The sequence below is a fragment of the Monodelphis domestica genome, chromosome 8 (assembly GCF_027887165.1).
Source record: "Monodelphis domestica isolate mMonDom1 chromosome 8, mMonDom1.pri, whole genome shotgun sequence".
NCBI classification, from domain to species: Eukaryota; Metazoa; Chordata; class Mammalia; order Didelphimorphia; family Didelphidae; genus Monodelphis; species Monodelphis domestica.
Genome location: NC_077234.1, coordinates 189528477 through 189662759, shown reverse-complemented (window position 1 = coordinate 189662759; position 134283 = coordinate 189528477). Strand labels below are relative to the sequence as shown.

The 134283-nt window shown below is 37.3% G+C and overlaps 2 protein-coding genes and 1 long non-coding RNA gene across 3 annotated transcripts; 2 read left to right on the top strand and 1 right to left on the bottom strand.

The window, feature by feature from the left end:
• Positions 1 to 19766: 19766 nt before the first annotated feature.
• On the bottom strand, positions 19767 to 23624 carry LOC100015361 (plakophilin-4-like). The gene is given in 3 exon segments (XM_056807770.1): positions 19767 to 20945; positions 20948 to 21278; positions 21280 to 23624. Coding segments are annotated over 3 exon segments (2982 nt in total). The 5' UTR covers positions 23532 to 23624; the 3' UTR covers positions 19767 to 20546.
• A 19960-nt stretch (positions 23625 to 43584) lies between these two features.
• Positions 43585 to 53831, top strand: LOC130455818 (uncharacterized). The gene is made up of 3 exons (XR_008913978.1): positions 43585 to 43838; positions 47497 to 47607; positions 53450 to 53831. It is a non-coding gene; the product is annotated as an uncharacterized LOC130455818 (long non-coding RNA).
• Positions 53832 to 64390: 10559 nt separating this feature from the next.
• On the top strand, positions 64391 to 122504 carry GCC2 (GRIP and coiled-coil domain containing 2). The gene is made up of 23 exons (XM_007501201.3): positions 64391 to 64759; positions 65291 to 65347; positions 66622 to 66706; positions 67659 to 67726; positions 69124 to 69228; positions 71061 to 73511; positions 74221 to 74290; positions 81272 to 81372; positions 81473 to 81571; positions 83869 to 83988; positions 86755 to 86919; positions 89015 to 89119; positions 89794 to 89956; positions 91726 to 91826; positions 91920 to 91997; positions 94327 to 94464; positions 98931 to 99052; positions 104905 to 105078; positions 108408 to 108625; positions 110338 to 110532; positions 118166 to 118305; positions 119715 to 119916; positions 120756 to 122504. The coding sequence occupies exons 1-23, from the start codon at positions 64754 to 64756 to the stop codon at positions 120824 to 120826; spliced, it is 5034 nt and encodes a 1677-aa protein (XP_007501263.2). The 5' UTR covers positions 64391 to 64753; the 3' UTR covers positions 120827 to 122504.
• The last annotated feature ends 11779 nt before the right edge of the window (positions 122505 to 134283 follow it).

The window sequence follows — 134283 nt, the reverse complement described above, 5'->3', positions numbered from 1 at the left end:
TGATCTCACCTAGGTGAGGATCTCAGTGAGATTACAATGCATTCTAAGAGCCAGAGCAAGGACTTCTGGGATTTGGAGTCCAGAGTTAAGGTCTCCATTTTTACAATATATGTGAAAGGAAATTCTTTGTTCTCTTTGTCTATTCTGAGTTTGCACTTGTGAAAAGGAAATCCTTTGTTCTGTTTGGAATAAATAACAATAACTTAAGTATCCTTACTTAGTACCTCACTAGACTGAAGACAGGATTAATATTCTTTTGTCTACTTTTAAATTAATCAACAAAAGCAAATTCACCCATACTTAACCCTAAAGCAAGGGTCCCCAAACTATGGCCTGTGGGCCACATGTGGCCCCCTGAGGCCATTCATCCAGCCTCCACCACACTACTGGAAGGGGCACCTCTTTCATTGGTGGTTAGTGAGAGGAGCACAGGATGTGATTTAATATATGTGGCAGCACTGCAAAGCACAGCTTGCTCACAGACAGTACTACTTCCAGTGACATCATCCTTTGTGTGGTGCCCTGTTCTGAGAGTAACTGAAGGAGAATGAGGCGCCACACAAAGGATTATGTGGCTGCACAATGTCAGCATGGTGAGCGGTGATCTGGAGGAGGGGATTCCACACTGTGTATTCTGCTTCCTGGTATAGTGGTGGCGGTGATGGACCTGTGCAAGGTGTTGACAGGCCCATCCCAGCCAGCACTGCAGCCTCTGCTATCCCAGACAGTGCTATACTGTCACGGGCCCAGCAGCACCTCCAGTACAGTATACAGGCATTGGATAGTGGTGATCTGACCTGTGACATCAGTAGTGGGCCTCTACTGTGAGAAGCCCACCACTGCCACTGGGTGTTTTATGAGACACCCCTGTTTTGGGGGGTCAAATTAATATAAGACTGTCTTATTTTCAGGGAAACACAATAGTGCAATGGCCCCCATACTCCCCAAGATGCACAACATAATGGTCTCTATTATAGGGGGATCTAGGGGAGTATGGGGGTCATTGTACTGTGTAGTAATGTGGGGAGACTTTTGGGCAAAGGGAAGTCATTATGTTATGCATCTGAGGGAGTATGGGGGTCATTGTACTATGTGGGGAGAAGTGAGGCATGTGTTTTTCCGATTATGGTCTATAATTACAGAACTATAAATATGGACCACAAGAGGACATGCATTAGTGTCATACCTTCTTGTTTCCTGCTGTGGAATCATGCAATCAGAATTCTGTGTGAGTTCACAGATCACAGTGCAATTCACACAGGGTAGTATGAACTGGAAAGGTGGTGGAGGAACCGGCTCTGTAATCATGCAGGTTCCCACCCCACACCAGTGTGAGCCTGAGGTAAAAGTGGAGTTCCACAAATATGGCCACTGGTGAGGCTGAAATGATGTGGACTGGGAAGGTGTCATTGATGGACACAGAGCAGAGTGCACTGATGGCAGTGCAGTCTGTATGCCTCTGTGTGGGCAAAATTATTGTTGGTATATTGTTTTTGTAGGACTGCATATTTATATATACATGATATATATACCTATATATAGGTATTTTACTAATAGCAATTTTGAATCCCTGAGAAACATTGTTAATACTTTTAGAGGTGAGAAGCCAACAAGATACTTGGAAGAGCTTCACTCTTTTTTCTAACTCAAACAGCCAGAAACTTTTGAATTCTTTTAAGAGTTCACACACTCATAAATGTGTGAATCCAAAGGTGTGAATCCTAAGAAAAGAGTTGCTTGCTACCTTCAGAGGATGAGAGGAATGACAATTTTGGAAACTGTGATTGGCTCCTCTGAAGAGGGGTGAGGATAGGAAACCACCATGAAAGCCACAAAATCCTACAAGCCAAAATGTGTCAACCTACATGTATTCTATGTCAGGAGGTGATTTTCAGTTTGCAGCTTGTATAAAATCATTACAAACCAGATTTAGCTCCATGAAATGAGTGTAATTCAACAGACTACCTCTCTGGAGGTACACAATATAATCCTTACACAATATAAGACCTGAAGAAAACGTGTATGTGAAAATTTTTAATAGATGATTAGCCACAGAAGAGACATGGCTGGGTTCCTATGAAGTTCTGCTCACAACTCCATTGTCTATAAAAGTCATAGGGAAAGATGCATGGGTTCACTCTTCCAACGTGAAAATCCAAAAAGCTCACAGAGGGAAGATCAAAGTGAAAATAGGGATGAGACAGATGAACATGAGAAAAGGAATCAGGCAGAAACAGTATAATTGGGAGATAGGAAGATGGAAGATCTGAAAGTTATATAGAAGAAGACGAAAGCTGAGAAACCGTCAAAAAGCCCATGAGGAAGCAATTCCAGAAGAAGATATTCAAGCCCAGAGGAAAAGCTTAAAAGAAAGCTGCAAGAGAAGAAAGAGAACAGAGACTTTGGAGCAGAAAAGACAATAGAGACAGCACAGAGGGTGAAAATTTGTAAAGATGAAGTGGACAGATGATGAACAAGGCAGTTGTTAGATACAGTGTGCCTTAAACACAAAGACATATTCAAATGTTAGGACATGCAGCATGCACATACATGGAAGAGAGAAGAGATTTCCATCAGTCAAACCATGAAGTGAATTTCCAAAGAACATCAGTATTACATCCAACACTACATAAAATAGAATACCTGGTTCACAAAATAATGTATATGTATTTTGATGACCCCATGTAGATAAATGGGAGTCTTTATGGTGGAAAAGAAATTGCTGGATAACTACATAGTTAGGAGTAGATTTATGAGGTTATAATTGAATAGAAGGATCTATAGATTTCCATTTGATTAATAACAGGGCGTAGACAGGGAGAAATAATGAAAGTAAGATATACTTTGTAGACAATATGTACATAGATCTGTGTATATATACCTATTTACAATATAAAATTCTTGTAGTTATGTAAATATTTCTTGTAAGTATGTATCATATGTGTAGAAAGATCTTGTTCAAAATAGGACAAGGAAGTTAGTGTTAATGTGACAATAGAACTATAGGGTTGAGACTTCGTATAGAAACCAAGATATAGATGTTCCAATTTGTTCAGAAAAGAGTTTTAAACTGCATTAGCAGAAAGGTTTTTCCTTAAATGGAGTTTTTTGTAAAAGCTTTGGCTAAAATTGTGTTTTGTGGAAATTTTTAAGGTTTAAATGTTGTTCTAGTATAGTGGTAGTTATAGATAGAAAGATTTGTGTATTAGTTAGTATTCTAAGAATAGTTGGCAATTGCATTAGAAATAGTCGTTCTAGTATTCTGGTGTTTTACGAGTTTGCAATTTGTAATATTGATGTTGATGTTTGCTCCATTGTTTGGGAATGTGCAAAAGTACTGTTGGGTTGAAATTTGTAAGTTTTGCAAAGCCCATCCCTACCTTATTTTCCTTCCTGGAGAATGTCCCAAGATTAGGATAGTTAACTTAGAATATAGAATACCTTAGTTTAAAGGGGGTTATTCTTTCCTGGGACTAGACATTAAAATGGAATTAAAGGTAAGTATTAAGGCTCATGAAACCGAACGCAGGGATTCAAGTTGGGGAAAAGGGGAAATTTGGGGAAAGACATAATGTAACAGAGTAAACATACAGAGAACTGGCGGGTGCAGGGGGAGTCCTCAGAGTCCTGGATTGGAATTCTGAGGAACTTGACTACCATCAAGGTTCTGGGTGAAGACTCTGGAGAAGGAACATCTCCAAGACCCAGCTCGCATCTCCTGTGGGCCTTTCTACTTATTCCTGTGAATAACCTACTTAGTTCCGGAAGAGCTATTTAGACCTTTATACTGCCACTACTCTGAAGAAGAAATCTCAAGCAAGGTTTACCTGAACTGCTTCGTTTGCCTTGGGGGGTTTGGGCCTCACCAGGTTGACAGGTCACACCTGAAACCTGACCACATTATTATCTGTTCTTACTCTAGAGTGTATTTTCTTTGTGGCTTTAGTCTAGGCTCAATCAGAATAGGAGGGGAGACATTGAGACAGCCAGGAAGGGGGTGTGTAGCCTCAGCTATGCTTAGGGCCCAAGGGACTTTGTGAAAAGTCAGATGCTGGGATTAAGATTGTTTTTATTAGTGTTTAGGGAAAATCCTCAGCCCACATACCTTCCCTCATCTACAAAAACAACTGACAATAAACCTGTTGCCATGAGTGTAATTGCCTACAGCCACTTTCATTCTCTGAACTTGAGAAGATCATCTTGCCTGATTGGATCAAGTAAAAACCCAGTCAACCATTTATATCACATTTACACTTCAGACACTTCCCAACTGGGTGACCCTGGGCAAGTCACTTGACCCCCATTGCCTAGCCCTTACCACTCTTCTGCTTTGGAACCAGTATTTAGTGTGGATTCTAAAATGGAAGGTCAGGAATGTGTGTGTGTGTCTGGGTGTGTGTGTCTGGGTGTGTGTGTGTGTGTGTCTGGGTGTGTGTGTGTGTGTGTCTGGGTGTGTGTGTCTGGGTGTGTGTATGTGGGGCCACAAAAAAATAATTCAAATGTCAAGGAACAAAGTGAGGATCTTTAACATAAGATTTATCGACTCTCTATGAAAGCATTGAGAACATGGAAAAAAATACTCCAAATAGCAAACATAAGATAGGTGGAGGCTAAAAGGGAGGTAAAAGAAGTGATAGTGGAAGTCATATGATAGAAAATGGAGTGGGATCAAGAGTGCATGTAGAACAGTTTGCCTTGGCAAATAGATGGACCATCTCTATAAAGGAGATAAGGAAGACCAACGAAATAATGATGGAAGAGTTTGAATTTTATGAAATGAAAAGAGCCAAAGAAACTCTCTGTGTACATTTTTATTCCCATAATCCCCACTTACATACATCAAACTCAAGTCAAATTGGTACACTTGCTGTACATTGTATATGACATTCTGTCTCCTGCTTTTCTGATTTTGCACAGGCTGTCTCCTATGTCTGAAAGGCCCTCCCTCTTATGAGTCCTGGCTCCCTGGGAAGGCTTAACTCTTGCTGTCTTTTCCAATCCCTACAATTACTATTCCTCTCCCCTTTCCATCTGAAATTATTTTTAATTTACTTTGTATGTATGGCCTAATTAATTATGTGTATTGGAATGGAAGCTATAGAATATAAAACAAATGGAGGCTCCTTGAAGGCATAGTTTTCTCCTTATAACCTCCCAGGTAACTACCTGCACAATTTAGGTGTCATCTTTGACTCATCGCTCTTACCTCACCTATCTAATTTCTTGCCATATCTTGTCCATTTTAATTTGCTATTCTCTCTCTTATGCAGCTCCTTCTCTCCTCTGTCACAGCTACTACTCCATTCCAGGCCCTCATCACCTCATACTTGAACTATTGCATCAACATTCTAGGTCCTCCAATCCAACCTCTCTTTTCAGCAGCCACCTCCCACCTCCACTCAATAAGCTCCAGTGGCTCTCTATCACCTTCAGAAACAAACAAACAAACAAAATTCCCTGATCACTCTTCAAATAACCTGTCCCCTCCTCTCTTTCTAGTCTTCTTATACCTTACTCCTCTCTCCCCTATGAACTTCCTCTGTCTCCTCCAGATGAATCAATTCACAGGAATCTAGGTAAATTGCATTGACATAGGCTGAGTAATGATCCATCTAGCCAAGCCCATTGTACATGTTTCCCCAACACTCCCCATGTGTCATGGTCCTCTACCACTGCCTGGCCCAAACCTTCCCAAGAATAATCCAAAAGATTAAATTGAGATACATCAAACCATCCTGCTTGTTAGTAGACCTTCTATCCATTCTGTTGTTCAAAGAATCAGAGTGAGAGCTGGAAGGGGCCATACAGATAATTTCCAAGGGTTCCTCACCTAGGGTGGGTGAACTTGGTCTTTTAAATGTTCCAATAACTATATTTCAGCATAATTGGTTCCCTTTAGGATGCTACAGGCTTTATTTTATGCATTTAAAAATATCATTCTGAGAAGGGGAGCCATCAGTTTTACCAGGATGTCCAAGTGGTCCACCATACAAAAAAGTCCAACTGTTCTCATTGTACTAATGCAAAATTGAGTCTCCTTTAAAGAGTTGTGGCTCTTCCTAGTCTCACAGATAGGACATGGCAAAGGCAAGTTTTGAGCACAGATTTTCTGATGTCTGATCCAGTGTTCTTTCTGTGTGGTTTACCTCCCTGTCTTCTCTATCAATGAGCAAAATTCTCCTAATACCATTTTCCTAGTTAGGGAGTTCTAGGAAGCTTAAGAAGGGATGAAAACTCCACAGCATATTGCTGGTCCTTTGGAAGCCACTCAATTTGCCTATCAGATTCAGGAAGATTTGCTTTGGGTACAAGGTTGATAAGTACAGGGTGTCCCCAGAATCTTAGTTCTGGCTTAAACTTTTAGCAGGTCCTCTCTCTGTTAAACTGAATTGAATTCTTCCTCAGTTAGACTGTATGGACTCTCCTCATTTGAGAAGATCAAATACTATAATGAATAGAAAGCACTTTGCAAACCAAAAATCGCTATCAAAATGGGAAGGGTTGTTAAAATTCTTGATATCATTAAGCTCCCAAAGACTTTACCCTGCTCCAGAGGTGGACTTGCCTCACCACTTCCCTCCTCCCTCTCCTGCTCCCACACTGGCTTGAACTGCTTTTACCCATCTGCATGAACTACAGTCTGCATCCCTGCTCCCTTTCATTAGCAGTTCTGAGGAAGTCCTCTTTCACATCAGTGTTATCATGGATTTTATTTTGCAGTTTGGGTTCTGTGTGAGTGTGCTCTTCCAACAATGACCAATATGGAAGTGTGTTTTGCACGACAATAAAAAAGGAAAGAAATAATTCAGAGGTGATTACAGTTTTAGTTTCCTGAGTGCTCCTAGCACATAGAAACATAGATTTGTTTGTGTATCATTGTCTCTCTTCAACCTATAGAGGAGCTCACAAGTTCTGAGATGGCTGACAGGCAGACAGAATGAAAACAACACAGAACAAACATCTAAACAACAATAACAAGAAGAAAAAATAAGAGCCACCAATTAGGTGACAATTCAACCCCTGAATGATCCATATTTGATTTTTAGATTAATTGGATGGCAGAAGGTTGTCTCCTTTCCTTTCAGAATTTTGCTCAGTCACCATATGTCTAAAATTTCAGTCATTTGTGGTGCGATTAATGTCATGGGGGTCAGATATGTATCCCTGTGGTTTGGGAAGGATACCTTTTGCAAGGATGCAAAACTCTAAAACTTAGCTTTAAAACAAAAAGAGAAATTTATTAATTTAGAAAATAATGTTGAGAATGGCCAGGAGGATGGCAAGGTGGAACAGCAAGATGGGGAGCACTTCCTTGGTAGGACAGCATGAATGGAAAGGCTGTTCCCCCAGAAGACATCAGTTCTGGGGATTTTATACTTTTTACAACAGTGTTAGTCACCCAGGAACAAGGTGGGGTGATCATACTGGGGTCTGCCTGGGGACATAGAGATTCCTTAGTTTTAGGGGACAAACAGATGTCTGATAGGATCGAGGTGTGGCCTGAAGGTGCATCTTTCTGTCTATCTTAAATCTAGAGGACAATGAAAGGTAGATAGTCGTCTCAGGACCCTTGCGGTGTCATTGGGTGTTTCTAGGCTCAGTCATGAGGATAGAAGGGAGCAAGGGAGTTTCCCTGATAATAGTTCGCCTGAGTTTCTGGAGTAGAGTGCCCATGTCAATTAACACTAACATGAAGGTAAGAAATGCGGAAAAATGGGATAATGTTTTATTTAATCCAGGTAAGGCTCCTAACATACACCAGCTATTTTGGGGGTTGGGGCATGTCAAATAAGATTAATTTTACTTTAAAATCTCATTTAAATGTCCTAAGGGAGCTTCTTTTGTACTGGAAGATCTCCTTATAACATAAATAATTACTCTCTATTTTTTTCAAATGCTTTGGGTTTTCCACATAATTAATTAAGAGGTGTTATACTGAAGTAGCCCCAGAAAGACCAAAGATGGAAAAATTACCCCTGTCCGCATTTTTAGGGGACAGACCTGGTTTTTATTTCCCTCCAGAAGGACAAGATGTTTGGGGCAGATAACAAAATGCTTTCTGCTTAGTTTGGGTGGCAAGAGACAAAAGAGGAATTTTAGGAATATCAAAGGGCCAGTGAACTAACATTTGACTAAGTGAAGATAAACACTCCTTGGTTAACAGCCCCATAATAAATCTAAGAATTGTCCCCCCCCCCATCATGGACCCCACATTCCTGTGTTAAGGTTTGTTTGTTAGATAAGAACTATGTAATGTATATAATTTGGTCGTTAATGTCAAGCCAACGCAGCTTCCATTAGGGAATTCTGCCCCAGCTGGTAGATTCTTTATTTCTCTCTTTTATTAATAAATTATGGTTCCAATACTCAATATTCTAGGTGTTTGAACTCATTTGTGAAGTGCCCCACTTCAGTTGGAGGCTCCAGCGAGATCTCGAGCCCCAGGACCAGGAGGTAAGGACTTCAGAGAGGGCAGCTGTAAGAGTGTGTGTGTACTGTATGCTTGTGTGGGAACAGGTCTCTGGGTCCATGGCTTATGGCTGAACGGCTGGGGTTGTAACCCAAATTATACTTGGGCAGCTTTAGCTACGCCTTTTCATTGTCAAAACACTTTAATTTCAATTTTACCTTTGTTATAAAACTCAGAAAATGCTATCATCCTATAACCAAGTATAAAATTGATTCCCAAGGCATCACATTTTCTCCCTAACAACAAAAAGGCACTTGTCAACATTGTTGTAGAGCTCACAAAGGTGCTTTTTAAATTATTTAAGCTTACCCAAAATATTACTATAAATATTAAATACCAAAATACATAAAATCCAACTTTTTCATATAAAAAATTTTAAGCTATTAAACTGTTTAACACAGTAGAATCTGTATTTAAATGTTTAACACAGTAAAAGTGTATGAGCCAAATTCTACCTATCACCAGAGAATCCACCCACAGACAAAAATTAAGTATTTATTTATTAGGGCAGTTAGGAAGTATTTCCTCATTTTAGAATGTTTAGAAACCAGAAAGGGAGAGCATGATTTCCAAGGCCAGACATTTCTTGGGAGAAAAAGTTTCCTACCCACATTAGTTACATGATTTTAAAATTTCCCTCTAATAAAATTGTACATAACAAACAAAGTGAAGTGCCTGTGAAGGACACTTGAACCCTTATCCCCTTCGGGGGTGTTTCTGAGTGCGGACTTGGAGAGTATACATTTTCCAAATCCTGAGAGGGATTGGGTCAGAAATCCGAGGAAGTGAATGGTGTCCTCTCCGGAGCCCACTCCTGGTTCTGGTATTTGAGATTTTGACCAAAATTTAGGCTGATTTTGGAACCATCTGTCCTGTTCTGTTCTGTTCTGTTCTGTTCTGTTCTGGTAAATTAGCGCTGTTTCTCTAGAATTCTGTTTTGTTTTGCCCCATGGCCTGTTTCACTCTAGGAGTCTGCCTGCTTGAAGGCTATGTTCTGCTCTCATAATTGGATCTTTAACTTAGGGATAATATATAAAAGTAATGTATGTGTTGTGGGAAAATAACACATGATTCTTTAATTTCTCAGGACAATTACCCTGAAGTGATTACTGTATGGCCTTGTCTTAGTCTTTCAGATGGCCTAGGTCCAGGAGATGATATAGCCCTGATTTATATTACTATGGAGCTACTTAATTCAGCACTCATGTTCTTTATTTCAGGTTTTGTGACTAAAGTGTGATGTGTAAATTCTTGACAAAATACATGAGAATAATTGAGTGATCAGCCTTGTAGGGATAACAAAGGCTTGTTTGGGGGTATATAGATTTGTTTCTGGACTACTGATAAGCAGAATTTCTCTCAGCTGAAATGGGTGAGACTTGTCTTTTAAAGCAAAAGAAGGCTTCTGGGATTTAATGGTGACAAAGTACACCACGGACAGAGAATGTCCTGGAATGGTTACAGAGGCATGTTCTGGTCTCACCTGAGAATGGGCCTCTTCTAACCATCTAGGCTATTAATTACCTGCATGTGAAGCCACTCACTGTATCCTTTGGGACCTGGGGAAATATTTTCCTTGGTAACTATATCCCATGATCAGCACATAATGCAAATTGTGATATTAAAGTTTCCATTTCCTCAAACAACCCTAATAATTGAGAATTCTCAAATTGTTAGGAATATACTTTGAGAAGTAGGTGAAGTTTATTCATAGATGGCTTGTATTTGTAGCCTTAATTTACCACAGTTGAAGTTTGGATCTTGAGCTTGGAAATATAGCTCAAAGTTTTCTTGAATTTTCCCCAGAATCTGGGGTAAAGGAATACATCTGTAAGATATTGTTACTCAAGTGTTTATAGATGTTTATAGTTAATGTGTACTTTGCAAAGGGATATTCTTTAACAGAGACATCACATACCAGCTCTGCAAACAACTCAGGAATCCAATTTCGGGGGGGGGGGATCTATTCCTGTCAGAAGATGATTTCTGAAGATGGAGTCTGTTGGCTGTGACAAGGAAATCACTTTAAAAGACTGATATATATTAATTTAAGGTCGCCAAGGAATTCAGCTATGTAATTCCTAAATGAAAACTCAAGTCAGCCATCAGCCTTTTATAGAGTTTAATTACAAACAGGAGGAAGAAAGGAAGTAGAGAGAGAGAGAGAGAGAGAGAGAGAGAGAGAGAGAGAGAGAGAGAGAAAGGGGAGAGAAGGGAATAGGGCTTAAATACCCCCTCTGTTTAGGCTGGGCCAAAAGGCCCAAGCCCTTAGATAGCTGGGGCAAAGAAAAGAGATCAGTCCCTATTACTCACATGACCAAAATGGAGAAACAGTCTCAAAGGCCCCCACCTTCAGCTTCCTTCAGAGCAAGCTTCTCAGAGCACACTCCAACCACTCCGACAAACTCCTCAACCACCCCCCTCTCTGAGGCTTCAGACCCCTCTATCTTTAAGGAAACCATCCAAGTTCCCTCCCCTCAGTTCTCACATCTACCAATCACTGTCCATCAATTTCCCTGTGCCAATGGAGGCTCTAGCTTAACCCAGGACCGCCCAGAGGTCTCTGGCTTTGCACATGTCTGTTGAAGGTCATATTCTCAAATAATTAAATCTTTGATCCTTTGCTACAGCCCTTCCTAAATCCTGTTACCCTGAGTAGGGTAGAGATTGGAATAATTAAATTTTGATCTATGCTGCAGCCCTTCCTAAATCCTGTTAGGACTGAGTGGGGTGGAAATTGTATTTTCTAAGACCTGATTCTGTCATTCCAAGTATCTCTATTGTATCAATTCTAAAATCAATCATGACTCAAAGAAATCCCTGTTCTATGCTTAAGCATAGGTCAAAGTCCTTTCCATTGTTCAGCAAAAGGTTTCTGTCCTAAAGTAATCTTAAGAAGGGAGGAGGAGGAACCTCCCATGCCAATGGGGTTCACATTCCAATAGACTATCAGTAAGAAATTTTCCAAGTATGAAATTTCCCAATGGTGAAATTTCCAACATTTATAAGTCTAAGAAATTTTAAGGTTTACATGGCTAAGATACACAAATGCAAATGTGTAATGTTAATTGCTATTGTACTAATGTTCTGTTTCTGTCTGGTGTTCTGGTGTTTGCCCCAGTCCTGGTTTCTGCACTTCTGTCTTAGAGGCTGGCTCTCCCCCTTGTGACCTGTCTTCCCATTGGGGGAAGCGGTGGCTGGACACCCTTCGGATCTCCAAGCAGGTCTCCACCGACCTGGGACCCAGGCATTCACTGAGGACACACCGCTAGAGACCCTGTTTCTGAGGCCTTCCCCTCCCTGTTCAAGTTTTGGCTACTCCCCTGTGAGATATGTGTTCGTAGGCATTTGTAAACTCGGCAACCATTCCAGCCTTCAGCCCTGGACATTGCCTATAGCCAAACTCTCTCTCCTGACCATAGGCAAGGACAGCTCTACACCCATTCTCAGCACTGAAGAAACTACAGAAAATTTGGACCTCCGCCCTTTTTTCCCTTAGACATTTGGAGAGGGGAGGGGATGGGATGGCAGGGGGCACTGAACCAGGTGGGGCCTGAGGTTCTGGCCCTTTGGGAGGCTGTGTGGTTTCCCTTTGGATGGCTGGGCCTGCCAGATGGCAAGACTCACTTACAAGAAGCAGTGAGGAGAGAGCTAGCAAAGAGAATACATGACACCACACATATGGGAGGCACAAAACTGAGTGATATGCTGTACAGAGACTTTGTCTTTCATAATATGCACCGAATCTGCAAAGACATCACTTAGAGATGTGAAATATGTGCACGGGTTAATCAAAAGGGGGAACCGAAGGAACCAGAGGTACCTGGTGAAGAGGGCTGGAGCCAGGAGACAGTGGGAGGTAGACTTTACAGAAATCAAGCCAGGGGAAAATGGGTACAGGTGCCTTTTAGTCCTGGTAGACACTTTTTCAGGTTGGGTAGAAGCATATCCAACAAAATATGAAACTGCCTCAGTGGTAGTTAAGAAATTAATGTCAGAGAGCATTCCTAGGTTTGGTCTCCCACTAGGAACAGGGTCAGATAATGGGCCTGCTTTGGTAGCCAGGGTGACTCAGCAATTGGAAGGAGACCCTGACAAAATTGGTCCTAGAGTCTGGCAAGAACTGGGTAAGCCTCCTCCCCTTTGCCCTCCTGAGGGACCAGTGCACCCCATATGTACAAGGTATTACCCCATTTGAAATTCTGTTCTGTAGACCCCCTCTCCTCCTTTCTAAATTGGGACTAGAAAATTTGACTGAATGGGATAACCAATATCTGTTCTCTTCTCTGAAGACTTTGGATAAGCTCAGGAAAACTATTATTCAGACTGTCTGAACTGCCCATCCCTCACCCCCCGAATGTAACCTGCCCCCTTTTACAGGTGAACCAGGAGATCTTGTGTGGGTTCGGAAGATTCCTGCAGGGGCTCTCAAGCCACGGTGGACTGGACCTTCCGTGATAATATTGACCACCCCCAGAGCTATAAAGGTGGCAAGAAAGAAACGCTGGATCCACGTGTCTCAACTGAAACCTGTTAAACCAAGAGCAGCAGCGCAAGGAGCAGAGCAGAGGAAGGTCACCAAAAGATCAAGCTTCATAGACATTAAACACTATGGGAAAGGGAGGATGGGGTGGAGCTATGCTTGGACTTGTACTTTGGGGATTTTTGGAAATTATTCTACCCTTCCAGGTAATTCAATAGCGATGGGTAATCAGTAGGACAAGGGATGGGAAGGAATTAATTAGTGACAGACCAACCTGGGAGGAAAAAACTCCCAAAATCCTTTTTGATTTGTGTGATTTATTTGGGAGTGAATGGACAGATCCCTCACAAATTCTTTCATGCACAACCCCATCAGGGACTCTGTATCTATCAGAAGCTCCTATCTATGCTTGCCCATCTATCTACAGGGCCACTGTCATGCAAATCAGGGGGAGAATTCTATTGTGCAGCCTGCAGATGTGGAATTGTTGCCCTGTGGTGGCAGGAGGACCCCAATATCATTCTACAAAGGGGGCAAAGCAGGGCCTGGGATGTCCTCCTCGACTTCAGGAATCCCCTTCCCCTGACTATTAAAAACCCAGAGGATAAAGGATGGTTACTAGGCCGGACATGGGGACTTGGGCTGGAGGTGAGAGGCCAGGATCCAAGGAGAGAATTTACAGAGTGGTAAATAGCTGACAAAAAGCAACCCTCACCAGTCAGCCAAGGGTCCTTGTGGGATTGGGACCGGGAACCCATCCCCACTGTCTCTGCACCTGGGCAACCGTTTGAGACTGCCCTAAAGCGCCCTCACAGAGAGCGATCCCTCCTCACTATGCTCACAACTGTCTTTTCAGACCTTAGTGAATTGGAAATGTCTGTTAATTTCCTGGAAAAGTCACTATCCTCGCTGGCAGAAATGGTTCTCCAAAATAGACAGGGACTAGATCTCCTTTTCTTTAAGCAGGGGGGGCTCTGCATGGCATTGGGAGAATCCTGTTGTTTTTATGCTAATCATTCTAGGATTATACAGGAATCTCTGGCCTTGCTCAGCAGAGGGCTCCAAGAGAGGACCGGGGCTAATGCTCAATCCAGCAACTGGTACTCCAATCTTTTCTCTTGGTCTCCATGGCTAACTACTTTGATCACGGCCATGGCAGGACCACTCCTATTAGTAATAGTGGGCCTCTTAATAGGACCCTGCCTGATCAACCATTTTATGACCTATATCCGAGAGCGTCTTCAGGCTATTAAGCTTTTGGCCTTAAAATCACATTATTCTCCTCTGTCTGATGAGTCAAGGGTTTGATGTTTGGGGCAGATAACAAAATGCTTTCTGCTTAGTTTGGGTGGCAAGAGACAAAAGAGAATTTTAGGAATATCAAAGGACCAGTGAACTAACATTTGACTAAGTGAAGATAAACACTCCTTGGTTAACAGCCCCATAGTAAATCTAAGAATTGCCCCCCTCCATCATGGACCCCACATTCCTGTGTTAAGGTTTGTTTGTTAGATAAGAACTATGCAATGTATATAATTTGGTCATTAATGTCAAACCAACGCAGCTTCCATTAGGGAATTCTGCCCCAGCTGGTAGATTCTTTATTTCTCTCTTTTATTAATAAATTATGGTTCCAATACTCAATATTCTAGGTGTTTGAACTCATTTGTGAAGTGTCCCACTTCAATACAGTTATATAAATAGAACCTCACGTCAAGAGAGGAAGTGAGGGGAAGGGAACTGAGCTTATTAACCCCCCACAATATGCCTGGGACTGTGCTAAACTCTGTTCAAATGTCATCTCATTTGATTAGGAAAAGAGAATTGACTCTCCACAGGAAATCTCTCTATTTTGTACTTTGAAAATGATAAAAGGATCCTTTCTAAACTGTTTACTCATAACTTCACCACTGTTGTAAAACTTATGAAAATGTCTTCTCTGCAGGACCTCCTTATCTCTCAACAAGCCCGCGATTTCTGAGACAATTTCATCCCGGTTTTCAGGAACTTCAATTAGAAGCCAACTTTAGGGGCTAAAAAGCATTGGCTGAGAGAGGCATTCAATTCAGCCTCATCTCTGCCTTAAAGAAGAAACCAAGGAAAATGACAGAATTGGGGTGTTCTGGGGCTTTTTTTTTGTCTCAAGACCATCAACAAGAACTTTATTACTAAATTGGGCTTGAAATATAGGGTCAGAAAACAAAACTCACCACTTGAGCATTCAGGAGATTTAACAGTCATGTGCTTATATAACTCAAAGCCCATTGGATAAAAGTGTTTTTTTTTTTGTTTTCTTCCAGAAAGCTAAGTTCCAACAGTGACAGTTAGCTCAGCTTTAAAATCTTTCTGTGTTAATCTATAATATCTATCTGTTAATCTACAGGGTATGTGATTCTTTGCAAATAAGGAAGCCACTCTCTTTTTGTAAGAAGCATCCTTTTGAATTCTGACCATAATGGCCTTAACAAAGATGAAGCATTTGAACTTGAACCTCAAGAAGAACGAAAGAATTGGAGTTGACTACATAAAGGGGATTCTTCAACCTACACCCACTTGTGATATCTGGGATGAAATCTGGAACTTTCAAGCCAAGCCAGATGATCTCCTTATTTCAACCTATCCCAAAGCAGGTCTGAGGAAGAAGGGCTTGAGGGAAGTTGGAGGGAAGGGTTTTACATAATGTGGAGCCTTAATAAATATTTCCTTAGTCAAATGATAGAGATAGGATGCTAGAATAGGTAAAAATCTGCACTGGGTTTACAAGGGAGGGCAGGATTTAGATGAATGTATTTCTAGAAAGAGTTAGAGAGAGATTATTTGGAGATATTGCATAAACGTGGACTGCAATTTCAGAGATTTGATACATCTCTCAGGGGACTGAAGTAGGAGAGAGGTGTCACTAAAATAGATTAAAGAGCATCCCTATGAGAGGTTTGAGGAGACTTTAAAAGATAAAGAGGCAATCTGATCAAGTCTAAGCTCTGCTTTCCTCCTTTGAGCATGACAAGACCTGCCTTATTTTTCGAATCAGTTTACAAAGATCTTTGTAGAGGAGAGTTCTAAGAATACACATGAGTGTTTGAAGGAAGGCTAGATACATCCTGTGTGTTGTACATGTGTACATGTGTTTGCATGTAGACACATTAACTCTTCTTAAAAATGGGAAAATTTTATTAGAAGCTTGAGCTTCAGTGATCCTGATCCCTACTTCTCCTCTACCTATTTCACCAAAAAAATTATTTTATGTTTGCTGTCGTTATAATCCTCTTATAGAAAGAGACACAGAGAGAGAGAGAGGAAGGATAAAGGTCAATTGTTGTCATAAAGAGTAAATTATTGCTCTAATCTATTTCTTGCTCTTATCAATTAGCACAAAGTTTATGACCAACTTTCTCCCTAATACAATTTGACTAACAAATTTCTACTGACTCAGATAATTGCTGACTACGTTAGTCTCTGTGGAAAATAGTGTAATAGAGTGTTTTCAGGTAGAGTCAAAGACTAAGAATTTCCTAACAATAATAGCCAGTATTGATATAACGTGTTAAAGTTTGCAACTATTTATAACTTTATAACTTATAACGTTATATCTATTATTTCATTTGATGCTTGTAACAGCCCTGTGAGGTAGGTGCCAATTGTTATCCCCATTTTAAAGATGAGGACGCCCAAGCCCAGAGGTTAAGTGATTTACCCAGGGTGTGACATGACTAGTAAGTGACTGAGGCAGAATTTAAACATGTCTTCCTGAAGCCAAGTCTCATGCTCTGTACCAACCTCTTTACTTCATTTTTTTTATTCTTTCCAATAATATGTAAAAATGCTTTTTACCATTCATTTTCTAATATTTGGGGTTCCAAATTCTCTACTTCCTCTGCTCATTCCCTCTTCCCTGAGATGATAAGCAATTTGATACAGATTATATGTGTGTTATCATGCAAAACATATATTCATATTTGTCATGCTCTAGAAGATACACAAAGTTTCATTTTTAAGGAATTACAATCTTAAAATGTCTCCATGCTAAATATAATTTTTAAAATTCAAAATAGTATAGAATTTGGCAGAATTGGAAGAGGTCTGAGAACCTATCTACTCTAATCCATACATAAATAAAATTTATTTCACACAATAATCAAGAATAATTATTAAATATAGCTGAGTTAAATGTCCAACCATGGTCTTATGATTAAAAATCCAGTGTTCTTGATACTGGACCCTGCTGCTTGAAAAAGGAGATAGCTATTTTCCAAAAGGAAATACTTTCAACATGAGCCAGGGGTCAATGGTTACATACTAAATGCTCCATTCCAAGAAGGAATGAAAAACTCAAGTAAGGACTGAGATATTCATTCCTTTATAGAATACCATTATACAATACTTTTTATCTATATTAACAATAATGATATTTTGACAAAACAATATGGAATTTTGTTCTATATTGCTTTGTGGATTTAGTATATACAGAATAGTTGTCATTCCATATTTTAAAAAATTAAGAACTCTTTCAAACTTGTATTCTCATTTCTTTTTGTGGAATAAGGAACAACATGGACCCAGGAGATAGTAGACATGATACAAAATGATGGTAATATTGAGAAATGTAAACGAGCCCCTACTCACCTTCGGTTTGCTTTCATTGAAGGTAAATTACCATCACTATCATCTGGTAAGTGACAATATGGGCACACAACCACACTTAACTCTAAACACCTCATTTAATTATTCCCTGACAACAAATGAACAAAGGCAAGAGAAATTCTCTATTTGGGTTTGTTTGTTTTTTCTCCACTCAGAATTTATCTTTACCCTTTTCTTTTCTGTCTTCACTTTCCCTTCAATTTCTGGCTGCTGCCTAGGATCAACAACAGCACTACCCTTCTCACATTTTCCCATCATCAGTCCATGCACAATGTTTTATAATAGTATAGGCAGTAGCAGGACTAGTAGTGATCAAAGGAAGGAGAGGAATCCCTTACCTTACCCCCAAACATCCCTTAGTCCTGCATTATTGCCAATAGATTCTCCCATACCAGCACTGGTCTCTTGAGCAAGAGCACTAGTCTCATCTTATCTGTTCACACAGCCATAATCCCAGAGACTCTCTTTTCCCATAGGGAGGATTCTTGATCTGGGGTCTCAGACCCAAGGGGTCCCATTCAGAGGATCCATAGCTTTATTGAGGCAGGGGGAAACCTACATCTTGATTTTCACTGGCTTCTAACTAAAATCTAGCATTTCTTTCAATTATTGAAAAATATTCTGAGAAGGGGTCTTAGAAGATTCACAGGACTGCCCAGAAGGATCAATGGAATGTTGCGAACTGAATTCCTAAACCCCCTCCCCTTCCAAAAGCTCCACACTCAATAGATGTTATGACAAAATATCCAAATATCTAAATCAATCATGTATTTTCCTCTGAAATGTGGATGATTCTGGCTTCACATCTTTTTGTACAAAGACTCGCTGGCAAAATTCTTTTGAAAGGCTCCAGAGAAAAGTGTATTTGCCTCAGAGATAAGACTGAAAAAGAATAAGTATGCTGATTTGGGGGGATCTCTGTAAAAAGGGAGGGGTGCTTAGGGAAATATGAACAACTAGGAAGTTTAAAAGTGGGGTGACTGAAGAATGGACTTAACAAGGGTAAGCAAGAACAAACAACAAGCCTAACTAAAAAAGTGCCACTGAGGTTGATGGCAATAGATGTCCACCATTCCTTTAACAACCTCTTATTAGCCTCTTTGCCTGGGCTTTAGCCCCTCTCCCCAGGGACTTAGGACTGAAAAAGTTCTCATTCTTATTACCACCAAGTTGAGAAGGCAAAGGAGTGGAAGGCCCTGACACATAATTAAAAAAGAAAAAAAAAAACATTGCTTCTGTTCTTGCTTAGGTACTATATACTTTAGTTATACTGTTATACTATGAACTGCTTTTTGTTGACAGTTTAAATTCTTCATATAACACTATCTCTAGCTTAAAAAAATTAAACCTTTAAATTCTAAACAATTTATTTAAAAGTGAACTTTACAAACAGCCTATTCTGAAATTCAAGACTGCTGACCCATTATTCAGCATGATATATCATTTCATGGCCCGTAAGAAAATAGATTTAGAGGCAGAAGGGTCTTTAGGGCAGTAGTGTCACACCCAAATAGAAATGGATCCTATCATACATTGATTTGGAAAAGCACAAATTTATATTCTCCTAGATGGTGTTTTCTTTCCATTTTGTTTAAAATACCCTAATTACATTTTAATCTGGTTGGCCCCACTAGGAAGTTTTGTGATCCATTTGCCCCAGAGTTGGAGTCTTCTGCTTAATTTTTTTTAACTCTTACCTTCCATTTTAGAATCAATGCTGTGTATAGGTGTTTTGTTTTGTTTTGTTTTGTTTTTGAGTTCACATTTATTAAATTTGTTTCTCCATATTACATACAGAAAATAAAAATGAGCAAGGGAACACTTTTCCATGGATGAAACTTCCACATTTATTTTTCTTCCATGTGCATAGAAAATGGCAGTGAAGTGTCCTATGAAAGAGGCAGGGAATGGGAACGGTATTTCTATACTGGATTGTACTTTGTGCTTCCAAATTATACTATTCGTTTTTAAAAAAAGGTATTTTTTAAATTGATAAGTATCTTGGGTTTTCCATTTGTTTTTTTTAATTTTTAGCTTCTCAAATCTCTTTTAAAATGACACACTGCATTACAAATGATGGCACTTTGAACCAATGTGCCATTTCCATATTTACACCAACAAAAGAAATTTACAAGGCATAATAGCATACAATCTTGACATTTAGTAATAGCAATAAAATAAGGGCATCCATTTTTTTTTCTGTACAAACTATCAGAACATGACTTTATTCACATAAAAATCATCTGTAATTTGATTTGATCTACACATTCTCCCCACTCATTTTTCCCATTTCTCAATCTTTCATCACATTGCCGACACCTTCACCACACTACAGGAACTTCAAGGAAATTAGAACTAATACCTAAGCAGAGCTACAAAGTTCTCTTCCAACGCTTTCCTCACTTTTCTGATAATTCCTTAAAGGAAAACAAAACACCTCTTCCCCTTGTTTTTTCCATTTCACTTGCATGTTTCACCATCAAATAAGCAAACGTTTTTCTCTCCATCTTACCTGAAACATGGTTAGGAAGAAAAGAATTCCTCTACTGAGCTTCATGATGCTACACCCAGGAGTCTGGTGACCCCAGATACTGTTCTGCTCTATAAGAAGGTCATCTAGTGGAATAAAAGTCTACATAATTCGTTGTTGATTTCAGTCCATACTGTGTTGTGTAATCAGTAGAAGCTGGAAAGTGAACTCGATCATCAAAATAAGGGTCTTCATAGCTATGAGGAGCCTGCAAATACAATCTGTATGCATCGAAGTTTTTTCTGTTGGAGTCATCTTGGCTATAATACAGCTGTGGATGCTGACTGAATGATAGGTGACATCTGTTGGTTGGTTGTCGAGAGGGAAGTGTGTGATTTGAATCTTTCACACTCTAATGTTGATACAGGTGTAATAAAATGATTTTGATTCCATCCATCCTTTTTATAAATGCTCCGCAGGTCCTAATATTGCCATAATGTGTTCAATACTTGGGCTGCTGCTTTCACCACTTTGAGGAATGATCTGTCTCCTCTCCCTTTGGTAATGTTCACTAGTTTTTTGATTCCTTCAGTGTCAGCCAGGGCTTTGGCATTCTCCATGTTTTTACTGGTGACCTCATGCAGAGCACAGCAGATTGCTGCCATGGTCTCATCAGACAAGATACTTGGGTCATTGCCTCCTGGCAGACGATTTACTAGGTCTCGCATTGCATATTTACCTATAAGCTCCTTGTTACGAACATCTAATGCCATATTCCTCAGAGCAGTTGCCACAGAAGACACAACTCTATCATTGTCCATTCTCAGAAGTTCTACAAGAATAGGAAGACCTTTTTGTTTTCAGACAGCAGCTTGTATATATATGCAGCAAACTTCCAGTTTCCTGCAGAAAGATTCTGGAGCGATCCTGCAGAACCTTCTAAAGTAGCTGGGTTGGAACTTTCTGCTAGAAGTGTTAGGTATGGCTTTACTACAGATGGATGCCATAACATTTCAACACCTTTAGGAGACTTAGAAAATCCAGGTATAGGGCCAACTCCATCCCATTGATCCTCTTGCGGAGTCCTCTTTTTCTTCTTCTTCTTTTTCCCCCAACAACTTGGTTCAGAATCTTTGCTGGGAGATTCTTTTCCCAACAAGTCATCCAATTCATTTATTCCCAGCAGTCGTACCTGAGGTACTTCTAATTCTAATCAATGACAGGTTTCTCAATGTGCACACACAGTTCTCCACAGTCTTGCTGTCATAATCAGAAGTGTTCACACATGTGTGGATCACATATAACAGGGAATCCACCAAGCCTTTGCAGGACCTCATTTGTTTCCGTGCTTCTTCACCAGCTGAACTGAGATTTCTCAGACAACCAGTAGTGTTACGTAGAACTAGTGAAGTCTGAAATTTAATTTTATGATCTTCATCAAAGGAAGAATTATTCCACCCAGAATGTGGAACTATCACAGTGTTTGTTAAAGTTGATAGAGCATCTCAAATGATTGTCATCTTTACTGCATCACATGAAGACAAGTTCCAGAGAACTCCAGTTACAAGTTCCCTTATTTCTGCATCAATAGATTTTCTTAACAATCTCAACAGGGCAGGTATCCCACCAACATTTTTCATTGCTATTTTATTTTCATCTGTAGATTTTCCAAAAACAAGATTTCGTAGTGCACCACAAGCATTCTTTTGAACTTCTAAAACTCTGTGATCCAAAAGGTCAACCAGATATTTGATTCCTCCTAATCTACATACCTCAGTTTTCACTTTGTTATCTCCAAAGCACAGATGTTGTAAGTAGGCCGCTGCATTTGCTTGAACTGATGGAAACTGATGTTGTAGCATGTGAATGACTTCAGGCAATTCAGGATCACGCCAAGCAAATTCCCTGAGATCTTTTTGAATGCTATCTATGGATGGTGATCTGGTTGTTCCATCATCAGCTGGTGCTGTGTGCTGAAGTCTGTTATAATTGCACTCCTGCATTCGATACTGCATTGGCCTATAGGGTTCCGCATAGGTAGCTGTTGTATTTAGAGCATAATTGTTTCTTTGGTATGTAAGAGTGCTTCGCTGACTGGATGACCTTTTTAGATTTCCAACACCTGATCCAGTGCGATATAATGCTGTCTGGGACCCTTGGAGTTCAACAGTTCCATGATTTGGACTACGATATATAGGACTATAATAAATTCTCCCTTCATATATAGGAGTGACGTGCAAGTCAGGAGATACAGCAGAATGCAGCTCTTGTCCAAGCTGGCTATGCTGACTAGCACAGGAACTTCTCAAGCCTGTGAGACTGTCTGGACGAAGTGGAACCATCCTCTCAATATCATATTGTTGTTGTCCAAATTGTTCAATATCATGAATAGTTCTTTGTATTGATGATGCAAGATGTTGTGGAACTGTAGTCATTCCAGAGCGTTTTGGGGAAGATGAGCCTACCTGGGCATGGGATGGAGAAGCTACCCTAGTCTGTGCATCAGTCAGGGTTAGAGGTGAACCCACTCTAACTGCTGTTTGATATTGAGAAGCTGTTCCATTGGGGTTAGTTGTCTGCCTTGATGTGACTGAACCAACCTGTGGTACGGCTGTGGGAGAAGCAGGTCTCTGTGTGGCATATGGAGATGCTGCTCGCTGGGCAGGTAACGTAGTAGATGAATACACATTTGAATTCAGGGGTCTGGAGTCAGTCACTGATGGAGAGCCATATCCACTACCCAAAGAAGTTCTCAGTGACCCCCTTGAGGGAGAAATGCCCGTACTGATAACATAAGAAGGAGACTGTGCTCTAGATGGAACAGAACTAACTCTTCTCATGGTTCGACTGGTAATATTTGCAGAAGGCTGGACTAAAGTTTGTCCTTCAGCTCTTGAATTTCTCACCAGATGGTTATTACTTGAGCCTAAGAATGAATGCTGTTGTCTATTATCTGGCTTGCTCAAGTTCTGGCTATTGTGGAAACTACCTAATTCCTGGTATCCACTGTCAGAATAAGAATTCATTTGTCTTGAACTTCTTGAGTTTCCCAATGACCCCTCACTTTCATGGAGAGATGTCTGCTCTGGTGAATAAAGAGTCCCTTGTTCTGCTTCTGTCCTGATAAGATATATATTGGGATGGACAGTGTCAGAAGCTCTAGGTTTGCTTACTCCAGTATTTGGCACATCTGCTGATCTCCAAGGAAACGACTTTTCAGTTGAGCTTGTGCTGGCAATGCTTGGTGATTCTGCTCCAAGCCTACATCTTTCTAGCTGACTAGCAAAAATTTTCCTTTCCACTTCCAGCTCTCTGGTGAGTCGTTGAAACTGAAGCTCCTGCTCCTTCACAGAGGCATGAATGGTAGTGGCTGTAGTTTCTGGTTCCATGCCTGGGTCTGTAGAGGCTTCCTGGCTAGTTTGTTGCAGCCCCTCCTCCACCAAAGGGGTCTGCTCAGGAGCTGGCATTCCTCTTTCCAGGTTAGGAAGCGGCTGCTGTCGCTCCGGGGAATGGGGACATCCGCGCGGAGGGGTCGCGGCTGAGGCACCCAAAAAAAAAGTGCCAAGGCCAAGAGAGCTTCCCTCCCCCGCCCTTGCCCCCAGCCGAACCCTCGCCCGCCCGCCCCCTCCCCTGAAACACTTCTCCCACCCCACCCCCAGGAGGCGGCGGCGGCAGCCAACTTCCCCCTCTACCACGTGCCCATGGTGCCACCTTCCTCGGCGACAACACGGAGTCAGCCCCGGAGCTCTGGGTGCTGCCGAGCTCCGCCGAACAGCCCCCGCCACCCCAGTCACTCGTGTGTATAGGTTTTAAGGCAGAAGAGTGGTAGAGCTAGTCAGTGGGTGTTAGATGACTTGCCCAGGGTCACACAACTAGAAAGTATCTGAGGTCATACTTGAACCCAGGACCTCCTGTCTCTGGCCCTGTCTCTCAATCCACTGAACCACCTAACTACCCCCAACTCCTCCACTTTAGAAGTCAATCCAACTCCCACATTTTACAGATGAGAAAAGTAAAGGCGAAAGAGATTAAGTAATACAAGGTTACACAATTTGTAGATATCTAAAACAGGATTTCAACTCGAGCCTTCTTGCCTCAAGACTAGCATTTTACCATACTGCTACTCCTTCTCTGTCTGTCTCTCTCAGTCTCTCTCTTTCAATGTATTTGTATACATGTAAAATAGCAGTTATAGTACTTTTTAGTTTATACGTGTTTTCCTTATGGCATCTCTTGTAATGCAATTATCATTGGTCCTACTTCATAAATTAAGAAACTGAGACTCAGGGGTATCGATGGTTAACCCAAAGTCACTAGTATCCTAAGTGCTGGAACTGGCTCTCCAACTCAGATCTTTTCCTTTTCAGTACATATGCTTGAGCCTTCCTGACTCTCATTCAGTATTTGGAACACTAAATAAACACTCCATTAATAATTAATTGAACTAAGCTATTTTCTGGCCTTTGGCTTTTGAAATGTAGTGCCTACCCAAGTTGAAAGTTGTGCTGGCTCAGTGATGCATTGTTTCCAGATCTGCTTGTCAGTCAGTGTCAGAGGGAGGCCACTCAAAGGAAAGTTTTGTATTCCCTGATATTTGTCACTGTAGCCCCTTCTGTTTCTATCTAGAAACACTTCAAATCAGTTCATATAAGTCTTCCCAGGTTTTTCTGAAACCGTCTTCCTGATCGCTTCTTAGAGCACAATAGTATTCCATCACAATCATATATCATTGTTCAGCCATTCCCCAACTGATGGGCATCATCAACATCCAATTCTCTGATGCCACAACAAAAAGAACTGCTATGAGTATCTTTGTGCAGGGGGTACTTTTCCTTTTTTCTTTGGTCTCTTTGGGATATAGCTCAAGGAGTGGTATTTCTGGGTCAAAAGATATGCAAAGTTTATAGCCCTGTGGCCATAATCCCAAATTGTTCTCTAGAATGAAATTCTCTTTTCTCTTTCCACTCTCACAGAACCCAAAGCATGAGATTCAAAAGATAATGGAATTCATGGGGAAGAACCTAGATGAAGATGCTTTAGATAAAATCATCTATCACACCTCTTTTGATATAATGAAAAAGAATCCAATGGCAAACTATACAACAATTCCTAGTGAAATTATGGACCACTCTGTTTCCCCATTCATGAGAAAAGGTATATGTATTTTTCTATTATATTCCTAAGAATATTCTTTTCTTTTATTTCAAATCATTTGGAAATTTTCATTTACCCTTCTTTATCTGGGAATTATAGCTGTTCAAATATAGACATAGATAGAAATAAAAGCAAAAATATAGAGGTCTTTGAAGAATGAAAATATTCATCAGAATAAAATGCTTATTTTAAGGGATGACTGATTAAACATAAATAATATTGTGTTTAAGAGAATAATCTGAAATTATAAAAATTATCATAACAATAAATAACTATAGCTTCCAATCCAGTAATTCTGTTGTTGGTAATATATATTGTGTATATAGCTACCCAAAGGTAGCTATAATAAATGGTTTAGTTCACTGGATAAGGTGGTATACCAGTGAGGTGGTTTGTGGGAGCAAGATAGGGGTATGAGGGAAAGCCTATGTTAGTAAAGGAATGATGGCTCCTCTCTTACTCAAGTGATAACAGGCTGTCAGTTATCACTTGATGCCCCTTGAGGAAATGGCTGAGGGGATCTGATGTCACTCTCCCCAGTCAGCCCCACTTGTGGATGGTTTCTATGCCTCTTCCTCAATGAAGATTCAGTGGCAGGCCTTGGTCAAGGCCTTATCATAGAGGGAATGATCTCATGTGCCCTTTGGGAGACCAGTTCCTAGTTTTTGAGGTAACTCTTCCTAATATTATTGAAAGGCCAACACAAATATCTGACTACTACAGAGGGGTTTATTATTGGGGTTTGAATGAACTGGATGAGGGGAAAGGGAATGGGTGGCCCTACCAGATTATAGTCTGTAAACTAATGGGCCTTTAACAGCACCCAACAGATGTCTCTGCCCCTTCCCAGCTAAATATCCCCTTCCTATAACTTAATCCCTAGTTTGTCCTAAAAAAAATATGTAGAAAATAGTTCAGGGAGGTAAAGAGGGTCAAGGTAGCTGTGCCCTCCTTTGAGAGTCCAAACAGCCTCCTGGTAGGGATCTGAGAAGTCATTCTTCAGGTTGAGGGAAAAAATAGTTGTATATTTGGTGGGAGATCAGCAGTAAGCTTGGAGAAAGAAACGGGGTCTTTTCGGGTGGCTTCAGTGATCCTTCAGCCCCTCAAAACTGGATTTCACAGCTTCAGGTCCCAAGTCAGAAGACCCAGAGGTTCCTCAGAATCCCTTTAGAACCATTTGTCTTCCCAGCAGTCTCTGCTCCTCAACTGCCACTCAATTTCTTTCTGTCCTCATCTTCAGAATTCCAAATTGAAAGTCTTAGTTTTAAAAACAAAAAAGAGCTATTGTTGAAAGATTTTCAAAATAAAATTATATATAATTAAATTGACCTGGAATGAGTGTATAAGAAGTAGATCTGTGATTTCACTGATATAACTCCCAAGTGAAGAGATTTCTTCTGTCTATGCAGATCAGTGCCTCTCTACAACTTAAAAACCTTAAAAGCTCTACAACTTTAAAAAAGTTATGTAATATAATGGGGAAAGGGGAGAATGGAAATGGAGCCTCTTCCTTTTAAAGCAGGGACAGAGTGAGAGGAGCTGTTGTTTAGCCAGAGGAGAGAAAGAGGATGGATTTTGTCTTGTCTCCCTCAGCCCTCTCTGACTAGAGCCCCTCACTATGGCTGCCTTCAATCCTACTGGCGGGCTCTCTGGGATCTTTGTTGGAAGAGGCTTCAGGTGGTGAGCCTCTTTGTTCTGGGGAGAGAGAAACCCCTTCTCCTCCCCCCTCAATTCAGGCTTTCTCCTAATAAAGCTGGAGTCAGTTCTGGGTCCCAATGACTGAGTTTATTCAAGGGAAGCAGGAAAGGGACAGGGCTGCTGAATGGTAAGGATTGAGATTCAAGAGGGAAAGAGGGAGAGGGGGTCCCTATCTAATGAACACCTTCCCCCCAAAGTTAGGTAGCTCAGGTCTGATACCCTGAACCCCTGAGGGGGTCAGAGTAGAGAAGCCTGGTTTCTTGGCTGGCACAGCAAGTGTCCCCAAGTTCAAGGTTCAAAAGGAGTTGTGGAGATCTTCTTTGTGGACTGCTTGTCTCTCAAAGTCCTTGTCCAATGGCTGGGGTTTGGGAGGATTTGGGATCAGAAATTCAGGGAGAGAAAGATCACGGACTGAGTTTCAGTCAGTCAAAAAAACCCCTCTGCCCAGGTCCTCTCCACCAGGAGTACGTTTCAGCTGCCTGGATCAGCTTTTCCTCTCCCTCCAAGGTTCCATGATCCTTTTTGCCCATCCCCCCTTCACTGCTTGCAGGATTCTTGCAGCTCTTCCAGGCTTATTCCCAAAGTTCCTAGATTTCTCTCTCCTACAGTTACCTAGAACACAGGGAGATTGTGATTTGCACAGGGTCACATAGCAAATATATGTCAAAGGTAAGAATTAATCCCAAGTCTTTCTGCCTCTAAAACCAGACCTCTATCCTTTACTTGTGACAATAATGAAAAAGGCATAGTTAAATAAATTATTGCACAAGAATATCATAAAGCCAATGAGACCAACAGGCACAAAGAAAACAGACATCTAAGGTGTTGTGAATAACACATGCAAAAAAAAAAGTCAAAACAGATAGAGAGCAGGATATTGTGACCATCTAAGAGGAAAAGTGAATGAGACGGAATGAACAACACACACTGATGAGGAGAGAGAGGAAGTGAATATAAAATCCTTATGATACTTTATGTATTTAATTAGCTAATTGAAATGTAAATGACTACTAAACAGCTTCAGCTGGTTGTCTTTATTTTCAATATTAAGTTCTTAACAAAACTTTAAAAAATAGAGGAGGAAACTGTTTTAAATGATCATTGAATCTTCCCCTTGGCTGTGTTTCAAGGTGTGTTGGAGACTGGAAAAACTTCTTCACTGTGGCCCAGAATGAGAGGTTTGATGAAGACTACAAGAAGAAAATGACAGGTACCACTCTGACTTTCTGCTTTAACTACTAAGCAGAAATTTGTGAAGGCTTTATCCACAAATATTGGGGCCTCCTGCTATTTATAATACCGTGTATCTCACAGCTTTGTTTTAAGAGATTTGTAAAGTGCTTTGCAGATCTTAAATTAAATACTAGCTATCATAGATTTAGTCTTCAGTATTCTGCTAACTAGAGGGATTATGAGTATTTTCTTTGCATTTATTCCCTTCTCAATTAGGTTGTCAAAGATTGAATAGCCTATGTCCAAAACAGAACTCATTATCTTTCCCCTCTAAACCTTTCCCCTTCCTGCCTTCTCCATTACTGTAGAGGGGAAAGCATCTTCTCAGTTTCTCAGGCTCACAACCTCGGAGTCATTCTGGATTCCTCACTATCTCTAACCCCACAATATCCAACCTGTTGCCAAGGCCTGCCAACTTCACCTTTGCAGCATCTCTCACATACACCCCCTTCTCTCTAACATTGCTACAACCCTGGGGCAGACCTTCATTGCTTTATGCCTGAACTATTGGAGTAGGCTGCTGATGGGTCTGCCTTCCTCAAGTCCATTCATTCTCTATTCAGCCACTAAAATGATTTTCCTGAAATGCAGGTCAGATCATATCCCCCCCTCTACTCAATAAACTCCAGAGGCCACCTATTGCTTCCAGGAGCAAATACAAAATGCCCTGTTTAGCATTCAAAGCCCTCCAAAACATAGCCCTCTCTTTCCATTGCTGTCTTCTTAAACCTTACTCACTCATTCATGCTCTTCAATCCAATCAATGACACTGATGTCCTGGCTGTTCTATGAATGAGACACTATTTCTCAGCTCCAGGCATTTTCTCTGGGTATCCACCATGCTAAGTGTATTCTTCTCATCCCAGTCTTACTCCCTGGATTCCTAAAGCCCCAACTAAAATCCCCCCTTCTATAAGGAGCCTTCTTAACCATTCCTACTTCTAGAGCTTTCCCCTATAAAATTATTTCCCAACTATGATAGACAGCTACCCTCAGCAAAAGATCCAGTACAATTCTGAGAGACTTAGGCCAAAGAATGTTATCTACCTCCAGAGAAAGAATGCTAGAGTAGGAATAGAGATCAGAGAATATGATTTTTTTACTTTAGTTTATTTTGGTTTTTATTTGGGGGTTCTGGTTTTATATGATTATTCTCTAAAAAAAGAAACAATATGGAAATATGCTTTGCATGATAATACACATTTAACCCAGATCAAATTGCTTGCCAGGTCTAGGAAGGTAGGGAGACAATCTCGATATTTAACTTGAGAAAACTTATGTGGAAATTTGTTATTACATGAATTTGGTCGAATAAAATATCTTTATAATGAAAACAAAATATAATAAAATTATTTTCTATTGTTTATTATAGTTTACTTTACATGTGAACTCCCCCATTATATTGTAAGTTCCTTGAGGGCAGGAACTGTCTCTTGCCTCTTTTTGTATTTCCAGAACTTAACACAGTGCCTAGCACATAGTAAGAGCTTAATAAATGTTTATTGAATTGAATCATGTATTAGCATTCTAGCTAAACCTTCTGAAAATCATGTTTGGCATAAATTAATCAAGAATCTGTCTTCACACAAATTAAAAAGTTGAATTACATTTGAAAATTTGAAATTTTTTTAAAAAATCAATATTTTGATCCCTCTGGTGTAAGTATACTTCCAACATTACAAATTATGACTTACCCATGACTTTTCATCCTGAGTTACATTTGTGTTCTTCCATAAATTTGAGCATAAGCTCTGACAAGTTCTATTAAGCTGAAAATGTTTTGTATATGTTCCTTCAAAAGAGTCTAAGTCTACTTCTGGAGGACCAACCTAAATAAAGAGTGACTTGTGACACATCATTTGGCTACTATGTGATGAATTCTTTGGCCACAGCAAATTCATGAAACAAAGCAAAATATAAAGTGCCTTTCGTTCCTTTGTAGTTCTCTCCCATTTCCAATGGCAGTAACAGACTGACAGATAAAGAAAGTAGGAGAAGGGCTAGGAATCATACAATTTTAGGCCATCTGCAGTAGCCCTAAACCCTTGATTTGTCCTTTCATATGTTAGTCTTCCTTCCTTTATGTCATTCAAAAATTTGAAAAATATGCCACAGACCATTGATAAAAATGTTGAACAGAAGAGAGATAACATTCTCTAAAACATTCAACTATAGACCTCCCTCCAAATTGAAATCAATCCATTCATCACTGAATTTAGGATTTGAGTATTCAACCAGTTCTGAAACCACTTAACTCTACCATTCCCCAACCCATATTTCTCCATATTTCTAAAAGGATGAACTATTTTTCTAAATACCTTTCCAACATCTAGGTGTATACGATGTCTATTGCGTTTCTCTGACCTACTAGCCTAAAAGATCTGTTTAAAAAAATAGGGCTATTATAGATTCTCCCTTCTTGATAAACTCATGCCAGGTCTTTGGGAGAAACAGTATGGTGGAGCTATTTAAAAGTGATAGACCTGCAGTCAAAGAGACCTGCATTCAGAATCTACCACTGACAATTCTTACCTTTGCTACTATGGGAAAGTTACTTAACCACTCTGAGCCTTAGTTTACTCATCTAAAAATTAAGGATAATACCCATAGAGCTTTCCTTACATGGGTGTTGTGCAACACAAGTGAAATAGCATATGTGCAGAACTTTTTCAAACTTTAAAGCAGCACATAAATCTCAGGTGCTTTTGCTGCAGCAAAATTCTCCACATATCACATACCTTGGCATGCATCTCATCTAGGTCTAGGGTTCTGAACTCATTAAAGGGAGCTAACTCTTCACTTACTTTGAGTTTCAATTCCCTATTAACCATTTTTATTTTAGATGTCTTAAATGGTTGTATATTTTTATGTATCTTGTATTTATATAAAAATAAATATGTTGAATTTTCTCCAGCATAATATAAGTTCCTTCTAAGAAAGAACTTTCTCACTTTTGTATGTGTACCCCTAGCATTTAGCATAGTGATGAGCACTATCAAGTCCTTTACAAAATTGATGATTTTATTGATAATTTATGAATCATATCATTCATTTGTGTTTATTTTACAGGTTTTGTTTCTTAATTCAGTCCATTCAGTGTGTTTTATTATTCACTTTATTGTGTGAAGGGTTTTTTGTTTTTGTTTTTTGCTTTGTTTCAGATGCATCCATTTATGTTACATCAGTATAACTTTCCTTTGACATTTTAACTTTGCTTTTTTATTTTTTTATTTATTTTATATTTGTTTGTAGTACTGGAGTTTTATTTTTTGCTGCTTAACATTTTTGGTGATTTGGGGTGATTTTTTAATTTTCTTGTAAGGTTTTCTGGAAGATCTGCTTTTAAAAAATATTTCTATTATTATTTAGAGAAAATAGGCTCCACTGTGACCAATCAATCCATTATTTTCTAAAATGTACCACTTAGGAATAGAATACCCCCAAAGGACTAGGCAATAATGATTCTGTCTCACCTGGTCAGTGACTATTGCATCTTTGATAGCAACTTCTGATTTCCTTCTGATCCTTTTTAGTGTTTTTATGGCAAAAATTGAAAATCATAAAAATCAATGTATATAGTATTTTGACAGTATGAGACAACAGTTGATAATGTCTTACTTCTATGTGGGGTGGATGGTATAAGGATTATAAGAGAATTTGACACTGGTGTTATGTTAGGACTGGTTTAAGATGGCCAAAAGGGAACTTGTTGAGAAAGAGGTAGGTGCCTTGATGGGCTGACTCCTACACTCTCTCACTCATCCCTCCTGGGCAATGCTGTCAAGGGGTGCTACTCAGGAAATTGGGGTTCCCCTGTTTTGTGAGAGTGGTGGGAAGATGAAAGAAGTTCTCCCCTATCAGGTGATATAAGAGGTACCCCTAGATTCCCTGGCATGAGTTGATTATAGAAGCATAGAGAGAGAGAGGACTTGTAAGCCAAGATGCAAGAAGCTGGGGACCTGACCTACTGGTCAATCAAGAAGAAGGTTCCAAATGGAATGTTCCCAGGAGAGGCAGTTGGGGGTCTGGCCTCAGAGAAGAGAAGAAGCAGGATCTGGAGCTTTGGGATTTTGTCTCTGGCTTGGGCAGTTGAGGCTGGCTGAGGACCCTTGTAGGGCTGATTTGGTTTGGGGGAGCTTTCTGACCAAGGGAGAAACCTCTGCTCTCTCTGAGATTTGACTGACCAAGAGTTGGAGGAAAGCCAAACTGAAGGAGAGACTTTTCTTGGCGGCTTCGTGAAAAAAGAAAGAAGATTTAAACAATTGTCCTCCATCCATCTCTCTCTAACTGTCTCTCTATCACAGTTTGTGACAAGACTGATTATTTCCATAACCATCCTAATTTCTCATTTTAGATTAGGAACACCCTCATCCCTCTTACCTCAGTTTCCCATCCTGTTATCCCAATAAACCCCCTGACTTGAAAAGGAAAAGAAAAGAAAAAAATATCTTTATAATTCACTGGGGGGGGGGGGGGGGGAGAAGCCAAAGGCTTCAAGAAGAACTGGGAGGTGAGGGCCAAGGAGGAGGGTTGGAGAAGAGAGAGTATGAAGGGAGGAGGAGGTTAGGAAATATATTGATCTACTAGTCAACAGTAGGGATTAGTAAGGAAACCCCAGAGCATTCCCCAGTATCTATCTAGAGCAATCCCCTGTGACAGCATTCCCCTGTACCAGCAGTGTCTCTCATCTCTCCACCATTGCAAATAGGCAGGTGTGTCCCCATATTTAGTAGCAGCTCTCTCTTGTCACAGTCACTAGCAACAAGTAGTAGTGTCACACAAATCATCATTTTTATTTCAATAAGAAATAGTTACACAGATTACCCATTTTATATTTCATTATGGAGACAAGCGTCCCTGAGTCTTTGACTCAGTGGGGGAGGGCTCTTGGTTGGCACTCTGTTATGGCTGAGTTAGCCACAACAAATACCCTTCCATTTAGCTCATCAAAATAAGCCACAAAAAATAACTAATTGCATGTAAGATGGTTTAATAGGCAATGACTATAAGGAAAGTTGGGGTGTTAGAATTATGAAGGAGAGAATTTACATGCATGTGTCAACTAGAAAAAACACAGAACTATTAAATAGTCAAAATCACTCTTTAATCAAGGGAAAAGGGGTTAGCGCTACTAAATATGACAACAGAGCTGCTTCCCAAGACTGCACAGAGTCAAAGAGGCCCTAGTCACTAGCCCCTGGGATGGACTCCAAGGAACAAAAGAACTTGGGGAACCTATATACCACTCTAGATGGCCTGTGGGGTTTAGGATTAGAGGGACAGTTGATTGACTTTACAATGGTGAGAAAGGAAAATGAGGAGTTCCAGACAGGAATAATAGTGAGGGGCTGGTGCCCTACAATGGCAAACCCAGGGCTGGGCCACCTTGGTAATGGACCTTAGCCCAGGGGGAGAAACCATTGGGGCAAAAGGAATGCTTAACATTGGATGGGATTAGCTGTTCCCACCCACACTACCAGGAAGTTCCTTGTCTGGGGCAGAGGGACCATCCCTCAGGGGGAAACCTCTCCTGTGACAAAGTCAAAACCTGGGGTTTCCACACTCAAACTAAATAAACTGGGGATCTCTAGATTTCCATGTTGACACATGCAAAGGACATCATCTGTCAGTCAAAATGAACATTCCTTTTAGAATGTTACCGGGAAAGGAGTTGGAGTCAAGCCAAAAGACTGAACTGGGCTGAGAGGTTTTTGGCTTCTAAGAGAGGTGGAGAAGAAGCTGAGGATTTGGCTTCTGGCTGATGGTGGAAGAAGAAGCTGAAGCTTTCAGACTAGGCTTTTGGCTTCTGGCTGATGGTGGAAGGAGAAGCTGAGGCTTTTGGATGGGGCTTTTGGCTGGTGGTGGTGACTGGAAAGACTTTTGCTGGCTGGCTGATTAGAAGGCAGAAGAAAGAAGAAAGATAGTTGTCCTCATATCTCTCTGACTGACTGTTTCACAATTGTGACAGAACTGCCAATACTGTCAATATCCTCCTAACCCTCAATTATAGAGAATAGGGAAGCCTTATCCCTCTTACCTTATCCTCTATCCTTGTCCTGTCTTCCCCAAATAAACCCTTACTTGAGAAATCAAGAGAAAAGAGTATTTCCTCTAAAGCATCATAGTTCATGACTTAGAGGCTGAAGAAGAAGGGGGAAGGGAAGCTGAAAGGCTTCTGAAGAGAGGTGGAAATGGGAGGCATTGAGAAAGGAGGATAGGCAAACCTTGATCCATTAGTTATCCAGTAATTATCAAATATACACCCTCAATTAGTTATCTATTACAGATCGGCACCCCTAAACAGACATAACTTACAATCCCTAGAAAAAGCAGAAAAGAAAAGAAAAAAATGTTTAAGCAATTTATCTGTGGAGCTGTTGTGATGGCAGCCATTACTGGATTCTGGGTTTACAATATACTCTATAGCAAGATGACCCACATGATATTTGATTCACTGGATTACATTGGCAACACAACTATGTTTATATTGCAGTTGCCTTTTCAAACTGACCCTACACTCTGGCAGATTTTGACCCAAGTGTACATTGGCTCTATGGAAGCCATACAAACTCTAACTTATATGAAGAAAGTCTTAAACTGGAGAAAGTAATTAAGAACTTGTTTGAGGAATTGATCAAGGAAAAAGGGGTATACCAGATTAAGGACAAGAACAATGGCCAGGCTAATAGTGCAACCAAAGAAAAAGAGAAAAAGGCAAAGAAATCTAAAGTCAATGCAAAGGGAAATGAAGGTGACAAGGACATCAAGTCAGATAATGAACCAGAAAAAATATGTCCACTGAAGGAGGTCACCAAGCTATCTAGTACAACTGGTGTGCTATAATCTAAAGTGCACAAGCAGTTTACTTCACGGGAATTTGAATCCCTGAAAAGGCGATTCCCAAATTTCATAGAACAACCTAATAAGACGCAGAAAGAACTGAAACGTGCTTTTAGGATCTTTGACCCAAACTTTGAAGATGTGGAGTTTTTCCTCTCTGAACTGTTTAGCCCCCATGAGCAAAGTCAATTCCTTGAAAAGGCCAGGACTGATAACAACCTAACTAGTTGGCCCACAGAGAAGCAAAGGGAAGCTCTAGATTTTGCAAACCCCACTAGCATATCCTACTTAAGGAAATGCAGGGAATATTTGCTCCAAGCTATAAAGCAATGCTGCTAGACTGCATGGGCTAGATTTGATAGATTTGCAGAACAAAGGGGAACATCCAGCCACATTCATTGATCATCTTTCAGAAATGGCAGAATCAATTATGGGTCTAGAGGCAGATAATGAGGAGGCAAATAGTCACGTGAGACAGTTTTTGAGGGGATGCACACCTCATTTAAAGAACTTTTTAAAACACTATTTCCCTAAATATGACATTGTCAGTCTGATTGAACTATGTGAAATTGCTAGTTACCTCCATGATAATCATTCAGAACAGCAAAACAAATGCAAGACTTAAAAGATAAATTAGAAGTAAGAGAAAAATCTAAGAGAAAAGGAGAAAGAGGAAATCAAGAAACTAAACACTGCTAAGACTTACATAAAATCTAGTTACAAACCAAGAACAGTGCAGAGAGAAACTAGAGAATGCTTTTTCTGCCAAAAGAGAGGACACCTTATAAAAAACTGTTTTTTGAAGAAGCATGAAATTGACAACAAAACCACACAAAATAGTTACAAAAAGCAAACTTCCACTTGCTGTTCTTATTGTAAGCTAAACTCCACAAAACAAGCATCTGATTTAGATGAGATGCAAAAGGCCATTAAGTCTGGAGCCAAATCTAAACATTCAGATATGGTTAAGAAAGAGTTATGAAGCCAGTCCTTTAATGTATGTAGTTTGATACATGGAGATAGAAATGATAGAGTGAAAAAGAGGCTGCTGTTAAAATTAGAAGGAAAAAGATGAGAAACAATGAAAAATTTGTGCAAGAAAGTGAATCTGTGAGTGATAGCACATGCAATAAATCAAGAGAAAGGCAGAGACATAGATGTAGAAATAAAAAAAGGAATAATTTCTCAAATGACAAAAGAGATAAGAGACTTTGAGAAGGTCTGTATAGTAACCACACAGGAAAAAAGTGCAAATGAAGTCAAATCATTGTTAGAGAATTTTTTTCAATGGAGAGTGGGCTCAGGGATTGAATTGTGCAAAAGGAAAAGAGAGACAAAGTCACAAGAACTCAAGCAGGAGTTAGTGAAAGATACAGAGAAACAAAACTTCAATTCCTTACAGGTTACTGTTGCTAGAGATGAAAATGCTTTGAAACCATTCACAGATTTACATAACATCCCACCAAACTCAGTTAATTCTTCCAATAGCTTTATGGCACAAGTACCCTTAGGGGGAAAAAAAATCTACTTTGAATACTGGAGCTGAAATTTTCAATCCATAAATGACTGATTTAGATAACACAAAATTTACTGTAAATGAAGCTGAAATTACATTTGAAAATAATAATCCTATTCAAAGTAATGGAAGTGGCATGACAGTTAAATTTAAAAAGGGGAATGGAATGGAAGTCTTAGTAACTGAAAGAACATCCAAGGATTCAAATGGCAGACTTGAGGCCAACATTCTAAAAGGCACAGGGGAATCTGGCCAAATAAATTTATGTGAGAAAAGCAACAGCTATGATTTAAATTCATGTTCCAATGTAGTAGAGGATATAGTGCATTCAGCCTCAAATGTAGACTTCATAGGAAATGAGTTAGATCAAGGAGAGTTAACTAATCCACACATACAGCTGGAAGAGGGTAGCAAAGGAATGAACAATGACTCAGTAGCTATAAACACCTTAGCTACACAGCCAGAAACATATGTATGTAGTACTGTGGGAAAGAATGAAGGCACACATCCTACTGATGCAGTGGAAAATGCAGATGTACTAAACTTATTCCCAAAAGAAAATAACAACAGAGGGAAAGATTCCTATCTCTACACAGTCAAAAGAGAGTGAAGATGAAAATAAACCTCAGACTGATGATAGAGTAGGATATATAATTATTAACAGCATAGAATGTCTGCAAGAAAAAGCTAACCCCATACCATCAAGTTTACCAATATAAAGTGAAAATCTAAAGCTTAGTAGTGAGAAACAACAAGAAATTGATTTGGGAAAGACAAAAGCTGGTGACATAGGCATAGATAAACACACAAAGTCAGAGTTAGCAACATCTGACTCAAATTTCCATGGCACTGAACAAAATCCAAAGAACATAATGATTGAATTCAGTGAGTCAGAATCAGATACTGAATCAGAAGGAATACCAGAGGGTGTAATAATAATAGATCAAGATGATTTAGAACAAATGCCTTACCAATTTTATAAGCTTTATGAGGAGGTAGACAAAGAAGAGGATGTGTGGGACACAAGTGAGAAAACTGAATACCTTAAACCAGTACAATCAAAATCTCACCAAGATCATGATGAAGAGATATTCTTTGGGCACAGAACAAGTTGCATACCATTAGAAGAACTTTATGCAAGATTAGGGATTGATAATGAAGATGACTTTATAGAGAAGTTGAATTACATGGCTTGTACAGATAGAGATTTTGAATGGGAAGGTGGATATTGTAAATCTTGAAATTTCTTAGACTTGTGAATGTTAAAAATTTCCACATTGAGGAATCCTCCATTGGAACAAATTCCCTACTGGAAACATTCCCCATTTTGATGTGAGAACTCGCCAGGATCAGAAATGGGAGGACCTCTACTCCACCCGTACTTAAGACTGCTTTAGGGGAGAAAACTCCTTGCTAAAGAATGAAAGTACTTGGACCCATGCTTATGATAAGGCAGGGAGTTCTTTGAGCCAGGCCTGTTTTTTAGAATTGATACAATGGGATTCTCGGTACCTAAAAGGGTCAGGCAAGTTTTCTCTTAATGATATTAGTCGACTCAGCTGTGTTTTCTCTGGTTCAGACATACTGAGGGGATTAGTCAACACAGCAGCATTTTTTCTGATTCAGACTTACTGAGGAGGTTAGTGGACTTAGCAGGAATTCAGATGGGCTGTCTTTTAGAAAACATCTACAGTGATTGGTAGATGGAAGAACTTAGGGGAGGTGACATAGGAAAAAAAACCCTATATAAGAAACAGAATCTCTTGAGCAGAGGAGGCTTGGAGATCCTTGGATCCTTGGAGGCTTGGAGAGGCTTGGAGATCCTTAGATCTTTGGATGCTTGGAGATAGATCCTTTTGGAGGAGGCCCTTTGAAGATCTCTTGAGAAGAAGTCCCTTGGGAGGCTGACTCTGGCTGGGACTCCCTCTGGGGAGACTCTGTTCCCCAGACATCCTTGCTTAAGACAAATCTTGTGGTGAGTGATAAAAAACTGACTGATTCTCTCTCTCTTAAGATTCAGGTCTAGGCCAGGCCCTTCATACTTATACCTTTTTTTCTCTTTCTTTCTTTCTTTCTTTGATTACTCATTGTATTATTAATTAAATTCTCTATAAAACCCAGTTGACTTGGGCATATTCATAATTTGGGAATATATTCCCTGGTGACCACCTTATATTTGATTTAAATCCAAGACACTGTAGTGAAACATATTTTCTGCGGTCAAATTTATTCACCCTTTCTTATATCTATCACAATTTATATCTTCCACCATTTTAACTCACTACAATTTATGCCCTGCACTATTTTAATTATAACAGTTTATGGCCTTCCAACTATTTTAAATATTACAGTTTATGGCATCCAACTCTTTTAAATCTCACAATATCAAGGAACATATTAAGAAATGGAGGAGGAGAGATAGAGATAAAATTTCACTTCTATTCTCTAACTTCAAAAACATATGACAAATACCACTCATGCTATAAGACTGAAACCAAGATTAGTTGGAGCTCCATAGGGTAACATTCTACACAAAACCTTATGAAAATGAAGACCAGTCTTAGGTAGAAAAGAACATATTCCACCAAAAGAAGAATAATTAGTAATTCAACAACTACAATAAAAACACTCCTAAGCTTGTAGCAGAAAACTCAACTATGACAAAGCATGTAAGTGTTCTTTGTTCAATTGTAATGGTTCTTTAATGTCTTTCTTTGTCAAATCAGTTAAGCATTTAGAAATATTAGAATATCCTACTATGTACTGTCTTGAGAAACCAGAAACCCCTAGAAAAGCTCTAGGTTCTTTCTTAGTTCTAGGGACGCCTAGCTTCTGTATGTCTGCTATTCTTTTATTAGAGATTTTCCTGGTGCCCCCCTCCAAGACAAAGTCTAAATATTCCAGTTTTGGAAGGACCCACTGAATCTTCTTTTTTTTTTTAAATATATTTTATTTGATCATTTCCAAGCATTATTCATTAAAGACATAGATCATTTTCTTTTCCTCCCACCCACCCCCCATAGCCAATGTGTAAATCCACTGGGCATTACATGTTTTCTTGATTTGAACCCATTGCTATGTTGATAATATTTGCATTAGAGTGTTCATTTAGAGTCTCTCCTCTGTCATGTCCCCACAACCTCTGTATTCAGGCAGTTGCTTTTCCTCGGTGTTTCCACTCCCATAGTTTATCCTTTGCTTATGAATAGTGTTTTTTTCTCCTAGATCCCTGCAAATTGTTCAGGGACATTACACCGCCACTAATGGAGAAGTCCATTACGTTCGATTATGCCACAGTGTATTAGTCTCTGTGTACAATGTTCTCCTGGTTCTGCTCCTCTCGCTCTGCATAACTTCCTGGAGGTTGTTCCAGATTCCATGGAATTCCTCCACTTTATTATTCCTTTTAGCACAATAGCATTCCATCACCAACATATACCACAATTTGCTCAGCCATTCCCCAATTGATGGGCATCCCCTCATTTTCCAGTTTTTGGCCACCACAAAGAGCGCAGCTATGAATATTTTTGTACAAGTCTTTTTGTCCATTATCTCTTTGGGGTACAGACCCAGCAGTGCTATGGCTGGATCAAAGGGTAGATTGAATCTTCTTTTTTGAAACTTTATGTCCCCTCTCATGAAGTTCTATCAATAACTTCTTTGAATTCTCCAAACATGTTTTAGGGTCAGGTGGTGCTAGCAACAAATCATCCACATAGTGTATTAATCTGCTACGTTTGAAAGTTATAGTGGCTAGATCTCTATCATAGGCTCTTCAGAAATGTTCTGGATCTTTGTATTGCTGAAGATAGCTAAATAATTAACAATTGGTCATTGTATGTGTAAGAATTGGAATAATATTTCTACCCAGATATATATTTTATAAAGTTTATTAGGAAGGGTAGACAATCATTCCTAAGTAACCTGACCACGTGATCCCTAACCTGCCAGTCTCTTTCCTCTTTCTCCCCTCACCTGCCTGCTCTGTTCCTGACTTCTTCCTTCTTCCTTTTCTTCTCAATTCTCCCCCTATTCTCTCCCCTTAAAGCCCAAATCCTTGACCTTTATTGATGTACAACACACTATGTACAACAACTGATGTCAGGAATGTTTGATAGACAGGTAAAGCTCAGGAGGGGAGGGAATAAACTTTCTTGACACATATGATATTGCTTTTACTAAGTACAATGTTCTCCTGATTCTGCTCACTTTCCTTTCTATCAGTTCGTATAAATCTTTCCAAGTTTTTCCTGAAAGCATCCTGCAGTGTAACCTCAAGAAACAGCTCTGAGGTTTTGGTCTTCTTGAGCTATCAGGCTAACATATCCAAATTTAGTTCAGCAAAATTTGTTAAATACCTATTATATGTCAGGCAGGGTTTTAAGCTTTAGAAATATAAACCAAAAAATGAAAAGTAGTCTCTGCCATCAAGAAGTTTATAATTTATCTCCAATATAATTTGCAAATTGTAATTGATAGCAAACAATCATATTAGCAATACTTTAAAAAGCATCATATTTTTAGATTTAAAACAGGGGTTCTTATTCTGGGATCTGTAATTTTTTTAATATTCTCTTTGAAAACTACCTATTCATATTATTTATCCATTTATTTATTGGGAAATGGCTCTTAAGTCTTGTAAACTTAAACCATTTCCTTATGTATCTCAATATGATAACTTTTTCAGAGAAATTTCTTACAAAAAAATATTTTCCCCAGTTAACTGGGTTTTTTTCTGATTTTTTCTATAGGTTTGTTTGTGTAAAACCTTTTAAAGTTTATATAATCAAAATTGTACATATCCTCCTGATCAATTGTTTAAGTCCAGAATTCTTCCCCTATGCATTTTCTTCACCATCATCCTCTTCAATTCCCTCATTTTGCAGATGATGAAAATGAGATCCAGACAGATTAAGTGACTTGTCTTATTAAAAAAAAAATTGAATTGATTTATTACAGACAAGATGATCAAGCATCTTCTTTTTATCTCATGCAAGGAAGGAAATTCTTCAGCTATAGTCAAGGAAACCCAATCAAGTTATCAAGGTAAAGGACTACAAAACTTTATTTTCTTTCTTTAAAAAAAAAAACACCTTACTTTCTTGGTAACAATTCTAAGACCAAAGGGCAAGAGCTAGGTAAAGAGGGTTAAATTAGGTCAGACAACTAGGAAAAATATCTGAGACCAAATCTGAACCCAGGTCTTCCCAAATCTATCCACTGTGCCACCTAGATGCCCCCAAAGTTTTGGTTTCTAATGATTCAACTTGATTTTTCTTCCCCTGTGTGAATTAAATATCTTGGAGACCACCAGATCCCAGAAATTTTACGATAGGTATGCATCATAGAGTCATGTATCATATTTTGCCAGAGTGGCAGATTCCTGACTGATAGAAATCAAAGGGAAGTGGGGGCTTGTGAAAGTTCTCTCACAGCTGTCCTTCCACCTCCCCCTGCCTCTGATCTACCTTTTTTTTTTCACATTTGGGTAACTTCTTTATTAGGAATTCTAAAAATAGTAAGCCTAAATCTGTCTGTTTGCAACTTTTACCCATTATTCCTAGCTCTGAACTTTGATACCAAGAAGAGTAAGTTCTTTTCTTCTTTGTTCCTTCTTGAGAGTCATTCAAACCCTTGAACATAATATTCCCTCTACATCTTCTAGTCTCTGAGCTAAATGCCTCCAGTACTTTGATCCAATCATCATAGGTAATGAACTTTAAGACCTTACTCTCCTAATTACCCTCCTCTGAGTATTCTCTTTATCAATGTTATTTTTTTAATTTAGAATATTTTTCCATAGTTACATGATTCATGATGCCCCCACTCTTCTTTCCTCCCCCTCCCACATCTGACAAGCAGTTCCACTGGGTTATGCATGTATTATTGTTCAAAACCTATTTCTGTGTTAATTGTATCTGCAGTAGCACAATCCTTTAACATCAAAACCCCAATCATATCACTGTCACATTACATGATCGATCACATATTTTTCTAATGCATTTCCATTTCCACAGTTCATTCTCTGGATTCCACAGCATTCTTTCTCCTAAATTCCTCTGGATTGTCTTTGGTGATTGCATTGCTGTAGTAGAAAAGTCCATTACACTTGATTGTGTCATAATATATCAGTCTCTGTATACAATGTTCTCCTGGTTCTGCTCCTTTCGATCTGCATCAATTCCTGGAGGTCATTCCAGTTCACATGGAATTCCTCCAGTTCATTATTCCTTTGGGCACAATAGTACTTCATCACCATCAGAAACCACAATTTGTTCAGCCATTCTCCAATCAATGGACATCCCCTCATTTTCCAATTTTTTGCTACCACAAAGAACAAGTCTATAAATATTTTTGTACAAGTTTTTTTTTTCCTCATTATCTCTTTGGGGTACAAACCCAGTAGTGGTATAGCTGAGTCAAAGGTTAGGCATTCTTTTAAAACCCTTTGCACATAGTTCCAAATTGCCCTCCAGAATTGTTGGACCAATTCACAACTCCACCAGCAGTGTATTAGTGTCCCAATTTTGATACATTTCCTCCAACATTTATCACCTTCCTTTGCTACCATATTGGCCAGTCTGCTAGGTGTAAGGTGGTACCTCAGAGTTGTTTTAATTTGCATTTCTCTAATCAGGAGGGATTTAGAACACTTTTTCATGTGCTTATTGATAGTTTTAATTTCATCACATAAAAACTGCCTATTCATGTCCCTTAATCATTTGTCGATTGGGGAATGGCTTGATTTTTCATAAATTTGACTTAGTTCCTCATATATTTGGGAAATTAAACCTTTGTCAGAGAGTATTGTTAAAAAAATGTTTTCCCAGTTTCTTGCTTTCCTTTTAATTTTGGTTGCATTGGTTTTGTTTGTACAAAAGCTTTTAAATTTGATATAATCAGAGTCATTCATTTCACATTTTGCAATATTCTCTATCCCTTGCTTGGTCTTAAATTCCTTCCTTTCCCACAGATCTGGCAAGTATACTATTCTATGTTCACCTAATTTATTTATTATTTCACTCTTTTGATCTGCCTTTCTGAGTCTCAGGACCTTTGTTTATTATGAAACCCCTTCTCAACTCTGTGCCTTCTACATATATTTTAAAAACCATTCCTCCTGCCTCAGATGATATACCAGTATTGTGATGGACCCACATTATATTCTTCTCACCCTTATTAAAGGACCTTTATTTGGTAGATTTTTGTTTACTTTAGGTTGACACTGAGATATGAAGTTCCTACCCAGTCAGCTGCTGATTTACTCCAATGGTTGGTACCAACAAGGATCCCTCATGTTGCAGTTCAAATTCAATTTGGCAAAACAGCCTGGGTAAGCAAACTCTAGGATATCCGAACTCATCTCTTTCTGAGTTCCTGGCTCTTTGATCAAAGTTTGGGTTAAAAAAAAAAGTCCATAGTCAATGTACAGGTAATGGGAGCTAAAAATAGCAGAGAGAAAGAAACAGTTTGAATAACTAAAACTTTAATTAAGAATTGATCTTGAGCATTAGAGATTGTAAAACTAGGTTAAAATGAATCCTCAAATTAAGACTTCTAAATTATGTTCGATTTCAGTCTGGGAAACTATCTGGAACAGTCAAAAGATAAATAGGATTTGATTAGAAAATTTAAAGAAATTTTTTAAGGAAGTTCTAAGTGGGAAGGTTGGGTAAAACTATGGAAACTATTATAATAAAAACTACAAATTGATTTAATAAGAGCAAATGGAGAAAAGTTTCCCAAAATATGAAACACTATTATCTAAGATTCTTCATGGTAATGGTTTGTTAAAAGCTTTTGATTATAGAAAATTTGAGAACTTAACTTCAGGACTTTGCCCATATTGTATCTCTCTAAGATAAACTTAGATTGAAGTTTCTCTATAGTGGCCTTAAATGTCATCAATTTAAAGTGTTACCCACTAATGTTTAAAATGTATGTTAAATGTTGTTAAGAATTAGAAAGTACAATTCTATTTTTAGTTCTCTCCAGATTCTAAAAGATGAGGAGCAAGCATACAAGAGAAGGGAATAAATATGGTTTAATTTGGAAAAATGACATTGCAGACCTTAAGATTAATTGAGCAGTCCAATTTTTTGTAAGGCGTTTCAATAAGAAATTGTACCACTCCAAACTCGAAGAATGAGAGAAGTTGAGATATGGCCACTGTGTATGTTATAGCTTCTTTGGAGGACCAGATGAGAGTTGAATGAAAGAGAGACACCAAAAGTAGATAAGCATCACTGGAATGGGTTGGGCAAGCCCTCACACCAGAAGTAGTAGTTCCCCTTCATGCAAAGAAACTCAAGACAAACAGGTATACTTCTTGTTCACATGACATAGGCATGTCATTGTGTGACATTGACATGCCATTACATGACACAAGCATGTCGTTCCCATAGACACTCGAGTTGCCATTTACTGTTATCTCTTAGGATCCATGGTTTCCTCTAGATCTCAGATAAAATACCACTAAGATTGGTTTTCATTCCACTCCAAGCTGTACTCCTAACTCTCCTCCTAGATGTTCTCTTCTCTGAAAACCTCTGTGTGAAAGATCACAAAAACCCTGGACTTGTACTAGCAGGGGGTCAGGAACCAAAGCTTGAAAGGTCTAAGAGAGAGAGGGGACAGATAAAAAGAAACACTACATCCTCTCTTGGGTAGAAATACACAAGGGAAGGTGAGAGATTTGATCAAAATCCAGAGCTGAGAGGTAAGGAAGAAATCCCCTTCAGTCTCTGGTTTCTGATTTCTTCCCTTGATAGATATTATCCCGATCCCCTTAGTACATTAGATGAATAAGATGTTCAGTTTCTTCTGGATTAATAAGATCTATTTTTTTTTTATTTATTTGGGGGGGTATTTAGGAATGGTAGGTTTAGGGTAGAGGGAAAATTAGGAAATCCTTAATTTTTATTTTAACCTAAATTCCCCTCAGAGGTTGAAGACTCAGGTCTGGGGACCTGAGTCCCTGGTAAGATTGTGGAGTCAGGCTGTTGTATTTTCCTGATATAGAGGGATATACAGTTATTGACGAGGTCAATTAAAAATCTTCTTGGGTGGATAGTCTCTTATCTTCCCCAAAGGGAAAAGGTCTCTATCCACCACTGAGGAAAGATGGCTAATCTGATTGTGTTCAGATAGATGAAGGATCACAACAGGCCGAGCTCAGCAAGATGCTCCTCTCCCTTCTAGTTAAAAAGAGACAAGAACCCTCTCCTCGACTGCTGATCTCCTTTTCTTGGCTAGAGGTTCTAGCCCCACCTCCCATTGACATCAAAATTCCATTCTTTTCCTACATGATGTTTTCCTGCAAACTAAGTCCTTGCAATGCAGTATGTAACTCTCTCATCCATAGACTTCACCCATTAAAAGTAATTTCCACCTATTGGCATGATGGAGTCAGATCATCCTGGTCAGTAGTTAATTTTTGTAAATGCTACATCAGGACTTGATTTATTGTTTTGTTCACTGGACTTAAAGAAGTGATGAAGAAAACGTTAATAAGAAGCATTTATACAGCACCTACTATGAGTCAGGTACTGAATAAGTACTAAATATTATTTCATTTGACCCTCAAAACAACCCAGAAGTCCTATTACTAATCCCCATTTTAAACTTTGAGAAACATAGGTAAACAGAAGTTAAGTGACTTGCCCAGGACTACACACTATATCAGGAAGGATTTGAACTCAGGTCTTCTTCATTCCAAGCCCTGCCTCTGTGGAGGTAGTTTAAGTTTTTAAATTGTGTCATACATACATTTTTTTCTGAGATCTATTTTTGTTAAACATTTACCAAAACACCTTTGCCTTCCCCCTCTGACTTCTCCCTGTGATTGTCTGATTTGTCCTAGAATCTTCATTTTAACAAGAATGTCTAAGCCACCCAATTTTCATTCCCCTCCAAGCTTCCTCTCCATTTTTTCTACATTGTTCCTGCATCAAGTATCTTCATCCTTTCTTCCCTTCTGGCTTCCTTTAATGTCATCTTCACCCAATAGAATGTAAGATCCTTGAGATATTTTCTTTCTTTCTGCTTGCATTTATATTCCCAGCATTTAGCACAGTGTCTGGAACATAGTAAGTACTTAATAAATGGTTATTGACGTGATATCCCCCACAAGCCCTTTCCTGATTCCCTTCAACTGGTAGTATCTTCCCAAAAAATCCCTTGTATTTACTTTGTATATATTCTGCATATGTGTGTGTGTGTGTGTGTGTGTGTGTGTGTGTGTAGACACACAAATAAGTTGTCTTTACCTACGGAAGGCAAATTCCTTGAAGACAGCACTGTATCTTTGTATGCCTAATGCCTAGATTATTATATGACATCAGAACCTCTAAAAATATAATATGACATAATGGGAGTTTGGAGAATGTGAGCCTAGTCACCCATGACATAAACAAGTGTCAAATAGTTTACCAATGAAATGAATATTACTGTCCACACACATATATATATGAAATGGCAGAAGCATGCCATGATATAGCCAGCCCCCCCCCACACACACACACACACCTTTTTTTGGCATCTTAATGGTTGATACAGTTCCAAACGATTATTGATTTGAATAGGTGCAATTTGGGGCATAATCCAAGTCATGGATTTACCTAGAACCCAAAATCAATTGACTATTGTCTTGGGAGATACCAAATGGCAAAGAAAGCCGGACATTCTTCCATAGACAGGCTGATGAGGTAAGTAAAGCCACTGAGAAAGGCAATATGCCTTTTCCTATGATAGTAGCCATTGTGTGGCCCATGACCACTGCCACCTGGTGGTGGTACATATGTATATTTTTTACATCTATTTAATATATACGTATATGTAATTCACCCTAACTGGTTAATGAATTAAACATGATCTCCATTTCAAACTGTGCCACTAAAACCAAAGCCATCTACTAATTGCCCTCCCACCAGAACCTTAGACTTTCTGGAATGCCAGTTCTGATAAATCAGCATTTGCCTTCTCTTGCCCAGGACCAGACTTCTTTATCACATTCCGGTTCACTATGTGCCTTCACTGCAGTCATCATCTACATCTCTGCCTCCTCCTCCCACAAACCAGAACCTTAAAAGAATTCCTGGCAGGTACGTTTTTACCTAATCTTGCCCAGGCCAACACTCTCATCTGCTTACTACTTCCTGGCCACCATTTCCAGACCATTTCCAGCTGGCCAATACTACCCCACCCTTTCAGTTCTCCTTTACATGGTTTTCTTTGAGAGGAGGAATGGTCTTGCTTGTGGTTAACCCCTGAGTTGGGGTTAGATCAGAACCTAATACGTAGTGTTTAATAAATGTTTTCTCTATCCATCCATCCACCCACCCATCCATCCATCCTATTGTCTTTTTTTTCATCTAGTTTTCTACTTGTATATCCATCATCTACGTGAGCCCATTGCTCTCTTTTGCAGATTGCAGAAAGCTGAGGAATGAGTCAGCTGAGTAGCTCTGTCAGCACCATTAATTATATACCTAACACCACCTACACAATCTGTCACACTAAGGAGGCAAGGTCATTGGTCTCCACCTACCTCGACAGTATGCCATCTTTTGTTATGCCAGCAGCAAAACCCTATTGCTTTAGAAATGATATTTTTTAAATGGTGATATACTATTGCCCTAAACACGGAATTATTCCATCTTTGGTAGATATTTTTTAAAAAGACAGCTCCAGGGTAAATCTCATCTAAATGGAGGGGGGGGTAGGGAAGAACAGCTATTTCTTAATCCTGTGATATAATAGCTTTTTAGAAACAAACCAAAACTGGCCTTGCAATTTTGAAATCGCACTGCATTGTCTATAAATGGGTTGGACATGATTAGCAGCTGATTTTGATTCTGATAAAAAAATCTCTTTGTCATCTCTTTGTCTTCTCTTTGAAGAATGGCTTTCTTAACATGGAGAACAATGGGAATCTGCCTCCCAGCTTTTGAGAAGAGTTAAGTATCCAGGGCTAGAAATCAAAACTGAAAATGGAAGAAAAAAGAAGAGAATTTTAGTTTGAGGAAATGAAAATCTGAACTAGAAAGTACTTGTATTAAAACTCAGGAAGATAAAATAGGTAGATTTAGACCAAGAGAATATTTTGGGTAACTAGGCATGGGTTCAAGACTGAGAACAGGCTATTTTCAGGAAGTAATGATAAAGAGATTGAAACAAAGAAAGGGAATCAATAAGTAATTATAAATCCAGGCTGTCTATTCTATTAACATTTGCCAATACTCTTTCTGTATTATCCTCATTGCTCTTAGTAAAGTTGTTTTTCATTATACTCAAGACAACTGGTTTACTATAAGGAGAGATACAGATGATCAGGGGAAGCTATCCCAAGGAAGAGAGAGAAAGAACTCCAGTCCCTAATTCTTGGCAACAGGAGATGTAGCCAGCTGCCTGTCAACTGCTTATAGCCACAAAAGACAATGTATCTTTTTAGACTATTGCCTAAACTCATTGTCACATGTATCTTTTTTGTTTTATCACTAACAAAATAGCAGTTTAACTATTTCATACATCGGTCCCCAATAAATAAAATTTTAAACTGAATTTATCTCAAAATCCTTGTGCCAGAAGTTCATATATAATATCTGCATATCATCCTTAAGTTTGAGGGTGGGATTTTGAGTCTCATTATTTCATCTTTTTAGACATATATAATGCAAATACTTCCCTCAATTGTCCTTCTGACTTTTGGTTCTTTACTGTATCCACCAAATGCTGGCCCTATTCCCGAGGACCCTCGGCCTGAGGATTCTTTTACCATTGCTTCTCTCTTAAGAAGTATACAGATTCACTAATCGCTGCTCACTTTGGACACTTTTTCACTGTGGTTTAGTGTAAATAAGCATATAGTAAAGTAGAAAGAGATCTGGTCCAGATCTGGATCCCAAGTTCAAATTCTGCATCTGACATCATGAGATTTTGGACAAATCACTGAATCATCCTAGGTCTCAGTTTCTTCATCAGAAAATTGAAGGGGTTGGCCTAGGTAGCCTATAAGGTCCCTTATGATCCTATCACTGTCATCATATTATTGGCTATTAAAAAAGGGTGATCTACCTCTTCTCCCTGACCTTTGTTTCATGTGTCCTCCCCAGGACCTAGGACTTTAGTCAAAGTCTCAAGAAAGGTTTTCTTATTCATGTCTGCCTTTTGGGAGAGTGAGACACAGCTTCTCCACCAGTCAATTCTACAATAACATCTTCGATAATTTTAATATTCATCTTGTGAAAGTTAAAATTAATATACAATAACTCAAGTATTATATTTATAAAATTTATTAAAATAAAAACTAGAGTCAAAAGGGAGCTAACTAACTTAAGCCATGGTCTCCAGGAAGCAGAAGAAAGAGGGAGGAGTCCCAGAAAGCTATATAACAATAAGGTAAAGACACATGTAAACGAAGGGAAAAGGATGCTGGGAAATAAAAAAGGAATTCTGGGGAACATGGTCCTGGGGTTCAAGATTTTCCAACCATACATTGTCAATGGCATGAAGTAGAGATGAAGCTCATCTCTGCTTCATTCACCCGCAGATGAAACTGGATTTCATCACTACTTAAAATTGTGTCACCTTTATTACCTCATCTGATATCCTTAACTGACATCTCTCCCACTCCTTTGCACCTACTGAAACTGCTCATTACCTTCATGACTTCTAAGCCCTTAAGGCTTTCATGTTCTGCCAATCAAACAGCACACTTCTGCCCTAATTTTTCCTTCTGAACCAGGATGGACACTCTAGCAAACCACTTCAATGATGCCTTTGTGGACCTTCTCCCTTTCACTATCCACCATGCCCACAGTGATCATAGATGATTCCAAAATTCCATATTCTCTACTCCTACCTTCAAGCAGATAGCTAGTGCTGGAAAAAGCCATGAAAATAAATTTGATTCAACAAATAAATGTCTAGTGATGAGCTAGAAAAACAATCCTTATACTTAAAGAGGTGACATTCTACTGGGGGTGAGGAGGGATGTAAGAAGATGGCCAGATAAGTAAATACAAAGTAGATAAAGAATACAAAATAATTTGAAGAAAGAAAAAGAACCAACTGAAGGGATAAGGATAGACCTTGTAAAGAAGGAGAAACTTATCCTATGTTTTATAGAAAGTTAGGGATTCTGAGATATGGAGGTGACAGTAGGGTAAATTCCTAATATGGAGGATCATTTATGAAAAGGCAGAGAAGCAAGAGATGGAATATTGTGCAAGACAACAGCAAGTTTAATGAAACAGAAAGTGCATAATAATAGCCTGTAGATCTATTTCCTAATTAATGGTCAAAAGAGAGGAAGAGGCAGATGAGAAAATCCAGGTTCTCAAGAACCATAGGGGGAAAAAACAGTCCAATAATAATAATTAAAGAAATGTTCAATTAAAGAAATTCTGACCTCCACCTTCCAGAACTAGATAAATCAAACTGAAAAATAAATAATAAGGAAGTACAGAAAGTGAATAAAATGCTAGAGAAATTAGAATTAATAGATATCTAGAGAAAATTGAATAGAAATGAAAAGGAATAAATCTAGTTTTCAGTAGTACATGGTACATATACAAAGACTGACAAAGTACCAGGGCATATAAATATTGCAAACAAATGCAGAAAAGCAAAAATAATAAATACAACTTTCTTAGATCACGTAATAAAAATTATACTTAACAAGGGTCCATGGAAAGGCAAATTTAAAATTAATTGGAAACTAAATAATTCAATTCTTCAAAACTGGTGGGTCAAAAAAGAAATCATAGAAACAATTGAGGGCTTCATTAAATAGAATGGCAATAAGGAGACATCATACCAAAACATGGAATACAGACAAAGCAGTTCTCAGGGGAAAACTTGTATTTCTGAGTGTCTATAGCAACAAGATTGAGAGGGGAGAAATAAATAAACTGGGTTTGTCACTTTAAAATTTAGAAAAAGAACAAATTAAAAATCCCCAGTCAAAAACTAGATTGGCAATCCTAAAAATTAAAGGATAAACTAATAAAATTGAAAGTAAAAGAACTATTGAACTAATAAATAAGACTAGGGTGTGATATGTTAAAAAAAAAAACAAATAAAATAGACAAAGTACTGTTTAATCTAATAAAAAAAAGAAGAGAATCAAATTAACAGTATCAAAGCTGAAAAGGGTGCTCTCACCTCTAATGAAGAGGAAATTAAGACAATTATTAGGAACTATTTTGCCCAATTATATGGCAATAAATATGTCAATCTAGGTGAAATGGGTGAATATTTGCAAAAATACAAATTGCCTAGATTAACAAAAGAGGAAACAGAATACTTAAATAATCCCATCTCAGAAAAAGGAAATGAACAAGCTATCAAGGAACTTCCTCAGAAAAAATCCCCAGGGCCAGATGGATTTACAAATTAATTCTATCAAATATTTAAAGAACAACTAATCCCAATATATTTGACAAAATTAGCAAAGAAGTTTTACCAAATTCTTTTGACACAAATGATGCAAATATGGTATTGATTCAAAAGCCAGGCAAACCAAAAACAGAGAAAGAAAACTACAGGCCAATATCCTTAATGAATATAAATGTAAAAATCTTAAATAAAATATTAGCAAAAAGACTACAGCAAGTTATCACAAGAATTATCCACTATGACCAGGTGGGATTTATACCAGGAATATACCAGGATTTATACCAGGAATTTATACCAGGAATGTAAGGATGGTTTAATATTAGGAAAAAAATCCACATAATTCACCATATCAATAAGCAAACCAATAGAGATCACATGATTATCTCAATAGCTGCAGAAAAAGTCTTTGACAAAACACAACATCCATTCCTATTGAAAACACTAGAAAGTAGAGGAATAGAAGGGCCCTTCCTCAAAATAATAAACAGCATATATTTAAAACCATCAGCTAATATCATCTGCAATGGGGATGACTTAGAAGCCTTCCCAATAACATCAGAAGTAAAGCTTGGATGCCCATTGTCACCTCTATTATTTAATATTGTACTAGAAACACTAGCAGTAGCAATTAGAGAATAAAAAGAAATGGAAGGGTTAAAGTAGGCAATGAGAAAACTAAACTATCACTCTTAGCAAATTATATGATGTTATACTTAAAGAATCCTAGAAAATCAACAAAAAGACTGGTGGAAATAATTAACAACTTTATTAAAGTTTCAGGGTACAAGATAAACCTACATAAAGAAACAGCATTTCCATATATTTCCAACAAAACTCAGCAGCAGAAGTTAGAAAGAGAAACGTCATTTAAAATCACTCTAGACAATATAAAATATTTAGAAATTTATTTACCAGGACAAACACAAGAATTATATGAACACAATTACAAAACACTTTTCACTCAACTAAAACTAGATCATTGCTTATGGATAGGACGAGGTGTATGGGGTGTTCAGGGAGGGGTAGTATCTCTGGTATGGAGGGCTTGTCGTGCCCTTCTAGGGCAGCTCTCCAGCCTCTGACCCCCAACTGACACTCAGCTCTCACTTGTGGCTCCTAGTAGCTGCTAGCATGCAGCAGCAGCCACACCCCAGGCAACGGCTTCGACCTTGTGAGAGTAGCCATCAGGTCGCAGACCCCTGGTGAACCCAATCCCCACAAGCCCTTGCTCCACTTCCCCCAAAATGCTTTGTAATATCACAGAATTCTGAGGTGGGCCAAGATCAAGAAGGGATTTAAGCTGATTGCAAAGGCTTTGGGGCTCTCTTTTTGGACTTCTGTTTTGGAGCAGAGGCATCTCTTCCATGATGTGAGGTTATCTTGTCTAGGCCTCTGGCCTAGGCACGTGTTTTTTCTTACTTGTATATTCTTTAATCTTTAACCTTTAATAAACCTCTAAAAATATAATACTCCTTGCAGAGAGAAACTAATTTATACCTGCCTCAGTCTCCCCTAAATTTTAATCTTTACACTTTGCTCACTCAGCATGTGAAGACTGCTTCGGCTGAACAGATGGAAGAAACCAATAAGAAGGCTCAACAGCTGAGATGGCAACGCAGCAAAGCACTGTGGAGTGCTTAGGGCGTGTTGGAGCACAAAAGACAACACAGCCATCCAATGCAGCTGAGGAAGTCTCCAGGTGTAACGACTTTTCATGCCACTGGACCTTTCAAGCCATGGACCCAGGCTTCCAACACCGAGAGAGTGGGACTGTCTCTGTGCATTGACTTTTCCACTTAAATCTCCTTCATGCACAAGTGTCTTTGTACACACTCATCTATACACCATAGATGAAAATGCACAAAGACAATCGTCATCCTTGATTACCGAGAGACTACTACTACTACTAGGATGAGCTAACATAATAAAAATGACAATCCTTTTAATATTCTTATTTATCTGCTTATTCAGTGTCATGCCTATCAAATTACCAAAAAAACATTTTTATAAAATTAGAAAAAATTATTTAAAAGTTCATCTGGAAGAACAAGAGATCAAGAATATCAAAGGAAATATTATTTTTTAAATGTGAAGGATGGGGGCCTAGCAATACCAGATCTTTAAATGTAGTATAAAGCAGTGGTCATCAAAACAATATAGTACTGGCTAAGAGACAGAAGGGTGGACCAACAGAATAGATAAGGTAAATGACCTTAACAAGCTAGTGTTCTATAAACCCAAACCTAGCTTTTAGGACAAGAACTCATTATTTGACAAAAACTTCTGGGAAAACTGGAAAACAGTATGGGGGAAAACTAGGTTTAGATAAACATCATACACCCTATACCAAGATAAATTCAAAATGGGTAAATGACTTAAATATACAGAGTTAAATTCTAAATAATTATCATAATTTCATAAATCATAATCATAAAATCATGAATAAGTGAACATAGAATAGTATACCTGTCATATCTGTGGGGAAGGAAGGAATTTAAGACAAAGCAATAGATAGAGAATATTAAAAAATGAAAAATGATTGATTCTGATTATATCAAATTTAAAAGGTTTTGTACAAACAAAACCAATGCAACCAAAATTAGAAGGAAAGCAAGAAACTGGGAAAACATTTTTAGAACAAAACTCTCTGACAAAGGTTTAATTTCCCAAATATATAAGGAACTAAGTCAAATTTATGAAAAATCAATCCATTCCCCAATCGACAAATGGTCAAGGGATATGAATAGGCAGTTTTCACATGATGCAATTAAAACTATCAATAAGCACATGAAAAAGTGTTCTAAATCCCTCATAATTAGAGAAATACAAATCTAAACAACTCTGAGGTACCACCTCACACCTAGCAATATGACAATAAAGGAAAATAATAAATATTGGAGGGGGTTTGACAAAATTGGGACAGTAATACACTGCTGGTAGAGTTGTGAATTGATCCAATAACAATTTGGCAATTTGAAACTATGTGCAAAGGACTTTAAAAGACTGCATGCCCTTTGGTCCAGCCATACCACTGCTGGGTTTGTACCCCAAATAGATAATAAGGAAAAAGACTTGTATAAAAATATTTATAGCCACACTCTTTGTAGTGGCAGAAAACTGGAAAACAAGGGGGTATCCATCCATTGGGGAATGGCTGAACAAGTTTGCTATCTGATGGTGATAGAATACTGTTGTGCTGAAAGGAATAATGAACTGGAAGAATTCCATGTGAACTGGAATGACCCCCAGCAATTGATGCAGATAAAAAGGAGCAGAACCAGGAGAACATTGCACACAGAGACTGATACATTATGACACAATTAAATGTAGTAGACTTTTCTACTAGTAGCAATGTAGTGATCCAGGATAGTCCAAAGGAACTTAGGAACAAGAATGCTATCCACATCCAGAGAAAGAACTGTGGAGTACAAACGCAGAAGAAAAACATATGATTGACCACATAGTTCTATGGGGATATGATTAGTGTTTTGATGATAAACGATCACTCTAATGCAAATATGAAAAACATGGAAATAGGTTTTGAACAAAGATACATGTATAACCCAGAGGAATTGTTTGTCAGCTCCAGGATGGGGGTGGGAAAGTGGGAGAAGGGGGAATCATGAATCATGTAACCATTGAAGAGTATTCTAAATTTTTAAAAAATGTGTAATAAAAAATAAACCAATTCTGAAGTTCTACTTAATATCTGTTAGATTAGCAAAATTGAGAAAAGGCAAAAATGGCAAATACTGGAAGAACTATGGGGAAACAGGTACATTAATATATTGGGGTTTTTTGTTTTGGTTTGTTTTTTAAAACCCTTTCCTTCTATCTTAGAATCAATATAGTGTATTGGTTCCAAGGCAGAAGAGAGGTAAGGACTAGGCAATGTAGGTTAAGTGACTTGACCAGGGTCACATAGCTAGGAAGGATCTGAGGTCAAATTTGAACGTAGGACCTCCCATCTCTAGGTCTGGCTCTCAATCTACTGAGCCACCCAGCTTCCCTTTATTAATGCACTGTTATTAGAATTATTCATTGGTCCAGCCATTTCAGAAAAAAATTTAGGAACTATGCTCAAGAAAACATTAGACTTCATACCCTTTGATCCATTCAGGTTTATTCTCCAAAGAGATCAAACCAAAAGCAAAAAGATCCATATGTATAACATATTTATAACAGCTCTTTTTGTGGTAGAGAAAAACAAAACTACCAATTAGTGAATGGCTGAACAAATTATGATATATCGTCACCTTGGTACTCACAACTGATTGAATTTAGTATTCTACATGTTTTGATGAGAAAAAATTGTCATGGTATTCAACATGTGCTTGGCACTCAAAGTACTTGCTAAAACCTGTTGACTTTGTAATCTGGAGAAGGGGATGCCCACTCCAACCAAAACAAAGGATCACTTGTTAGTTCAAAGGCACAAAGAACCAAGGAGCTGCAGGAGGAGCAGCAACAGCTAGTGGGGGGCAAGGGGGTGGTTTCTTCAGATGAGAAAGAGCCAAAGGAGGATATCCCCACTTCATTAAACAAAGAAATGTGTATAAAATGGGTGGAAGAGCAAAACTTTGTTGAAAAATATCACCTTGATAAAACTTTAACAAGCAGAACCATGCATTTGTTAAATGACCAGATCATTTCCCACTTTAGAGGAATTTTGAAACACAGACTAAAACAGACATCACTGGATTCTTGTGAAGCTTATATGAACTGATATAGCATGACTTAAGTAGAACCAGGAGAACATGTTATACAATAACCTAAACATTGTAAAGATAAACCATTCTGAAAGGCTTAAGAATTGATTGATATAATAATCAACCACAATTCCAAAGGAATAATCATAAAACAAACTACCACCCTCACAGGGAGGTAATGAACTCAGTTAAAACTAAGAATTTGGATGAAGGTAAGGGTATATATATATATATAAAATGCAGGCTTTGTTTTCTTGATTATGCATATTTATTATTGTTTTCCTTTCTTTTCAAAGCAGAATGAGGAAAAAAATAGAGAGTAAAAAATAGTAATGAAAGAAAGTTTTAAAAGAAACAGAGTCAAGGGTGGTATAACTTTGGGAAGGCCTTGAAGGAGACAAAATTTCCTAGATAGCTCCAGGAAGTAATGAGGGGATCCTTATCCCCTCTTATCTGTTCTATGTACTACCACAACTCTTCCTTCATCTCTTCTTAGAACTTCAGGCTTAGAAACATGCAGTAGACAAACAAGTACCAAAGAGCTATGAACTGAACTATGCTAGCATAAGAAAAACAGGAAACAGGAGTGGCATAGCTCTCTGTGTCCCATACTTAGCACAGTTCTATTTTATTTGTGATAAATAAAAATCTGCCCTCTTCTTTGGAAATAAAAAATATTCTAAAGCAACCTTCTCTTGCAGTGTCTTTTTCTGGGAAACTTTTAGAAGGCTAGAGTGAGCATTACATCTACTTGGTCTCATTATTATTTTGAAAACCATTTTCTTCCAAGCTATTAATTGATAGGGATCTATAGTAAGATTATAAGTCCTTCAAACTGGGCATTTCTTTGCTATAGCATTAGCATAATGCAGCTTACCACATTAAACAGTATCCTCTTGGACTTCAAGTTCTAGCTTATTATTATGAGTTCTTACTGTACATGGGAAGAAAAAAAAGAAAGCCATTTGCCTTAATCACACAAATTCAGCTTTCAAGTTGTTGATTTGTTCTGTTACTCAGAGAACCACATAAAGGAAAGATCATCTAATCTAATCTCACTTTACAGATGAATAAATCAACGTCTAGATAGCTTAAAGTGATATACCTCCAGTCAAATAATGAGTTCATGGGTTAGATGTGACTGAAATTCAATTCTCCTGACCCCAAATCCAGTGTTCTTTGCACTTCATTATGCTGCCTCTTCTATTATGCTTAATTACTGATTATCCATTAACTTTACTAGCTACTAATGAGGTGGCATAATGGATGCCAGACTTAGAATCATGAAGATGAGTTCTGAGACTTGGGGCAAGTCCTTTAATGCCTCTCAGCTTCAGTTTCCTCATCTGCAAAATGGGAAGACTAACACCAACCTCAGGATCATTGTAAGAATCAACTGTGATATCATGTGCTGGTACATTTTAAAGCACTATATAAATGTGGGCTATTATTTATTTTCATTATATCTGACAGTCTAGCAAACAGGCTTTCAAAATCAAAACACCTGTCAAACCACTATGAGATTTATAATTGAGATTTGAATAATAAAAAACTAAAATGGAATCTACCCAGAAGGAAAAAAAGTAGTTGAAGAATCCCTGCTATTCAGAATATAACATAGAAGTGGATGGCCAACATATAACCCATTTCAATACAATAGAACTTCTCTAGCAATTTTCTATTGACTCTGAGAACATCTGTTTTATATATTGGCTTATGTAGGTTAAGGGGTAGGACAGAAAATAGTCTCTTTTTACAACTGCCAATCATTAATCCTCTTCAGAATTTGAACCAGACTCCTGGTCAGAGAGATATAGAATACAAAATCCTTGAGGAAAGGAATGTCTGAATTCCTGAGGTCTGTTACAGTCCTTGATATATATAGCAGGTACTTAATAAATGCATAGCAAATGAACAATTGAAAGAATTTAAATTATGAGGCAGGCCTTAAAGTGAATAAAGTTTATTAGAATCACTTGGATTGGTAAAAGATGAGAAATAAGTTGACAAATAAAGAGATATATAACCTAATCTAACTACCACGTGGTAGATCCCAGTGGTCAGCTCCAGCAGCAGCCATCTTGGCCAGACACCAGAGACAGAGAGAGAGCACCAGTTGCTTGTCTTGAACCTTTTAACCTCTCCTTTCACATCTGGTTCAAATTCAGAGTCATGTCCCAATCAAACTCAGTCACATTACACTACCTAAGTAGGGTAGGTGAGACGCAAACTCACACAGACTCAAGCGACCTAATTTACCCAATTATTTCCCTCCCACAGTCCTTGCTTTGGGGTTCATGCCTGGTAACTCTTGCCAGGTACATGTAGTGAAAAGAGGGGAAGGGAAATTTCCTTTTGCATGCAATGAACTTGACTCACAGTAGAACAGCAGGAGAATGTACTGAATAGTCATTGTGAAATTTAAAAGTTCTTTTAATGACCTCCAAGATATTCCCTGAAACAAAAGCCTGTCCTTTTTTTTTTTCTCTTAACACTGATAGTCTTCTGGGGATTTTGTGTGATTGAGTCATGTAATAGTCTAATCTCTAGAAAAACGAAATTAAGGGCAATGGAGAGATGCTTGTGAACTCCCTTGTAATACAATAAATTCCTGGTAGTATAAAAGCTGCAATCTGTAGCATTCCTCTTAGTCTGCTCATTTTCCCAGTGCTAAGTAGCAGAGCTTTGGTTGCTCATGAAAGAGCAAAAGAATTGTACAAGTAACAATGATGAGACAAGGCATCAAGTGAAAGGTGTCATCAACAAGGTCAAAGACTTAAAGAGTGAGGGAAGACATCAAACACTTCTCAGACTGAAACTAGAATGAAAACTAGATCTGAAGGGCTCCATGTCAGGAAAAGAGAGGTAAGGGAGGAGGTTCTTTTCTCACCATTTGATGAAATCACAGAAAATAAAGATAAAACAACAGAGGTGATGAAGTATTGATTGATTTCTTGAGTTGTTTGGTTTTTGCTTTTTTTTAATGTGAAAACAATAATATTCTGTGATCCCTTTAGAAGTGTTGAGAAGTTTTCCTTGACTGTAACTGGAAGGGAAGTTTGGCCCTTGTCCAGATAAAGATTAGCCATGCCCCTGAAGACCCTTAAAGATCTGAACTCACCAGCTCTCTGATCAGATTCAGACAAAAGCCATGTGGAAAACAAGAACTTGACTCCTGAGGGGGAATCATTCCACCACTTGGGAGATTTTGGAAAAGAGAAAATCTTCTCTTCCCTCCCACCCACTGCCCCCAATGTTTCCTTGTGGAGCTAGAGGACACTTCATTCAAAAGAGAGCAGAGAGGCACACTAGAAATAGTCAGAAGGGTAATCATTGGAGCCAGAAAGTAGGTCAGAATCTCTAGCAGCATAGAAGAGAACTCACTATATACTCAAGGAAACTAACTCTAGCAATTAAGAATCGAGCTGTAAAGAGAACTTACCTGAGCATCTCATCCAATGGAGATGCTGTGGGACAAGGTGGAGTAGATCCTGGGGGAAGAAAGCCTCCATACGGAGAGAAAGGATATTAAAATCCTGTAGTACAAGAGGCATAGGCTTCTCTGACCATGTGTTCCCTGAATGTGTACTTCATTAACATTGTACTATAAGTTTATACGTCTCTTTTTAGACACTGTATGTATTTGCACAAGAATGCACCTCAGATTTGTGCAGCGAATGATTTGTAGTTCTTGTTCTTACTGTATCATATTAGCAAACAGTATTGCTTTGAACTAATTGTATCTATTTCCTTATTACCATACATAAACCTATTGGTAGGCAATCATGAACTATACTTTGGGAAGGCTACAGCCAAGGCTATTTATTGAACCTGTGAGAGTCCTTTAACCAGTTGGGGATTCAGCCCCCAAACCTGTTTGTGCCAAGTTTGGGAGATTGCCCAGACAGGGACAAGTTTCTCTATATAAATTCAAACTGGCTGTTATGGCATTTCACTATGCTGGACAGAAGTACCAAGTTCTCCATGTTCTCCATTATCTCAGTCCTTATCTATACCCCTGCTTTACAATAAGTAATAAGTTAGTTACTATCAAAAAAGAGAAAAAAAGTCAGCAGAGTCTGCCAGGGACAAAGCATGCCAGGGAAAAAGCACCAACAATAAGAATTTTAGACTTATCCATCACCTGCACCTCAAGAATGAGGGCCTGAGTCCCAAGTCCAGAGAAACTAAGATTTCATTTAATAACTTTTACTACTACGTGGCATGACTAAAACATTATCTGGGATGTCTCTAATCTCTTCCTTTATTTCCTTAGAGAAGCAAATATGGAAACTAAATAAACCCAAAAGGTGAGTTTCAAAGAATTACAGGATTTAAATTGGATTGGATAGTATGAGAAGGGAGAGGGGGGAACTTCCTACATCTTGGAGAAGCTACAGATCTATAGCTTTGTGGTATATTTACATTGTTAACAATTGAATTTTTCTTGAGGGACTGATTTTGCCCAAAGAATATCAGTTTGTTGGTAAGGCCAGCAACATAACCAATAAAATGACATAGATATCTATGGCCATTCTAGAAATGACCAAAGAAAACCTAAATCTCAGTCAGATAACTTAATAAATAGTTTTAGGAGATTATTATTCAGTCCTTCCCTTGAACATCCCTGTGCCTCTCTAATTGGTGACTAGCTAATTAAGAGATGAACTATCAAACCTTCAGCTCTTCCCTGTACAGACAAGTAGGCAGGTGAAGGCACATATGTCAGAAAAGAATCCTTGTCCCCTTCATTTATTAACCAAATTCTGTTTTAAAAGAAGATATTCCTGGGGGTTCCTAAGAACAAATAAAATGTAAAAAGCAGTAAACCGGATGTAATACCAGATCCTAGACACAGGAATACATAGTAATTCTTCCTAGTGTAAAAGAAATGGGACCTTTCTATTCCAGGGCCCCAATATGAGAATTCAGTATATTAAAAATAAATTCTCACAATATATACATATATGTGAATAGCTATATAAAAACATATGTATATAAACATGTATAGTTATATATTTATATATACATAAACATGCATATACACATATATTTTATTTTTTCATTTCATATACATATGAAATGAACCTTTCATTTGTTTTATTTCACATATATACATATATATATCAGTTAAATTGGAAATGAAAATTTCATTTCATTTATATATTTAATTCATATATACTTTCATGTAAATATATGTGAAATGAAGCAGAAAAGAAATGAAATATACATGTAAGGAGTATATCTAATTATGGAGTATATATGTATGGAGTATGTATCTACACACACACTATATATATACATATTCATATATATATATACACACCCATATAAAGAGTACAAAAGTATCCTTTTACCAAGAATAAATTACTATTTATAGTTGGATATGTTCTATCTCTTCTATATATAAGAGACTCCTTTGTGCCATAATAGTGTGACTCAGGCTCAGTAAAATCTAAAAAGTCCAAAGAAGAGATTGATTTTTGTCAATAGGATGGGGGTTTAAGAACTCTTTTAATTAAGTAAATCCATATTAACTATATCTCCTATTTGGATAAATTGGCAAGGCCACTCAGAGAAACACAGTTGAAAGCTAGGTTCCTTCTGCCCAGAACAATGGCATAACAGCCACAGTGAATATGAGACTTGCCCAGATTCTGATCCTTCCTGTTGAATAGAAATAGATTAATAGGGAGCGTCTATTTGATTAAATATCAGAGAAATGAATAGTTGGAAAGAAGATTGTCTGGTTAGCGAAGCAAGATTGAGGCTTAACCACCTTCATAGCACAGTCCATAGCCCTCCTGTGGTGAATTTATGGAGGGACATAAACAATAGTCACATAGACCAAGTATAAATACCTTGCTGTGTATAATTGGAGAAGGAACACAAACTGACGAGACTAAAGGTCTATTGGAGTATTATCATATATTTTCATAGTAATACCACAATGCTTAAGATCATGGATCTTAAATTTAGAGCTGAAAAGAGTAGAAGAAATTCAAATTCAGTACTCCTTCCTTTGCACCAAGCTGCAGCCATCAAAGTTCCCAAATGGTGTTCAAGTGTGTGATGACAACAGAGGTTGGGAGGAATAACTTCCCCCACTCCCAAGCTCAGAGAAATTGAGAGAGAGAGAGAGAGAGAAAGAGAGAGAGAGAGAGAGAGAGAGAGAGAGAGAGAGAGAGAGAGAGAGGGAGGGAGGGAGGGAGAGAGAGAGGGAGAGAGGGAGAGAGAGAGAGAGAGAGAGAGAGAGAGAGAGAGAGAGAGAGAGGAGAGAGAGAGAGAGAGAGGGAGAGAGAGAGAGAGAGAGAGAGAGAAGGAGAGAGAGAGAGAAAGAGAGAGAGAGAGAAGAGAGAGAAGGAGAGAGAGAGAGAAAGAGAGAGAGAGAGAGAGAGAGAGAGAGAGAGAGAGAGAGAGAGAGGGAGGGAGGGAGGAGAGAGGAGAGAGAGAGGGAGAGAGAGAGAGAGAGAGGAGAGGAGAGAGAGAGAGAGAGAGAGAGAGAGAGAGAGAGAGAGGGGGGGGGGGGGGGGGGGATTGAAAAATGAGACCAGCCAGTATATCTCATGACAAAAGTAAGTTTATTATAGGTAACTTATACATTAGTATTGCACAGTCCATAAAGGCCAGCAGAAATACAGATCACCACAACTATTCTATGTTAAGGGGACTTCTTATATAGGATAAAGTAAATAAAAGTACGCATAGAATAATTAGGTGTACACAGATGTCTTTTGGGGGAGTATTCTAATAAAGATGTTCTCAGAGTTGGTGAAACTCATGCGTTTCCAGAACCAGCAAAGAGTCCCAAGGCCAACAAGATATGGCAAGGTGCCTGAAAGAGGTGCATGCACATATACTTCTAGTTATATAACAAGGTGAACTGTCGGGTCTTCTGGTGACCTGGTCATGCAATTAAAGCCTCAGTACCCCACACCAGGTTTACCAGTCCAGTTCCACAGTAAAGCCAAAAAGCCTTGCAAGATGAGCAGATTGAAGGATGTCGCCAGTCCACTATCCTAATATAAATATTGCTGTCAATTCTTTCCGCTTTTTCTAACTCTTCTTCTCAGTTTGGCATATCTTATTCTATCTCTAATTTCAAATATACTTCAGAAGGAGCACAGCACTGATATCTTTCTCCTCAAATGCTGAAGGCAATGAGCTTTAAGATATTTGTTCACGGTTCTCAAAATTAATCTATTTTTAGAGGAAGGAAGAAATCCACATGACCCACTTGAATTATCCCTCCAATCTGCACAGAACAAAGAACAGATCAGGCCTGTGCAAAGTTCTGCTTCTATCAGTCGTTTTCCCTTAATATTACCAAATGTGTGCTTTTCATTTTGGAATCATCTGACAGGTTGCACCTGGTTAACCCTTAATTTCACCTTTGTGGATTATTTTCAAATTCCAGTATTAATTCTATTTTTCCTATTAGCTAACTTGTAACTGCCTCTGGCAAAGTGATTTGGTTTTAGGTGCACTTAGCCTCTCTAGTGTATGTGTGTCTTTTTGACAAAAGTGATTTGGTTTTAAGTCTGTGTTTTAAGTACCTTTTTTGGGAAAGTGGTTTGGTTTGGAGTGAGTTTAGCCTCTCCAGTGTATGTGTGTATTTACGTATTTAAATGCCTTTTCCGCAGAAATAGGTTGGGGTTGGCTTAGTATTTGATCGACCTGGCTAAGTCTCATGCCTCTCACTTCCCCCTCCTCATCCCTCATTCCCCAGAATGCACTGAGAAAAAAGGGATATTGGAGGGAGGACTCTGACCCCGGTGCCTAGAAACCTACTCCCGGATGTGGAAGGCTGAAGCAGGAAGCGCCACCTCAACCAACAGGCAACGAGCAGAAAGAATGGGGTGGGAAGTAGGGCGGAGCAAGAAGGGAGAAGAACCAGACAGGCGGTTCCCCGTTGCCGCGGTAACGCTAGGGGTGGGATGGGGCGGGGTCGCGGTGCAGCGTCACCCTTGACCCACGAATAAATTCTACGTCATCAGAGGCTTCTATCGCAGCAGCTGCTGGAAACGGAAGTGAAGCGGCACTAGCTGCGGCTCTGGCTTTGGTAGCTACGGTGACCGGCTAGTCCCGGACTAGGGGGACGCGGTGTGTGTGTGTGTGTGTATATGATGCCGGCGTGGCCATGGAGGTAACTTGGTTCCTGTGCTCTAGGGGAGAGGAGGGGAGAAACGGTGGTGCTTGCGACGTAGACGCCTCTCCCCTTTTCCTTGCCTTCCGAAGTCTTCCCGGCTTCGAAGGCCTCCTCAGCTGACTCGCCACCCCTCACCCCCACCCTCCACCCCTGTCGGCTGCCTCAAACCTCCTCTCATCCCACCCCCCTCTGGCCCCTTGCCCTTCCCTCCTGAGTTCGGAGGTTCCTCCGTGATGACAATCTCCGCCTTTTTAATATACCCTCCTATCTGCCTGAAGCATCCCACCCCGCACCCCACCTTGCCTACTCCGTCTAGTTCACTACAGCCTCAAGCCCTCCCAGTTGTCCTTAAAAGGAATGCCAAGTGCCCCAAAAATCTTAGTGTGATTTTAAGCTATTAAAAGTTTAAGACTTTTTGGACTCCCCATATTTTGCTCACCTGGTTCCAGGAGAGAGTTTGCTGATGAAGCCTCTTTTAAGGAACTCCGGCTTGGGAACTCAAAGGTTTTGGTTCTGTCTTTTTTGCAGGATCCTGGGCAAGATGTAGTAGCTTCACCAGCTACACCTGGGATTGGCAAATCTAAGGTAAAAAATAAACCAAAATGCTGTTGTGGGCTGTATACAGGTTTACTTATCTAATTCTATGAAAATACTACATCTCTGTTTCCTAGAATCTCTAACTTCCTTTGTAACTCAGCTCATGTCCTGTTAGAAGCCTTTCCTTATTTGCTTCCAAGGGCCTCCCCATCACAAATAACTTTGTATTTATTTTACACTATTTGCTTTTCCTTTTACATACTTTTTTTTTCCTTCCAGGAAATTCCGTGAGGATCTTGTTTCTTATTGTTATATCCCCAAGGCCTAACACAGTGTCTGGCATATGTAAATGTGTTGGATGTCAGAAATTTTAATAGGAACTTAAAATTAAGAAATCAAAGGGACCTTAGAGTGCATTGAGGCCAACCCCCATTATTTTACAGTTGGAAAACCCTTTCAACCAGGGAACATATTTCTCCTGAAATGCTGATAAATCTTATTTCCAAATTAGCAGAGATTTTTATCATTTAAGTTAGTATTCTGAGTTCTATAACTGCTGAAAGATTCTGCAGGTTTTCCAAAACATTAAGAGCTTTGTACATAAGTTCTGTAGTAGAACAAATCAAGATTAAAAAGCCACTAGACTAAGTAGAAGTCAAAAGACTAAGCATAGTCAAAATTCTTCTACTAATTAGGGGTGTGATCCTAAAATATGACCTGTACCTCAAAGGCCGCAGTTTGTTCTGTAAATTGAGGGTGTTGGGTCACATGGTCTGTAAGGCAAAGATAGATCTCTAAAAAGCCAATAATTTCTTCACAAAAATCTTTCTGAAAGCATTAAATTATTGGTAGAATACACGTCTTTCTCATTCAACAACAGTTCTTGAATTTTCCTGTAGTCAGACTTAATCCAGTTTCTTAGACTATTAAAATGGTCTTTATTTTTATTGCTTATAGGTTCTTTTTATGTTTATTTTAAAAAGTGAACATGGAGTAGGCATAGTTTTTGTTTAATTGACTTAAAATTTTTAAGAAAAGCAAAAATGTAAACATCAACATTGGACTTTTTTAAATTGAATTTTATTTTCTTCAATTACATGTAGAAAGAATTTTGATAATTGTTTTCTGATATTTTGCAATTCAGATTATCTCCTTTCCCCTCTCTCCAACGGGGTAAATAGTCTGATATAGGTTATATCAGTGCTTTCATGCAACATATATTAATATTTGACTACTTTTAGCAAAATATTTGAAGTACTCTCTTTATGCTATAGTAGAAATATAAGTTACAACCATTTTTAATAACATCTTTTACATTTCAGTTAGAAACATTACCCAAGGAGGATCTCATCAAGTTTGCCAAGAAGCAGATGATGATAATACAAAAAGCTAAATCAAGATGCACAGGTAATTAGCTTGATAAAACATCTACTTTAAATACACAGATCTTCATTTTCTTTTTAGAAATATTAAATAGTTGCTAATATCACACTGACTTGACTTTGGTCCTTGAGAATACCATGCAAAACATGTAATTCTTCCTACTCTCTAATAGAAACTAACACTAAGATTTCCACCCACCCTAGTCTTTGATGATTTAATTATCTTACCATAGTAAAGAGCAGTTGCCTTTGTCTGATTGAGCTGAAAGGAATATGAGAAAGATAAAACAATGCTTGTTTGAAGTGAGGGGAATACAAAGATGGAGAGAAAAAGAGAGAAGCTTCCTATGAAATAATTTTAAACTATCAATTTTAAGAACTTTTATATATTATCACAGATTATCAAAGAAATGAGTGAGGGTCAAATGAGATAATAGTAAAGCACATACTAATCACTATATATACATACGTATATATACACATTAGTAGGTATCATCATTCACTGATATTGAGTGCTGTCTTTAGTTTATATTTTCCTTTTAGAAGACTTCATTATTTTTCTTTAATATAAATATTTCTGCATGTTACCTTTGAATTTCCTAAATTTTTGATGACTTTTAAATGCTACCCTAAGAATTCCTAACTAGAAAGATTTTGGTTTCAGTAATATTTGGATCAAATTGAAAAAAAGCAATTTAGTCAGAGGTTCTGGTCCACAATTGGGCACATGTAGCTATTTTTAGGCCTGTATATGACCTGTTGTGAGTTTTATATTAGTACTTAATATGTTTTGAGGTGGGAGGGGAGCAAATGTTGCTTTGCCACTTTTTAAATCAAAGATGCAACTATTAGGTGTTTTATAAATTGCTCTTTTAGACTCCTTATGCAATTATTTTGTTGATTTCTGAATTATTTTGTTCAAAATGTATAACATATTTTTACCTGGGGTGTTTTTTGTTGTTATTGTTGTTTTTAAGAATTAGAGAAGGAGATTGAAGAATTGAGATCAAAACCTCTTGCTGGGGGAACTGATGATGTAATTCAGGTAATAGAATATTTCTGAATATTGCTGGTGGAGATGGTAGTTTTCAAATGCATTTACTTTCATGAGAAATATCTGATGACAAGTCATGACTCCTTGCAAGTTGGCAGCTTAGTGTATTGGAAGAAATACTATTATAAATCAGGAGACTTTAGTTTCTAATCCAGGCTCTTCCATTTCTCTGATTTGGGGAAAGTCACTTAGACTCCTAGTACCTCAGTTTCTTCATCTCTAAAATAAGGAGGTTGGACTCTTAAGATCAATAATTCATAATCATGTTTGTGTCTTGAATCTCTTTGGAAGTCTGGTAAAATCAATGGATCCTTTCAGATTAATATTTTTAAATACATAAAATACTTAGAATAGCAAAGGTTAGGAAAATAAAAGGGTAATTTTTTTCTATCCATTAGACCCTATGTTAAGAACTCTTGAACCACATGGTCTTTAAGATAATTTGTAGTTCTAAAAATTTTTGTTTGTGTGTGAAAGTAAGAGAGAGAGAGAGAGAGAGAGAGAGAGAGAGAGAGAGAGAGAGAGAGAGAGAGAGAGAGAGAGAGAGAGAGAGAGAGAGAGAGAGAGAGAACCTTTGACTTTTCCTCAACCATTAACTTGGGTATGATTCTGCACCTCTACTCATTTCTATCTATATTCCCTTTGAGACCTAAACCACTTTTAAAGCATTAGCTTAAAAGCTTTCTGCTTTTAGCTAATAGGTCCATCTAGTCAGTCTTGTTTCCCTACTTAAATATTTGTTTACATTTTATGTCTTGTTTTCCTTTTTAAAAAAAAATATCACTATCACTATCCACTGACTTTCCTCCCCAACTTCTTCTTTGTTGTAAATAAAATCAAACAAAGCAGATAAAAATGTCCAACTGTTAAAGCACAGGCTTCATTCTGTACCTATAGTCCACCACATCTAGGCCTAGAAGAAATGGTAGTGATTCATCACTTTGATCATAATTCCAAGTCTTATCAGTATTGTCTTCCTTTACATTATAATGACCACCTTATAAATTGTTTTTGGATATCTTTCCATCACCTCGAATCCACTTCATATTCCTTCCTCTTTTCTTAACTCTTCCTTTGTCCAAATCAACTCCCTTTTCCAACTTCCCTTTATTCTCTCAAAACTATGACCGTTCATCTAGTCTTTTAGCCTTTATGAAGTAAAATCATATTTAAAATAATTGTTTTGCCATAACTATTCTACTATCATCAGAATTTTAGTATACCATTTCTAGGTAGCAGGCCGTATAGATGTTCTAAAAATGAGTGTCTAGTGATCCATTTCCTAATAAAACAGAAAATTTTTCAGTACCATATTAATATTTGGTGACCAAACGATAATCTCTTTTTTGATTAGCACTTAATGAACATATTGTTTTGTTCAAAAATAGGCTCTTACAGAACGGCTGGATACTATTCTTTTGGAAAAAGCAGAGTATGAGCAACACTGTTTAGCACTGAAGAAAGAGAATGTTAAAATGAAGCAAGAAACTGAAGTATGGAAACTTATCTTTTTCTCATGAATGTTTTTAATATGTCCTCAGTTACTATCTAACTTTATTGTTGCATTGTTTAATCATGATGGCTGTACTGAGAAAAAGCATTTTCATTAGGAAAAAGTAATCTCTAAAGTTATTTTATAGTTATACATTCTAAAATTTTAAAAATATCAAAGTAAATAATATTTAATTACAGTGCTATTTGGAATAAAGTAAGACCTTATCCAGGGATGATGGCATGGAGAAAGATCAAGGAAATCAATGAGAATCTGAGATAAGCATTGGATTCCCCAGTCTGTGGGAATCTGACCATATAGAGATTTGGAAAGAAAGGGTTGAGAGGAGTAGAAGAAAGACCAGCTAAGCTGATGGGTGTTCCTTTTATTCTACATTTATGAAGAAAATTTAAACATTCAAGAAGCCAGGATAATTAATAATGTTGTAAATGAGTTTTAGCCAAAAGTTTTATTGTATTAAAGAAGAAGTTAAAAATCGAGGCATTGAGCAATTAAAGGGAGAGGAGAGTCAGAAGAAAAGAAAGGATACCATTAAGGGAAAAAAGCAAGCAGGAAAAGGGAGACTTAAAGCCACCTTAGAAAGTTTTCTTCCCAAGTTTGCCAGAGGTAGGCCATTTTTATTTTCAGTTGTAATCACGTAAATAATAACATTTGGACAGTGGTAAAATGCCTGATAAGTGCATCTCCTGCAGAAGTTAATAGCAACCGTTTCTGAAAATTCAAATGGTTAATTTTTTTCCTTGGGTCTGCTATAAGTACATGAAATGTAGGCATCTATAGCATAGCTTAAATACCCAGAAGATGTAGATGCAGGATGAGATACAATATAAATAATGTATGTTATATAAAGACTTGTGATAACATTAAATTCTATAATTAACTATTTAAATACAGTTAATGGGAACATAGATTTTGACCAAAATTGGAAATAGTTAATGACAGAGCTGAAATTCCAACTAGTATCCCCTGACTCCATATTTAGTACCCTTTCCATAGCACCACACTTTGTCTTAACAGAACCTGAATTTATATTAACCAGATATGATCTACGTTAACACTTTGCGTTTTTTCTGAGACAAAGCATTTACACATATTCTTGTAGATAACTACTGCTAGTGATATTCATTTTCTTCATGAAGCTTTCCTTATATAAGTAGTACAAAGTGTAATAATTTAACCTTTCCTTATTTACCATTGTAAGAGTAGAACTCCATCTGATGACCCCAAGTATCCTTAGCTAAAAATACGATGCCAATCCTATGTGTCATTCGTTTCTGTCATAATTCTAGCTTTAAAATTCCTTTTTCTTTTTGTCAATGTCTGCAACTGCCTTGTTTGAATAAGGAAAGTTTACTTTTTAAAGTTAAAAACAATTTTTAGATACTTTTAAAAGGAAAGTCACATTCAGGGGTTGGTAGGTGGTTCGGTGGATAGAAGACCAAGTCAGGAGATTGGGGGTCCTGTGACACTTTTAACTGTTTCACTTAACCCCAGTGGCCTACTACCTTGGAAGTAATACTTAGTATTGATTCCAAAACAGAAAGTTAAGTGTTTAAAAAAAGGGAAAGTCAGATTCAGATACTTTACCTGCTTTTTGTTCAAGCATTGACTACAGTATGCTGTCTTCTACAATAATATTCATTAAATGTTAGCTATAGTAATAATATTTAAAACATCTTTATCTATCCTGCTTATCTCTGTTGGGTTTCTCCTCTATCTGATTAGTTTGCAACTAAAAAGAGGTTGAGAAAACTGGAAATTAAGGTTAATTTTATCTTTTTAAATGATTAATGTATGTTTTTTTTAAACTAGCATTCCATAACCAAGATGGAAGACCTACAAAACGAGTTGGAACACTCACGTAGAAGTTACTTGAAAGAAATTGAAAGTTTGAAAACTGATTTGGTTGAAGTACAGTCCAAGTACAGTGAAGATAAAGCTGGCTTAGAGAAGGAATTGCAGGAAGCAATGCAAAAACAAATAGGACTTGCAGAAAAGCTTAAAATTAATAATAATGAGTCCCAAGATGATGTCAAAAAGCTTCAAGAAGAGATTCAAAGAATTAGGCCAGCTTATGAAGGACAAATTTTGTATCTGAAAAAACAATTAGAGGCTATCGCTGATGGAAAAAATCAAGAAATTAATGTTCTCCAAAACATTATTAAGGCTAATTCTCAATATTACCAAGGTGAAATTAGTAGCTTGCTGGAGGAGCTTTTGCAACTGAAGACTGTACACAAAGAAGAAATGGCAACATTGATGTATCAACTAGAAGTTTGTGGTAAAGATAGTGAAGAAGAAAGAAACAAATCGATACAGCTAAAGCAGTCTAAGGTAAATGAAAAAAACATTCAGGAGCAGGTGGAACATGAAAACCTTAAAGAAGCCTTAAATCCAATTAAAGAAAATCAAGTACATGATAAAAAAATCCAAGAAGATACTGCTGTTAAACAAATAGTTAATGAAAAGGTCAAACACTTAGAAGATTCCTTGAAAGAAATGGAGTCACAGCATAGTATGTTAAAAGATGAAGTAACCTATATGAATAATCTTAAATTAAAACTAGAGATGGATGCCCAGCATATAAAGGATGAGTTTTTTCATGAGCGGGAAGATTTAGAATTTAAAGTTAATGAACTACTACTTGTTAAAGAAGATCACTGTTGTATAATTGAAAAATTAAAATCTGAGCTAGAAGCTTCAAGAAATCAAGTTAGCAATACTATTAAACAACATGATATGGAAGTAGAGAGACTTAAAGAGGCATATCAAAAAGAAATATCAGAACTAAAGCAAACTTTCTTGTCAGATTCAAAAAAAGAAAATTTAGCCATAATGATTGAAATACAGGATCTTAGGGAACAGTATGAAAACTTACAGCAAGAAAAGCAGGAAGCAGTTTTAAATTATGAGAGTTTGCGAGAAACTATGGAAATGTTACAAAGAGATTTGGGTGAGTCAGCTGGAAAGATCAGCCAGGAATTTGAATCCATGAAGCAACAGCAAGCTTCTGATGTTTTTGAGCTGCAGCAAAAACTCAGAGCTGCATTTAATGAAAAAGATAAGCTCCTTGAAACTCTGAATGATCTCAAAGAACGGGAAGAAGTAATATCTAAACAAGATGAGACAGAGAAACAAGAAAATGTAGTCAAGGACCTTCAAGAGAAAAATGAAGAAATATTGATTAGTCTCAATGAGAAAGATCTCATGGTTCAAGAGCTACAAGCAAAAATATGTACTCTTAATGATGAAAAGGATCATTTCTTAAGTAAAATACAAAATGCTCAGGAGGAATTGGACAACCTCCACAAAAAATGTGAAAGGAAAGAGGAAGAGATTATAAAACTTAAGGAAAAAGAAGATCAAATTACTCAGTACAACAATGAACTAGAACAAAAGGTGAATGCATCAACGGTAGCATGGAAAGAGGCTTTAAAAGAAAAAGAGCATAACAGCCAAATTGTGAAAAAGCTTGAGGTTCAAGTTAAAGTTCTCTCTGAAGAGCAAGAAATGTTGTTGTCTCAGATGAAGAACCTTCAGAAAGAAAATGAAAAACTAAGTACAGAAAGGGACCAAATGAATAAAGATTTGGACACTTTCATAGCTGAAAAAAAAGAATTTAGCTTTAAAGAGAAAACTACAGAATTGGGAAATAAACTTCAGCTGGCAATTAAAGAAAAAGATAATTTAGAGGAGTTATTTGTAAAGGAGCAAACACAAAACTCAATTGTTAGGTGCCAGCTGTATAATTTCCTGAAAGAGATGGGAGCCACAGGTTCAGAAATAAATGAGGAACAAGATGTCATGATTATCTTACAAGCTGTAAGAGACTCTTTAGAAAGAATGAAGGAGGAAAAACTGAGCTTGGATTTTCAGAAAAATGAAATGGTGCTTCAGTTGCAGAAAGAAAATGAATATATCAAAGAAGAGAATTTAGCCAATTGTAAAGAACTTCGATCTTTACTGGAAGACTATGAAAGAGAGAGAATTTCTCTGAAGGAAGAACTGGATGGATGTCTATCAGAAAAAGTGGCATTGCAACATGATCTTCAAGAGATGAATAATGTAAATGAGAAGACACAGCTTGAAAACCAAAATCTTTTAGCTCAGATAAAAGAAGTCTCTCAGAAGCTTCTATGTAGCAAAAATGAAATTCAGGATCAAGGAGAGTCTTCTGTAGAAGAGCAAGGAAACATAAGACTATTGCTAGAACAAAGAGAAGCTGAACTACATGATGTGAAAGCAGAATTGACAACTTTAAAGGTTGCAAATTATTTTATTTTATTAATAAAATTCTTGATTAGAGTATGCCCATTCCAAACACTTTTACTAATAATGAAACCCTGGGGAGAATTAACTTAGAATAAATGAAGTCAAAAGAAAATTTACCACTTTTTATTTGTTTCTAAATGGTAAGCTTACTCAAAAGCATTCCAGACTTTTCATAAGGCTTAGTCTAATAAAATGGCACTTTTTAAAAATTATCTTGAATTGCTTATGAAAAGTAATAATGGGATTAAATGACTTATTTTTTATATAGCAGGATCACTAAGATCCAGAAAATTTTGTCTCAAAACTTGTTCCTCAATAAGGAACAGTGCCAAAACAAAAATAAAACTGTACTGGTAATTCTATTTCATTAAAATTTGGAGTTCCTCTACCCAAAAAATTCTTTAATCATAATATGGTAAGCTGGAAAATTTACTTGATCTTTCCTGTATTATGAGGACTTCATGTTTAAGATTGTGTACATTATTTATAGATGCTATGCTTTTCTACCTGAAGCTTTCTGTTATTGATTTATATTAAAATTTTTGATAACACTGAGAAAAAACTACCCCCAGAATATTTTTATATAGATCATATGATACTTTAGCTTTTTTTTTCAGTACAATGATTCTTGCTATTTCATCATTACAAAGAAACTTCTAATTACATCATTTTGCCTTTTTTTGCCTTTGTTTAAATGTAGGATTCCTTAGAGAACTCAACCTCTGTAAAAAGTGATCAACATTCAGTAATGGAGCTAGAAGATAAAATTGGTAACTATTTTTGTTTAACATTTTTTTATAAAGACAGCTGTTTTCTTTTCATGTCTCTTGTTATGGAATAAGAATTCATTAAGCTAATAGGTTTTTATGGCAGATGTTCTTTTCCCAGTGCCCTTACTATTTTTTTTTCAGTTATGCCTTCTATTTCCACGTATTTGTCTCTAGGAAAGGATGCTTGATCTGGTGAGGAGGAAGGGAATTTAAAGGCTTAGAGTGTTAAGTTTGGTTTAATGAAATATGTAAGACATAATGAATTTATTACCAAAGGAGTTATTTTTAAAGAATCAAATTTGTTTGAAATGGTTTAGATTCAAGAGGAAGTTCAATCCTTGATTTCTGTAAATTTTATTGTTTTCTGGATTTTCTGTGTACTATATTTAATTTGACTATTTTCTTCTGTAGGGTTTTTTTTAAGTAGTGTGACAAAGTAATTGTATACTTTATTATACATGTCTTCATTAACAGGTCATCTCCCAAAAAAATTTACATTAGCATGAGGCATAACAATTGCCACAAGGTTATTATTTCTTAATAACTACCTACTTGAATTTTTTTTTAGACCCATACCTTCTATCCTAGAATCAATACTATGTTTTGGTTCCAAGGGAGAAGAGTGGTAAGTACTAGGCAGTGGGGGTTAAGTGACTTGCCCAGGGTCACATAGCTAGGAAGTGTCTGAGGCCAGATTTGAGCCCAGGGCTTGACTCTCAATCCATTTCTCCCATTTAGCTGCACATGCACATGCACATGCATACATACACACACAAATTATTGTTAATCTTTATTTGGAAAACATGAATAATGCTACATAAATGGAGCTGATTGTGATACTAAAATGAACTTTATGATAACCTAAGCATATTACTTCCTAAGTTATATATATATGTATATGTATATATTACATTTATATATATATATATTACATTTGTGTGCATTTGTTCAATAAACAATGAGCACCTAAAATATACACTATTCAGCCCTCATAGAGTATATACAAAATGTATAGAAAGTAATATGCAATATTAATGCATAAAATAATTACAAAGTGTTATGAAATTTTTCCAGAGGAAGAAATTGTTTTTCAACTAGGAAGGTCTTAAAGAATTAAGATTTCTTAAAGATTAGAATTTCAGCTTAGGGAGGAAGGGAGAGATTTCAGGTATCAAGAATAGGCCAAAGACACCAATGTAGAAAAGTGTGGATTCTATTTATGAGGTGGTGAATAGTTCAATTTGGCTTGAATACCAATTATATGAACATGAATATTACACTGTAAGAGGTAAATTGGTGGCAGGTTATAAAGGACCTTGAATGCTAGTCTTCAAAAAGTTTGGATTTTTATTTGGTAGATAGTAATGTGACACATAAAATTTTTTGATAGTAAAGTTTCATAGACCTTGAATTTTAAAAATTGCTTTGACAATGTGTGAAGACAATTTTGACAGTGTAGTGAAGGATGTATTGGGTGAAAAATTGTGGGCAGGAAGATTGGTTAGGAAGCCATTACTATAATCCTGGCAGTCATGAAGATTTGGACTAGGGCAGCATTGGCAAACCTTTTAGAGATCATATGCCCAAACTGCACCCTCAAGCTGCCTTGAGCCCCCGCATTATCCCAGACAGCAGAGGGAGAAAGTGCTCACATTGGGCTGGTGAGTGGAAGGGCAGGGTAGGGCATGTGAACATTGCCCTCAGGCACTGTGGAGAGGTGAATGGAGCAGCCCCCTCCAACACACCGGGGCACACATGCCATGTCTTCACCAACTTGGGACTAGAGTGATGGCAGTAAGAACGTAAAGGAGCAGACACTGTAGCGAATAGAATTAGTAGAGCTATATGTATATTAAAGACACAATAGGATTGGCCAATCAATTTGGATGTTGGAAGTGAAGAAGAATGGGGTAGTAAAAGATGACAATAAAGCTTTAAGCATAGTTGATACTCGGCAAATGAAAAGACTTAGTGTGTGTTAAAGATTAAAATCTTAGTCTTAACAGCAGAGTTTTTTTTGAATAATTATATTTTTTAAAGGATATTTCATCAGAAGTGACATTTTTAAGTTAGTAAAAATATGAAATATGGATTGATCACTTAAGGAAAAAACAGCAGAAGATTTAGAGTTTGAAGTTAATATAATCAAAATCCAGGCTTCAAGTTTCAAGGGATCAGTTTAGCAGTACTTTGAAATAACATAACATGAAAGTAGAGAGTCCTAAAGAGTAACATGTCACATTTGAAAGAGTAATAGATTTAGCAAGAGGATGAGGTTTTAAATCCTAGCTCTGCCACTTAAACATTTGTGTAACTTTGGGCAAAACACTTTCAAAATTCTATGTCTATGATTCTATGAACCTTTTTATTTTACTCTTAGTGGAAGTACTTTGCATTTATATAACAGCCACACATGTTCATGCTTGATTATTGTATCTGTCTTATCAGTTTCCTGATGATGATTTCCTGATTGTACAAAAGGATAAAAAAAAGCTATGTAATCAGAAGAAATAAACTTGTATGTTGTATATTGTTCAGATAGATGAATTTTCAGAAAAACTAAACCGTTTCATTTGCATTCATCAAGTTTGTGTGTCTAAAAAAAAAAAACAAGAAACTAGTTCTTGCTTTTTACCACTTATTTAGACAAGCTTTTAGGGTTCCCTAAAAGAAAAAGACCACCTCTACTTTGTCTTCTGCTACCTTCATATACTCATTTGGTCATTTCCCTCTAAGCCTTACTAAGGCATTAGCACCATTGGATATTGAAAAAAAAATCTAGCCATAACCTTTACAAACCAATGTTTGTGAATAAATGTACTACTTCCTTTTGCCTTCATCCAATTCACTTAAAAAAAAAAAAAGATGTAATATTTTGAGACTTTATGTACACCTCCTAGGATATAAAATCATTTTCAGATAACAGGAAGGTAGCAACTACATATATGATGATTCTGATTGAATGAAATCTAGAGAGAAATCCTAAAAGGATTATAAGGGAAGGAGGATCCAGAAACTTTAATACAGTATTAGATTTTGCATAACATGGGTGGTTTGAAATAGTCAACTGTCTGAACACTTATCTTTTTTAATAGGAATATAAAACCATCTGGAAAGAAAATCTGGCTAAACAGATTTCAACAAGACTGTAGGGTTATATTTACTGACGTTTGTGGCTATTTATATATATAAATAATTTAGCAGAAATTTATTTTTATGGTAATTGTTCCTTAAATCTCAATTTCTTTTAATGATAAGGATAAACCACATTATAGAATTAGTGCCTTGAAAAAAAGTTAAAGAAAATAATTCACATAGCTAATAAATATAACTCTTAGATATGGTGAGTTTTGTTTGACATTGTTATATAAATCAATCTTCTAAATAGTTACTTGGCTAAGATAAGTTGTTTTGAGACTCTTTTCCTGGGCTATTTTTATCTATTTCCATTGAGGATGATAGGCAAAAAATTCTCTCAGTAAGAATATTTTTATATATATAGCAGTGGCCTATCCTGTAATTAATGAAAAGAAGCAACTTTTTTAAAAAAATATCTTCTACAAAAAAATTTTTGGAAATTTCTCATTTGAAAACACAAAAAACCCAACTTAAGGTTAATGTTTACAAAGCATGAAGTAAAAAGATATATGATCTTCAGACCTGCCTTTTAAGTTTTAGAGATTCCCAATCAAAACATCATTTTGGTTGACACTTAATTTACAAGTACAAGATTTATGATCAAGAAATGCCCCAAAACAGATCTGTGTTCTAATGATTTTTTTTCCTCCTTATCTGTCATTTTAAGAAGAATTTAACATCAACATGTATGGATATCTAAGCTTTTACACAATAGAACTTTTATATGCCAGTTAAGGAATATATTAAATATATTAACAATCACCATCTTGATATAACTAATTAGTGAAAATCAAAAATACATTTAAGAAGGCATGAAAATTTGAACTAGGAGGCAAATATCAAAAACTAAATTAGTAGTAGGATTGAATTGAGGAAAGAGAAAAGAAAAAGGTACCAGCAAGAACCAATTACCAAACTGAAATCAGAAACTCTGTCTGAAGATCAATATATCACAAAAGAAATAAGGTGAGCAATGCAGGAACACTGTAGGATAAGTAGGAGAGAGAGAACAAAAAGCACCACTAAGATGAAAGTGCCTGAGGGCCTTTGAGAACTAACACCACTACACCAAAAGTGGTATATTGGGTTTTCACTGATTCTGACTCATATAAATTAACTCCTCTAGCCCTTGACTACCTATACTGTTTATAATTGCTTCCCCATTACCTTTGACAATACAGAAATGGACCCAAATGTGTAGAATATTTGGGAAAATGGCTGATAATTCCTTAAAGCCACTCTGTTTATCTGACTTAATCAGGAGGTCAGAACTTAAATGATTAAATATATATATGCATATATATATTAGGGGGTATTATATATATTATATGTAATATATATATAAATTATAAGGGGTAGATCAGTGGGTTGAGAGCCAGGCCTAGAAATGGGAGGTCCTGAGTTCAAATTCAGCCACAGATACTTCCTGGCTATGTGATCCTGGGCAAGTCACTTAACCCTCATTGCCTAACCCTTACCATTCTTCTGCTTTGGAACCAATACATAGTACTGCTTCTAAGACGGAAGGTAAGGGTTTAAAAAAGTAATAATAATAATGTTAATATCTCATTTTAACAACCCAGCAATATGTTTCTTGCTTTCTATCTTAACAATTTCTAATTCAGTTTATGCCTAATATCTTCGATTTGGAAGGGATTTCAGAAGTCTCTGGTCAAACATAGACCTGAAGAGTTTTCTTTTCTAATATCCCAAACAGTTCTTTATCTCCATGTGAAGACTTAATGGGGAACTTACCACCTAGAAAGGCAACTCTCTTGTGAACTGCTTTAATTATTAACAGTTTTTCTGTTATATCAGACTGTATTTTGTCTTGGAAATATCTTATAATCCCTACCTCTTTTAGTACAAAACAATCTAATCCTTCCATTAGAAGATTTTTCAAATACTTTGAACCATAGAATAATGTATTTAGTGTTGAATAAAAACTCTATTCTAACCCCTTCATTTTATCGATAAGAAATTGAAGCCCAGAGAATTTCAAAGGCCTTGTTCAAGGTCATCCAGGCAATAAGTAGTCCAGCCAGGATTAGACCCCAAGACCTTTGACTTGATTTTTTTCCCCACATTATTTTATTTAATTTTTTTTAAATATTTTTCCATGGTTACATGTTCATGTTCTCTCACCTCTTCTCTCCCACCTCCCAGAGCTGACAAGCAATTCCCCTGGTTTATACATGTCTTATTACTTATTACTATTTCTATAATCATATTTGTAACAGTGGTCTTTTAAAAACCATAACCCCAAATCATACCCATACTTTAAATCTAGCACTCTTTCTACTGTACCATTTTTGCAAACCCTGCCCCCTAGAAACATAACTTCTCTTCTTCAGTTCTCAGTTTTTATATAACATTTTCTAGATTGGATTTCATCTCTGGCTTTTTGGTCATCCTTTCCTTCTGGTCTGATTTTCTTTGAAGATCGTCTTTCATCCTCTTTACCTTGTCTTTCATCTCCTTTGCCTCATTTTCCAGCTGGTTGATTTTGGCTTTCAAGACACTATTTTCTCGTTTTAGTTCAAGTGCCTCTGTTTCCAGATGACTTATCTTAATTTTTAAGTTCTTTTCCCAATTGTCTTCAGCCTCTCTTAGTTGTGTTTTGAGTTCTTCCACAGCCTGTATCCAAATCGCTGGGATTTCTGATTTATCGTTTGCTGATCTCTCCCCCTCTGTTCCATTTGCTGAGTAGAAGCTGTCTATTGTAGTTTCTTTCTTTTTCTGTTGTTTGCTCAAATTCACCCCTTCTTTACTCCCCGTATTTGTCTGTGCTCTTGTTCCTCTCATTTTTTTGTTTTTTGGGGACTTCTATCAGTCTCCCCTCTTGGAGCTTTAACAGAAGATCTCTTGGTATAGTCTCTGGGAGAGGGTTGTTGGGGGTTTGAGCTTCCCTGTCCTCTGGAGGCTTTTGATTGGCTTAACGTCCAGCAGTCAATGAGGATGGGTGGGGAGCTTGGGCTTCCTTGCATTCTGGAGACTTTTGATGGGATTAAGTTCAGCTTAGTTGGGCTGGGTGTGCTCTGAGTCGTAAACTTCCTGGAAGGCTGGAGCAAATATGGAAGATCTCCAAAGCTCTGGCCAGGCTGCCAGATCTATGCTCCCTCTCTAGCTCCTTCCCCGCTGTCTATGTTGGACACTCTGAACTTGGCCAGCTCTGCTCTCAAGCTTTGCCTTTCAGACCAGCACCTTTGCCCACCCAGAAGTTCCCGCTGCTGCTAGAATCTCAATGCTCTGGGTGGGAAGGGGGATGGGTCCTGGGACCTTCCTTCTATCTTCCCTTTAAACCCAAGTGTTCTTGGATTCCAGCTTTTCAGGGGGTGTACCTTTTGAATTAAGTCCAGCAGGAGGGTTCCTTGGCTCTGTCTTGTTGTTAAGTTTGTTTTTCAGTCCCCTGGGAGCATTCAGTTTGTGATCGGTAAGGAAGGGTTTTCAGAGATCTGAACTTCTGCTCCTTCTAGGCCGCCATCTTGACTCTGCCCCCTTTATATAACATTTTCTAGTCTCATCACCATCCTCATCAACATTTTCTCTAAAATGTTCTGCGCAGAACTGAAACACTTATTAAATGTCATCTTGTAAATTTGACTTATTATCTGTTGACTTATGTAATCTGTTGAGATCAATTTTGGATTCTTCTATCATGCTGTATGTTACCTGTTCCACCTGGATTCACATCTTCCACATTTCTGATAAAGATGCTATTTCTGACTCGAAGTCATTAATAAAAATATTGAACTGAATAAGGCAATGGGCAGGTCCCAAAGGTATTTTACTAGAGAATTCCTTGTAAATTAAATAAACAATTCTTTTTATTCTTGTTTTCAGTAAATTTAGAAAAAGAATCAAAAGAAAAAGAAGAGAAATTAAGTAAGATAAAACTTGTTGCCTTGAAAGCAAGAAAAGAACTTGATTCCAGCCGAAAAGAGGTAAGATACCTTCTAAACACTCTGGAGTTTTGCAGTTTTAAACAAATCTTCATTTTTCAGTGTTGAATAAAATCATAATATTGATATGTGTGTGAAATAGGCACAATCTCTGAGGGAAGAACTTGAATTGGTTCGATCTGAAAGAGATCATTTGTCTACTTCTATGAAAGACCTCATTCGAGGAGCAGAAGGCTATAAGGTAAAAATCCTTTTAATATTTTTTAAAATTTCACCTTACAACTTCAAAGTGAAGATAATTATTTCTGGAAATGTATTTTTGCCTATATTAGAATATTCTAAATTCAAGCACCCACTTTATATAAGACACTATGCTAAGTGATGGGGGATAGAAAACAAAAAAAAATAATTCCTTTCTTCAGAAAGCTTACTTTCTGTTGAGGATCAACAGATGCCAGCCAACCAACCAAAGAATTATTTTATTAAGCTAAAATAAATAAAACTCATCTAGAGGATCAAAAGATGAGTAATATTGAGGGACTTGATGGGGGCTGAAAAGTGAAGGAAGATAACCTCATGCTACGAGATCTCAAACTATTCCTCAAAGTCATAATCATCAAAATAGTTTGTACTGGCTAAGAAATAGAGTGGTTGGTTGACTGTTGAAATAAACAGGTTACATTATATGTGTGTGTGTGTGTGTGTGTGTGTGTGTGTGTGTGTGTGTGTGTGTGTGTGTGTGTGTAAATAAAACCATAGTAACCTAATATTTTAATAACCCAAAGATCAAAGCTACAGGGGCAAGAACTCAGTATTTAATAAATTCTACTGTGAAAGCTAGAAAGCAGTCTGGCAGAAACTAGAAATAGAACAACATCTTATACCATATACAAAGATAAGGTCAAAATGACTTAGACATAAAGGCTGATATCTTAAACAAATTAGGGGAGTATGGAAAAACAAATTACCGGTCAGATTTTGGGAAAAGAGAAAAGTTTGTGACCAAGAGAAAGAATCACAGGAAGAAAAATGGATTATTTTGATCACATGAAATATAAAAGGTTTTGCACAAACAAAACAATGCAGCCACAATTAGAGGACTACAGGAAACTAGGGAAAGAATGTATAGCCAGTGTCTCTTATAAAAATCTCATTTCTTAAATATATGAAGAACCGAGCCAAATTTATAAAAATTTGAGCCATTCTTCAATTAATAAATGATCAAAAGATATGAACAGAAAGTTTTCAGAAGAAATAAAAGATAACAATAGTTACATGAAAAAAAAATGCTCTAAAACAACTCTGAGCTACTGCTATACCCATAAGATTGACTAGCTTGATTTCTTTAAAAAAAAAAGGATAATAATAGAGTTTAGAGGGGAAGTGGAAAAATGGGTATACTAATGCACTGTTGGTGGATCTGTTAACTATAATCAAAACAATTTGAAGCCATACTCTAAAACTATACCTTTTGACCCAGTAATACCATTACCAGGTCTGAGTATCAAAGAGATCAAAGAAAAAGGAAAAGAATTCATATGTACAAAAATATTTATAGCAGCTCTTTTTCTGGTGACAAAGAATTACCTTCAATATGCAAGATTCACCTTTTGAGTATTCAGATCAATTGGTTCCAAAAGAATCAGGCAAAAACAGTAACTATAGTTATTGGAATGTTGCACAGCTGTATATTGTTAACTTTATTTTATATGCTGGTAAGCAGTGGTCAATAAATAGTTTCTATTCTTTCTTTTAAAAATGCATTTGTAAGAATAGTGACCAGCATGTCCCCTGACTTAGTGCATACTGAACTAAAGGCACAGGATTAAGAATATGTCAGTAGCCTGAAAAAATAATTGTTCCCGTTAACCTCTCGTTAACCAACCAAGAGCTGGTTTTGCCTTATTAAACTGATATTTTGATTTACAGTATTTGTTTTCCAATCCCTAACCTGAAATTAGTGTGGGAATTCTTATTGGAAGCCCACATAGGATTTATAATAATTATAGCTTTAGTCTCTTGTACTTAGAGTAGCATTTTGTAGTAGAATTCATAAGTCTTTTCATCACTTCTTGGAAATTTCTTTTCCTTTAATCTTTTTAGCTATCTTTCATTTAAATGCCAAATGTAGCAAAAGTGTTTTTCTTTGCCTCATTTTCACATGAATTGAATATTCTAATAATATATCCTAATAAAAATTATTAGCATCCAGTCCATATTTATAAATATTAAGAAGAAGACTATAACTCTAAATATTCAGCATGTGATATTCTAGTGTGTTTTACTTAAGGCAGAGTTGGCAGACCTTTTAGAGATCATGTGGCCAAACTGCTCCTTCAAGCCACCTGTAAGCCCCCTGCATTATCCCAGAGAGCAGAGAGAGGAAGTACTCATATTGGGCAGTTGGCCAGAGGGGTAGGGTATGTGAAAATTGTCCTCAGGCAAGGTGGAATGGACCAGCCCCCTCCATGCTGCCAAGGCATGTGTGCCATGTCTTCACCAACACAGATTTAAGGAATTGTTTGTCTCTCTTTAAAGAATCTTTTCTTAGAATATGATAAACAAGCAGAGCAATTGGACATGGAAAAGGAGCGTGCAAATAATTTTGAGCATCATATAGAAGACCTTAAAAGACAATTAAATACTTCAACTTCTCAGGTAATTGAAAATTGATTATTTATGGATATGCTCATTAACACATATTCATTGACTTTAATAAAGAAGACATGTTACCAAAAATATTAATGTATAACTTTAAAAAAATTATATTCTGAAATATTCTCTAAGAAAAAGTTTGAAACAGCATCAATTGTTAATGGAATTGTTGATTAAATTTTTCATATGTGAAGAACTTTTATCTACAGGATATATTTCTTTGCTATTGTCTAGATTTTTTTTTATTTAACATACCATATTTAGAAGGTTACTCATTCAGTAAAGGTGAACCTCTGACTGTTTTTCCTTTGCTTCCAACAGAAACCAGCTATATAAGGAAAAGCACCATGCTTTCATTTTGATTGAGAAATAACCAAAAGAAATGAAAATGTAATCATGTATTTTGTCAGTCTTTGGTTTATATCTGTTCTGTTTGTCACATTTTAAGGTTAGCAATAATCCCTTTTTAGTACTTTTATTTTCTAATTGAGAGGAATAAGATATGAAACATTGCAACAATTGGTAAATGTTTTTAAACAGAGCCTTCCAAATGTGAATAGGTGCATGGGAAGGAATAAGTTCACTGTAGGGAATTTTGAATAAGCATTTTTATAGTTCATTGAATAAGAAATTTCTTTTGTAAAACTTGTAATTATTGTACACTAACTTAGCCACCAGTTATGTTGGATTTCATTTAATATGGATATCATTACAGATAAAGAAAAGTTATTTGTCCCTTCACTTGCTGCTTTGAGTTATCAATATTTAGCTTCTGGGGCAAGTAGGTGGCCAAGCCTTTAGTTCTTAATTTAAATAGGGCCTTACACAGTTCCTAGCTGTGTCACCCTGGGCAAATCTCTTAATTCCAATTGCTTAGCCTTTACTATTCTTCTACCTTAGAAATGATATCTAACATTATAATACATAAAGTAAGGGTTTGGTGTTTTAACACTTCCTGTAGAATATATTCAGTTTTTTTATTTAAGAAAACTTCTTTTATTAAATATAGACCAGTTTAAATGCCAGTAAAAGAGTATAAAGGTTGCAGTTTCTAATCAAGAAAACATTGATTTCCTGCTATATGCAGGTACCATGCTGATAAGAAAATGAGGGTGGTAGATGGAATACAAAAGCAGAATCCAATAAGGAGTTCATAATATAATTAGGACTAATACTTGAACATGTAATTGTGACTTCATCATTACCAAGTTAGAAGAAGCAATAAAAATGAGAAGTTAAAGGTCCATTTTGACCTATTTTTAAAATTATTGATGCTAGAAAATGAGAAAGAATATACACTGACACCTCCTGGGACCGTTTCCTAAATTCTAACTCAGTAGCCACAAGAAGTAAACCCAAAGACCAATCAACAAACACTTTATCTTTTTTCCAAGCAAGAGAGATACCAGCCAAGGGGCAACAATGGTTTTGAAAAATAGAAACTCATTTGTAAAATCTCATAGAAGATAATAAAGGCTTCTTGAAAAAATAACCAAAAAAGTTTGGTCATCCCATTCTGGAAAGATGACAAAGAGGGGAAAAAAAAGATCTGTAAAGGTGTTTCTAACAGTCTCATCAATGACAATGCAACTGTCATATTTAGATTCTGACATCACAGCCCTTGATGTTCTGATGAAGTACAAATGGCACTGAAAATGGGAATAGCAGGTATACTAAATCAAATATATGAAGAAGTACTCTATTTAGGAGGCAACACAGTTTTTGAGGGATTAATCAAATTATCTGAAAGATGGGAGAAATTACAAGTATGTAGAGGAAAAACATCACAGACCCCCAAACAAAGTGATCAAGAAAAAAATATCAGCTATTAATGTATAAGCCATCTTTTCCATCTCTACAAAATCTTTGTGAAAATAATCTATATATGCAGCAGACTTCCTTGATTTAGGTATGACAAGGGAACAGGTAAGCTTTCACATTAAGTAGTTTACTAATAGACCAAATTTTTGGTGTCAAAAAGCTTAAAAGTTTAGAGAATACAAGTTCCTGTTGTTCTTAATTATTGACTATAAAAAGTATTGAATTAGAACAAATTTCGTCTTTAGAAGCTTTTTCTCTTTCAACATAATCTCTCCTCTGCATGTGACTGAATCATACAACATTTCTTGAAATGAATAATAGAAATTTTGTTTGACTGATAAATTATATCAATTGAGTCATAAAGCAGGAAGCCTTGGACCCACCAAATGCGTTTGCCACTGTTCTTGGAAGATTTTCATATCTAGCACAGAACCTGTTAAGATCTTTGACTTGCTACTGTTTGTAGATGATACTGTGCTGATTTTATCAAGCTCCAGTTAAATTCCTCTAAAATACTTGGTCACTTGTAGAGTACATACATCTCTTACTCTTCCTGATAGAACATAAAAAAAGTGTTCCTATCAATACTGACAGTGAGATTTTTACAAGTATACTTTATTACATATTCTATGCTATAGAATTAGTTCTTAATTTTTTATCTTAAAGAGAAGGAAATTTACTTTTCAAGCTTCTATTCATTTGAAATCTATTCTCCCCCTACCCCATCCCTCCCTGCCCTGGTCCCTTTTCCAGTATGAGGTTTCTTAGTTTGCCCATGCTGGAAGTACAGCAGCCATTCATGAATCTTTTCCTACTCTTCTTCAGCAAAGATGCTTTGTTTTGCTCCATTTCCTACTTGGGCTAGTTTGCTCTTCCTTAGGCAACATCACACAGTATGAAGAAATGTTGATTTCTTGATTCACAGTCCTAAATAATTTGTCATTTTAGTGTGACAAGCTGAGCTCTGATAATGAAACTCTCCTAGCACATATCGAAACTCTACAGTCTAATGTCAAGATGTTAGAGGCTCAAATTTTGGAAGTTCAGAGAGTGAAGGTCACAGTGGACAAAGAATTGGAAACTGAGAAACTTCAAAAAGAGCAAAAAATAAAGGTAATTTAGCTGTAAAATCCACTTAATTATTTTTTATTCTGATTTTTAAGTTATTAATTTGGTAAATTAAGGAAATTCTGTATATACAGTATCCTTGGATTTCAGTAAGGTATCTGACATTCTCATATAGGAATGCATGTTATATTCAGTTCAACAAACATTTAGCAATTATGATACACAGTCAACTAGCATTTATTGTCCACCAAATGCCACCTACTGAGAATATAAAGGCAATAATTAAATGGATCCTGCTTTCATAGAGCTTATTTTTTTGGAAAAGACAAATATGTATTTGATTAGACAAAAAGATACAAGACAGATAAAAGCTTTAACAGTTGGATAGAATCAAGAAGGTCCTTAATTTGAAGGTGGTACTTAATCTGAGCTTTGAGGAAAACTAAGAATTCTAAGAGAGTGAATTCGAGGTCTTGGGGGCAAACTATGCAAAGACACAGAAGGGAAATGGAGTAGTAGCCTGTGTGAAGAATAACAGTAAGGCTAGTTGATTAGACAATAAAATTCATGAGGAGGAGTAATGTATAATAAGCCTAGAAAGGTAAAGTAATATGCTGTATCCTTGTGGACAAGACGAAGGAATATTGGTTGTACAGTTAGCTAGATTAATAATTGGTTGAATAGCCTTGCCTGCATAATAATGATTTTGAATTAGTATTATCCTAGAGATCCCTAGCAGCTTGCTATAATATCCTGTCCCTCCTTTTTTTTTAGCATTTTTATTTTAAAGTGATTTAAATGATGGCACTAATTGGTATATATCTTCAAAAATGTTACAATGAAAGACATGGAGGGAAAGCTATTTTACATGACAGAACTAAAATCCCATGTCTTGACAAGCAGGAACAATTGACTAAACCAGATAATAAAAATTATTAGTTATCCACATGCAGAGGAAACACAGTGGGAGTATAAACACCGAAGAAAAACAACTGCTTGATTACATGGGTCGAGGGGATATGGTTAGGGATGTAGACTCTGAATGATCGGCCTAGTGCAAACTTTAACAACATGGAAATAGGTTCTGATCAAGGACACATGTAAAACCCAGTGGAATTAAGTGTCAACTATGGGAAGGATGGGAGGGAGGGAAAGAATATGATTCTTGTAACCAAAGCCTAATGTTCTAAATTGACTAAATAAAATTTTCAAAAAATAATTATTAGTAATAAATGTAAAGTCAATTCGGGTTCAAAAATTTAGCTGATCTAGTACAAGATTGAGGGAGATTCAGAAAGACAATAGTTCATGAGCAAAAAAAGATCAAAAGATGTGAATTGCAAACCAAATTAATGTCTTCTATAAAAACTAATATGACCTATAGAATTATAGAATCCAAATGAAGGGAGATTAGACCTGATAGTTGTCTGTTTAAATATCTGAAGATCTGTCTTGATGATAGTCTACTTTCTCTGAAGCTGGGCTACAGATTTCAGCTATAAAGAACTTCTTTTAAATGGGGACAAATGACTTTATCAGTGACATTGTTGAAGAAAATAATGTGTTGATTGAGCTTTGGACTAGATGACCTCTGAGCTAGTTCTCTTTTAGTTTTAGAATTCTCTGTTATTCACAATATTGTTTAAATGAAAGAAGGGCTCTCTGAAGAAATAGTCGGCAGATATGAAATGATATTCATTAAATCTTGAGTATTTGCCAACTGTTGATTTGAATGTAAAAGATATGATTTATTTAGTTAAAGAAAAGAATTATAAAAGTTGAATAGAATATTTAGTAAATTCAGATGAGTTTAAACACAAATTAGAACATTTGTATAAAGTGTCACACAAGTAAAGAGGCAGCATGTGATATAATGGGTAGAGAACTGGCCTGGGAGCCAGAAAGCCCTGACCTATGACATATTGACTATGTGAACCTTGTTTAGTTGCTTAACCTCTTTCTAGATACTCTTAAATCTATAAATTAAAGGAAAACTGCCAGCCTGCACTGATAGAGGGAGTTTCCTCATCTGGGAGTTCCTTTTACTACTAAGATTACAGGTCCTGTCTGTCATAAGGTTAACTTCATTTGAGTAACCTGGTTACTAATACTTTTTTAATAGTTTTGTTCTAATTTTTAGGAGCATACTAATACTTTAAAGGAACTTGAAGAGCTTCAGGTACAGCTTCAGAATGAAAAGAAATATCTTCAGAAAACCATGCAAGAGTTAGAGATGGTTAAGAAGGTAAAATAAGCCCCATTAGTTGAATTTTGAAAGCCACATGGTCATAGGGCCAAATGCTCCCATTACTTTGAGAAGAAATATTTTATAAGTTCTTTTAAGTTTCTAAATTATTGTTGTATAAAGTTAGTAATTTCTAAAATAGTACCTCATAAAAATGAAAAAATTAATGTATTCTGCAAGTGCCTGCTTTCCTTGTGAGTGTCTTTACCCCTTTTATAATTTTACCTATTTTGAGGTCTTATTTAACTTTACACATTTGTTAGAATGCATAGAAATCTTATTTTTTCTTTTGTAAGTAACTGTAGTGAAGGGGGAAAACTTAATTACTTTCCAATTTTCAAAATATATACATTTAATTTATCTATATTTGAAAAGATATGAATGACAATGGAAAATTCAGTAAGTCACTGAATTTAATTATATTAGAAATATTTAGAAAATTATTTTGTGCATGTAAGAGAACAAAAGGGGTAGCATAAAACTAGAATAAACATAAGGAAATCTTAATAAAAATTAAAACTAAATGAATAAGAATTAGTCTCTGGTTTTATGCACTGGTATATAAAATAATTTCAAGGGGTTTTATGTTCTGTACTAATAATTCTTTTTTGTAATTAAACATTTTTTCACTGATTTGGAATTTTATGTGGATTTTCTATATACAAAATATGCAGGATGCTCAGCAAACTACATTGATGGACATGGAAATAGCTAACTATGAACGTTTAGTGAAAGAACTGAATCAAACTATTACTGATCAAAACAGCAGAATTGAAGATTTAGAACAAGAAGTTAAAATTTATAAACAGAAACAAGAAACCCTACAGGAAGAAATGAGTGAGTAAAATATAAACTCACTTTTCTCTTTTCTTATAACGAAAGCATACCATACAAAGATTCGTTGAATGAAAGAGATGATATTGGAAAAGCATATTAAAACCCAGAGAAGACCTGACAGGAACTTGGCTGCATCTTCAAATATTTGAAGGACTATCAAGTGGGAGAAGTATTAAACTGTTGATCCTAGTTCTGTCCTTTGTAGCCAATGTGTAATAACAAAACAGTCAGGTTCCCAGAATGTATTGGGTTTATGGGGCTGCCTCAGTCTGCCCCATTAGTAGAGTCAAATGGAGGCTAGATAATGACTTGTCAGGATTTTATAAATTAGATCCATATTTAAGGTAATAGTTGAAATAAATTATCTCTGTCCCTTTTTAATTATAAAGTTCCATGATTTTATCAACAAATTTCAATTTTCAAAATTTCAGTTCGCTTTAGAGATGGGAGATTAAGGATTATTCATATGTCAATGCTTACATACTATGTACGTAACACTGTGTAGTATGCAAAATAAATGTGTCTTATCTTTAAGGAACTTATAGTCCAACTGGAGACACAAGACAGGCAGCAGTGAAAATTTAAATTGCAGTGCAAGGTAGAATATGATTGAAGCTTACAGAATAATACTGAAAATATGTGATTTAAGAGCCCAGAGAATTGGAGAGATCAGCACATATTAAAATATTTTTTGAGGCCTTCACACACAGAAGGTGGAGTAAGAAATAAACATAGTGGGTTTGGAAGCCATTGTGGAGAAGAATGATTTGGCTAAAATTTGCACAGTTCTTGTTAAGAAGTGGTCATGGGAAATGAAATTAGAGTTATGGGAAGGAGTACTTGGGCCTGTAGATAGAGAACCAGGCCTGGAGATGAGATCCTGGGTTCAAATATAGCCTCAGATACGTCTTAGCTGTGTGACCCTGAACAAGTCCCTTAACCCCAATTGTCTAACCCTTACTTCTCTTCTGCCGTGTAACTAATACATACTATCTATTCCAAGGCAGAAGGTAAAGATACTTTTTTTAAGAAAAGAAAGATGGAGAAATGAGTGTGGAAAAGTGTGTTTAGTTAGATCACACTGTAAAGGGCTGTGAATAACAGCTTGAGGAATTTGATTTTCATTTTATAGGTCATTGAGATTTTTGAAACCTTGAAGGTTTTTGAGCAGAAAAAAAAGTACATTGTTATAGTAGAGTTTGAGAGAAGTGAAATATTAGAAGTCATCTAGTCCAGATGTAAAATCAGTTTTAGAAATAATCTGATTACAGAGAATAGAGAGAAATAATGAAGACATTAAAAAAGTTTATAAAACTATTATACTAAATCAGACATAATTTGATCAATAGAAAACAATAATAAAAAATCTTAAGTAACATATGCATAGCCTAGAATCTGAATTATAGCAAAAGAATAAAAAACTGCTAGAAAATCCTTATAAATTCATGTTTATTAGCTACAGGGTCATGGCATACCTTTCATATATTTGAGTAGTGTAAGTTGTTCTAACCATTTGATATCAAAAGAGATTTCAAAAAGCAAATATTGCAATAAAATGTAAAAGCTACAAAGTAGAAGCATCAAATAGGTGTTATAACCTGCCTTGATGCTTAAATTCATTAGTCACAATTTAATTTTTGTGGTCCTATAAAGTATTTTTGTTCCTAAAAGGTTATTATCGGTTTTATAGTGATTATCCTTTTAGTTTTAAAATAACTCAGAAAATGATCTTTATTTTTGGCTTCTAAAGCTTGTTTTTCTTACACTAGGTTCACTTCAGTCCTCATTAACACAAGCTGAGGATAAAAACACCAAAATCAAGCAGCTACTAGTAAAAACCAAAAAAGAACTGAAAGATTCAAAACAAGCTGTATGTTAATTTCTTTCTTGACTTTATACTTTAATAGTCTCTATTACATATTTGTTAACTTTTTGCTAATTAACCAAAATTTTCATTCTTCAGGAAGCCAACCAGCTAAAACTTCACTCATCTTTAAAAGGTGAACTAGAAGCAAACCAGCAGCAAGTTGAAGTCTATAAAGTAAGGTCCATTTAAATAGTAAATTTTCTCATTGGAAAGAGGGTTACTCTTGTGCATGTTCCTAAATAGATATTTATTAAGCAAAATTCTTCAATCTGTATACTATATTAAATGTCTTGAAATGTCATCAATGAATAATTGTTTAGCGTATGGACTTTAAGCAATAATATTGTAGATATACTGCTTATAAATAATTGAGTTATCTTCATTAAAGATAACATTGAAAAGCCATAATGATACAAAACTAAGTAAACATGTTTCCAAACCATATTTTTCTGTGACATGATTTGGCATTTGTTGATGGAGGGAATTTTTTGCTCATCAATTTTATGTACCAAATGAGAAAATGTATCCTTAATACTGTATTATTTGATTTCTATTAGGAATCTTTAATTTTTTTTTCATGCCTTTTTCCTCATTCCTTTGTCCCAACAGTCCTAGGAATGCCCTCACATTCCCTACCCGAAAACAGCTTCTGAAATTGGGATAATTAAAAGATTGAGACCATAAGCTTTTTCCTGTCTAGTAAACAAAAACTAGTTTGGACCAAATATGTCAGGGGAGTATCCTTGATTCCTTTATTGGGATGAAGGGGGGAAAGTCAATCCTGCCCATGTCCAACTTGATTTCTTCATCTAGATCATCAAGAATATTGGAGTTCTGTGATTTGGCATGTGATTTTCCCCATCATCATGAGGGAATCAGGGAGGGACTGGAAAATATTAGCCACCTCTTTGTTAGTATCCACCAATTAGAGATGTCTTAGGGATGCCTGAAAAATGAGCTTCCACAATTGTATTTAAAGACTCACAATGCATAACTATGTCATTGATCACCAAGAGAGATCACTGACCATTTATTAATTATTGCTAGCCTAATCAATAAATTGATTTTTTTCCTTACCCAGAATTCAGTCTTTCAGAATTTTTACTCATCATTCAAACTTTTTTTTTCCTTCTTTTTGTGAAAACTGGCAAAATAGAAGATCTTGAAACCCTATATAGATGATTGCCTAAATTGCATGGTCCTAGACCAAAGAGATTTGTAAATCCATATCTAGAACAGTATGGTAAAGAAACAAATTTTACCACAAAGAGTAGAAACAGCTATTAAAAATAGCCAACAAGTTTATGTGAGGCAGATCAACCAGGAGAGAAAGAAGATAGGTCCAAGGCAAGAGTACATGCCTAAGGTCAGAGCTTTTGAAATCTCTTGGAGAGTATAGTTGGCAGTTGCCACAGGCAAACAGAAAGGTCAAAGTTCCAGGCATAAATTTTGAGGAATAGGAAAGGTTTTTATCATCTGGAGAGTCCAGGTATAGGCAGGCTTTAAGTTATCTGTATCCAGAATGATCTAGGATGAAGGGAGATGGTCATTAGTTCTTTGCAAGACTGAAACCTAACAGAAGGATTCCCACACCTAGAACATTATGAAGAAGAAGATTCTTGAAAGGCTATGATTTATATCATCATTTCCAAGTCTGATTCATATCAGCAATAAGCAGGATTGAGTCAATTTATTCCAGACAAAATCTAATAGGCTAGAGGGAGGACTTTAGAGGGAATAAAGCTCTAATCTCTGTAGAACAAATGGAAATAACCCTGATTAACATATAGGAATCCTACAGCTGTGTAATTTTAACATGCCTTTTATTTTGGTTCTTAGTAGTAAAATCCTTTAAAGTGCCTAAAGGAAGTAATATATTATTTTAAGAGCAGAGCAAGAGTATAAGGAAAGGCATTTATCCTCTATTACAGTTTAAGCTTCATTGTGAAAAAACTCCAGCCCAGAGAGGAAGGGAAGTGGTAGCAGGAACAAACCACAAGAGAACACCATAGAGTCTAATTCTCCAGCTTGCTGCTGGAGTCTTAGAAAAAGAGCCCCCACAGACTACAATTTAATTTAAAAATTTAAGTTTTAAAAGTAAATTGATAGTTTCTTGGGTTTGAGGTAAATATTAAAAGATAATATCCATACCAAGGCAACTTATTTTTAATCTATATGATCAGTATTTCTGAATGAAAAGAAAAGTCAGGAATTAATGAAGATTATATTACTTATTTTCCAGGGAAGTTTATTTCTTTTTGCCCTAGGTTCATTATTAGTAGTGAATATCTTATTTTTAAATTATATTTTATTCACTATTTAGATGAAGTCTTCAAATATTATCATCTAGCTTAAAAGACATCTCTTAAAATATAGTTTATTTTTATTTATTCTTTTAATATAGCATCTCTTACTATAGCTTATGTTAAAATAAAAATTTTCCAAATGCATCACTCAGAAACTGATTTACTACCAGTATTGTGAAACAACAATGTTTTTTCAGATTCAATTAGCTGAAGTAACATCAGAAAAACACAAAATCCAAGAACAACTGAGGACTTCTGTAGAGCAACACCAGCGTACCCTGAGTTCTTGCCACCAGAAAATCACAATTCTACAAGAAGAATGCAACACAGCTAAGGTACTTCATACAAGTTAGAAGTAACTTGCTATATAATATTTATTCTCTAGTGTTTCAAAAATGTATTTCCTTACCTTTTTAGGGTGGTTAATAGTTACTCAAAGCCCTAAATGAAATCCATAAATACATGAATTTTTGCCCATCAAAGCTTATTTTTCTATTATTATTAAATACAGTTGTTATTCTAAATGCAAAACAGTAATTTATCTCAGTGTACATTAGCAAAAATGTATAAAAGTGAAATTCTTCATTGTGTCTTTGATAGATAGCTAATATTAAGTCAGTGGACTTATTTTTTCATTGTATAAATGACAGTTATTTTAAGTTTGAAAAGGAAAGTCAAAGGTATAAAGATATATAAAGGTATAAAGAACAAGAATTTTGTTTTGAACTGAACTTTAGCTGAGATAAAATTATTGAATCCTGAAAGATTATTCAGAAAATGATAAAATGTGTAAGTAGGAAAATGAATTCATCTTGTTTGATTTCAAATTAAGGTTCATCATGTCTGGTCCACAGTAGATACTACATAAATGCTTATTGATTGATTGATTTCTATTCATTCTTAAATCCTTACTGATTGTCAAATATTTATCTGAGAAACAGTTCGGGTGTTGCCCCGAACATATATTAACTGTAAGATTATGACTAAAATACTTAACATTCCAATCCCATGCAACCCTATAGAAAAGACTATAACTTGGAGAGAGAGTTATATTAATCAAAGGAGTTTGCATACTTTTTCTGCAGTCAAGGGAGTTCTTCATCCTAGTTAGATCACAAGTTTAGATCCCCACCCCACCTCCCCCAAAATTAGTAACATTAGAACCAATAATTTGAAAGAAATGCATTTCCTTTAGAACGATAGTTCCTAACAAGCAGAAAATAAAATCAAGTCATTTTCTATTATATTTGTTGGTTTTCATCTCTTTCCCTCCTTTCCTCTTTCCTTTATAATATCTTTTTCAGGAACAAGAAAACATGAGCAGGTGCCTTGAATTCCCTTTTTTTTTCTTTTTAATTAGGTATACCAAATTACATTTCATGCCAACAGTTTATTTAGAAGAAGCATTTTCAAAACACAATGCCAATATGAGTGAAAAATAATGAATAAAGATTTTCCCGTGATCTTTGGGCTATTTTAGAAAAATACCAAATGATTCAACCCAATTGGTTGACATTTGGATAATAGGTTCATATAAGTGACTGTGATGAATCAGAATTTGTTTAAATAGAAAAATACAAACATATCTATACTGTTTTTTATTTGAACTTTGCTTTGCTATTTCCGTTTTTAATAGTTTTACCAATTATTAAAGACTATTGCAAAATAAGAGTTGGAATGAGTCTAATAAAAGTTGTGACAGAGTTCATTACTTGTTTCAATGAAAATAGGACATGTTACGGTATTCCTTTTTGGTTCAAAAAACTTTATGTTCAGAGATAACTACAACTACTGCTCAAATAGTACCCAAAAGAATGAAATGTCATTAATTTCATAGAAAGATTATATTTTTTGGATTAAAAGGGAATCTTTTGTAAAATTTCCCTTGGGATCCACTACAGATTTTTGTTATATAATTATGACTGAGTCTTCACTAGCAAGCCAATACATCTAAACCTTCCAAATCTATTTACTATTCTACTTAACACAGCAGCTTTTCCAAATATTTTTATCTCTCCTCAAACCTCCCATTGTGCCCCTCCCCATCCTCTGAGCTGAGAACCTTGCCTTGTATTTCACAGAAAAAAAATGTAGCCATTTGCTGAGGGTTCCCTTTCTTCCCCTCCTCATCTCCCTTCATTCAGACGTCTTCCCTCATGATCTCCTTTACGTCTGTCTCATATGAAGAAATAGCCCTTCTCTTGCCAAGTTAAATCCCTCTATATCCATTCTATTTTCTCCAGATTGTCCCGTTATCCCCTCTCACTCACTTCCACTCTCACCCTAACTAATGACTACTTTCCTGATAGATAAAAACATAGCCAGATCTCCCTCATTTTCAAAAAAGCCTGACATGAGCTGTCTGTCCCCAGAAGCTGTTATCCTATATCTCTTCTCTTTTTTGTGACTAAATTTCTTGAGAAGGTCCTCTAGGCTCCTTCCCTCTACTTCCTTTTCTCTCACTTTCCAACTCTCCAATCTGTTTCTGACTTCATTGTTTGCCTGAAATTGCTTTCTCCGAAGTTATCGATAATCTCTTTTTTTTTCCAAAGACCTCTTAAGTGACAGTTTTGGTTTAAAATTTGACAAATGGACTTTTCTTATTCTTCTTGACCTATCTAGGCCATTGCCTCTGTTGATTACCCTCTTATCTTTGATATTTTCTTCTCTAGATTATTATGGCACTTCTCTCTTCTGGTTCTCTGATAACTAACTCCTCCATATTTTTTAAACTTTTAACTTCTGTCTTAGAATTGATACTAAGTATCGGCTCCAAGGCAGAAGAGCAGTAAAGGCAAGGCAATTGGGGTTAAGTGACTTGCCCAAGTTCACCTACAAAGTGTCTGAGGCCAGATTTAAACTTAACCAGGACCTCCTGTCTCTAGGCCTGGCCCTCAATCCGATGTGCTACCTAGTGGCCCCCTTCTCCATATTTTTTGCTAGGTCTTCATCTAAATAACACCTACTAACTGAATGTCCTCCAAGACTCTATCCAGAGCCCTCTTCTTTTTCTTCCTTTATTGAATTTCACTTAATAATGTCATCAACTCTCCTGTATTTATCATCTCTATGCAGATGATCCTCACACCTATTTGTGCAGCTCTAAACTCGCTCCCTGATCTCAAGTCTCACATCTTCAACTGCCTATTGGACACCTCAAAATTTATGTCTCCTAGATATTTTCAATTCAACATGTCCAAAACTGAACTCATTGGTTTCCTCAAAAGCTTCCCTCTTCTTATTTCTCTATTACTGTGAGAAGTACCATCGTCCTCCCGTTACATAGGCTTTCAGCCAGTGGATCATCCTTGGCACCTCACTCTCCCCACCCCTACAAGCCCTAGCTATTCTCCCTTCATAGAACCTCTCACTGACCTCCTTACCTTCTCTCTTCTGACACTGCTGCCACCCTGGTGCAGACACTCAGCCCCTGAAGCCTGCACTGTTGCATAAGCCTCCTAGATGTTTTCTCCGCTTAAGCCTCTTCCCATTCCGATCCATTCTTCCTCTTAACTGTCAGAGTCAGCTTCCTAGAACATAGACTGAACTATGGCAGGGAGAGATGGCGTAGTTCTAGGAAGATGACTCTGACCTTATAAATCCAGGATCAAATAGAAAATCAACTGTTTGACTTTTTTATCTTTTTTCTTCTTTTTTTCAGTTTGGCATCTAAAGTCCTTCCTTGCAGGGCCCTTTGCTCCTTTTTCAGTCTTATACTTTACTCCTACTCTGCAGTTCAGTGGCATTGGCCTGCATGCTTTCTCTTATACAGGATACTCCATCTCTCCTGTTCTGCTAGAAGCCTCTCATGCCACCTTCCCCCTTCTGAAATTTTCTCCAGTTTACACTATATCTATCTCATCCATACATAGTTCTTTGCATTGGCTCCTCCATTAGATTATGAGTTCCTTGAGGAACTTTTTTTACTTTTTTTTCATGTCCAACATATTTCAACACAATGTCTGGCACATAGAAGACACTTAATAAATGCTTCTTGACTTAAGAAAATGTGTTATGGGAATTAAATTTTCATCATAGTAATTTTTTCATCTATCTGTTATCCCTTTCAGTATTCTATAATAAGCTGCTTAATTTTTAAGTACTCTAATTTATTTGGGGGGTAAAGAAGTATTGTAATGACATTGAATTGTTTGGACAGGATCTATTGTTTCATTGGTATTGGAAACTCCTGATATGGAAACTTCTTCTAGTAGTACTAATCAATGAACTTAGAGGTTAAGTGACTTGCCCAGGGTCACACAGCCAGGATGTATCAGAGATAAGTCTTGAACCTAAGACTTCCTCTTACCAAAGCTAGCTATCTGATAGCTGCACTTTATGCCTTTCATATTAACATGGTGACAACATTGAATAATTCCAAAGACTGAAAATAACATATTGAGCCTATCAATATTAAGTTAAGTTACTAGTGTGTGAAGCATAGAATGTTAGCATTGGAAGGAACCTTACAAATCATCCTCTTCAACCCCTTTATTTTAAAGATGGTGAGACTAAAGCTCAGAGATTAAACAAATCACCAGAGTCAAGGGCATCATAAGACACAACCTTTCTTTTTCTGAGCATAAGAAAAGCAAAGGCCCACATAAATCATGCATTAGAACTTACTACAAACTTATTCAGAAGATAAGTGTATCTTTCCCTGTCCACACCCTAACTTACATAAAAATTTCCTCTCTATATATAGATATAGATATAACCCTTCAATACGAAAGGAACCGATATGTTGTATTTGAAACCAAAATATGTTTCTCTTCTTTTGTTTTCATTTTAAATGTTATAGGCAGAACAAGCTACCATTGCCTCTGAATTTGAGAGCTACAAAGTCCGGGTTCATAATGTTTTAAAACAACAAAAAAATAAATCTTTATCTCAGAGTGAAACAGAAGGAGCCAAACAGGAAAGGTAATTTTAAAAAAATTTTACTACATAAGTAATTACTATTAAAGTAAGGAATAAAATAAAATGTTATATAAAATCCTTAGAATTTAAGAAGGGGGGGGGGGGTAGCTCAGTGGATTGAGAGCCAGGCCTAGAGATGGGAGGTCCTCGATTCAAATCTGGCCTCAAGATACTTCCCAGCTGTGTGACCCTGGGTGAGTCACTTAACCCCCATTGCCTAGCCCTTACCACTCTTCTACCTTGGAACAAATACACAGTATTGATGCCAAGACAGAAGGTATGGGTTAAAAAAAAAAAAGAATTTAAGAAAGTAGGACCAAATTAATTAACAGTCATTTCCATGTAAGCAAGTCAAATTCTAAAATTAAAAGGAAGAATATGTTTCTTTTGGACAATATAAAATATTTCTTTTTACTTTTAAAGTTTCACATGTATACATTTTAGATGAGTCAAGGGCATTCGTAGGTAACAAGCTAGGTTTTGCAAATGGTCCTTTGACATAGGCCACATTTTTGTTATCACAATTAAATGAAAAATATAGAGAATATGAGAGCCCATTGTGCTTATTGTTTTGTGACAAAAAAAATTTTGAATCTGGTAGAATAGTAAGGTGTCTCCCATCCACACATCAAGATCATTCAGGAGTTTTGGAAGATGTAACCAAAATTATCCTCTTCAGTGACCCTCTGATCCTTAGTATCAAACACGTTATAAAACAAGGAGATATGTGTGCTCACCAGAGGTATTCACAACTGTGAGGGAGGAGAGCCAGGACAAAGTCCAAGTTGAGGAAAGGTTCCCTGTGGATGGTAAGGTTTTCTTGATGCTCCTTGTTAGAGGTGACGTTGTGCTGATTTTCTCCAGAGCCTGAAGTGTTAGAGAGCTTACTGAAATTGCAGAGCACTTTTCCAGGCTCCAAACTCCCCATGAAAGCAAAGGCCTGTCTGTTCAATAGTAACATTTAATGGTGTTGCTCTGTGTCAGGGGAACACAGAACAGCACTGCCTCCAAAGACAAGTTTCACACAGAGAGCAATGAGGCACATGGTGAGTATGAGCAGGCTACTGTGTAGACAGTGAGGAGCTTTGGAAAAGGAGAATAGAAGTAAAGAATATCACCAAGGGATTGTATGACAAGAAAGGATGGTATAATGGCAAGAGCAAGGGGTTGACACCCAGAGGGTCTCCACTGATGTGCTCGCAATATCAGAAGAAAGCTTCAAGCATCTTGCATGGACTCCATTCCCACCCCACCCCCACCACTCCTTCCTGAAACAGCTACTGGCAGAATGTGACAAGAAACACTTAAGATAGGCATAGCGAGTTTTCAGTCTGCATCCTTGGAGGAATTCCCTAAGCAATGAGATCACAGAGACATGAGTGTTTGAGACTGATATTGCAAGATGGCTGCCTGAAAGGCTGCCCAGCTAACATACTTACTCTAGCAAAACCCTGATGTTCCCACCAGACTTAATAATGAACAAGCATTTCTATGAGAAACTAGATTCTTTTCAAAATAATAGGTCTTTTAACTTTTAAATTATAAGATTTTTAAAATTATTCTGGCCTTCCCACTACCTCCCCCCTCTTCCTTTGAGTGAACTGATAACATATCTACGCCATCTGACCAAACATTTCCACATTAGCCAAATCCAAAAATGCATTTCTCTTTCTCCATTTTAAGTTCATCACCTCTATGTCAAGAGGTGATTTCATGATCCATTTTCATCCTTTCAGAATCATGGTTTATCATTGTGTTTATCAGAGTTCTAAAGTCTTTCACAATTCTTCTCTATAATGTTATCAGTGTTTTGTTTTGTTTTTTCCAGTTTCTACTCATTTGCATTTGTTCCTAAAGGTCTTCCCAGGTTCTTTTGAAATGGAGCATTTCTTCAGGCACTATTTAATATACCATTACATTCATATGCCATAATTTTTTTAGTCATTCCCCAATAGGAAAAGATAGCGTTTTTGACTGTCTTGAAGAGAATTGCTATAAATATTTTTGCACATAGAAATGCTTTTCCTCTCTTTGATTTCTTTGGGGTATTATATGTAAACTTACTAATAGTGATATATGATATAGCTCGGTAAAGGGTTATATTCACAGTTTGGTAACTTTCTTGGCATAGTTCCAAAGTCCTTTCCAAAGTAATTGGACTTTATTAGTTCTGCTAACAGAGCACTAATGTACCTGTTTTCCCATAGTCCCACCAACATTTGTAATTTTTCTTTTCACATCTTGGCCATTCTGATAGAGATGAGACTTCACAAGTTATTCTTATTTTTAATAATTTAGAGCATTTTTTCATAATTTTAATATTAATAATCTTAATGTCTTCCTTTTAAAACATTTATTTTACTCATATCCTTTGGTCATTTATCTATTGCAAAATGGCTGTTTTACAAATATGAATCAGTTCTTTGTATATCTTGGATAGGATACTTTTATCAAATAAACTTGTAAGCAAATTTTTTTCTCAGTTACTTGTTTCTCTTCTGATTTTGACTGTTAAATTTATTTGAAGCTTATCTATGCATATGGGTCTTTGGTGTTGATGTAAAACTATTTCCTAGCAATTTTTATCAGTGAGTCTTTTCTCCCAATAACAAAAATTGAATCTAATCCTATTGGGGTTAAAAATGCAATTTTTAAATATTTCTGGCCAGATGAGCAGATCTGAACAGGAAATTTGAAATACAAATACAAGAATCCAGAGAAACTTATAAATCTAAATTTATTAAAGCAATTAGAAGGACTTATATAGTACTGTAATGATAGTGTGCCATTAAGGAGTGAAGAAATACTGAGTGCATTGGTTCTGTTCCGAAGGATTGATGATGACAAAGAGAAGGGAAGAAAAAGGGAACATGCTAATTTAGGAAGGAGGAGTAAGGAGAGGAAACTCATTATTTCTCTTCATGGTGATATGAGAATTTAAAATATGGAAGAAAGATGGGGAGAGTAGGTATCAGATGAACCTGACTATTAACTCATATTAAAAAGGAAGGTTGAAACACTTACACACACACACACACACACACACACACACACACACACACACACACACACATCAGACTCAACATAGTCAAGTTGTTATGGGGGAAATGGACAATTTAGAGAAAGGATAATATTCAGTCCTCTCTGTCTCTTAAACCCATTTGGAATTTTATGGGCAGAAATATTGGAGTAGTTTGGCATTTCCTTCTCCAGCTTATTTTACAAATGAGGAAACTAAAACAGGGTTAAGTGACTTGCCCAGTCACACAGCCAGTGTCTGAGGCCAGATTTAAACAGGAAGACACAGGCCTGGCACTGTATCCACTGCACCACCTCGCTGCTCCAGGAATGATAATACTGGGGAGAGAATAATCACAAAGCAAACTTCCTTATCCTGAAAGGTAATTTTAAAAGGAAAAAAGAAAATAACAAATCTAAAGGAATACCTTGCATTTTCTGTTAAGAAAGTTGGGGAATGTTTGAACAAATCGTGGCATATGAATATAATGGAATAGTAAGAAAAAAAACAAAAGACATTTCAGAAAACTCAGTATGAACTAACACAAATAAAGTGAGTGGAACCCAGAAAATAGTTTATACAAGAAGATTTTGTTATTCAATTATGTCCAATTCTTCATGACCCTGTGGATCATAATGTCCATGGGATTTTCTTGGCAGAGATACTGAAGTGATTTGCCATTTCCTTCTCCAGTGGATTAAGGCAAATAGATTCAATGACTTGTCTAAGGTTACACAGATAGTGTCTGAGGCCAGATTTAAACTCAGGTCTTCCTAACTCCAGATTCTACACTGTTCACTAAGCCACCTTGTTGCTTCCTATCTTGCCAAAACTTGCCAAGAATTCTTATTAATGTAATGATCAATCATATATTTCAAAGAGCCTATGATGAAGTGTGTTACCCCCTTCCTGAGAAAATGGTAATTGGTATACAGTATAAAAAGAGAGATATATTTGGACATCCCCTCTGCATGAATTTGTTTTGTTTGACTATGCTTATTGGTCAAAAGTTTTGTTTGACGTTTTTGCCTTTTCTCTCAGGTTTTAATTGGAAGGATATTGACAGTTAAATGTCTAGATTTCTAAAAGCAAGGGATACAAAATGGAGATTCGTATTTTCATAGAATTTCATCTTTTGTTCTATTGTGTAATTGCCCTTTTTCTTTAGTGTTTAAGTGCAAAATGAAAATATTTTTCTTTTTAAAAAGTCACACATATTAATAAAAAAAAATTAGGACATCCCCCAAATACAGACTGCAGCCCTAAAATGAAATTTCTTTGAAGGAATAGTCACACATCTTGTGTATGTAAGCACCAAGATTAGACCATACTCAGATTTCACATAATCCAATTTTGGCTCATAGCCGGACCAGTAAGAAACTAGATCCTTAGTTTCACTGCCTATTGAGGACAGTGTCAGAAACTTGATCATTTAAGGTACTACAACAAACTTCAGGCAGGAAATTAAAAAAAAAAAGATAGTTTTATGAACATTTAGGTCTTTCTGTTAAATATATAATGTACTCTAGTCTCTGTTAAATGGCTTAATGTTGAACTTTTAGCATGTTTTTATTAAAAATACAAACATTAAAATTTCCCTGGGACTTGTGTCATTCAAAATAAAGCACATGTTTTTATATAGCCTGGGAAATTATTTGAGTCTGGTTCCTGTAAATATTTGAAATCATTTTAAACTGAAAATGAATATTGGTCATGAAATACATTTTCTTGTATAACCATTACTCTTTATGTACAATTCAATTACCATATTGAAATACTAGGTATTTTAAATACTTCCCAGATCACTTTTAGTGAATTAAGAAAAAAAAATTGGAGCAAGAGATGATTCAGGAATTCTTTTGATGCATATATTTTTTTGTTTTTATAACTAGATATTCAGCATACAAAAGAATTTTTCTACCATGATCTCACTATTCTAAGCAAGATCAACTATCTTGGAATGTTTGTGTATTTTTAACTCGACCTTTTTATTTAGAAATCTGTTGATGGAGAATGCAAACTGATAAATGGTGGCACCAACCTGTCACTTGTAAAAATTGTGGGATATGACTGTTTAAAAATTTCATTAACTAATTTTTCATCTAACTAGACTCTAAAAATGTCTGGTTTAGGTGGGGGAGGTGAGATAATAAACCATTATTGTGTTGAATTTTTTTCTTGCTTTCTTATCCATTTTCTCATTTATTATTTTTTCTTATCCATTAGCTTTTTCTGAAGGTAGAAGCTAACACAGAAACGACTATGGCTTATTCTTTTATTTTTACCCAGCCTTAACATACCATTCTTTTTTCATTCAGATGTTTTATTTTCCCCATTACATGTAAAAACAATTTTCAACATACATTTTCTGAAATTATAAGATCAAAATTGTCTCCTTCCCTCCCATCCCTCTCCCCTCTCAGAGATAGTAAGCAATTTGATCTACATTATGCATGTATTATCATAATCTACTATTCTTTCTCCTATTGGAGTATACCCAAGTTGTCCTCAGTAAACTTTAGAACCATGTCATATTTCACTTGTGGTATAATCATGTTACTTGAAATAAGTTCTTTCTATGCTATTAAAATGATGAACTTCATTCTGCTGTAAAATGTTTGCTCAAGGATATTCTCTGTACCCCAGATTGCCTATTACTGTGGAGACTAGTGTCAATAAATACGTTACAACTTCTCCATTGTAATATATCTTCCTCTGATCACATACTATCTCCTGATGATATGCCTGAACAGCTCACCTGTTAGGAGTTGAATTGTGAAAAATAAAATATATTTCAAACTCCAAAATCAGATTTCACCTTTTATTTCCCCTCTAGACAACACCTAGAAATGATAGACCAACTAAAAATGAAATTGCAAGACACCCAGAACAATTTACAAACCAGTGCATCTGAACTTCAAGTATTACAGTCTGAACATGATACACTACTGGAACGGCATAATAAGATGCTGCAGGAGACCGTTGCAAAAGAGGCAGAACTCCGAGAAAAGTATGTTTTTTTAATTTTGCTAAAATGTATTCTTTTAACTATATGTATTATACAGGCTTTCATTTTTGTTCTTTAAAATGCTGTTTTCTTAAAATGAAGTAAGGGGGGTTTTGGTCCCAAACTAGAAACAGCTAAGGAATTTATAAAAGTTGGTGGTAGTTTTGCCTGTATTATTATTGAAAATTATCAAGCTTATCAGTATATTGCTTATATATTTGAAAGTTACCTATTTGTTAGAATTATAGCTATAGATGTAGCACTGCTAAGTTTGTACCCCAAAGAGATAATAAGGAAAAAGACTTGTATGAGAATATTCATAGCCTCACTCTTCATGGTGGCAAAAAATTGGAAATTAAGGGGATGCCCTTCAATTGGGGAATGGCTGAACAAATTGTGGTATATGTTGGTGATGGAATACTATTGTGCTAAAAAGAATAATGAGCTGGAGGAATTCCATGGGAACTGGAACAACCTCCAGGAAGTGATGCAGAGCGAGAGGAGCAGAACCAGGAGAACATTGTACACAGAGACTGAAACACTGTGGTATAATCGAACGTAATGGACTTCTCCATTAGTGGCGGTGTAATGTCCCTGAACAATTTGCAGGGATCTAGGAGAAAAAACACTATCCACAAGCAGAGGACAAACTGTGGGAGTAGAAACAGAAGAAAAACAACTGCTTGAATACATGAGTCATGGGGATATGGTTGGGGATGTAGACTCTAAATGAACATCCTAATGCAAACACCAACAACATGGAAATAAGTTCTGATCAAGGACACAAGTAATACCCAGTGGAATTGTGCGTGGGCTGTGGGAAGGATGGGTGGAGGGGAGGGAGGGAAAGAATATGATTCTTGTAACCAAAGAATAATGTTCTAAATTGACTAAATAAAGTTAAAATAAATAAATATTAGTTCTAAGGCAGAAAATCACTAAGGCCTGGGCAATTAGGATTAAAGGCTTGCCCAAGGTCATACAGCTAGGAAATGTCCAAGTCTAGATTTGAATCCAGGTCCTACCAACTCCAGATCTGGTGCCTTATCCACTGTGCTAGCTAGCTACCCCCAGAATGCTGTTTTAAATAAATAATATATAATACACAGGATTACTAAGGAAAGCAATCATTTTGAGATACAGTAAAAGTTCATGGAACTAAGCAAAATGAAATCATGAATGAATGAAAAACATTCAAAAAGTTAATATTTATCAAACTTTTTTATATGTACAGAAGGAATATAAAACAAATAGAACAATTCTGATGATTCAATTTTGAATTTTAGATATATATACATATACATACTTTAAAAAACAAACAATATATAACAAATTCACTGCTTCATATACAAGCTTTTCTTTCCTTTTAATGTATAAAAATGTGTTGGTGATTTTCAAATTCAGAATAATAAAGAAAATTTAATTTAAAAAATTTTTTAAAAGAATTATAGCTGTAGAACTGGAAGAAAGTTTCAAGCTCATCTAATCCAAATTGTTTTATGGCTGAGGAAACTGAAGCTATAGAAATTAGGTTCTGAATATCACATGGGCAGTAAGTGGCAAAATTAAGATTTGATCTTAAATCCTGCAACTCTTGGTGTCCTTTCTATTGAATCGCCCGTTCTGGAGACACTATAACTTGAGGTCTGTTTTCCTTTAAAATATTTCATTTCTATTGACAATTTCCCTATAGCTTTTCTGGTGTTCCTAAATCAGGTAACCCCATAATAGATGTACCAAGCTAAATTGTGTCATAGTACAGAATTTTTAGAGTCAAAAGGACTATGTAGTAACTTACTGGTACAGAGCCTGCTCAATAAGGAAACTCCCTCAATCTATACAGAATCACCACCTATTCTGAAACTTAGTCTTTGTTGCAATTTTATTTTAGTTATAACTATAATATTTCATATAAAAGGCTTTGTGAGAATAAATAGTACTGTTTAAGAGTTTGAGGATATTAGAATAAGGAAGTTAATAGTAGCTTATATCTGTAAAATACTTTATGATTTACAATGCATTTTACATACTTTCTTTGGCTTCACAATAATCCTCAAAGAAACAATAGTAACTGTATGACCTTGGGTAACTTTTTATTTCTTGGCTTTAGTTTTGCCGTTGGTAAAACTAAGCTAAGTGGCAGAGCTCAGATTAAAACCCTAGTCTTCAACCTCCCTGTCCTGATCCTCCACTATCCTACTGTGATGACAATATGGTATGTCAGATTAAGGAGAAGGTGGAACTATTCTTCATTGAGCATCTTTCGTTAAGCATATGAATGAAATTTAATTTGTACACTGGTAATAAGGATTTTATAGAAATCCCATTAGTTTTTATCAAGGTCCACAATATGATTAATTTAATTCTAGGGAGAGCTATTTGATCAGCTCTTAGTAAATGTTAGAACTATAATCATAATTACAGTTAGCATTTACATAAGACTATAAGATTTGCAAAGAGCTTTTCACGTGTCATCTCATTGGATCTTCACTGGACTCTGTGAGGGAGGTGTTATAATTATCCCCATTTCAGAGATGGGAATTTGAAGCAGATAGAAGTTAAATAACTCCAACAAGATCAAACAGCTGTTGTATCTGAGACAGGATTTGAACTCAGGTTTTCTGGACTCTTAAGTCCAGTGCTCTGTGCTTTGTGCCGCCTAGTTCCCTTTACATTTTTTTAGAATTAAATACAAAATACTTGATGAGGGGGGAAAATCATTGATGCTACTGTAAAATAATGAGGAAAGCTTGCCCTCAAAATTTTTAATTATTATCCTTTGGGCATGTAGTTATGTTTTAAGTGAGATTGGAAAGTGACTAGTATTAATATAGTCATGCCCTGGAAAAAAGAAATAAAATGATACTAAAATATCCTCTATATTTTCATTTTTTTTTAACCCTTTCATCTAGAGTAAATACTATGCATTGGTCTAAGGCAGAAGAGTAGTAAGAGCTAGGCAATTGGGGTTAAGTGACTTGGCCAGGGTCACACAGCTAGGAAGTATCTGAGGTCATATTTGAACCCAGAACCTCCCATCTCTAGGCCTGGCTCTCAATCTACGAAGACACCTAGCTGCCCCCCTTTTTAAACATGTTAAAACTTGGTTAGAGAAGCTGGTGTCTAGCATTTCATACTGGCTCAAAAATTAGGCTATGACAAATTTTTTTTTAATGTAGCATTGAGGATCTAGAAAGGCTTTTGTCATAATTGATGGTATACCTAATTTTTATAAAGGAATAGAGTTTACTGTTCTCTCATCCAGTCATTTCCTAAAGAAGCAGTGAGTAAAGTTAAATGCTTTTTGAAGATAAATTTCTTTCATCCTTCAGGTTCTGTACAATACAGTCAGAAAACATGGTGTTGAAGTCAGAGTATGCACAGACTGTGAGTCAGCTAACATCCCAGAATGAAACACTCCGCAGTAGCTTCCGGGATCAAATGAGACATTTACAGGAAGACCACAGGAAGACCATGGAGACACTGCAGCAGCAGCTTTCCAAAGTAGAAGCTCAGTTCTTCCAGCTCAAGAGTGACCCTGCTGTCAGAAGTATGTGTGCCCTCATGAAAGTAGTAACTGTTGATGACCTAAGTTTCCTTACATTCAGACTTTTACCACTTTCTTATATTCCTAAGGAATCATACAAACATAAGAAATACCACACTTACTCATCAAGGAACTTTAACTTATAAATTATCCATGAATATATCTAAATAGTTAAGGCCTTATTTTCAGCCTGCATAACCTTTTAAAGTAATAAATGTTCATTTACATACTTTATACTGTATCAGGTAATATCTCCTTTTCTTTGACATTAATCTCTTTTCATTAGTCTCCATTGGATGATGCTTAGTCCTAGTATCTTTGGGACTCTACAACATTCTTTATTGCTATTGATTAAACATACTGATTTAAATATTTTTCATGATAAAAAAATGACAAAAGACCTCATTTCGCAAAGCATTAGCTTTAAGGTCATATCCTTGGGTTATAAGAAAATTAAAGTCAGTGGCAGCTAGGTGGCCCAGTTGATTGAGTGCCAAGACCAGAAATAGGAGGTCCTGAGTTCAAACCTGGCTTCAGAAACTTCCTAGCTATGTAGCCCAGGGCAAATCACTTAACCCTCATTGTCTAGCCCTTAACACTCTTCTCCTTTAGATCAATACATAGTATTGACTCTAGGGTGGAAGGTAAGGATTAAAAAAAAGCTAAAGTCAGTGGGGCAACTGGGTAGCTCAGTGGATTGAGAGTCAGGCCTAGAAACAGTAGGTCCTGGGTTCAAATCTTGTCTCAGACACTTCCCAGCTATGTGACCCTGGGCAAGTCATTTGACCCCCATTGCCTAGCCCTTACTACTCTTCTGCCTTGGAGCCAATACACAGTATTGACTCCAAGATGGAAGGTAAGGGTTTAAAAAAAAAAAAAGCTTAAGTCAAAGCTATTATGATAGTGTCGTCTTCAGTAGAGTTTAGTTTTTAAAGATTGTACTACCTACAATGTAGCCCCATAAGTTAGAAAGGGTCATTATGACTTTAGCTCTCCTGAGATAATTAGATTTGAATCCTACTGCCCATAAAGGATGCCTAGACTCTAACAAATAATCTCTGAATCAGGTAGAAACTATTGCAGCAAGCAAGCCACATATTTTGGGACTAGATTTGCCCAACCCAAAGCAATACTGCTAAAAATGTTTTATTATCTTAACACTAACCATATAGAATTTAATTACACTATTCTTCTCCTATCCCCTTATACATATATTCTTCTCAACTATTTTATACAAGTATTGGCCATGGATGGAAGAGAAAAGTGGAAAAATAAAGATTCATGCATGTGTTTGGGAATGTAAAAATATTCTATCCTGAGTTACTGAAAAGTTTGTGTGTGTTAGAAGCAGCCATTCTAAGAATTTTATGAAGACCATTTTTTCTCATCCAACTACTTAGAAAGCAGTAACTATCAGTCTCTGTAGAAATAGATTGAATGATGAAAGTTTCCATGTCATTATGAAATATATTCATTTCTTGGTTTTAAGAGTGAACTAGAAATTCCTTCTTTGTATGACTTGGCCCTTTTAAGTTCAATAGTTTTCCCACTTTTGAATTTCTCCCAATTATCATTTCATTTTCATTGCTAGTCTTTGGCTTACATATATAGAGACTTATTTGGAATTACTTTTATCAGATCATGAAGAGTATTGTGATCTTTTATTCCATTTATGTATTCAAAGACATACCCTTCTTTCTATTTTTTTCCATTAGGTTCAAATTCTTCACATCAGCCACTGAAGAATCTTCGTGAAAGAAGAAACACAGACCTACCCCTCCTTGAAATGCACACTGTAGCCAGAGAGGAGGGAGAAGGAATGGAAACAACTGACACTGAGTCTGTGTCTTCTACCAGTATCCATACACCATCTCTCGAACAGCTTCTTAATTCTCCTGAAGCTAAATTTGGTATGTTCTTTTTTTTTTAAATATAGTTTTCTTTATATATTCTACAGAATTACTGCTACTATAAATTACAAGGGCCCCTTATTGAGTCATAATGATGCTTTTTTGAATACCATTGCACTCCTTCCTGGTTTGCAAGTGGTGAACTTTAGCTAGAGTGTAGTTTGACATTTTGTTAAAATCAGCAGGGTTTATTGGATAGAGAGCTGGCTTTGAAATTAGTAAGACTTCCATACAAACCCTTCTCTGACACTAGCTGTATGACCTTTGAAAAGTCATAATCTTAGAGGGCAAATCCAATATGGCAGAGTAATGCAGGAACTCACCTGAGCTCTCCCAAATTCTCTTCCAAACAACTTTAAAATAATACCTCAAAATGAATTCTGGAGCATCTGAACCAACAAAAAGAAAATGGAGCACAGGTAACCCAGGCAATGAAGCAGCAGGCTTTGCCCAGCAAGCCATTGGAGGCTTTTGGGCCACTTCCAGAGCTCAGTTGACAGAAAGTTAGAGGGACAAGCAGTGAGTCAAAAAGGTAGTACAGTGGACATTTTGCTGACACTGGGTGCATGATTCTGTTGCATTTTAAATAGGGGTCCAAGTCACAGACTCAGATCCCAGTATCTCAGAGTGAGGAGGAGCACTAACACACTAGAGAATGAGGCCACAGGGGAGCAGAGACCCTCATCACATACAGGTTCAGAGTGGAAGAGAATGCTTTTGGTTTCTCATAGAGCACAGACCAGAAGAGCAATGACCATACCTCTGCTTAGATCTTACTACTTTAGAAGAACTAAAAACTTACACATCCCCAGAATTAGCTCTGAAAACAGTAGCACGCCTGACGCCTTTGATATTGTGACCCTTTCACCTCAGGAATAGAGTCCAACTTAAACATAAAGTGAAAAGTTAAGAAATAGGCTGCAAGAAATGAGCAAACTAAAAAAAGGACTTGATCATAGAAAATTACTATGGTAATAGGGAAGTTCAAAATACAAACTCAGAAGAGGTCAGTGATGTCAAAATGACTACATATAAGCCCTCAAAGAAAAATTTGAATTAGTGTTATTAAAAAAAAACTAGTAGAGCTCAAAAAGCAATCAAGAGAGGTAGAAGAAAAATTGGGGGGGAGAAATTATAGTAATTCAAGAAAATCATGGCATGAATCTAAGAGTCAACAGCTTATTAAAAAAAGCACAAAAGAATGGGGAAAGAAGTACAAAAATTTACTGAAGAAAGCAGTAATTTAAAGAGTAGAATTGACAAAATGGAAAAAGAGGTGCAAAAGCTCATCAAAGAAACTCGCTTCCCAAAAAATTATAATTGGGCGAGTAGAAGCCAATGACTCCATGAGACATCAAGAAACAAAAACTAAATAATGTCAAAATAATTGGGAGGAGGGACAGAAAATGAGAAATATCTTATTAGGAAAACTGACCTGGAAAAGAGATCCAAAAGAGATTATCCAAGAAATATATATTGAACTACCTGAAAGCGATACTCAAAAAAAGAGCCTAGACATTATATTATAAGAAATTATCAAACGTAACTGCCTTGATTTCGTAGAACCAGAAGGTAACATAGAAATTGAAAAAATCTATTAATCTCACCCCCTGAAGAGATCCCCAAATGAAAACACTCATGAATAGTATAGCCAAATTCTAGAACCCCCAGGCAAAGGAGAAAATGCTACAAGAAGCCCAAAAGAAACAACTCAGATATCATGGATCTACAGTCAGGATTGCACAAGATTTAACAACTTCTTCATTAAAGAATCAGGGGTCTGGAATATCACAATCTAGAAGGCAAAGGGACTAGGATTACAACCACAATCACATATCCAGCAAAAATGAATATAATCTTGGGGGTGCGGGGGAGAATACATAGGAATTTAATGAAAGAAAGGATTTTCAAGTATACTTGATGAAAAGACCAAAGCTGAACATAAAATCTGATTTTCAAATATAAGACTCAAGAGAAGCATAAAAAAGTAAACAGGAAAGAGAAAACATAATGTATTCAATAAGGTTAAATTGGTTATATGCCTATTTGGGAAGCAGATACTTGTAACTCTTTAAGAATCGTATCACTATTATGGCAATTAGAAGGAATTGTAAGGGAGGAAAAGGGGTTATTTTTTAAAGGGTTGGATTTGATCATTTAAGAGGTTGATCACCAGGAATTTAATTCCAAAGAGATTTTATTTACAATTTATTTACAAAATGTAGAGTGAAACAAGAAATTAGAGAAAAAGGTAAGATATCTAGCCTGAGCACTCCCCTCTGGGCAGGGAGAATTAGTTTCAGCCGTCCTCAGCAAAGCCGAGGACCTGGGAAGTCTCTTCAGAAAATCCAGCAATTAATAGTCAGCTTTTCACTCACCAAATGTCAGTCCAGTCAGCAGATTCTTCTGCCCCTCTTCACCAGCCTCAACTCAAAAGCATGAAGAATTGAACTCCAGCAGAAGTCTAAGTTGAAACTCTGCTCCAAGAATCCCCAAATTCTATGTAGCACTCTCTCTTTAAAGGCATTTTTCTCTTGTGTCACTTCCCCTAATTTCATGTCTACCAATCACAGCTGATGCTCTGCTCTAGGACTGCCCAGAAAGCAGTTAGTCAATTCTGTTACCCCTATCACACACATGGGTCACAGACCTCCCACTTCATGATTAAGTGGGATATTTGCACTTTGGGTGATTAGATCTAAATGGGCAGATCTTCATACTTAACTTTTTAAGTACCATGTGTGCACTTTTTGTGATTGAATCTGAAAATAGGCAGGTCTCCATACTTAAGTGTTTACACTTAATGGGGATTCAAATCTAAAACTAGACCAGTTGTAATTTAAATCTTCACAATCAGGAAAGAGCTTAAGTACCTTCATTGTTACAATCAGGGGAGAGCCAAATCCACTCTTCACAGAGTATAATATAGAAGACACGAAAGTAAGTCAAATGTGATAGAATGATATCCTTCTTCCCCTACCCCCCAAAAAAACTGAGGATAAGAAAGAAAAATGCTCTGGGAGAATGGAGAGGTAGAATGAGATAAATTATCTCACATAAAAGAGACACAGAATTGCTATTATAATGAAAGGGAAGTTTGAGGGCAGAGTATGGCAGGTAACTCATGAAAATTGACTCAGAGGGAATGACATACACACTCAGTTGGGTATAAGAATCTATCTTACCTATAGGGAGAGGAAGAAGTAGAGGGGGATAAGAGAAAGAGAAGGCAAATTGGGAAAGATTGTGATCAGAAGCAAAATACTTGATGAGAAGGGATAGGATAAAAGGAAAGAAGGAAAAATTAAAAATCGGGAAAATATAGGGAAAAGTAATCATAACTGGAGCGAATAGAAAAAATTCTCCCATAAAACAAAAACAAATAGCAGAATGGATTAAAAACCAAAATCTTATAATATGTTGTCTACAAAAAACATGTTTAAAGCAGAGAGAGACAGAGTAAAAGTAAGGGGCTAGAACAGAATCTATTATACTTTAGCTGAAGTTTAAAAAAGCAGGAGGAACAATCATCTCATACAAAGCAAAAGCAAAAATAGATCTAATTAAAAGATACAACAAAGAAAACTACAACTTGGTAAAAGGTACCATAGATAATGAAGTAACATCAATGCTTGACATATATGTACCAGATGGTATATCATCCAAAATTTTTAAAGGTGTAGGAGTTGCAAGAGGAAATAGGCAGTATAATTGTACTAGTGAAGGAACTCAAACTTTCCCCTGTCAAAAGCAAATGAACGAAAAATAAGCAAAAAAAAAAAAAGACAAGTTGACGAGGTAGATAAAATTTTAGAAAAATTACATATGATAGACCTCTGGAGGAAATTAAATGGAAATAGAAAGGAATATGCCTTTTTCTCAGCAGTACATGGCACACAAGAATTAACCATGTATTAGGACATTAAAACTTCAAGACTAAATGCAGTAAAGCAGAAGTACTAAATGTATCCTTTTCAGATCATTCATGCAATACGTAACAATGGTGGTTTGGGAGATTAAAATAAAGGCTCTATCAGGAGTTTCTGGAGAAGGATCTGAATGTGGGAGAGAGCATAAGCTTGAATGAGCTAGCACCTATTCCCCTTTCACCCTCCCTGAGAGAGGCTGTTGACAGTTGCTACACAGGTATAGTGAGGTTCCCTGAGGAGAAATGGTGGTGGAGAGGTCTCCCCTACCAAATAAACCCAAAGGTAATCCCAGGTTCCCAGGCACAGAGAGGATCCGGAGACAAACCTCAGTGGAAGCTTTGCCTCAGTGGCAAAAAAAATGGCTCTCTGTTGATCTTAATTCAGATACCTCCTCAAGGAGCTTAACAAATCTGACTGTGGTTTATAAGTTTTAATGATGAAACCAAAGGCAAGTTGGGAGATGGAAAGTGGGACTCGGTATCCCTAATGGTATTCTAATACGGTCTTTCACCTAGGCAGCTTAATTTAGCAGACTTAGGTTTCTCCTTCCCTATCCCCAACTAAATAGTTCAAACTATTTATATATATATGTATATATATAGCCTAAAGAATCTATAAATAGATAGGTCAAGACAGTTGGAGGGGAAAGAGAACCACGGTCTCTCCTTAGTGAGTCCACGGCCCCCTTTCGGGGTTTGAGGGATCTTCTCTTCAGAAGAGATGCTGTTGGAGAGATTAGACAGATGACGGCTCTGCAGAAGAACTTGAATATTGACACAAGATATTCTCTTAGGCTCTCGGTGAGATCGTCGGTTAGGAAACACATCCTGCCTGGTCAAGATCTCAGCTCAAAGGGCCCAGAATTCCATATAGGTCTTTCTCAGGTCACTTTGTTTTCCCAGCATGCCTCACTCTCTAACCACCTTTTCTGCCATTCACCCCTGATGAAAGATTCCAATTTCCTCTCTTGCACTGATCATTACAAATAAAAATTACAAAAATACACATACAAATAAAAATTACAAAGGGCTGTGGATAGATTAAAAAATAACTGGAAACTAATCTAATCCTAAAGACTGAGTGAATCAAAGAACAAATCATAGAAGTAATTATTTGTTTAAAGAAAATTACGAGACAAGATAACAATTTATGGGATGCAGCCAAAGAGTACCTAGTGGAAATTTTATCTCATATCAATAAAATAGAAAAAGATCATCTCAGTGAATTAAGCATATAACTAAAAGAATTAGGAAAAGAACAAATTAAAAATCCTCAGTTAAACACAAATTAGAAATCCTGAAAATCAAAGGAGAGACTAATAAAATGGAAAGAAAACCATTTAATAAATAAAACTAGGAACTGATTTATGGGGAGAAGAATAAAATAATAAAATGGATAAACTATTGGTTAATTTGGTTTTTAAAAAGCCTAATTTACCATTTTAAAAAACAGAAAGGATGACTTCATTACCAGTGAAGAGGAAATTAAAGCAATTATCAGGAGCTATTTTGCCCAATTATATGGCTGTAAAAATAATGATCTAAGCAAAATGGATGAATATTTACAAGAATTTGCCCAGATTAATAGAAGAGGAAATAAAACATTTAAATTACTGCATCTTAGAAAAAGAAATTGAACAAGGTATCTATGAACTCCCTAAGAAAAAATCCCAAGGACCAACTAGATTGACAAGTGAATTCTTGGGCTGCTGGGTAGTTCAGTGGATTGAGAGCCAGGCCTAAAGGTGAGAGGTCCTGGATTCAAATCTGGCCTCAGACACTTCCCAACTGGGTGACCCTGGGCAAGTCACTTAACCCCCGTTCCCTAGCCCTTACCACTCTTCTGCCTTGGAACCAATATACAGTATTGGTTCCAAGAAGGAAGGTAAGGGTTTTTTAGACATAATAATAATAATATAAAATAAACATTTAAAAAACAATTCCAATGCTATTTAAACTATTGACAAAAATAGGCAAAGAAAGAGACCTACCATTCCTTTTATGACATAAATATGGTGCTGATACCTAAACTAGGAAGAGTAAAAACAGAAAGAAAACTAGACCAATTCCCCTAACTGATGCAAAAATTTTTCAATAAAATACTAGCAAGGAGATTACAACAGTATATCACAAGGATCATATACTATGACCATGTGGGATTTATACTATAAATGCAGGACTGGTTCAATAATAAGAACAATATCAATATAATAGAGCATATCTGTAAAAGTTACATTCTCTTAGAGCCCTGCACAGGGTCCTCGCTACATCGATTTGAGAGTTTCCTCACTTGGAATTTCTTCTACCAATGAAGTTATGAGTCTGGTCTCCCCACTCCCCCAGATTAAAAAGTAATAATTAATTATTGTCCCTATTTATAAGCTAAAAGTTTTATTAGCTTTCATAGGATTCCAGAATTGTCTCCTAGATTCAGAACTAGTGATATTGTTTCCTTTATTTAACAATTAACTTCTTTCCTTAAAATTTTGTATAAATGGAGACAGCTAGAGGGCTCAGTGGATTGAGAGCCAGGCCGAGAGATGGGATTTAGCATCAGACACTTCCTAGCTGTGTGACCCTGGCTAACTCACTGAACCACCAATTGCCTGGCCCTTATTGCTCTTCTGCCTTGGAACCAATACAGTATTGATTCTAAGTTGGAAGGTGAGGGATTTTTTTTTTAAACCCTTACCTTCCGTCTTGGAGTCGATACTGTGTATTGGCTCCAAGGCAGAAGAGTGGTAAGGGCTAGGCAAAGGGGGTCAAGTGACTTGCCCAGGGTCACACAGCTGGGAAGTGGCTGAGGCCAGATTTGAATCCAGGACCTCCCATCTCTAGGCCTGACTCTCAATCCACTGAGCTACCCAGCTGCCCCCTGGGGGATTTTTTTAAACCTTAGCAATGTTTGCATTCAGAATTTAATCAGTGAATAATGGTTGGCTGTGTGGCAGACTCCATTAGTAATCATTGTGGTTTCCTCATAGTCTTATGAGCACAGGCTGGGAGTGCTTAGGCAGTGCTGTCACTGAGCCGGCAGTCAAAGATGGCAAGTCACAAGGTCCACTGGGAGTGTGTGGGCAGCAGCAGCCCTGCTGAGTTTCCCTTACTAGATTATAAGTAACATGATATTTCCAGTTTTTAGGAAGACAAATGGCTGGAAGATCAATAACAGTTTTGATAAAAAGTTGTAATGGTAAAAGTTTACCAGACTGCAGCGCAAAGGCTATTAGAACTCACGCTCACCCAGACTAACCCTGGACACTTTAAGTTTTTTGAAGACAGAAAACTATCTTACTTGTTGGGGCTTTTTCCTTTTTTTCACTTCAAAGTAATCTTTCTAATAAAAATTCATTGAATAAATGGATGGTAGACCTAGACCATCATTTGACTGTTTAATAATGACAACTCTGATCTGGTTAAAGGCGCAAAGAAGTGAAAGAAAGTGGTCAAGTAAGCAGTGCATGAATGAATGAATATTTGAACTAAAAACAAAAAAAGACTAGGCTTAGGAATCCCTAAAGCAGTTCTTCAAGCCCTCCATTGGATTAAAAAATCTTCTATTTAGAGATCATAATATTTTAAAAGTATTTAAAGGGACCTTAGCTCTACCCATGTTTTATAGACGAGACCCCGAGAAGAGATGTGACTTAGCAAAGATAAATATATTTTATTTTGGAAATTAATCTTCAAAAAATAAAATTACAGAGCCTCCTTTGTGGCATGAAGAACTCACCAAAGAGGAATTGGTTCAGAAGCTTAATTCTACCACAAAGAGTGCTGACCATTTGAATGGTCTCCTTCGGGAAACTGAAGCAACCAATGCAATTCTTATGGAGCAAATTAAGGTGAGTCTGACCACGTCCAGGCACCAGTGAAACCATGTGGATATTTTTAAGCATTCTTTGTATGTCATGCCCATTGAGCGCCTCTTCACCAAAAACTTATGCCATGTGTTTTATGTATAGAATAGCTGTAAACCATGAACTACTTGAAATCCAAGAAGCATTCATTCAAGTATTGGTTGGGCATCTCCTGTGTGCAGAGCACTGTTGTAAGCACATAAGAAAGCTATAAAAGGTAGCTCTCCCTCATGGACAAAGCGAGTAGGTGACTATAATAGCATTACACAGGATGTGTCGTCTTTTTTTTGAGAAATGCAAAACCCAGTGCCTTGGTCTAAAATCTACGGTGGGAGATTTTTATCTACCCATAGAGAGGCTTAAGGATGAGATGGCATCGGGATGAAGTTTTAAAGAATGGGTAAGAGTTGAACACAATAAGGGGAACATGGTGAACTTTAGAGAGGAGTGGACCAGGTTAGCCATATAATCAGTTAAGACTAAAAGGAGAAGGCAGCTGGGCGGCTCAGTGGATTGAGAGTCAGGCTTGGAAACAGGAGGTCCTAGGTTCAACTCTGGCCTCAGTTATTTCCTAGCAGTGTGACCCTGGGCAAGTCACTTGACCCCCATTGCCTAGCCCTTACTGCTCTTCTGCCTTGGAACCAATACACAGGATTAACTCTTAAGACAGAAGGTCCAGGGTGGGGGGAGGGGGGGAGGGAAGGGACTAGAAGGAGTATGCTGACAAGTTGTAGAAGGCCTTCAGGGCCAAATAAAAACGTTTGAACTTTATTTTGTTTTTGTTTTTTTAGTTTAGTTTTTGGTTTTTTTTGGGGGGGGGGTTAGTTTTTTTTTTTAATTTAATTTGAACAGGAAAGATTTTGAGGAAAATGATGAGATTTAAGTTTAAAAACTTTAGATTATAGAACTCTTTTTTTAGTCTTTGTTTTTTTTGTTTTTTAATTTTTCTCCATGGTTACATGATTCGCATTGTCTCCTTTCCCTCTTCCATCCCTCCTCCCAGAGTTGACAAGCCATTCCACTATACATGTATTATCACTCAAAACCGATTTCCCTGTTGTTCATTTTTGAGATAGAGCATCGATTGTAGCCTCTTTAAGGCCATGCAGTTCCTACAGCAGCTTTGCCCCCGGACAGATTTGGCGCACAGCCGCAAGCTCAGCACGGCACTCCTGCACACCGTGGTTTTTAAGCCTTTAGGAATACGTGTGGATGAAGCAGACGTACATACTGTGCAGAGAGTGCGACTTTTTGCCTATGTTTTCCATGATAGCATGATGGGGCTGGTCTGTGGCGAAGTTTGGCTAAAGTTTATGCAATGGCCGTTTGAGCCCTCTGAACCAAAGGCCATTCCCTGCCTTTATTCCTGTGTTCGTATCTGTTTTTCTTTACAGCTTCTCAAAAGTGAAGTAAGAAGATTGGAAAGGAACCAGGAGCGGGAGAAGTCTGTAGCTAATTTAGAGTACTTGAAGAATGTCCTGCTTCAGTTCATATTTCTAAAAGCAGGGAGTGAAAGAGAGAGACTTCTTCCTGTCATCGACACAATGCTGCAGCTCAGCCCCGAAGAGAAAGGAAAGCTGATTGCAATTGCTCAAGGTCGGTGAGATGACATTTTTCCCTGAAAGTCAGACTTGGAAAATAACTTGTCAGTATGTAGAGATCATCGTTTATACACATGTGCCATATATCAGATAGTTATGGGAGATTTCAACTCTTAAGCTATTCAGCTTCAAGTATGTACCCAGAAAAGTTAGGAACACAATCTCTAGCAGTTTCATGGACATTTAGTGTGCCACCCAGAGCATGAATATTATCCTTCAGTACAGAATTGCTGAAGAATTTTGGTTTTCCGGTAAAGATAGCATTATCCTTTTTAAAATTTTGTTATTGAAAGAAGATTAACACAAGTGAAATATTCATTTCAAATCTCTTTGCAGTTTGGATTGAAAAATGTGCCAAAAATGTCAAGCTTTCTGGGAAAGTATCTCTTCAGAAGCAAGGGCAAAGTGGATAAATATTGGGGAAACAAGTATATGAGAGAATTACTCTTCTGAATAATAGTTCTTGTGGTCATGTACTGTTTCCATGTATATTTAAAGAAGAATCCGTTCTTAATTCCTATGACTAGATTTTCAGATTAGGCTTTTTAAATTTTCGTGTTTATTTTGTTTCCACAACATTGTTTTAAAGTTGAAAAGAATTCTCATGAATTAATAATTTGAATGACTATTACTATTCTCCTTCAGTGAGAATAAGTTGTGTTATACCAAAAAATAGAATTTTAATATAACTAATGGACTTAGGATAAAATGTAAACCATAGAATCCCTTTGGAAGTAACCAATCATAGTAAATTTTTGGTTGCCTTGTTTCTAGTTAATGTATGCTTATCTTTGTTACAGAAGCATTTCAGTAGATTTTTTTTTCTCTATAAAGGTGAAGAAGAAAGTACGTCTCGACCCTCTGGATGGGCATCCTATCTACATAGTTGGTCAGGCCTTCGATAACTGGGTGAAAAGAAAATGTTTTTCAAGCTGGTAACCAAATAGAATATTTGTGACAAAAATAACTCCAAAACATGAAGTCCTTTTGTTTCTTTTGTGAATTTGTGTGTGACTAAACAGGATTTATGTAGGCAAAAAAATACATCAACAGCAACTTGAAGGTCGTGTCAGATATCGGTCCTTCAAAGATTGGCTGTGCTACCAAGGCCACCTTTTTTGGCTCTTTTAATTAAGCTGTCAGAAGAGATTGAAAGAGGGCGCCTATTCTCTCATTCTTTAGGCCTCTGGATCCTGTTGTTCCTAAGTAGGAATACTGTAAGCCCAAGTTTTGGTCCCGTAACAGAACTGGAATTTAGGGCGTTTGAAATTGCTTACAGGAGGTAGTGTTGCCTTAAATTAATTGGCAGCAAAATTAATAGCAATTAAAGATATGAAGAAAAATGTATATTAGGAACATTTGACAAGTTATTCCTGAATTTAAGTGACAATGAAAATACTGCAAATGAATTATGAGGCTAGTTTACCAAATTCCTCACACGTGTTTTAAAATGTGTTCAAAATATCAACATAATGTTATTTCAGTTATTTGGTTTGGCTACAAAAATAAAAGTTTAATTAGATTAGATGATAAAACAGTGAATCAAAACAAAAATGGCTTTTATTGCATGATAACCTTTTCCATTCTTTTAAGTTATTGTAAGCCTTCAGTGTGTATTGAAAGTTTGGTTAAATTATTACCAACTTGTTCTATCTCTTTTCCACTCTCCCATCCCCACCCCTCCAGGTCACTGAGAATGTGGACCCTTAGAGCCATAGAATTCAGCCTTATATTTAAATGAAACAGCCTAAGGGGGATTCTTATATTCCTGCAGAATGTAGAGCCCCCCATAGGCTTTCTAATAATTTAGAAATGAAAAAAGAGCACTGGCTCCTTGGGGGAAGGCTTGTTGGAGGCTTCCTGTCTAATTTGTAGATGATCCACAGTCTCTGTGAATAAGAGTGGTTGCTGTCTTCTGATTCTTTCAGGTGTGTTCAATTGGCTAATAAAATCAACATTGTATTATTAAATCTTAAAATTGAGAGCAATCTGATGAAAAATAGTTTGCTATTTAGTAATGTCAACATACAACCAGTTTCATGAAGTTCTTTAAACCTGTTGATTTGTACTTTTAACTTTAAAAATCTCAGTGGAGAACTGACTTTGCACTTTGTTTACTAGAACATTAACTTCCAAACAAGTTTAAGTGAAAATATGCTGCTGACTTGTTGAGTTTGTTCTTTTAAGAAATTTTCCTTCTAAGTGGCTTTTGTCATATGTTTTAGAACAGACCAAAACTAGTGAATGTGTCATTATATGCATTTATTTCAGAACTGAAGTTTAATAAACATTTCTTTTTCTTACTTTGAAAACTGTGAATATAAGTATGCCAGTAGCATACAATGTAAAACTGATAGTATTTGAAGAAATTTTAATTTCCAACTGACCCTCAGATTTGTGAATCATAGACATACTTGTATTGAAAGATTGAGTCTGTATTCATGAATGTAATAAAAATCCTTTTTGCATGACATAAAATAGTTCATTTAATTACAGGGGAAGATATTCTTTGAGACTTTCGGTAATGAAAAGTTATGATTATTTTAATAATCGCTTATTAAACATGTTTTAATGTGTTACACATTTTTGCTGCTAAATTTTTTATTAATATCATCTCTTTGGGAGTTTTGGATTAATTCTTAGATTACAGCTACTCCTGCCCTTAATAAGAGCTGGAATATTTGGTATATTGGAATTCCAGGGTTGGATTTTGGGAAATGAGTGATTATTGTTCCTTTGATAGACATTGAATTAGACAAGATGTCTAGTTTTAAAATATCTAAGAATATAAAGTATACATATCTAAGTTATATTATTCTAAATGAACTTTGGTAAAATTGTGACCAAACTCTCCGTCTAACCAAAACTACCTACCCCTCTAGAAAGAATATGTGAAGTTGTAATTCATGTTACTTTAAAATTACCTTTTAAAGAAAACACATACTTGAAGATCTTTTAATCAGTGAATGAGACCTCTGAAAATAGAATGGAATGAGTTTTGAGTTTTAATTTTCAAATATGAATTATGTTCCATCTTAGCTCTCTACATGTTGTTGAATTTTCAGAAGGCCTTTTAGCCTGATTTTTATTTTGTTTTCATAGGTGACAAAGAAAAGCATGTTAAGCTAAGAAATCTTCATGACACTTTGCAGGCAGCTCTCTAGTCAAGATTCTGTTACTTTATATAGGTCCTTTACAAATGAATGGCTACCCAGCAGCACCTGGCCCAACCAGGTAGCCACAAGAATTCAACTAACTTCCTAGGTGGACTTTCTGTATTCACAGCAAGCTAAGTGGCACTTATGGATAAAACACAGGAGTTGGTGTTAGAAAGGCCCAAGTTCAAATCCTATCTCAGACATTTAGCCATGTAGTTGCAGGCAAATACTTTAACTTCTCTGTTTCTCCATTTCCTCACCTGTAAAATGGAGATAATAATGAGAATCAAATGAGTAACATACATAAAGCACTTTGAAGACCTTAAAGTATTTGGAAGTCTCCTAGCCAACTCAAACACAAGAACTGTACGAATACAGAGTCAGATCTAAACCACTGGAAAAAACTTAATTGCTGGACCAAATCATTAAAAAAAAGCAATTCTGCCTAAATTTTATTCAGTGCCATACTAATCAGACGACCAAAAAATTATCTTTTAGAGCTAGAAAAAGAAATTCATCTGGAAGAGCAAAAGGTCAAGAATATCAAGGAAATTAATGAAAAAAATATGAAGAAAGGTGGCCCAGCCAAACCAGATGTCAAACTGTATCATACAGCAGTATTTATCAAAACAATCTCCTATGGGCTAAGAAATAGAGGAGTGGATCACTGAAATAGGTACGGTGCACAATGCACAGTAATCAATGGCGATAGCAGTCTCATGTCTGTAAACCTAAAGATTCAAGATTCAGGGACAAAAACTTATTATTTGGCAAAGTCTTCTGGAAAAACGAAAATGGTACGGCAGAAGCTGGGTACAGATAGGTCAGCGTCTCCGCCCAGCTACAGTCACAGAGAATATGTGATGTAGACCTAGAGTAATGCCTGAAGCCACGTGGGGGAGCATGAATTAGCTTGCCTGTCAGAATAAGGGAAGAAGTTATGACCAAATAAGGTAGGAGCTAGAGAGAGAATTGTGCTTATGTCACATTAACAGAGCTGTAAATCTGCAGGCCGTTACTAGGTCTGGATGCCAAAAAGATTTCTAAAAAGAGGGATGCATCTGTTTTTACAAAAATGTAAGGGGTGGGTGTGGGGGGGTGGGTGTGGGGGTGGGTGTGGGGGGGGGGGTGGGGGTGGGGGTGGGTGTGGGGGGGGGGGTGGGGGGGAGTGGGGGGGTGGGTGTGTGTGTGGCAAAGGATTGGAAACTGAGAAGATGTTCATCAAGCGGGGACTGTCTGAACAAGTTGTGGTCTATGGTTGTAAGGGAATAGTAGGGCATAAGAGGAGCGGGAAGAAGAAGGTTTCAGAAAAAACCGAAGAGACTTGCATGCACTGATGCAAAGCGAAGGGAACAGAACCAGGAGAACATGGTGCGCCCTCGTATCAAAACGATATGAAGATCAACTGGAAAAGACTTCAGCATTCTCGGCCATGCCACAGTGCCCTTCTGAAGGACTCGCGATGAAAAACGCCATCCACGTCCCAGAGGAAGCTGATGGAGAGGGAATGCGGATCAAAGCCTGCTGGTTCTCACTCTGTTTTTATGAGGTTTGGGGGAGCGATGGGTGGGTGCTCTTCCACAACCTGGCCATAGAGAATCTATGTATTGTAGAATCTATATCGAATTACTGACTCGGGGAAGGGAGGGGAAGAAGGAAAGGAAAGAATTTTGAACTCAATGTTTTAGCTATTACATGTTAGCTGTTGTATAATTATGTATTGCAGAGTGCGTCACTCCTTTTATGTATTAATACACTTGTAAACTATCGTGTTGACGTGTTATATAGAATTAAATGAGAGTTCTGGAGAGGCGGAATATTTTCACGAACGGTGTTTAGCTCGGGTCGAACGGTGGCATCTCAGCCACTTCCTGGCGGTGTCTGAGCACAGGCACGTCACAGCTTCTCTGATCGATCCATAAACATTTACTCCGTGCCTACTACGTACTCGTTTGTAATCCGCAAGACAACAGGGGCCTTCCAAATGCAGTAGTGGGTGAGGAAAGTGTAAACAAGGCGGCACCTGTAACTTGTGGAAAGCGTTGGTATTGTAGCGCTGGGGCGTGCGAAGTGTACTACAGGTGCCATTTTAATCCCCAAAACAACACTGTAGCCGCTGGTACACGTGTGAGCTCCATTTGACGGCTGAGGCCATGGAGGAGGCGCTGTCATCTGCTCGGCCGGCCTATCCTCATTGAACGATAACCTGCATCTTTCCAGAAGCGCTCCAAGTGGGCAGGGAAAAAAGAAAAAGGCTCAGCACGGGGAGAGATGGGCTCCGTCAGACGCGAGAGAATCTGCCCTGGGACTACAAGAAGTTCTACATAACGACCCCCGAAAGGATGATGAGGCAGGAAGAATCACTACCAACGTGGGCGTCCCCCCAGAGAACGGTTTCATGAAAGAAATATGCCGCGCTCTCTCTGCAACACCTTTGCCCAACCGCGGCCTGCCCTTCGTGCCTCAGTCCGGAATGACTTGGCCAATTAAAGGAAGCAGCCAGCTGGCAGGCCCCAAGGGAGCCGAGCACCATTCCTGGGGCTCCGGATTCTCACTGCTCCGCTGTTGGAGAGTGTTGGGGAGGAGTTAGTTTCTGAGGATAAAGGTGTTTCCAGCACTTGCTGGTCCTGCATTTTGGTTAGATTCCGTAGTCATATTCCTAAGTTGCGGTTTAAATACCGTGTGTAAGAGTGTGTGGTTTCCCTTCAGACCATCAGTACAGAAAACCTATTCCGGAGTTTGGAACTTGCTGTTTTCTACCGGAAATTGCTTCCCAGGCTGGTGACCCCGAAGGCTGCTGGACTTCCTCATGTTTGCTTTTTGCTTTGTTTCATTTTTGGCCGCTAGGTGGCAGAGCGGATAAGTTGCTACACCTGGAGTCAGAAAGAGCCAAGTTCAAATTCCACTTTGGACGCTTGGCTGTAGGCCTTTCGCCAAAGCACTTCTGCCTCAGTTTCCTCATCCGAACAATGGGAATAATCATAGCACTTCCCTCCTAGGGTGCTATCATAAAGTGCTTAGCAGAAAGCCTGACACAGCAAGTACTATATAAAGAAAGCTTTTTTTTTTTCAGTGAGAAACCTGTTTACAAAAAATAATAATGAACTTTCCTGGCCAGTGCTCTGAAGGGAAACCCACATAATATTGGGAGAGATGGGAACCTTAAGACAGACGTGGGCCCGGTCAGGGATCTTACAGTCTCAAACGGGAATAACACAGACGCAGGTACCTAAAATACTCCATAACTCCATGAGACGTGCATGAAGAGGTGCAAAGTATTATGTCAGTCTGAGGAGGGAAAAGGCTTGGCCAAGGAAGAGATCCGGGAAGACTTTGAAAGAAGTCTTCACCGAGCGGAACGTTAAAGGACAAGAAGAAACCCAGCAAGAGAGGAACTCGGAACAGTGAAGGTGCTGCCTTTATTCTTCAATGGCCTGCTTTTCCCTATCCCCGTCGTTAGAAATGAAATGAGCACAAGCTGGTTTTGCGCTTTCCACCCGCCAACGTGACTATTAATCTTTTACCCAAAAGAGATGGTGAGACCCTCGTTCAGCACCAAACTAGTGGTCGTTAAGAGCGATGAGGCAAGTGTTCTTTTGCGATGCTATTGGATGGGGCACAGGATGCCGGGTCTTCCCTAGAACGCTGCGATTCTCTGTGATGTTTGTTACGTGCCGATCCATAGAAATGTGGAGATTTCCTCTTGGCTCTCCTAGAAGGTAGAAGAGAGACGTTGGTGTTCTGATAGGTACGTACCACCAGCGACGTGCCTTCAACCCTAGAGGAAGACGTCCACTGGGACAGCCGGCTGGGCAAGGAAAGCGCCGCCGCCAAAGCAACCCTCTGAACGGCAACATCCGGCCAAGACCAACCCGGGAGGATGCCGAGCCGGCCTCAAAAACAGACTAAAGATGCATTCGGCGCCCGTTTTAAGGAAGCCGTGCAACTGCAACCCGCAAAACAGAGGTCCAAGACGACGCCCTCCAAACAGTCCATTCGGCTGCTCCGCGGACTAGTGTTATAAGTTCAAAGGTTACAAAATGTTTGAGATTTGTACAACTTTTCCCAGGAGTAAGATCAGAAATAAGTTGTTCTTAAGGGCCCTTTTTAGCATATACTTCAAGCTGACAAAGATAAGTTAAGGGGAAGTGTGTGTGTGTGTGTGTGTGTGTGTGTGCGCGCGCGTCACACACATGCATGTTGTCAACGTGGAGTCTAGAAGTCCCCAAACTTATACCTTAGAAAGATTTAGTGATCCCCAGGTTACTTAGCTTGGAGGCAGAAAGCCCAGGTTTGGACCTGGTCACAAGAGAGTTCTTCTCCGAGGGGAAGTCCCACTTCTTCGCTGCCTCTCAGACTAACAACAGACTTTAAGATGTAGATCTCTTTTGTCCCGAAGTTTTCTCCTCTTAGGCCAAAGTCCTTTACCCAGGTGGCCCAGCCCTTGGCTGGGTCTTTCCCTTTTGTGTCCATTATAAAGCATCAGCCCCTCACTGTTATTCCTGTCTGGAACTCCCCATTTTCCTTTATTACCATTGTAAAGTCAATCCACTGTCTCTCTCTTCCTCAGCTCCCATGTTTCACCTAGAAAGGTATTTAAGGTCCCCAACTTTAATGGCTCCTCTAAGTCATCATCTAGCAATGTGGCACTCCCAGAGTCCAAGGTTTATACCCTGAAAAAGTTGTGGCGCCGGACTCTTCTCCCTCTCCTGATTAAAGACTTGGTTTTTCTGACTATTTGATCGTGCTGTGTTATTTCTGAGTTAACAACATAAACCCTCCCTTCCTCTCTTCTCGACTTTGCTGCTGGAGGACACTGGAGAAGAGCATGAAGTCAAAGTTGGCGTGCCACTCCACTAACGTTAGAAAAGATTTCAAATTCTAACTCGCTTTAGCAGTAACCCTAGCTACTCAACTGACTTTTTCCCTCTCTTCCCTCTACCTGGGTTGCTGAAGAGTTCTTTGAATCTTTTTAATTTTTTAAGCTTATGAATTATACATGAGAAGAGGCCCCAAATGCTTGCTTTTATTTTTGCCATTTTTGCTTTGTCTTGCAGGCACTGACTATGGGATTTGAAACAAAACATCAAAATACCCAAACACCCTTCATCTAAACATGTTTTTTGTTTTCCTAGGGGGAAGGAGGAAGCCAGGGAGGGAGACAGTGTTGTTTGGGGGCCATTTTTATTATTCAAACTGAACTTTTCCAATACTTCAGACATTTGTATTAGAATAAAGATGACATCTTTTTTATTATGAGCTTGCCAGCAAAAACAACAAAGAAATTAGAGTTAGAGAAAAAAGCTCACAGTCTTACTCCTAAGAGATCTTAAGAGAATGTGTTCTTTATTGGATAAGAAAATACCTTTTTTTTAAATGTAGTTTAAACAACTTTTAAGATCTGAACACGTTTCTTTAAAATCAAAACTCAGCAGGGTGCAAATATTGTGATGACATGGCATTCCTAAATTATATTCAGAGCTCTAATCTTGGTCCAATGCTTTCACAGTAAATCAGCAACTGAAATCAGCTGCAGCATCAATTTTTAATTCACACCAAGGAAATGGAACTTAATTCCACTCAGCTAATGCCTTTAGCTGATCTTTCCCCACAGGGATTAGTAAGATTGGGCTTCTGTAGGCTATACTACAAAACAAGCCAAAATATTTGTCTACTGTATATACTTATAAAACAGACAATTAGAAACAAACTTTCTGGCCTGAAAATCTTATAAGCTAAGGAAACAAATTCAAAGAGTTCCCCATTTTTCTTTTTTAAGTTAATTAACTAAGTTAAGCATCAACAAACAAAAATATGATAAAATATACATACATATACAAAAAATATATAGTAAAAAATATAAAAAGAAATATAAAATAATATATAAATATAAAATATAAAAAGAAATATAAGGAAGAAAAATATAAAAAGAAGTAGCAGCCAGGAATGAAAACCATGACTTTGGGAGGGATGAAAGACCTGATCCTTTCTATCAATGAATATGAAAGTTATTCAACTGGTATGATTCCAGTAGAAAGGAGAGTTGTCTATCATATAATGCCAAATATTTATTTCCCTTTTTGGGGGAGTCCAAGAGCTCAGAGTAGTTAGTACCCTAAGCCTGGGTGTACGTTTGGGTCTCTAAGGTAAAAAAGGGACTCACTGGAATGTTTAGATCTTGTCTGAATAGTTGCCCTAAATTCATTTCCTATCTGAGGGCAGAGATAATAAACTAGAGAAATTCTATGCATCCTTGTGGAAAAAGGAACTCCACAGAATGCTGGATGTTTCTAGCAACTAATAAGTTCGTTTCCTTCCAAAATGAAAGTCAAATCATGGTATGGAGATCTTTAGAACCTGGTGGGAAGGACAAATCTCTGGAAGCTGATGTGATCATGTTGATGGTTTATGCAATACTGGCAATCCTTGATGTGTTTTCTGCATTTTCTGAGTGACAAAATAAAGGCTGCCCTTCATTTGACATACCTGCATTGTTATAGTGAATGTTGTAAGGGTTCTGGAAGGAACCCTTTTAACCCATAGCTACGAAATCCTAAAAATGAGCTATATGCCTAAATTCTAGTCAAAGAGGTAGTTACGTGAAAAAGCATACCTGGAAGCAGCAGAGAGGGCAGCTGCTCACAAGCCTGGACTTCAGCCAAGTTGTCTCACTGATCAATATGACATCAGTAAGAACCAAAAACTTATTGAAGCTGTATGTGCAAGGATGTAGAAAAAAGTAAATGACACAAAGTGTGGCTGTTGCTCAGTCATTTTGGTCATGTCTGTCTGTGACCAGATTTGTGATTTTCTTGTAGAGATCCTGGAGAGGGTTGCTATTTCCTTCTCCAACTCATTTTACAGATGAGGAAACCTAGACGGTATTAAGTGACTTATCCAGGGTCATGCAACTAGTAAATGTCTAGTAAATCACTTAATTTCTATATGCTTTAGGCAATTCTCTAAGACTACAAATTGCAAAGAAAGTGCTGAAGTGCAGAGTTTCCTCATATGGGAGTTCCCTGAACAAATGAAATCAAGTCCAGACTCTACACAGCCAAGTTACTGGAGAGATTTAAGGCACTTTTGAGACCTGAGCTTTAATCACATGTTTCTTTTTTTAATATCAGTTTAAGATAATTGTAATAATTGTAAGATATATGATTGCACAAGAAATTAAACATTTTCCCCCAAAATGTGGTCTCTGAAGTTTTCGATTTGTCAATATTATTATACATAGCACTGTCTGCCTAATTCTTATTCTGTAGTAAGTATAATCCCCAAAGTCATAATTATTTTAAATTAAATTTATTGATTGATTTAGAATATTGTCCATGGTCACATGATTCATGTTCTCTCCCTCCCCTCCCAGAACTGACAAGCCCTTCCACTGGGCTTTATATGTATTATGGCTCAAAAGCTATTTCTATATTATTCAGATTTGTAATAGAATGATCAAAGTCATTCATTCTTATTGATATAGTTTTTATTGATTTAATAATAAAGCAGGCATTGTGCTAAATGCTGGAGGATACAAAAGAGGCAAAAGACAGCCCTGCCCTCAAGGAGCCTCCAGTTTAACCAGGAGAACAATCTGCACACAACTGTGTACAAATAAGATGCTGACAGAATAAATAGGGGGATAAAAAACAGGAAAGAGCCAAAAGCATTCATGGCGATGAGAAAAGATTTCATGTAAAAGATGGGACTTAGCTGAGGCTTCAGCCAGTAGGTGGAGATGAGGAGGGAGAGGGTTTCTAGGGGGAAATTAATGAAAACACTCAAGTCTGTGAAGTATTGAGTTGGAGGAAGAGCCTGGAGGTCTGCGCCATTGGATCTCAGAGTATGCAGAAGGGAATACCTTCTAAGAAAAATGGAAGGGGGCTGAGGGTAGTTGGGGGCAGCTGGGTGGCTCGGTGGATAGATACTTTCTAGCTATGTGATCCTGAGCAAGTCACTTGACTCCCATTGACTTTACTACCCTTCTGCCTTGGAACCAATTCTTAGTATTGATTCTAAGACAGAGTATGGGTTTATGGCCTCAAACTTAACTATGTGATTCTAGGCAAGTCGTTTATTGCTTTTATTTTTTAAGCTTAAAAGTTTTTAAAATTTATTTTATTTTGTATTTATTTATCATATTTAATACATTTTATCTAAATTTTTAAAAATTTTAGATTAAAAATAAGTATTTATTGAATGCTTAACCCTGGCAGCTCTTCTGTAGTAAAACTGATATAAGGAATAAGGGAAGGGTTGTTGGGGTTTTTTTAGTAGAAAGGTAGGAGGAAGCCAGCTAACGGTTTAAAAAAAAAAAAGTCTGAATGCCAGCAGGGTTTAGATTTGATCTCGGAAGTAACAGGAAACCAGTGGAGTTCTCCGAATCTGGCAGCTATGTGCTCAGAACTGCACCTAAGGAAGACGGATCTGCCGGGCGCCGGGGAGGACCGGCTGGAGGCGGAGAGAGCCTCGAGGCGGGGAGATCCAGCGGAAGGTTTCGGGCTTTTCACTCGTGTCCTCTTATGAGAACCCACCAGCTGATGCCGGGCTGGATATTGTCTAGTGCTTCATCATCTGATTCATCCTGACTTTCTTGCTGAGATCATCCTCCTTGGTCATGTGCCTATCTCCCGGGGTCCATAAAATATGCAGATAACTTAATTACCCGACTGAGCGCAGCTGGTGCTTCCTCTTTAATGCATCCAAATCCGCCTTCTAATCACAGAAAAGGGTTGCTAGAAAACATAATTTATTTTATTTTTAACCCTCACCTTCCATCTTAGAATCACCACTGTGCATTGGTTCCAAGGCAGAAGAGTGATAAGAAGGCGAGACAATGGGGGGGGGGGGGGGTAAGTGACTTGCCCAGGGTCACACAGCTAGGAAATGTCTGCGGTTAGATTTGAACCCAGGGCCCCCCATCTATGGGTCTGGCTCTCAATCCACTGAGCCACCCAACTGCCCCCTTGAAAACATAATTTAAAGGGAACTCATTCGTTCTGTTAAATAGAAACAATCTAGATCTTCCTGTAATTATTATAAGTTAGTGTTGCTTTTCTACATGTACCATGTGAACATTCAAGATTTTCCATGTAACCACCATTAAGGTTTCATGTTCCTGGATAATATAAATGATAATGCCTGATCGTGTGTTTCTTTTTGTACAAAAATGATGAAAACTCCATATTTTCTAATACAATGTTTAAAAATCTAGAAAGCTACCCTGCTAATGTTGTGGGACAAATAGAGCTCTTCTTGTTATCTTTGGGACCTTTTTAGAAGGGGGACGGTTACCCTAGACTTCTGGGAAGGGAAGGGGCAATGGCCCTAGAGGGAGCAGGAAGCAAGAAAACCGCCTTTCTGGCCCAAAAGGCGTTTCTCACACACAGCTCTACCACGTGGGTTAGGAAGTGCCTCTGCCAATACACGAATTGCCCTGGGCAGGGGAAGCCTGCCCATCCTTCACAGCCGGCTATTTACTGCTTTGATCAAAACAATCAGGTTGCTTTTCTTCCCTGGCGTCCTTGGGATTCAGCAACATTAAGCAAATGGGAGAGGAAGGCAGGGTGATGGGAAGGAAGAAGTGGGGACCGCAGGAGACGAGGACATTGGAATCTGGAGCATTGGAGGAAAGCAAAGGGCGGGATGAGGGGATGCACGGGCGCAAAGGGAGGCACTTGGCCCCAGAACGGAATCTTTTGTCGTGTGGCCAATGCTCCGGGAGCTAACATCTTCCCGAGTTCCTTTGAGCTCCTCAAAGGTCCGGGGTGGCCTTCCTCTTCAGGCCCCACTTGTGACTCCCCAGACTCTCTCCACCATGCCAGTCTTTTTCTCCTCCTGGAAGTTCCCTGTGCCCCCAGCCTTCTCCTACACAGAAGCCCCTTCCTCTGCTTCCTCGGTTCCTCCCAGAACCTCCATTTTGAGGAAAGTGACTAAACCAGCCTAAACTATTCCATTCCCAGCCTCCTGTCTGACTCCCTAGACTCTCTCTACCCTGTGCTTGAAAGCTCTAGCATAAAACTTAGGGGAGAAAGGCCACTGAACTGTACACAAGGAACTCTGGGATGCATATTGATGCCACTTTAAAATATGTTATTTCTGTTTTATTATATAGTTTATTAAACATTTCCCAACTCCATTTTAACTTGGTTCACATAAACACTCAAAGTACCATTTATTGAACACAAAGCAGCCTTTATTTCACTTCAGAGAAACTACCAAAACAACAACAACAACAACAACACCTCAACACTGATTCAACAGAAAATTATTAAACAGTCAACGTTTATGGGAGCAGCTGGGTGGCTCAGTGGATGGAGAGCCAGGTCTAGAGATGGAAGGTTTGGGGTTCAAATGTGGCCTCAGATGCTTCCTAGCTGTGTGACCCTGGGCAAGTCACTTAACCCCATTGCCTAGCCCTTCATGTTCTTCTGCCCTAGAACCATTGCACAGTATTAATTCTAAGACAGAAAGAAAGACTTTAAAAAGAAATCAATATTAATGAAGTGCCTACTGTGTGTCAAACACTGTGTCAAGGAATAAGGGGAAAAAGAACAAAAAAGCAAAGAAAAGGTCAGAGATGATAATTCCCATTTAGTGGCCAGAACAAAGTAGGGAGCAACTAAGTGGTAGTAGAGGATCAGCAAGGTGACAACGTGGACAGAGTGCCAAGCCTGGAGCCAAAAAGACTCATCGTCCTAAATTCAAATTTAATCCCAGAAACTTTCTAGCTGTGTGACCCTGGGCAAGTCACTCAACCTTGTTTTCCTCAATCTCCTCATCTGTCAAATGAGCTGGAGAAGGAACTGACAAACCATTTCAGTATCTCGGCCAAGAAAACCCCAAGTGGGGTCACAAAGAGTTGGAAATGACTATAAAATGACTTAACAGCAAAAGGGCACTGGACAAGGCATCAGATAACCTGCTTTGAGTCCCGTCTTTCCCACTTATCAATGTGTGACATTGAACAAATCACTTAAGCTCTTTGTACCTTAATTTCCTCATTGAATAATAATTTTTTTCTAAACCCTTACCTTCTGTCTTCAAATCAAGAGTAAGTATCAGTTCCAGGGCAGAAGAGTGGTCAGGGCTAGGCAATGGGGGTTAAGTGAATTGCCCAGGGTCACACAGCTAGGAAGTATCTGAAGCCAAATTTGAACCCAGGACCTCCAGTCTCTAGACCTGGCTCTCCATCCACTGAGCCA

What these genes read in the sequence shown, in the direction of transcription:
- GCC2 (XM_007501201.3), top strand. An exon ending in AAGAATGCAACACAGCTAAG is followed by an intron (nt 94,465 to 98,930) that starts GTACTTCATACA and finishes TAAATGTTATAG; the next exon opens with GCAGAACAAGCTACCATTGC. An exon ending in GAGGCAGAACTCCGAGAAAA is followed by an intron (nt 105,079 to 108,407) that starts GTATGTTTTTTT and finishes TTCATCCTTCAG; the next exon opens with GTTCTGTACAATACAGTCAG.